Source organism: Adiantum capillus-veneris, chromosome 28, assembly GCF_014529385.1.
Source record: "Adiantum capillus-veneris isolate H3 chromosome 28, ASM1452938v2, whole genome shotgun sequence".
Lineage (NCBI taxonomy): Eukaryota > Viridiplantae > Streptophyta > Polypodiopsida > Polypodiales > Pteridaceae > Adiantum > Adiantum capillus-veneris.
This window is the reverse complement of record NC_140958.1, coordinates 2,286,846-2,430,000: the sequence shown is the minus strand read 5'-3', so window position 1 is coordinate 2,430,000 and position 143,155 is coordinate 2,286,846. Positions and strand designations below refer to the sequence as shown.

Sequence of the window (143,155 nt, the reverse complement as noted above, 5' to 3'; positions counted from 1 at the left end):
TTGCAGCATACGATCACTGCAAATAATTGCTATATATGAAACTAAAGAGGAGGATACAAAGACCCAAGTTATTTTTTGGGAGAACCTTAATTCAACAATGAAAAAGTACGGACATGGTGCAGCTGACTTTGTAGGTTTTATGTCTGATGAAGCTGGTGAAAATTGGAATGCTATTCAAACAGTCTTCAACGGCGGGTGAGATAATATCATGGAGGGAGGTGAACGATCATGCCTATTTCATTGGGAGAAGAGTCTCCACAAATATGCTAAAAAGTGGATACCCCAACATCTAGCAAGTCAACACATTGATATGTGTGAAGAATAGAGAGCATGTAAGACCATTGTGCTTGCATCTCAAAAGGCACTTTCAATTCAAAAATGGTGGAGACAGCATCTATCTATAGAGAGCATCACAAGAGTGAGCAGATGGTTTAAATGGTGGGAGCAACGAATTTCGTAGTGGGGAGGAATTGGAACAGATGTAAGTACCTTTATGAGAATTTATATTTTTAGCAAAATTTATAAACTTTTCATGCATGAATTTATTAATTTTAATTCATGTTTGTTTGAATTTCATAGGCTGGTCTAAGTCCGTGGAAGCGGGCACAAATTCCCAATTTTAATTTATCAGAAAGTGTGCATGCCAGTTGGTTAGCGAATGAAGGTGGAAAGAGAAAAATATCCTTGTATGATGCCTATGTAATAGATGTTATAAACTCATATATTCAATGTGCAAAGTGTTTGGGATATACTACTGGGCGTTCTATAGGAAACATGTCCCACAATGGAGACCTTGCTTTCTTGAGTTGAATCTCAACAAACTCCAACTCCAACCAACGTGGCCCATGTATTACACGAGGCTGTTTGCAGGGACTCTGATGTATGTGCAGCCAACTTTGCATGGAGACAAAGAAGCAGTACAATGCAAAAATAAAGGTAGAACAGGAACAAGTAGCTCCCATCAGCCGGAATATGTAATGGAATCTAAGCAACGGAACCATCGCGGTCGACCCAAAAAAATCAAGTTTGATACCCAAGGACCAAGTATTTCTAACATTCCACTGCAAACTAGTGACAGTGATGATGATATTGGATCTCAAAAAGAAACAATATGTATGAGAGTGATTTGCCACGCACTCAGTGGGCCCTCAGGATAATGCCCATTCAAAGTCAAAGAAAATGTTTTGGGATAGTAGGGAGAAAAAATTGTGACAATAACCTGCACAGTCGCTCAGTTGGTCTTGTTGCTCCATGTATATGGTCCGAAAGAATGTTCAAGGGTAAATCAATTGAGCAATGGTTATGGTTTTGTAATCATGATGTTTTGCATACTCAATCAATCAAAAGACAAGTCAAAGATTTACCTCCTACTCCGAATGTTTGGCCAGTAGCAAGAGGGACAGATATCTCCACGCAAGAACTTGCAGCGCTGCATCAGAGTGGATTTAGGATAGAGAATTCAATGGTAAATCCACAACCTCTGACTGGCGACTGTGAAGAAGGTGGTGGAAGCTCAAGGAAGAAAAAGTGGAGGCATGGAATCTCTAAAGAGGCCATGAAGAAATTGGAAGTATGTAATAGTATGACAGTTATATTTTTGGATGAAGTGAAAAGGTCTTGCGAGCATGTAGTTTTCCGAGTTCTCACTGAAAATAGTTATGAGATTCATATAAAAGAGAGTCCAACATGCACGTGTCCGGATTTTCAAAAGCGAGAGAATACCAACAAATCCTTTTTGGCATGCAAACATATGTACTATGTGTACACAAAAGTGCTCGGACTTGAACCTAAGCAGCACATGATTATTCATCAGCCACACCTCACATCAATGGACATTGCCTTTATTCTTGGACAACCAAGGAGGATTTCTCCCTCCATTTGATTACAGCTGGTTTGGTATACATCTTTCACTAAGCTAGAATATTGTTCTATGATATTAAAGTGTTTTTTTACATTTATTTTGGTTTATTTCACTTGTGATTATTTATCTTGAAAAAAAATTGTTTATGCAGCACACGATTTCAAATTTCAAGCAAAAGACAGGCGCAACATGCAAGCTATTTGGGAGAAAATTACCTGCCTTTTAGAGTGACCATTACATTTATGGCGACTATTCCTTTTTTGTGCTCTAATTTTGGTCTTATACTGTGGTAGTTTAGCGAATGTACTTACATCGTCAAACTTACATTGTTTCAAAAAGCTCAAGCTTGGAAAATGTAGTATTGTCTCTATTTGGCATGATTTTTGACTTTATCGCATTTATATATGATGTGGATTATTTAACTTTGAAAATAGTAATGTCTCTATTTGGCATGATTTTTTACTTTATCGTATGTATATATGATATGGATTATTTGACTTTGATGATATGCAATGCGAACATATTTGACTCTAATGGTATGAGTTGTGGAATTGGAGCTGATCTCTTTAGATAGTTGATTCCAGTGTTAAGAGTTTACAGCTACTAGTGATTCATTAGTCAATCAGTAGAACATGGAGGAAAAGATAGAAATTGAGCTAGAATAGTTACATGAACTGGAATACATCTGATGAGAAATAGAAAAACTAAATGACTGGAATTACTGTTTAGATTCAGTTCAGATTCAGACTCAGTTTAGATTTAGATTCAGATTCAGATTGAATGGATACAAAGCATATCTAGTTGGAGTATACTCGACTACTATATTAGGAATTATAGAGTAAAAGTACAAGTGGGGATAATGTAGCTTAGGAACAGCTTCAAGACTACAACCACACACTAAGAGTAGGAAGTCAAAAGATAAAACAACCCAAAAGTACAGCCAACAAGTGCCAACCTGATTATAATGTAATGGCTCCTATTTATAGCCTCTTGGAGTTATTGTGGTAATTGTCATGGTAATTAATGAATAATTTGCTGCTCGGCTTTCCAGGAGTTGGTTTCCACCTATTGAAACTACCTCCACTAGTGAAACTACCTCTCCCATCTACAAGTTGTGAAATGGTGATTTTTTTGGTTTACATTTTCACGTCATTATGTCCTCTCTCTCTCTCTCTCTCTCTCTCTCTCTCTCTCTCTCTCTCTCTCTCTGCGTAGTGATATACAACTCTAGAAGTTTACTTTCTCTCTCTAAAGATCTTAGAAGAGAAGTCACTCTCTCTCTCAAGGATTTATGATCTCTTCTTCCAATGGTAACGCGCATAGATAATATCTCTCTAGAATTTATACTTTCTCTCTCCGCCAACCACACATATGTGGAGTCTTATGATGATTGAAAATTATAGTAAATAGATACTTTATGCTATGACACATGTTTGGTTAAAAAAACCTCTAAAGATTGCTAAAATTGTCAAAAAAACTTGAAATGACAAACTCTCAAATGTTAGATCGCCATGGATATGGTTCTATAATTATGAAGTATGCCACACACAAAAAGTACAGAGGCAAGTTAAATCCGCACCTATTGTTCCTACTTTCTGGCAAGTGGATATTGGAACCAACTTATCAAAGGAAGAGAGTGACAGCTTAGTACAAAGTGGATTTCAATTTGCAGATTTTGCAACACCACTATGACGCATGAACAATACAAATGCTGCTCTTACACAAGGAGGCTCCAGTTAGTAGGAAGCGTAAGTGTAGACATGGTATTTTCAAAGAAGCACAAAAGAGATTGGAGTCTGCAAGTATGGTTGCAACGTTCTTGGATGAGAAACTAGAAAGGGAACAACCCATATTTTTTTGGGTATTGAGAGAGTTGCTATGATGTACACATAATGGTAGAACCTAGCTGCACCTATCCCAATTTTCAAAAGAGAGAATCTACACATAAAGCGTTTTTGGCATGTAAGCACATGTACTATGTGTATGCGCATATTCTAGGGCTTCAGCCAAAAGAGCACATGTTCATTCATCAGCCTACACTAACTCCCACAAACCTTGCATTTGTATTAGGGCACAAACCCGTATGATAAAGTCTGTGGTGTAGAGAACCTAAATCTTAGAGAATTTCATGTAGAGGTATGCATTGAAGGAGATTTCTCTTATGTATTAGATGTGGAGTAGCTTTTCTAGACACATGAGACTTTATTTGATCTCCTTGTAGTAAAATAAGCATGGTTTGTGGTATTTATCTAGACAATTGTACAAGCTCAAAACTAGGGCTTCTGGAAACTTGTACATGTTTTTGGTGTGTATCGTTAAAAGAGACTCAAAATCTTAAGCCAATTTGTTGCGAGATGATAGATGTTTTCTGTTGTGTATAATATTCTGATGTCTTTGTTTTGAATTAATTATTTTGTGTCGTTAGAAACGGCTTTGAATCTAAAATCAAAAGCTCGCGAAGCTGGTTTTGATTGCAAAAGCTTGAAATCAAAAACTCGCAAATAAAACAGACTCGAGAATCCACAATGATATTGCTAGTCTGGGGATGTTGAAAAGTGAGGGTGTCTCACTATACAATGTCTCTTGGAGCTCTCTTATATGATTATATGATCAATAAATGGTTTCCGAGGAAGCCTTGCATTGTTTTTACTGGATGTAGTAGTAGGGTACTCTCAAAACTATGATCACTTTACTTAGAGTTCTCAAAGCATTGTAGATTCCAAGGCCTGCTAAATGAGAGCTAAATTCCTTTTTATATCATGAGGAGAAAATTTGGCATTATATCATACAAAGAGCACTACACTTGCATGGTTGACCTTTGAGGGTGGGCAAGGCATTTTGAGAAAGCGAGGAGAATAATCAAGACAATAACATCATCTAGATATCATATAGTCATTTGTGAAGTTAGAATCTTCTTTTGACCAATATTTTTAGGGAAAGGAAGATGGTAGAGCGGAAAAATTTGCAACAAGGCTTTGCAAAGTTACTATATTGGATTGGTTGCTTCATGTATTTGTTGGGAGATTCTAGGAGGACACGATAGTTGCACATTGGTTGTGGCCCTACAATCATGTTGTTGCATACTCAAAGAGCCAATATAAAGAAAACATCTCTACCACCTAATCATTGGCCCATTGCAAAGGGGATAAATGTCACACAAGAGGATTGCACTTCTCTTTTACAAGCTGGCTTCTAGTTTAGATATGATACTACACTAGAAGTCACAACCATTAGGGAAAATCTGGACTCACACAGGGGCCCTATAAGGAGTTTGACTTCCTCTCTCATGTCCAAAACGGGCGTGCAGTAAAATTTTTGCAAATCAACTCTAAACTTGACGGAGATTTGACAGTTAGAATCTCCTCTTCAAGCTCTTTCTAATGATATATAGCACGCCACAAAATTCCTCATATTTTAAAAGATTCTATTTTTGATTCTCTAGATTCTAGACGGAGTTGTCACATCACAAGAGAATCAAAAATAGAATCTTTCAAAATATGAGGAATCCCATGGCGTGCTATATATCAATAGAAAGAGCTTGAAGAGTAGATTCTAACTGTCAAATCTCCGCCAAGTTTAGAGTTGATTTGCAAAAAATTTACCGCGCGCCCGTTTTGGACATGAGAGAGTAAGTCAAACTCCTTATAAGGCCCCTTTGTGAGTCCAAATTTTCCCTAATGCTTTGTAGCATTAGGTGGCGGTTGGCTAGATTTATTCAGCATCACAACTATGTTTTGGATATTTTTTTGGGTGTGGTTTTCTCGGTTGAGATCGTGTAGAGGATATAAGTCATTTCATTTGTCTAAACCTAGATGACATGCTCTATGAGAGTTGTCTCTTGACCATGGCATGGGGACCAGTGACATGTTGATGCAGGGGAGCTTGCTTGCTTTAAGAGATTCTAGTCTCTAAATGTTTCATTTTGATGTTCTGATTTGCATGTTTTATGTACATTATAGCCACGTGACTTTGACATGGCATCATGGTGGTATGTGATTGGAGGCTTAGTATGTGGTATGATATGTAGATCATATTTCAACTTGGAATCTAGTTTTGTTTTGAGGTTTCTTGAGTTGATTTGCTAGGTTACTTTGAGAGTGTGATAGGTGTGCTATTTAGTATTCTTCAGAATATGATGTTCAATCAAAATTAATTTGAAATGGTGCTTTTTTTCCTCAAAGATACATTTCAGGCAAATAAGAGATGTGCCTGAGCATACATCTCCACAAGCAAAGACATGCATGCATGTTATATTTGATTGTTAAATGGTGATTAAAGGAGTTAACAATTTAGTGTATATTTTCTCATGCCGCACTAATATTTGAAGATATCATTAGTGTAATACAAGAATTATAAAGCTCAAAAATAGTGTTTCAATTGCAAAATATCGCAAATATAAAATTTCCCATTAGACATACACAACTATTATCACCTGCCTGCCCATGACCTTGGTACCTGTCGGCCTAGAACCTTAGACATACGCAGCTGCTATCACCTGCCTGTCGAGGACCTTGGTACCTACTTCAGCCCTTTTTCATGCACGTGTATACATGCATACCATTGATGGTGTCCTCTGCTATGGTCGACACACTTTAATTGTACCATCATTGCCCAACCCCCTTATTGAACATTTATGTTCAACCACAAAACTGTTTTATTCTTCTACAAATTGCAAAACTTGGAAAACACTACCAGCAAAGCAAAACCATTTATACAAAGATTTATCGATGCTTCCTACTGCCAAAACTCAAGTGGGTTGCCCCACCCCCTACATCATAGCATCATAGCTTCCACCTAGATCAAAAACATGGATTTTCTCTCTTCCATCCATCAGCAAGAACAACTTCCAATAGTGCTTTACCTAAGCACATAGCCATCCATGCACATAGTAGGCCCATAGCACCTTTGCATCTCTTTGAGCATTTGCCTTCCCCCTCAACATACGTGGCTCTACCAACATATCATCTAATTAAGTAAACACTTCTGACCCTCCCTCCCAACCATGTAAAGTGGAGATTCCACCAAGGGGGCCTCGTATACGGTGGATAACACATTGGAATTCCACACTCACAGGCATACTTTTCAACCAGAAGTTATATACCTCTTTTGAAATCTTGGAAACTCTTTGGGAATCTCCATCATCCACCATAGAGCATACATGTTGCACTGGAATCTCCATCATCTTGGACTCCATGCTCTTCTCTTTACCAGTAACACACTCGATTCCAGCATCATCAAGACCTTCTTATTCAACCATCGTTCCTTCAAGGCTAGCTAGCACCACTTGCCTTTGAATCTCAATTGCATGCTCTTCAATCATCTCTTCTACCACTGCATCATGCTCTGCTAAGGAAGAGAGAAACTCTCCCCATATCATATCACCTTAGTCTTCTTTCATTGTCAAGGCCACCTCGTCCCTTTTGGAAATTGTTTCACCTTTTGCACCATCACAGCACACTCCACTGCCACTTTAACAAGCGTGGACATTAGCATATCCCCACATACAATTTTTACATGCATATCATCATTGGTGGGCATGGACTCCTCCACGTGGTCTCCCTCAAGCATAACGGCTTGCACTGCTCCATGCTCTCCACACACATTCACCGCATCTTCATGCACATGCAAAAGATCAAACTCTTCGTACCTTGACTGAGACGAGTCATTCTCCCAACTTGTATCTACATCCATAGAGATGCTATCATCTGGCTCAACCTCATCCTCTGTCTCAAGCTCGAGAATCTCCTCATCAAGCTTCACCGCTTCTACATCATCTACAAACCGTACCCTTTGATCTCTATTACAATTCAAAGAAGTCTGAACAACCATACCTTGACTTGGAAACACATATCTCACCCTATTTGAAACAAACTTCATTTCTTCCACAATTGGAGCCGCTCTAATTGGCATCCTTGGCATGGGAACTACCCCATCTCTTTGTATCCACAGACCCTTGGTTCTTCTTGCATAGGCACATTTCTTTGCACCACTTTTTGCTCAACTTCCACCACATCAACTTTCTATGGCATCATAGCATTTGGAGAACTCTACCTCACCTACCCCTTCTTCAAAATCTTCTTCGTCCGCCCTTTTGCTAGAGCCACCGCTTCCTCATATGACACTGGGCCATCAATCTCCACCTTATTTCTCACTTTTTCATCCAAGCAGTCCAAAAACTTGCTCAATTTAAGAAAACCAACATTTTTAGTAGCAGTTACCTTGACCAGGTTCCCCCATAAGGCTTTGAATTCCCATGTGAATGCTTGAAAATCCCCTTCCAAGCTTTGCTTTAACCCATTTAGCTTCCTCTTTACTTTGTCCAACTGCGCATCCGCTACAAATTTGCTTCAAAAAGCCGCTTCTAGGGCTTCACAATCTGTATTTTCTTCTTTGGTCGACCTTCAAAGAACTGCTTCGCTTTTTCATGAACCTGGAGCGGAAACATGTGCACCGCACCTTCTTCTCTCAATACACTGGTTTCCAACAGAAACAACCCATAGTATTCAAGCCAGGTCCAATCCACTTGCCGTGAAGAAGTTGTCAATGTCCCCGTCCAGGAAAAACCACCTTTAGTACCGCAAAGAAGCCCCACAAACAACGCCCAAATCCCCGCCCATCTCCCACGCCATAGTCTCTTGTAGAGAGAGCTCTTCCTCTCTTTTGACACACTATCAACGGGCACCCCTCTCTCTCTCCTTTGACACACTACCAATGGGAACCCCTCTAGGCTATTGAGGCGGTCTGGGGTGGCGGGCAACAACAGAGGCGATCTCTAAACACCCCTCAAGGCTCCCGTGCTACTCAATTGGGGTGGGGCAACCACAAGCAAGAAACAACAACACACCCATATCCAAACAAGTGAAGGGGAACCACCTAGTTATGGTATACGAACTAGGACGCAAGAAGAGAGATTTTGTCACACCCAAGAAGATGCACCACAAAACACACACAAGCAATCTCACATCAAGACACAGACCAAATGGAGCAGAGAGAGCTAGAGCAAAGGGAAGAGAGAGAGAGAGAGAGAGAGAGAGAGAGAGAGAGAGGAATGGAACTTGTATAATACCTTGTTTGTGACTTGCAAATGGAGATGGTTCATTATGATGCTAGCGTAGAGCTTGTACAAATCTAACTCAATGCTTAGGGAATGCTAAACATTGCCAGAATACACACACACTATCTTAGGGTGTGGGAGACCTCTCACCACAATACCTCTTACAATGGACTGAAAACTGGCAATGAAAACACACTAAAACTCTTTCTCAAACAAGATCAAATGATAGAAACCTAAAATACACAAGTCACCTTGAATTCACCAAACCGTATTGCACAAGTGGAAGGACGAATATTTGAACGTCGAATCATGCCTTTGATGCACCAAAACCTCAATTTATTGATGATGGAGGAACATATACAATAGTAGTTTTGAGATTTTGAACTCACGCTCTCTCACTTGCAATGTGTAGCTTGGAAGCTTCTCTCACACCAAAAGTGAATCTCACAAAGTAATTGCTACACCTAAGTCTCTCCTCATGCATAGAGTGTTGGGGTGCTACGTGAGATATTGGCGGATTCATTTTACAAGAAGGAGAGGGGCCTATTTATATGTTAGAGACCCCTCATTAAGATTATTGGAAATCCTAATTTAATAAAGGGGAGAGAGAGAGAGAGAGAGAGAGAGAGAGAGAGAGAGAGTTACTATGCACATGTCTTGAGCTCAAGTGTCTTTTATGGTTAGGTCAATGGCTATTTTGTGTTAGTATGTTAGTAGTTAGTGTTAGTAGTCACTAGAAAGTTAATGATATATTTACAATGGGTAGAATGAGGTGGATGGTTGAATGAAGTGAGGAAATCCTTGTGATGGTGAAGCTTGAAGAAGTTTTGGACTTACTTCTGTACGTTCTCAAAATGACTATCAATTCTCTTCTTCTTCTTCTTCTCTTCTTTATGTCACCACCGCCAAGGTTGATTATTGCGATGAAGATGGCAATTCAGTTGATGAGATATCTCAATTTGCAGAGATTAAGCATGGTTTACATACTAAATTTTATGTATATAGAGAAGGGGTAAGATAGAGTTGTACTTTGGAAGTAATAGAGAGAGGCATGGAGATGGTGTATATACATGTAAAGCTCATATGAGAGCTATGGAAGTAAGAGGGGAGGTTAATGGTAAAGAAGGTGAGAGAAACCATGGAAGGTGTAGGTTTGAGTGAGGGATTGAGAGGAATGTGTGTGTGTGTGTGTGTGTGTGTGTGTGTAGAAGTGTGGATAGAGGTGAGAGAAGACTATGGACTACTTGTGAGAAAAGTGGGCAGACTGGGGTCCAATCAAAAAATCATACCTCAGTGGTGGTAGCTCCAAAAATTATCAAAATATTTGAGGTAATTACTCATCTCTTGGTCCACATTTTTTCTTTTACCCACCGCTTCAAATTTGGAGTGGAGATGGATTTTAAAAATCCCACCAAAATGCCTAGTTTTCTTCACAAAAAAGTCTTCAGTGGCCTCCCTTTTGTTGAATTTTCATAAGACTCCAAAGGTGAGCCCCTCCTTGCATTTAGAGCATGACCTAATTGATTCTTAGGGGTTTGAAAATATGCATGGTTGTGAATTATGCATAAATATAATATATGGATATGATGGAAAAAACAGGCTAGTATATATAACAATTCATGGAATTTAAAATAGTGTGAGCTGTATCTATAAAAAATAAATATATAAAAATATAGAGAATCAAATGAGGAGGGTCCTCATTTGGTTTTATTGATGTATATTTCTTTACAAGAGGTAAGAAAGAATACCTGTAGGAAATAGGAATTTAGTGAAAGACAATGACTGATGGTGGAAGGTATTTTTGAGGTTTTTCCTGGGAGTGGATTCACACCAAAAATAAGAGAATCTTGTATGAAAATATATCTATATGGAATAAAGAGTGTGAAAAATGGTAAGAAAATTTGTGGTAATGGTGGTGAGTCAATGTACATAGCGTACATAGGCAAATAACACACACCTAGGTAGAAATATTTAAATAAATACCAAAATAATTATGAAAATTTCTTATATTTAGTCTCAATATATAATGAAATATTTACACAAAAATGGGCCATAATATATTTTATTTTATTTATTTTTTTGGCTCAACTAGCCCATTGACTAGCTAATTGAGGGTTTTTAAGGGGATATGGGGAAAGTCCCCTAACTGACACACGCATATGTACAATGAAAGGGTGAGGATAACTACAATGTTTGAGTGATTTGATAGGGTGAGGTAGCTCACTATGGCAATTTTGAATAGCCAAAAAACGGCTATCATTAGCCCTCCCCCAAGATGACGGTATATTCATGTACCATCATAAAGCATCTTTTCCAAAGAGAGTGCTTCTAAGTCCTTGACAAGATTTTTATTGTTTGGCCCCTTGGTATTTTGTCTCGAGTTACATTCATGCTTCATGCAACAAAACTTACATGAGATAGTTGCCTTTTGAAAGATATTTGGTAGATCCTTTGGTAGAAGGCGACTCAAATAGGTCTTCAGGCAATGCACGTTTACCCTCCTAAAGTGCTCTTTACCATACCATTCAAGTCCATAATCTGATAGTAACTTGAATTGAAAGCCTTATTGACTATGTATGGCCCCTGCCATCTAGTTTCAAACTTGGCATCAAAATAATTATCGAGTCGACTGTCATACCTTAGCACGAGATTTCCTTCATTGATGACTTTGTCCTTTAGTTTCTTGTCAAGCTTCTCCTTCGCTTGTGTAGCTTTCCTCTTGTAGCACCCATAGACTGCTTCTCTTTTCCACTCAATCTCCACCAATGTAAGAAGTTGATCTACCCATACCTCTTGATCATCTTGTGCATCTCTACTATGAAGCCGCATTGTTGGAATGTTGAGCTCGATAGACTGCAAAGCCTCTTGACCATACACCAAGTGAAATGGCATGAACTCTGTTGCCTCCCTATATGTGGTTCGATATGCCCACAAGGCACCATCCAAGAAGTCATCCCATAAATTTTTCTTGTTTTGCACCATCTTTCTAATGATGCCTGCAATGACACCGTTAGCCTTATCCACCAAACCATTTGACTGTGAGTAGTAGGGTGTGCTATGACGATGTAGAATGTGAAGCTCTTCACAAACTTCTGTGAGTAAACCTTTCTTGAATCCTGGACCATTATCAGAAACAATCTCCAAAGGTGTGCCAAATCTACAACAAATATTAGTGTAGACAAACCTACTCACTGTTTTTCCATTTATCCTTGCACACTTTGTGCCTCTAGCCACCTAGTCATGTAATCTATAGCCACGAGAATGTAGAGTTTACCATTTTTTGTTCTAGGAAGAGGACCCATAGCATCAATGCCCATTTTTCAAAGGGTCCATTTACAAGAACTATTTGCCTTGGGCCATGCACCAATCTTCTATTTCCATTTACCTGCGAGTTGTGATAGTGAGAGCGGATTTTTTGAGATGGGGCTCAACTCAAGGCTCCCACCAGACAACCACTCCATGAGACCCTACACACACATATTTCTTAGGGGCACCACCCTCTTTTATGGATAAAGAAGGAAACCAAAACAAACCATATGCAACACACACACACACACACACACTCACTCACACCTTCCTTATGTGCTTCAACACAAAATGCCCTTCAACCATTCAACACACACTTCTTAAGCAATCCCTTTGAACACTGCACAAACTCACATGCAAACATTGACCTTCACCATATTAGTCCTCATATACTTCTAAGAAAAGCAATCACAAAACCTCAAAACTCAAAACACCATAATGCACAAATACTTGACTACTCCTTTCCTTTCCCAAAAGAAGAGACTACTTACACACATAAGGCGGCATGCATAGAGAGCTCTTCTCCATCTATGCAGTCCCAAGACTTACTTACACACAACATAAGGAGAGAAGCCAAGCAAATAGACACCATGGTGCACAAAAACTTTCTCAACAAACAAGCAACCCAATGAGCACAAAATATGAGAAGCTGTCAAGATAGGCTTACCAATTTTACATGCGTTTAGAGCAAAAGTGTGACGACGACACCCCAATTGTAACAATTTGTTGATCAAACCATGAGATAGATCATTGAACTTGATATCCTTGCTCTCATATAGAATCTACAATCCTTATTTAGGGATGAGTATGATAAGAGAAATGTTTGCAAGAGAATGGTAGCAATAGCATATTGATGCTCTCTCTATGGTGCCGCTTATGATAGCGAGCTTAGGAAATGGATAGGGAGACAAGAGGAGAGAGAGATTAGGGCTTCCCTAACCTTAGAGGAGCTTATTTGCAGCAATGGAGTAGGTGTGTGTATTTTTGTGCTTGCCAAAGGGCCTTTTTATAGCTGTACAAGACCTTGGGTTAGGTTAAACTTGACTAGGGTAGGTAATTAACCATAGTTAGGTTCCCTTTTGACCATTCCTTCAATTATGCAAATAAGGGACTTATTTTTTCATTAAAAATATCCTTTTAGGTCGTGGAGGCTCCATAAGGGTTGATAATGTATGTGGGCCCCACCATGATGTCCCTCTAGTGGCTCCTGCGGAGTGTCCCCATCCTGTTTGTTGTGTCTCTAGAAGCATCTTGAGCCGACCCCTCCACATGCAAGTGGTTTTTAACTCCCCATTGGTATTTTAGAATGTTGGAGAAGTCAAGAAAACTTTTCACCTTTATGGTTTACCTGATTGTAACTTTGACCTGCAGTAACAGTGTCCGTAGCACCTTGTTTTCACCATAACTTTCAGCCTGTAACTCAGAATTGGGTGTTGTAAAAGGCAAAGTTGACCTTCTCAAAGTGTTTAAGCTGATTTTGGAGTGTTCCTCAAGTATACCCATGAGCTAAGGCATTCAAGATGCATCCAAAACACCTTTTGAACCAAGTCTCCTTGTAGGGGCCTCTTTAGCCTGCATCCAAGGTGTAGCATGCTTTTTCAAAAGAGAATCCACCTTAAACAAATGAGGTAGGCTCCAATAAAGTTTGATTTATTGGGGATATACATTATATTTAAGATTTGTTGACCAACACAAGTAAATGATCCAAGACTTGGGTCACATAGTGGTGGGGAAGGGAAGGCCTACAAGGTTAACCCTACCCTTGAGAGAAGATGGGTAAGATAAGTGCCCATAAATTATTTATTTACAAATTATGGGATGTAGATAGCTATTTAAATTAGTAAAGGTAATTAGTTAAAAGAATGTGCAGTAAAAAAACTAGGAGAGTAGAATTAAGTTTACTATTTACATTTAGCATGAAGAGAGAATATGATGTAAATGCATAAAGATCTGAGAAGGGTAAGGTGTTTGTATGGAAAAAAGCTATTACGGAAAGAGAGAATGAACACTAGGTTAAAACTTTGATAAAAAATATATACATTTAAGTAGAAATGTAGTGCAAATGCAAGGTTACCATTTAACGCTACTCAATAGCTTTTACACCAATGCTGAACATCCAGATGCAGGCTTGGCCAAACATACCCTGCAAGAAAAATCTTCTTCATAGTTAACTCTTGGACAAAATGACCAGCACATGCCACTTCATGCAAACCTTTTAGAATGGTTGGAATTTCCTCGATAGTTGGTACTCTTTTGCACACTTGATCCTTCCCTCTTTGATAGAGGGAGCCTTCTAGGAAGAGATAGAAACTTGCCTTCTTCATGAGCAAGTCTTGTGGAAACTTGCCTTCCAAAATTTAGCCAATAACGGGATCCAATGAATCCAATCCCTGGTATCTTGGTTGCTTGACAGTTGCTACGAGCATGATGACCTGCACTTCTTTCTCAACACATGTAACTGCTTGTTGTGCAAGTAAATGGGCATCTTCATTTTGTTTCCTAGGAATATGATATAGTTGCACTTCTCTAAACTGATTAAACAACCTACGAATGGCATGAACTTTTGTCCTTAGGCTTTCATTCTTGCATGCCCAAATTCCTAAAATCTACTTCACAATGAGAAGTGCATCCTCTTTTACCATGAGACGCTGTATACCGCGGCTCATGTACATCTTCATTGTTGCTAGTTGAACCTAGTAGATTGACCTTCTCTTTCATGACCACCTCCCCACTTGGGTTGAGCAACACTAGCTCTCCCCCTGCTTTTCCTGTGGCTCATCAAAAAGCTCCATCAAAGAACAAGGTAAAAGCATTAGGAATATTTTTTGGTGGTGGCAATGGTAGGGTCTTTACTTCAGGCACCTTAATTTCCTTCTCATGTACCCTATATAAGTGAGAATCCCTGCCAATTGTGCACGTACACTATCTTCTACCTTGAAAGAGTATTGAAAATCTTGCAACTCCATAATCCAGTGACTTTGAGATTCTAGTACTAAGATTCATTTGAGATGACACCCAATTTTTTGCAATGAGAATTACAAAAGGTGTTGGTAGCAAGTAGGATATAAACTTTCTCACCACAAACATGAGAGAGCATCATGAGTTCTGCTTCTGTGTAGCCTCTCTCCAAAGCATTCATGACCCTACTAGCAAAGTAGATGGGTCGCATTCTGGTACTATGGTAATCTTATTGTAGCAAAACAGCCCCAATTTTTATTTCCCAACATTAGAGCTAACAAAGAATGTGTATGGCATAAATGTTGGTAGTTCTGACAGAATGACTTTGATGTTACAAAAATATTCTTCAAGCTCATCAGACCAAACAAACTTGACTTGTTGTGTCAATTTTTGCAATGGGTGAAGTAGCTCCAAGGCTAAGTGAATGAATCGTGACATATACTTCACCTTTTGAACAAATGAGATGACCTCCTTAAGACTCTTCGATGACGGTAACTCAATAAGAGCCTTTGAATTTGAAGGATCCATCTCGATGCCTTTGTAAGAAACTTTATGACCAACCAAGATCACTTCATCCTCACCTATGTGGCATTTGTCAGGGTGAGTTGACCTCCCATGTCATAGAGTTTCTTCAAACCTTCTTCTACCCTTTGTAGATGCAATGATTGCTGTAAATGCAAAAATCATCAATAAAAACCCTAATAAACTTTTCACTTGAAACACCATGTTCATGAAGCGTTGGAAAGTTGCAGAAGCATTTGTCAGGCCAAATGGCATGACTCTGAAAGCATAACAACCCACGGAGTTATGAAGGTTGTCTTCAATTATCCTCCAATGTGATACCTTTTTGAAAGTAACCTGAGTAGCCATCACACACAGTGTACTTCTCATGACTAGCTACCTTATTTAGTATCTCATCCTGAAATGGGAGGGGAAAGTAATCTCTTTTTGTTGCCTCATTTAGTGGATGATAATCCACACACACCCTCCACTTGCCGTTCTTCTTGGGAGTGACAACAACGGGAGAGACCCACTGTGAATTCTCCACTGGATAAATGAAACCTGCTGCTATAAGCTTTCTTACCTCCTTGAGTAAAGCCTGCTCCTTGATGACTCCTAGCCTTCGTAGCTTTTGAGCCTTAGGTGTGGCCTCTGGCTTTAGCTCGATCTTGTGTTGAACATCATCTACTCCACGCGTCGGTGTAGTCTCTAGCAAAAATCTTAGGAACTTTCTTAGCACACATTTGAACTCATCTCTTTCATCCTTCGTAGCTTTTGAGCCTTAGGTGTGGCCTCTGGCTTTAGCTCGATCTTGTGTTGAACATAATCTACTCCACGCACGTCGGTGTAGTCTCTAGCAAAAAGCTTATGAAACTTTCTTAGCACACATTTGAACTCATCTCTTTCATCATTTGTAAGTCTGGTAGACAACATACCTTCTAGCATTCCTTCATCTTCCAAATTTTGGTTCTCTTGAGGACCTACCTCCTCCAAGCCTTGACAAGTGGTCTCTTGGTTGTTTGGCTTAAACCTTACACCCATGACTTCAATGGAAGATTCCTCTTCCGTAAGGCTACCACTACCTTCTTCTTCTTAAGTGCTATCAGTCTAGTCTTCCTCCGTCTCACTTTGTGATGATTCTTCATGGAGCTCCTCTTGATGTTTCTCCTTCATGTCAAAGACAACCTTCTTATGATTGTCATTCTTGCAGATCAACTTTCCACTTTCCCAATCCTGCAAAGCTCACATTTTCATTAGCCATGGTCTTCCACGGATAAGTAGATATCCACTTTCCTTGGTTGACATAACATAAAAAGCCAATGCCTTCTTAATGCCAAAGGCCTCCACAAAAACATTTTTACAAATGCCTACACACCTAGCCTTGCTATTGTTTGCCATCTTGACTTTGATTTTAGGTGTCTCATGGATGTGCATGCCTAGTCTTTGCATGAGTCCCTCTGTCATGATGCAAATTTTTGCACCCCCATCCACTAGACCTTTCCTAGCCATCCTTTGTTAAACAATCTAGCACAGGTGTAATATCCTCATTCATTTCAGCTTGTGCAATTTTTACAACATGCACACTCTCTTTTATCTTTCTCCTAGTGCTAAGTGCCTTCGTTAAATCCCTCCTAGCTTGTGGACATAATGCAAGAAACTGAGACCATGAGATATCAGGACCCTTACCTCTGATGTCTTCCAACAAGTTTTATGGAGCCATACCATGTCCAAGAGGGAAGTCTTGGAGATTGATACGACGTTGAGTCCTCTTAGCTTCCTTGGTCTCTTTCGCCTTCTTTTCTCGTCCATGGTCACTTTGTGACGTAACTCCTTCTTTCTCCTTACCTTTTCCTTGGCCAAGCTTAATGTCATTTTCTTCCATGTCGAACTCTCTTGAATTTGTCACCTCTACCACATGCACATTTGGGTGTGGCAAAGGTGGAGCTCCTTCCACTCCTCTTGGAGGTGGTCTTGCCCCATTTGATCTTTGTAGAATCTGTGGTTGTTGACTAGTTCCTTCACCTGCATTCATCACTGGATAATTCAAGTTAGATCTCACTGGCTCCCCACGGGGCCAAGGACAATTATACATCCCATGTCTAGACTCTCCGCAATTCCAACATTGCAAGACTCTCCTAGTTCGTGGCTCTTGCTCCTCGGCTTTCTTTGTTTGTCCCTTGGGACCCACAACTTGTGCAAGGTGAATTGACAGGCTACTTAAAGATTCATTTAACTTCTCAATCACTTCAGCCATTACCTAAGGAAGCTCCCTATATGTCAATGCTTGTGACTTACCTTTGGGTCTAAGACCTTCTATTGGAACCTCTCCCCTTAAGCACTAGAGTTTCCTATACTTCTTGGAAGCTCTAATTTCAGCTGCATCATAGGTGACAGGTGCATCCGCCTCCACCTTTACCTTAAGATCAAGAAAGAGTCCGCGGCTATGAACCTCTCCTTCTTTATAAATTTTTTACCATCACCAGGGTTAACAACATTTCGTATCCATAGAGCCCAAAGACGTAAATACCCTTGCTTGTACAAGTAGTAGTCATCCAAGTCTTTTGCCTTATGAGAAACAATATCTTGCCATAGCTTTTGAATGTTTTGGGGATCAAAGAAGTATCTCTTGAAACGATTCAAAACTTCTATCTAATTCCCCATAGCTTCCTCAAGCAAAGATTCAAACCAAGTGCTAGCATCTTTCCTAAGGACCACCTCAAACATTTCTACACGTTCTTGATCAATTACTATCCTCTTGATACGGCAAGATATCTTGAAATTTGCTAAAAATAACTCTGCATCCTCTCCAGGCTCTCCAAAGAAAAGAGGATATCCAGAAATTTGGCGTTGGCTTTCCATTGAATTGATTTCAAAGTGACGCACATTTTTTTCTTAAAAAGATTTACAAAATAATGTTTTCTAAATTGCAATATGTTCCACAACAAAATAAAAATATGCACATCAAATGATCTATGATAATCAACAAGAGGCAGGATGACAGGGTTTGGTGATGCAAGAATTTATCCTACTCTTTGGGCACCAAACATGAACACCATACGTCGTTGAAAATGGATCTTTACTATTTGCAACGTTTATTCTAATGTGTGGAGTGAAATGGAAGGGTAAAACCTCTATCCTTGGGCCATTATCCATGGTCTATGCATGACCTAATGCTTAAAACAAAACAAAAATATAGACGTCCAAACTAAGATCGTACCTAATACGAGGCAAAATAAAAGGATTTACTGAAGCGTTTATCTCGGCCAGCTTAAGAGGGCCCAAAATTCTACGAATTTACTCGTTCAAAATTGCAACTTAGTACTAAAAATTATGTGCACATTCTACCTTGCAATGATAATGAAAAGATCATACAAATTCTCATGATTTATGCAAACTACTTGACTATTCTAAAGGTTGATCCTACACAAAAAATACACAAGTCCTCCTCAGTGGGGGCACCAAAATTGAGGCGGTCCGAGGTGGACAACAAGAGAGTGGGTGCAAAGGTGGTAACCAAGTCATCTATATGCATGAGGATGGAAAAAAGTATTTGGAGGGTGTAAATGTAGCATTTTGGGAGTTGAATCCTTTATTGAATTCTTTGTGATGAAGGCAGGTGACAATGTATGTCACATCATATTGAGAACACATGGCTTCTTGCCACGTTTGCAATCTTTTTGAACAAGTAAAATGGGAGGAAAGTGATCCTTGATTTGAAGATGCAACAAATCCACTTTCACCCCATGACTAACAAAGAACAAGTTACAAGTACAGGTACAACAAGAAGACTAAAGATGAGGCGAGCTCCACTTCATTTAAAGATAGTGCTAATGAATAACAGTTGCAGATAGACGATGACCTACTAGGAGTTACTATAGACAAGGCCTCATGCAAGAAAGGTATGGCAGTCTAGGTGACTTCTATTTTCTATGAGGATATCAAGGGTACATTGGGGGTGATTATTTAACAAATCCAAAGAAAGAGGAGTACGTGAAGCTGTGTGAAAAGTATCCTTATTGTTTTGGCAATAGATTACACTCTATGAATTTTATTTCCTATGAAGATATCAAGGGTATATTGGGTGATTATTTAACAAAGGCAGAGAAAAAGGAGTATGTGAAGTTGTGTGAAAAGTATCCTTATTTTTTGGCAATAAAGTACACTGGTTTGCGGGTGCCAACTATGTAGAGCAAATGATACAACTATCAACGAAAGGAACAAAAATCAAGCAAGATTGGAGAAATAAAACAAGAAGCTTTGCGAAAAGAGGTAAGAAAGTTATTGAAGCTAGATTCATTTATTAAAAAGTTGGAGTGGGTTTCACTTTTTGTAATTACTCTAAAGAAGAATGGTCTGAATGGAATTCTTGTGTTGCCTATAAACCTCTCAAAGAGAAAACTTAATGATATAATCATCCTCTTCCTTTTTAAGAGAAAACTCTCAATGAAGTTCATGAGAGGTATTTAATTATGGATTGTTTTCTAGGCTATTTTCAAGTTTCCATAGCTCTAGTGGACCAACCAAAGACATTTTTCACACCATGGGGTTTCTTTTCTTAATTGTATGCCTTCTGGTCTTATGAATGGTTATGCTACCTCGAGAAGTAGATAAATCAAGTTTTTGAACTATATTTGGGTAATTTCATAAGAGTTCTTAAGGATGACATAGGATGCTATAGTTCCATACCTGAACATTTGTACAGGTTGGAACAATGTTGTAAGCGCTTAGAGGAACAAAGTGGTTTTCTCAATCCAAAGAAGTGTAATTTGGCTCAACCTAGAGCTCATTTATTGGGACATGTTTTCAAGGAATGGAATTGAAGCATATCTAAAAAGGATAAAATATCTTTTTTTAATGGAACCTCCTTTGAAATCTGAAGCTTTGGCATTTTTTGTGCATGGACTACAATATTTTTCATGGTTTCTATGGATGTTATGCTAATATGTGTATCCACTGAAACAATTGAATCAACTAGTGCATGGATTTAAGCGGTCAAATGAATCACAGTAAGCATTTGATAGGATCAAGGAGGATTTTTATTAGCTACCTAACATTAGTCCATCCACTAGAAAAGATGAGTTTTTTGTGTCACTTATAGTGGACATTGTGGCTATTTTCACAATTATTCTTCAAAAACAGGGTAAGAGTTACAAGGAAAAAATAGGTTAAGAGTTACAAGACACTTTCTTTCTAAAGCAAGGTCAAGAATGCAAGTGATTTGACATGTATTGAAGCAAAACAATGGGTTATGGCATTGGTGTTTGCATGCAAGAAGTTTAAATTGTATTTGATTTCTTGAAAATTTTGTGCTCACATCAAGAATTTTTATACCAAAAAATATATTACATTTGAATCTATGGAGAAGGATTATGAAGTCGGTGTTAGATATCTAGGAATACGAGTTCATTCAAAATGGATCATACTAATACGTCTAGCTTGGTAGATGTGATAATGCCATAAATCTATTGAGTTTTCAATATACCAAACGGTGGTATGTGAAGAGCCGGTTGAAGAACAAGATGTGGAGGATTCTTTTTTTTTGTGGTTTGATAAAACTTATAGGCAAGTTGTGCAGAAATTAGGTGGTGAATGGTGATATAGGATCTACAAGGTAAGGTTGTCCTCTCCATTGGTGGTGAATGGTGATATAGGATCTACAAGGTAAGGTTTCCCTCTCCATTGGTGGTGAAATTGATGCTTTCAAGCTAGTCATCAAATAGCTATTAGGACAATGGAAAGTAAAGAAACACTCACTTAAGAATTTGTTCTATTTGATTAAAAAAATTGATAGAACATTTTGAATTCCGTTGCTTTTGTGTTTTTTGTGCTTACCAGTGATAATGTTTGAAAAGCCCAAAATGTGGGTCATAAGATTTGAATTTGCACTATTGGGTATCTTGAGGGGGTCACTTACAAGAATATTTAACTATAGTATATACCCTCTAGTTAGGCGTAGCAAAGGCCTGACTCCCTACCTGGCTAGTCTCCCCTCGAGATCTTTTTGGTTACCTTGACACAAAACAAACTAGGTTGAGCAGAGTTAGCTATGTGAATTAATAGCCAACATAACAAGGTGCAACAATGTTTTGCAATTGTACATCAACAACATCTGCACCATCATCAACCAATGTACAATATAAGAAATGGAGACTAGGATTTGTGAGTCTTACCGTAGCCTGGAACGAGATTTCTCGAGCGACCTAAAATCCAAATAAATGTCAAAATGGTAATGACCCATTTTGTGCTATGTGTTGCACTCTATCTTGTGATTAGTGACATGTTTTTGGCATTCTTGTTGTAGGCCAATGTAATGAATCAATGCACTCAAAACTGATGTCTTCAATATTTGAAGACATCAAACTGCAAATCAACAATGCTCATGCACTTAGAAACTTTTTAAACAAAATTAAAAAAAGAAGAATTACATTGTTTATCTAAATGAGAGATTCTTGCAATTTGTATTCTAGGCAGTACTAAGAAACTGTAAAACATTTGGATGCCAATCAAAATTGAGTCATACTTGTCTTCATTTCAAATTCCAAACCAGTGTCATGTGCAACAGCTGCCATGGTTAAGATGCTTCAAAGAAGAGGATTTTAAGGCCTTTCAAAATCAGTAGTATTAACTAGGCCCTATATTCTATATGAAGAGCTTAGGAAATCAGAGTACAAAAAATGACATAACATTGTCAAGTGGCAAGGGGTCCTCTATAGAAGAGGAAAAATAAGCTCCTTTGAAGCTATTTGTAGCACCATGTAATGGTATGTGGTGCTACAAGAAGAAACTCCATAGGGTCTTAATTTTATAAGGGGAAACACTACATGTGGTGCTACAAGAAGCGCTATTACAAGGGAGAAAAAGGCTCCCCCAAAGCTACGTGTACCACCATGTGCCAGCACATGTTGCCACAAGAAGCAACTATGTAGTGGCTTAATGGGCAGATCTTAGGAAGTAAGAGCATTTATACTAACGTAGCATTTTCAAGGGGTGAGAGATCCTCTAGAGAAAGCTATGCAACAACGCCAAGCATTCCGCGCGAAACAGAGCATGCATCCTAACGCATCTACTAGCTATTTGCGGTCGTAAGTGTATCAAACAATGTCTATTTTTTGCGTGCAAGTAGTCATTAGAATCGTGGCGACATAACCTACACATACGTACTCATAGATTTCAGTTTCACACACTTCCAAAATTTTGCTCTATCTTCATGCTCATTTTTTGTAGATGGGTTTGGAGTGAGGATTTTGAGTGTAGAGGCTTTGGGACATGTGTATCCTAGTGAGAGGATGGTGTTCCTTAAGTTTTGTATGATTTTGGTATACTTTGGTGAGTTTCCTTCCAGTTGTGTGTATGTGGGTTGGGTGGTGTAGTTGAGACCAGTGAGATTCTGATTTCGATTTAGTTGGCCTTCTAGAGTGGTGTATGTGTGGGATGGTCTCAGCCTGACAAGCTATAGAGATTGCCTCGGTGCACTTGTCGTGTCATCTATGTCCTTGATTGACATTATGTTGATCTAGGTAGTGTTGCATGCACTTTATAGGTGGTGTGATTCGCTCCCGTAACAGCCTACAATTGAACTAGACACTATACTTCGAGAGGGTTGGGGAACTAAGGAGACTTTCTACGTTGGTGACAATTTCAGTCGTAGAGTAAGCCCAAATATAATCTCTATCTCATATCAACTATGTCATCAATAACTTTCTTTGGGCTATGACTATAGGAGATGGAGATGCAAGCTAGGTAGTTGGGTTCCTCTAGACTTAATATGACACATGGGACTAAATGGAACATATCACATGCTCTATGTTGTCATGATCAATGACTCTTGACTTAAGGACCGTGGATATGAGGGTGGCAACTAAGACATGCATGCGCGCACGCGCACGCGCACACACACACACACACACAAAAGCTGCATTTATGTCCTTCAAAGGAAAAAGTCGACATAAAATACCAATCATATACCTCAAATTTCAGCACGTTCTACTTTGGTTGTGCCATACATGGCACATAGAAAAATAAGAACAATGCGCCATACATCCAAAAGCTCTCTATTATAAGCTAGATTTTACAAAAATCTATGTCATTTGATACCAAAGATGTTTCATATTTCAACTATGCGCGCGCACACGCGCACACACACACACACAAAGAGAGAGAGAATTATTGTCCTTGAAGGTCAAATATAACCTATGGGACCAAATGGAAATGTTGCATGCTCTATGTTGATCAATGACTATAATTACTTGAGGATTAATGATACGAGGGTGGCAATGAAGAGTCCACGGAATTGCGCGCGCGCACACACACACACACACACACACACACACAAATTTCATTATTATCATCAAAGGACCTATGGGGCCAAAAGAAACATGTCATGTAGGTTGTATGGAGTTGATAAGTGACTTGATGCTCGAGAATTTTGGAAACTAGCGTCACAATTGAGAAGCCACATCCTGGCTGGAATAGGATTGTGTGTAGGGAGGAGACATGGTTGAAAATGTGGGCAAAGAAAGCTCTAATGTGATCAAAAAAGCTGAGCACTGGAGTAAGAGGTGATACTTAGATTTTTGAGCTTTTAGGGGATATAAAGTGCATAGTCGATGAGACTCCTCATCAATGCCCCAACACTCTGTCTTATATCGTAGAGAAAGAGAGCTAAGTCGGATGGAGACGATAGTGCGTATCGCATTCAAGGGGTTGGACTTGAGGATGTAAGGATGCATGTGGTTCCTTTGTGAGAAGAAGATGGTTTTGTAGTCGGGGGCAACATATGTGGTGTAATGCAACCCGTGATATATTGGCACTATAAAAGCCTCATTCACTTTGAACTTATGAAGCAAGTGTAATGGATTCCCATCTTCCAAACCACTTCTTAATGTCTTGCATCGATCCCAAACTTAATATTTTGCTTTTCTGCGTCTTTTTGACTCGTTACTTACTTCTTATGCAATTTTCAAAAGTCAATGTGAAGGGTTTTGTCTCATCTTCATGTTCTTAACGACTCTCTCTCCAAATCCATACCCTCAATGGGAAGTGATTCTAACTCAAGAAGTAAGAGCATACATATATGTTTTTTGTGGCTTGACCTAGAAAAAGTTTGCAAGAAAATGCTTTTAAAAATAGTTCGCAATCTCTTTCCAAGTAAACTGCCCCATACTCCCAACTCCATATAGAAGCATCGCCATCACTAAGGCATCAAAGAAATATACAAGTTCCCATACACATAGTAGGCTCGCTTCTTAGCTTACAAGCATCATATACCACAATCATTCCATTTATGGTTGGCCGAAATCTTGATGCCAAAAATCTCCACTCCTTCAAGGAGATTTTTATTGTACACAATGTGTGGCACCTCCTCATTGACAGTTTTCACAAGCATAACCTTTGTTTTGGAGCCATTCAATCAGCCCACTATGCAAGCAAAAGTTCTCGGAGACAATCAAAAGATTTTGTGAATCTTTTGAAGTATGGGTGAAAAGCACACCGTTGATGAACGCCATGTTGCCTGCACCTTTACCCTCTCTTGTATCTTCTACGAAAAACCCATATACAGTGTGCAAAGTATTGATGTGATGTTTCCAAAAGGAACAGGTCAAGTTTGAGCATATATATATATATATATATATATATATATATATATAAAAGGTCCAAAAGATCTTTTGTTTGATTTAGCATATTCGAAAAAGACAACTCTGTTCTAAGTGTCGATAAGGATAAGGGAGAATCATTTTAGCATTTCTTGTCACCTCTAGGTTCAAGCATCAGATTGATTGTGGAGAAGTTTATTGGGATTCTCTTCTCCCGACAATAGCATGCGCCCACTTGGCCTTGAAGAAGGAAACCCGGTGCTTTTGGATAGCATGATGGTGCAATCTCTCTCTCTCTCTGCCTCTCTCCGCCTTCACATGTCCTTTCTCTCTCCCACTTTGTCGGTTCTCTTGATAGCAGCCTCAGTGCGACACCATTTCATTAACATCAAGATTGACTTTTTGACAATTGGTAATTATGTCTAAAATTAATTAATTAATGAAGCAATTCATCTCCAAAGCCTACTCAAATTCTAGTTTTAGCATCTTGTATTGACAGACAATCAGCCTTCTTATGGAAAGCTACAAAATTTTTAATATTTCCAGAAATTTAATCTCACAACCAAGGGTATTTTGGGAATTTTGGAAAATTTGAAGAGCATTTTGGGAATTCATGGTAATTTTCCCCCAAAAAAAAATTTATCTCCCTCTTTTTCTCTCTCTTCCTTCACCCTCCCACCTCTCTCTCTCTCTCTCTTCCTTCCACACGCTCACATCCTTGTCTTTATCGACTTTTCTTTTGATTTCAAACAGGGTATCTTAGAAGATACCTTCTAATTCAACCCATAAGCAAAATTGGCAGGACCTACTCGTGGGAGCAAGGCATTGTAATGAAGCAAATAAAGATAACCAAGGCAATGCCTTTAGCCATTGTTGAGAGAGGGGGTTGGGGGTTGGGGGGGTGGTTGGGAGAATATCCCTAAATTTACAGGGAAAAAGAAGAGGTAGGCCAAGAAAAGGTGCAATATTCACAAAGTCAAAGGGAAGGGTGGCACTAGGGTAAAGGGGTCAGTAACAAACCGGGCCAATACAAGGACACCTTGGAACTAAATGCAAAATATCTCCAAGATTTATGAAAAATTATGGTTGGGGATGGCCTTGGGAATGCATCTTTTGACATCAGATTCATTAAAAATTGTGAATCTTAGCTTATTAGTCATTCTAGATTGAATGGCCTGCTATTGGCACCCAGTTCTTAAATTATATTGGCCCCTTTACCCTAAACCCATGCTTCACATGGAAACAAGCTGATGGTCATGCTCTTCGAAGGGCATCCAAGTGCAAGATAGGCCAAGGTAGAGGAGTCTAGGCCTGCAGCACCTGGGGTTCACCCTCCATGTACAATTAAAGAAAGTCTCCTTTCAAGGCCCTTTTCTTGGCATCCAACACAACACAAGGGAGGACACCCTATTCACCCCCCATATGTGCGTCTCCTTTGGGCACTCCTTATGCAGGCAACCACAAGTTGCCGAGATTTTAGAAAAGGGGACACTTGTCCCCTGTGCCTTGATCTTCCACTTGACTTCGGTGTTCTAAAAAAAAAATAGGGGAAGGGGAATTTTTTTTATAAAAGAATTACCTACAACTTTGAAATAACAACACACACACCCAAGCCCCGTGGGTAGAGGCAGCCCCACTCTTAAGGTGAGTCTTCCCAACCAGATAAGGCTGGAAGAAAGCACACAAAGTTTTGAAAATAAAAAAGCCTTTCTTCATATTGGGCTAGAGGATCCTTATACAATAGATGTGTTACTTTGGAACTTAAGCTAGCCTTTCTTTGTAATGGATTGGAATAACCTTTTATAAAAGGACTGTTTTTTGTGATTCTTTGAAACTCAAGAAAACCTCAATGGGTGTACATTTTGGGGGGGGGGGGGGGGGGGGGGGGGGGGGGGGGGGGTTAGGAAGATTTTGATCTCGACGAGTGTTATAAGCAAGGTGAGAGAGTGGGTGTGTAAGTTAAAAGGTGATTATGAATTATGAGCAAGGTGAGAGAGTGGGTGTGTAAGTTGAAAGGTGATTATGAGTTAGGCAGGAATTCAAATAGTAAGAGTTACAAAGAGGCAATTTGGGAGAGCAAGAGAGCAACACAAGGGTTTTATCAAACAAATAATTGTTCCAAGCTATAGAGAGGCAAATTGTGGGTGTGCATGTGTGTAACTCTCTTTTTTCTTCACCGTATATAACAAAAGCATGACCATCACATTCCCAATGATAGTATCTTCTTTCTTGTTGCATGAACTAAAGTACCGATTTATTGATGAGTAGCCCTGAGAGAGCCAAGTACCCTGTGTTCCATTTCTGAAATTCCCTCTCCTATACGCACTTGATATATCACCTTTTCATACATACGAGAAACTATGTGCATATATTACTTACACTTGAAGTTCATACATCTCTAAAGATTCTCTAAAAAACTAAATCAAGCTTTGATGAAGTCTAGAAAGCAACAATACAATCCTTTACCTTTCAACCGGCTTTCATCCATGAGAACTATAAGAGTGAAGGTGATCAATGGTGCTATGATGTTTTTGAAAACCTATTTGTCCATATGCACATTTTTCATTCGCATTTTCAACCTGCTTTCATCCACCATGAGAACTGGAATAGTGAAAGTGATCAATGGTACTATGATTTTTTCAAAAACCTATTTGCCCATATGCACATTTTCCATTCTTTTCAACCCATTCATTTATCTTGACACATCCAAACGACTATGCGATTAGAGAAAGTTGCCATTATAATCCAATAGCTGTTTACATTGTTCAAATCTCCCCCTTTCTATAAAGGTCTGATCTAGTTTGTACTCCAATCAAGAGGCATGCCAGCAAGGTGAAACATCATGTATCCAACACACACACACACACACACACACACACACACACACACACACACACACACACACACACACACACACACAGATCTTATTAACATCTTCTAGAGGCCGAAGTCATGCTATGAAACAAAATGATATACATGTGTGTATCCTCTCAGCATCCAAAAAAGGATGAAAGTGTTGAAAATAAAGAAATGATACAAACTACTAGAAGTGGCTACAATAATGTCATCAAAGGTGGGGTGAGTACATGTGCATGTATATGAAGGGGATGACGCTCTATCTCTAGTGGATGTGAAACATATGCTCAGGGAGTACAACCATTTGTTTGGCATGCTCATGTTGTGTCCAAATTTGTTGAATCTCTCTCTGGTGTGCTCATCGAGCACAATATCCCACCGCTCTAGGCCGTCTCCTAGATCCGACCTCATATGCCTAATGTAGAGTGACTTCTCTCGATGCAGTTATGATAGGTGGTAATTGGAGTTGCTCGATAAAAATCTGTAAGTTGAGACTGTTTACCTCCACAATGTGCATGTAGTAGCAGATCCCTATGTCTCTGAATCTCAAGGAGGAAGCGCCCCAACTGTCTCCAATCTCTAGAGTCCATGAGCTCTCTTAGTGTGCGATGTCCTGTAAATAAGGCAGTGTAGCAACTCTCCATGGAGTGGTAAGCTCGACAACTGCAAACATAGTGCTCCTTGCTCTCTACCCCTGTTGTGAAAACTCTACAAATTTGCTGCTCTCTAGGGGTGTGAGATGCTTGCCCCGTCTCAATCTCTGATCTATGTGATGAAACTCTGAGCTGCCCGATGGCTACTCTGGCACTGTGGGACATGTAGGCATCCATGTATCTAGGCCTTTGAATGAAACCATCCTCCAAGATGGTCATGAAGTGATCCTTGAAGTACAACATCTTCCATGGAAGAGGTTCTCGGTGTGATCCATGTCTCCCTGATATATAACTACCAAAGAGCATGTCCGAGGACTGGATTCCTCTCTGCATGAGAGAGGTGGATGAATGGTGAGTCTTGGTCATACTAAAAGGGTGGTAGCTGCTCTATATCCAAGCTATGTGTGCTAAACCATTGTCATGTGTGCATACCATGATCTAGTCTCTCTAGTCTCCGCAAAATGTTGGGATGCCTCAAGTGCTCGGTATGATAGTGTATCGGAGAGGAGCTATCGTACTCTCCGAATAAAACATGAGTCTCCATCAGCATGGTTGGTGCGGCTAGCTTTGATATGATGATGTCATGTGGCAATAAGGGTTTACACGTATTAGTCAACGTGATAACAAAATGATCTGTGATCTATCAACCTACGTCCGCGAGGATCTTTTAAGGCTCGATGCCCAAACCGGTGCTGCATACATGAGAGATGGGGTGACTAGTGTGTCAAAGAGGCACCCCTTGGTGCAGGGCTCCTGAAAATATGCCCGGTGGCATCAATGCTTTAGCATTCCCAATGCCGCATATCCTCGTGTGATCCTATCTCTGGCTGACTCGCCATAAAGAATCTTCGTGTAGTAGCAACAAAAGTGATCCCCAAGTATACATATGAGTCAATGACCTCAACTTGCCCACCTGCTAGTGCAAAACATGATCTGCTCCTGATGTGAACATTGGTCTTACCAAGGTTCACAATGAGACCTCTCTGTGTGCAAAAATCATCAAAGATATGGAGATGTCGTTGTAGCCCCTCCTGTGGCTCAAGGTGGAGAGAGGAAGGTCACCTCAAAAGCACCAAGGCCGCGGACCAAACAGGCAAAGAGAGAAAGGGCCATTCCAAGGCCGAGCACAACAGAATAAAGAGAGGGAGTATACTAATACAATATCACCAGCATACAACATTATGTGAGCAGGAGTACCTGTTAAATCCACACCCTTCTCCCCAACTCGAAGGATATGCTCTCACACCTCATCAATATATATCCCAAACAAAGTAGTGAGAGAGGACAACCTTGATTCACCCCAATGGTGCTAGCAAGAGATGGTGAGGTGCTCCTAGACAATGTACCTTGGCTCAAATGTGCTCGTAGAGAGAGAAAATTCCCCAATTCATTTCCGAAGGGACTCCCACTGAAGGCGATGGAAGGGCCTGTCCCATGGTATTGCGTCAAAGGCTTTGGGGAAATCCACGAAGCATTGGTGTAGACGTCTCTTCCGCGCCTTTGCCTAATCAATGAAGTAGCACATGGTAAAAATGTGGTCTATGGTAGAGAAGGCCCATCCAAACCTTGCTTGTCTTAATGCTCATAAGCACTCGTGCTCTGCATAAGAACTCAACTCCGCCTCTAGTATTGCTCCATAAAGCTTGGCCAGTGTGTGACCAATCATGATAGTCCTGTAGTTGCCCGAGTCAAGTGGATCCGCGGACTTGTGTGGATGGGCTCAATGGTGTGCATAGTCCACTCTGAAGACACAATCCCTCCGCCAATGCTCTATTGAGAGTATTGCAAATGAAAGGGGCTAGCATATCTACAACTCTACATACTTGTGTGATCTGTGGAGCGTCCATGTTTTTGCCGACGTATAGCTCTCTTCACCATACCTTCTCTGAAGAAAGTAGAGGTGGTCGGGCGTGGTCTTGTAGGCTCTAGTATGGGTGGTTGTCTTGGGATCTGGTAGAGCCTTTGTGCATAATCATGGCATCTTTGTGGGCCCTCAATCCGGGTGGATGGACGAGGCTCCCGTAATCGACGCCAAGCCACTATTGAATCCATGCTAATCAATAAGTGGAACATACCTCCCTCGCCCCCCAAGAGCACCTTGCGTACGTAGGCGCATGTATAGCTCTCTACACTCATCAACATACCATCTCTTTAGGGGCATGGTCCCAAAACGAGTATTGTTGCTAGTGTGTGTGTGTGATGCGGAAAGCTATCAAGAGCTTATTCCACTATAAACGTGATGAGTGTATATGTCATAGAAAACATGTGTAAAGTAGATGGTGGTGTGGGATGTGGAGAGGTGTGCTATCCAAGGAGATGGTGAGGTGCCTCTAGGACAATGTACCTTGGCTGAAACGTGCTTGTAGAGAGAGAAAACCCCCCCCAAATTATCTTCTAAGGGACTCCTAGTTATTGAAGGTGATACAAGAGTCTGTCCCATAGTATTGCAAAGGATTTGCGGAAATCCACCGACCGTCTCTTCCATTCCTGTCCTTGATCAATCAAGCAGAACAGAGTAAAATAGTGGTCTATGGTAGAGAAAACCATCCGAAGCCTACTTGTCCTAGTGCTCGCAAGCACTCGCACCCTGCATAAGAACCCAGCTCCGCCTCTAGTACTACTCCATAAAGCTTGGCCAATGTGACGAATCATGATAGTCTTGTAGTTGCCCAGGTCAAGTGGATCCCCGGACTTGTGGATAGGCACACTGGTGTGCATAGTCCACTCTGAAGGGAGTCCCTCCACCAATGCTCTATTGAAGACTATTGCAATGAAAGGGGCTAGCGTATCTGCGGCATATATAAGGTGCTCATTCTACATACCTGTGTGATCTATGGAGCAGCCATGATATGGCGGTGTATAGCTCTCTTTACCATACCTGTTGTGAACAAAGTAGAGGTGCTCGAGCGTGGTATGGGTGGCTGCCCTGGGATCTGGTAGAGCCTTTGTGCATAATCATGCCACTGTGTGTCCTCAATTCGAGTGGAGGGGTGAGGATCCTGTTGTGCTGAATCCAGGCTCATCAATAAGTAGAAGAGACCTGCTCTCTACCATCTCGCCTAGACCACGCTCTGCACATAGGCACCTGTATAGCTCTCTACACTCATCATGCGATCTATTTAGTGCATGGTCCCATAACGAGTACTGCTGCTAGTGTGTGTGTGTGTGTGTGTGTGTGTGTGTGTGATGCAAAAAGCGCTCGAGAGCTTATGCCACCATAGATGTATTGAGAGTGTATATGTCAGAGAGAGCACGTGTAAAGTAGATGGTGGTGTGTGATGTGGAGATGGCTGGGGTATGCGATGGGGGATTGCTATCCAAGGAGAGAAAAATGTAGGTACGATTAGTTCCAATGGGTATGGGTGGGATGGTAAGAGATGTGATAAGTGTGCAGCCTCTCTAGGTCCAATGGCATAGCCCACTGTGCTCCCCCCCCCCCCCCCCCCCCCCCCCCCCCCCCCCCCCCCCTCTCCGTGGTGCCGAGGATGGGATGCAGGTAAGGCCCGGTGAGTCTGGCCACTAGGTCATCCCGTTATAAATAACAAGACGATACTGTGATCCCAATGTGAGTAAGTGCCTCCCATAAGCAGTGGGGACTGCTATATTTGTTGATGTTCTCACTCCTGTTGCCTCATCTGGTGGATGTAGAAGCTCGGAGTCCTCAAAGTCGTTTGTCTCACATTCTGTGCTTTGTGTCTGCCCATTGAAGTCGCCTATAAGGGAGACTTCACCAAGGCTAGAGTACTCCATGATCCCGTCTGGCAGGCATGGAGAGAGAGAGAGAGAGAGAGAGAGAGAGAGAGAGAGAGAGCGCTATCTATCACAAAATATTCGTAACAATGAGCCCATTAGTGCCTACTTGAGACTTCATCTTTTTGTGTGATGCACGGATCCATCTATGACATCCACCAACCCAACAGCCTCCCCATTATGTCTATACATTCGTAAACCATGTCAGTGCCTGTAAAGCTCCAACAAGAATAGCTGTTCTTGTTGGGAGGAGAGAGGGAGAGAGGGAGAGAGAGAGAGAGAGCTATTCATTCACAAAATATTTGTAGCAATGCGCAATCTTTGTTGTAGATTCAGCTCCTAGCAAAGTGGTTCCCTTTCCATGGTCGACTAAACCACCAGTGGATGACAACATAGCAATAGATTGAAAACCATCAGTGCCTGCTTGAGATTGAATCTTTATGTTTGCATACATGGACCCATCTATGAAATCCACCAACCCTTCAACTTCTCCATCATCTCCTTCGTTTGAATCAGCAAGTTCCTTCTTTTTCCATGAGCTGGAAGGGATGCAGTCCAATGAAACTGGAACCTTACCACCTGCTGGAGGCGGAATTTTCCATACGGCCCGGGCTACCATATCCCCAAGATCAGCCATCAAATGATCAGCTATGGAAACGTATTCATACTTGTCATCATTCATAATACCGTTACTGTTTGTGTAGACCACTGCTGACAAAAAGAAACCATGTGCTCTTTCCTTGTCAAAGATGTACCTACATGAAAACTGTCGCATTTCAAATTCAAGCTCAAAGACAAAACACATAAAACAGTTTGAAAATCTCACGAGTTCTCAATTGTAAAACCGTATGCTCGCCCTATTTTATTAAAAATGCGAACAGCATTCTTGGGTCGCACCCGGCATATGCCAGGCAAAAACAACTGTTTGAATAAACAACAAGTGTGAGTAGAATCACACAAATGCACCAATATGTGAACCTCTAGTAAATGTTACAAAAAGAGTTATCCAATAAAAGGACGGGGTAGCAATATCTAGCAAGATTCAGACCTTACATGATTAACCAAACACCTTACGAGTTTTGAAGGTTCCAAAGGTCCTAGGGTCAAAAAGAAACCTCCTATGCTCAGAAAAGTACGACCATGATATGCATGTGTCTGTCTAGCTAGCTCCATGTGAGGGTATAAAATATGATGCATGAGTGGCTGGGGAGTGAAGAGTACATGGAGTATGGGACTGGGATCCAAGAAAGCTCGATCCACCCCCTTTTGTCTCACCCGCTGGTGATGCACTGTGATCCCTCTCATCTCCTGATGATGTACCCTGAGGGCAGGATTTGAGTGCCCGAGGTCTGCCTGCTGTAGTGTGATCCCTCTCTGGGTAGTAGGGGGAGGTGCAGTCATGGTTCTCTGGAAAAAAACTATATGCTGTGACCGCCGTCCTCCACTACAAGAAGGGGTTGACTGGGCAAGAGACACTCTGTGACTTTGTATCTTTTCTTTTTCTTTTTTTCAGAGAAAGTACAGGGCTGTGTTACTTGAGTACTGTGGGCCCCCGAGGATGCTCAGGTCAGCCCGTCTTCAGGGAGCCGTAAAGACAGAAAAAAAAATGTGTACAAGCCCTGGCTCAGGGTGGCCTGTAGGTGTCATATAGAATGAAAACGAAGGGCGATGAGAGTAATGCTATGCAATCCTGTCGTGTGACACTGTAAAAGACGTGCTGCTGCAAGCCCACCGCCTCAACAAGACATGACGACGCTCCTCTGCTGCCCTCGAGGAGCCTACTGAGGTACTCCCACTGGCTGTGAAGATAATGAACTGTCTCTGTCCAAATATTACTGAGTGTATCCGCTGATGTGGAAGGCTGATCACCAAGAACATGCAAGCATCTAGCCTTCCAAATCATCGACAAAGTGACTTCCACCACAATGGAGAAAATAATCTCGCAAGGGTGTGGCTCAAAATCATGTATCTCATAAAGAAGCAGCCAGCTGTCTCTGCTTAGTCATCCCTTTTAATTACGAAAGATAGAGCCCTGAACTAAAGTCTATGCACAATTCAAACAATATCCTGCTTAAAGACTATGTGATCTTTAAGAGAACCAAATAGCAGTGGCTCAAGTCCAAATTACCTTACAATAATCATCAGGAAAATCTGTTTCTGGATACAACGGATAGCAGGAAGCTGAGGGATAATCTGCCAAAGCTTCTTGCAGAAACGTTTGATAGTCGCAGGGCAATTTGCACGGTTCACCACTTTGCTTCAAAAAGGACAAAAAAGCTGCTGCCTGAGAACTCCACTGTCACAATGTCACATGAAGGAATGTAAATAACCAACAGAAGACTTAAAACTTACCTCCACATTAGGGAAAAATATTTTGACCATCAGGTTTTGTAGGTCCAACAAACTGATATAATTTTTCTGAGAAAAATCCATTGGCTCCATAACCTAAAAACAGTTAAAATACTATGCAAATGATGAATTAAACAAGGCAGTTGGAACCCAGGAGTGTCCCACACTGGCAATCCATTTCAACTCTTTTCTATGGAAAAGTTCCTTACATGGGACACACCGTCAATTTAGCATGGCACTACCAAAGAGACCTCATACCTACCACTTCTCCGTTTTCTAATGCTTGGCCTACTCCCAACTTGAAAACCTCGCAATCACTGCTACTCTGGATCAAATCAGCATTCTTCTTTGGTGCAAGAGTGACTGGACAACCAGAAACATGCAGCTCAACTGGTTCGCAGAATCTGTTCTCTTCTCTGCTCAGTGGCACTGAAAGTCGATGTCGAACCCTTGTAGTCAGTAGGCCCAATTGCCACCTTATACAACCAGAAACATATCATGAACTCAGTGACAAACTAAAACTTGGCAGAGTGCTTTAGTTGGGAACTTCATTGTAAAGTAAGAAAATTTTGGGTGAACTTCAATTTACTATTGTGTGTGTGGGAATCACCTGTGGACATTCCAGTTGATATCAACAGTATCATCCACAGCGAGCACATTACTCTGAGATAAAAAATAAGTTCTCACTGGTTCCTGGATAGGCAATGGCATAAAAAAAGCATTGCTCCAATATCGTGTGTCTACCCTGCCATATCATATGCTCTCAGAAGTACACTCGATGCCACACAAGCTTGTTCATATTTTAAGCAGGTGTCCATATGGTTATGTACGGAAAGTACACCCCTTTTTTTCTATCTGCCTGACTTATGTTCGTTGTAATCTCATGGACCAAAGAAGGTAACATGTCTTAAGTCCTGTGAAAGCGGCTTGTGACAGGGAGCATGAAAGATTAGGATCCAGAAACTGCACACCAGGTGACGATACTTATCAAACAAGGCTACCTTGAATCATAAGTGTGCAGACTACTCACCACACAAGGAATTTAAAAGAAATTTAGTATTTACATACTACTTTTAGTTTAGGGGGCTTATCTGTCCCAAAGAGGCACTCTGCCCCTCTTGTCTATTTTGTGCAGGCATCGCGACGATGTGTTCGCTGATTTAAGTTCTCTTTATTCACTATGTTATTTGACGTTTATCAGCAAGTTCCACCACCTGTTCTAGAGGATCCAGTTGGTTACAAGTATAGGAGCACAATTGATTGTCTTCGATGGCACTCTGATCTAGATTTCTTCAATAAACTCAAGCATGGTGAACGCACAAGAAACCAGCCAAGAAGAGGTGAAACATGAGAAAGTGGAAGTGGAAGAAGAAATTACTATGGAGTTCAAATGAGGAAACCGTGGCTGTAAGGAGCAGTGGAAGTGAATGTTGATCTTGCTCAAGATGAGTGCTCCGAACTGTGCTCAAGGGTTCCTTTTACTTATGGAAGGCCCCCCCCTCTATGGCGAGAGAGGTCTATGCTATAGATTTCACAAATCCGGTACAATGGTCTAGATGCAATGGACTTGCCGACAATGTCGACGACGATGATGACGACGACGAGGACGGGCTGAAAACTGAAAACGCTAGGGCTGAAATGCTGAAATCTGCAAACTTCTGACTTTCTATTGATCTTTGACACTGTGTCGACGAGGATGGCGATGACGACGACTCGACGATGATGCACTGAAAACGCAGATGAAAACAGCGGGCTGAAACTGTAGATGCTGGCTGACTCGACGGTATGGCGAGGATCTGCTGCGGGTAGGTGACATCTGTGAGGCTAGGGGCTAAATCTGCAATGGCTGAATGCTGAAAACTGAAAACTCTGAAGTGCTTGGCTGATCTGACGTTTTGAAACTGCAAAACGCTAGACTTGATCTGCTACAGCAAACGCCAAAAAACATTGGGACTGATCTACTACAGAAAACGCCAGGTGGTTCTTGTTGGCTGAAATGCGAGGCTCTCTGCCCGTCTTGCTGAGAAGGACCACTGCAAGTTGTTGAAACTTCTTCTGCTAAAATTGGGCGCCCCACGTCTGCCTATATAGCTGAGGAAAGCTGGGTTTAGCAATTCCCCTACAGCCCACGACCTCATGAAATTGGTATTTAAATTAATAAAAAATGTCAAAATCCATGTAAATTGTACTATCCCAAACTGGCTGGGAAATTGGACCTTCTGCTTGACAATGCATATGTTGGGTGATACTGGGTATGCAATAAGAGGATATGCAACTACTCTAAGTGCTTGGACATGCACAGCTTGCTCACCGGCTCACAAAGGTGCCAGAACACTTCCTAAGTTGACCTGAACCCTAGACCTGAGATAGCTTGTCCACATGCACATAGAGTTAGATGTGCATGTGATATCCCCTTTTTTTCAAAGTGAGGTACTGGTACCGAGCTAAATGGCTTCCTTGTAGTCCGCCAACAGCTCTGGTTAATCTCTAAAAAACTCTTCATCGACCCACACCGCCTCGTGCGTTCTCGATCCTTGAGCTTCAAAAAGTACTGTCTGACTTGCTTCTTGGAGCCATGGCAAAACCGATGCAGCAACACTTGCTCCGGCTCCATGACTTCAGCTTCATCGATGATCTCGGGCTCTTCTTATTTGGAAATGTCCTTTGGAGGTGTTCCCTGAAACTTTCAACCAAGAAACATGAAAAACATTGTGCATTGACCATGAGTTAGGCAATTGCAATTTCATAGAAACCTCATTGATCTTTTTAATGACAGAAAATGGACCATACATTCTGAAAGACAACTTAGGACACTTCTTTCTGACTTGCTTAAAACGTTGCTTCATGATCCTTACATAAACCCAATCCCCCTCCTTGATAGAAACATCCTGACAATGCTTGTTAGCCTGTCATGAGTAAGACTCCTGAGCCTTGCTTAGTCGAAGCTTCACACTCTCAGAAATCTCATTCAACGACTAACTTTCAGCATTGGCATCAGGCAATTGACTGACCGAGCGAGTCAAAAATTGATTGGAACGGACGGCCAAAAGTTGCCTCGTACGGAGTTCTACCAATGGTAGAGGAATAAGAGTCATTCAAAATTGCTTGAACCACTGGGAGTTAGAGCTCCCAATGAGACTGTTGATCATGTACATTGGCACACGGTTGAAGTTCTATTTGGGAGAACATTGGCACACGGTTGCAGTCCTCGTCATCATTCCACCCGCAAACAGATGAGTCTGAGATTGCAAATTCAGTTGTCCTCGATTTATTGAAGTCTTACATCTTTGATCAGAAGACTCAATGGGAAAAAAAATTGCCTTTGGTGGAATTTGCCTACAAAAACACGATTCACTCGTTGACGGGGAAGGCGCCATTTGAGATCATTGAAGGTGCTTCGAAGGGTTCACCCTTCCTTAGCACTAAAGATAAGATTTTTGAAGCCGACCAGTACACGAGAGACTTGGACATTGCTTTTGCCAAGGTCCGAGAGGCTTTAGCGAAATCTCAAGGACATAAGAAGGCAGCAGATCAACATCGACGAGTTTTGAAATTAAGGGAAGACGATTGGGTGCTCTTACGATTGACTGCTCGTCGACGGGGAAGGCGCCATTTGAGATCATTAAAGGTGCTCCGAAGGTTCCACCCTTCCTTAGCACTAAAAGATTTTTGAAGCCGACCAGTACACGAGGGACTTCGACACTGCTATTGCCAAGGTCCAAGAGGCTTTGGTGAAATCTCAAGAACAACATAAGAAGGCAGCTGATCGACATCGACGAGTTTTGAAATTAAAAGAAGACGATTGGGTGCTCTTACGTTTTGAGAAGGCCCGCCTAAGAAAACGAAAGGGAAAGGAGCGGCTTTTTCCAAAGCTTAGCATGAGGTTTTATGGCCCTTTCCAAATAAAAGAAAAGATAAATGATGTCTCCTTTCGACTCAAGCTGCCCGATACTCGTAAGATTCACAATGCATTCCATGTGAGTCTATTGAAGCCTTTTAAAGGTGATGTGCCAGTAGATGGGGAGCCTGATGAGCAACATGAAGTGGAGGAAAACGAGGAGATACTCGTTCCAGAATAGATTTTGGCACACAAGACAGAAAGATAAAAGGTAAAGTGATTAGGCGGTTCTTGGTTTTCAAGAACTATCCTGCATTGGATGCAAAGTGGATGGAGTAGGAGGACCTAGCAAATACTCCTCAGATTTTGGAACTTTACCTTGAAGCATTCAGTTTAGCATAGTCTACTCCGATAGAACCCCGCATTCAGCAAGGGTGAATCTAGTGCAGCGGGTTTGCACAAGAGGAGAGTCACTCCGCTCCTTGTCAACATATTACCCCGATTTTTGAATAAGGTCAATGATGTCCCCTTTGGGTTTCAGGGATACTAATGTGTTGACCAATATTCTATTGTATGACTTTATGATACGGAATTCCCGAAATTGAATATGATTGATTTGTACTCTCTCATTTGACTTGTTTGAGTGCAAGAACTGAAATACGAAATGACTACAACATTTTGGTCTCATAAATCTCTATAGACATGATCGCAATGAGGATTAGTTAATCAGGCATCAATGAGGTCCACAATGAATCTAGATGCGATTACTAAATATGTTGGTGATGGTAATGGTCTAAGATTTGGAATGCATTTTTCTGTGATTTGTCATGTAATGTCTTGTGATGTGACTGTCGTTTTGTACAAGTGCTAGATGTGTCAAGTCTAGTGCGTCGATACTAACAGTCAGTGTCTACTACGACAATTTGTGGCCTCTGTCTGTTTTACAGGCGTAATCGAGGGCGATTACAATTCTTTCAAGAGGGGAGGGTATATCACAAACTAATGACGTGGCAGTGCCCGGACACACACACGCGGATTCCCGCAATGTACGCTGATTGGCTGACGTCACAGCTGTACAAAAACCCGTACGGATTTTCGTAGATTATGCTGACTGCTCTTTGTTGGCAGATTTTAGACCAATTGTTTTTGGGACATTATTGCTTTTGAGTTTGAAGCTTTTGGGGCTCTGCTTTTAGCATTCCTTGTAAACTGACCCAAGGGGCTCACTCTACAAAGCATCTGGACAGAGTTTGAATCCGAGCACCTACGGGTCGGTTGTACTTTGCTCAAAGATAAATATAAAAGAAATACCGAAAGGGGCGCCAGTCTTTGGGGCCAGTACCTCTTGGCATAGAACTACGCCGGGCCGTGTCGACTCTCTTTATTTTATCTGTGAAGTATTTTGAAGTGAATCTCTGTTGTGTCACGGTAGAATCTTGACTTGGGGTGTCCAAGTTTGTTACACAATGTGCCTACAACCTGCTGCATCCGGCGGCATCATGCTAAACTTGGCTAGAGGCCAAAGTGTCTGTAACAGATTTGTCACCCCTAGGTCCCCTGTGTGGTGTGAGAACTCAATGGCGTGGACCTGCAGCCAGTCAAGAGCTGTGTGTAGGGTCCACCCCGTATGGCCCCTGCCGAATAGCAGAAAGGAGAAACCCACCGCTGTATCCAGAGCCTCAGTGCCTCGGGCTGCTAGAAAGAGGACGTGAACTCGAAAACAAGCTAGAAGATGGGTCACCAAGGAAGCGTGTGAAGCTATAGTCGACGAATTCCTACTGTCTGCGAATGTCGAAGCTGGTCAAACACGAGGAACTGCTGCAAAAGGAGAGCTCTGGACCAAGGAGGCGTCCTCAGGTGGGGCTGTCCCTCTCGAGCCATGTGACTCGTAGCAAAAGCACTACCCAAAGACTGTCTCGCTGCGGATGTGTGTCCAGTCCCTTGCGTCTGAGGAGTGTGAGATGGGTCCGGAGATGAGGCTACTGGCCCCACTAGGGAGAGAGGAGCAATTGGAGGAGAAGGTGGGGGAGAAGGTAGGGGAGGAGGGGGAGAGGGGGAGGGGACGGAGAGGAGTCGTCTGAAGGTGGAGGGGGGGGGAGGCGGTGGAGGTGGAGGAGCTACGGTGGAGGGGGCCTCCTCAGAGGACTTCTGCTACTGCAGGGGGTCAAATCGGTTCCCTGTCGAAACCCACTGCTCATGAGCTGCAAGAGCACAGCCATCAAGAGGGCAGTGTGGCGAGCCCGTCCCTGTCGACGGCGACCGGACACCTGCTGCCAACCATTAGCTGGCTGATCACTGGCCTCTGTCAAGGTACCAGCCGTGTGTCCTCGGTATCTGTCTGCTAGGCCTGCTCAGCGTTGGAAGGCTGCGCAGGCGCTGTGGGTTGAGATCTCCTACGAGGACAGGCCTTTGCTAAGTGCCCCATCTGTCTACAAATGAAGCACTGGTTTGGGAGACCGGAATACTCCACACTCTGTCTGATCCAACCGCCACTCACTCGAGGTTTGATGTACTAGCTCTATCATTACCCCTCCTTTGCACACGTTGGGTTGGGGCGTAAGTAGGTTGTAACCCAAAAGTTTCAAGGTAAAGCTGCAATACATTTGGTGACTCTGACAGTTCATGCTCTTCCATCCACTTTGCATCCATAGGCGGATACTTCTTGAACTTCACCAAATAGCGTCTTGCAACTTGTCCTTTAACTTTTTTGTCCATCTATGCCAAAACTTGCTCAGGTACCAGGATCTCATCAAGTTCCTCAACTTTTGGCTGATCCTCATCTTGCATATCTTCTCGCACATCACCCACATAGGGTCTTAGAAGACTCACATGAAACGCATTATGAATCCTCCATGCATCAGGCAATTTCAGCCTGTAAGCCACAGCGTTGATCTTGTCAAGCACTTGAAAAGGCCCATAGTAACGCATACTGAGCTTAGGAAACAGCCGTTCCTTGCCCTTCATTTTCTTTAACCTTGCCTTTTCGAACCTTAACAGAACCCAATCACCAGGTGATAACAGCAATTCACGAGGGTGACGATCAGCAGCCTTTTTCTACTTTGCCTGAGTCTTCTCCAAGGCAACTTTAATTTTCTTATACATCTCATCCATGTTCTCAACATATCGATCTGCCTCAAAGATCTTGTCCTTTGTATGTAGAATGGGAGGAACCTTTTTGCCGCCTTCAACAATTTCAAAAGGTGCTTTGCCAGTAGACAAATGCATCGTATTATTGTACGCATACTCAAGCATAGGAAAATACTGTTCCCACTTGCCCTTATTATCTGACACATAGCATTTCAGCAGATCTAAGACAGTAGAATTAGCCTCTTCTGACTGACCATCAGTTTGTGGATGAAACGAAGACGAGAACTTGAGCGTAGTACCCATGTTCTCAAACAATCCTCTCCAGAACAAACTGGTCATCCGAGGATCACGATCACTGATAATCCATTGTGGCATACCATGGTACTTAAACACATTGTACATGAACAAGCGTGCCATCTCATCACATTTTATCTTCTTCCTGACAAGGATAAAATGGGCCTGCTTGTTGAACCTGCAGATAATGGTCCATATACCATCATTCCCTGTTGGCGTTCTTGGAAGATCAAAGATAAAGTCTATAGCAATGCTTTCCATAAAGTCCATAGCAATGCTTTCCCATGGCTTATCCGGAATAGGCAGTGGTTGTAACAACCCTGGTGCCTTTTGCCTGTCAAACTTGACCTTTTGCCAAATTATGCATGCTCGCACAAAGGCATCCACACCTCTCCTCAGGGTAGGCCAATAGAAGAATGTCTCTACCGCTTTAACTGTTGCATCAATGCCACGATGCCCTGCATACGGTGGGACATGACTCTCTTCCATGACCTTATATCGCACTGGCCTAGTGACACAAAGTCTGCCATGCATCATCATAAAACCATCTCTGAGGAGGTAGTGCTCGTGATGTTGCCCCTCTTGTAACTGTTCAAAGATCCTTGCAAAATCTTCATCAACAATATATTGTTCCTTCATGTCATCTAGCTCATGATGATAAGGAATTGACACAGCTGAAATTTGTGGCTTTCTTGATAACGCATCAGCCACAACATTCTTCTTGCCTTCCACACGCATAATCTAGAAGTGGAACATGGAAAGAATGTTTGCCCATCGCATATGCTTTTCGGATAACTTTGATTGTGTCAAGAAGTATCGCAAGGTCTGATGATCTGTTTGGACAACAAAATCAGCACCTAAGAGGTAGTGCTTGCAGCTAGAAAGCGCATGAATCACGGCCAAGAGCTCTTTCTCATAGACTTGCATAGTCCTCTCTAGCCCTTGCAAAATTCGGCTTTCATAAGCTACTACCCGTCCATCTTGCATTAGCACTGCTCCGATGCTACTGCCACACGCGTCACACTAGACCACAAATGACTTCCTGAGATCTGGCAAAACAATAACTGGATCTGAAGTCAACTTTTCCTTTAAGAGACTAAAAGCTGAAATCTCTTTTTGGGTCCATCTGAAGTGACCTTTTTCTTTTGCAAAGCGTGAAGAGGCGATGCTATCTCTGCAAAATTTCTGATAAACCTTCTATAGTAGGAACACAATCCCAAGAAGCTTCTGACATCGTGCACAGTCTTCAAGTCTGGCCATGTCTTGATAGCTTCGACCTTTGCGGGATCCATTCTAACACCATCCTTTGAGACTATGTGGCCAAGATAGTGGATCTCTTCGAGGAAGAATTCACTTTTCTTAGGATTGACAAGTAACCTGTGACTGCGCAGCTCTTCGAACACAATGGTCAAGTGACGCCTATGCTCCTCTTCATTCTTCGAATACACTATCATGTCAACGTCCCAACAAACTGTTGATGCGAGCGGAAAATCCAGTCCATCATTCTGTTGAACGTGGCAGGAGCATTTGTTAGCCGAAACGGCATCACCAGAAACTCATAAAGACCAAATGTCGTTCTAAATGCACTCTTGTGCACATCCTTTGGCCTTATACGAATCTGATGGTACCCACTCTTAAGGTCTATCCTGTTGAAAATTGCAACACCCTCTAAATGATCGAGAATATCATCAATTCTAGGAATAGGAAACCTATTCTTGATGGTATTCTTATTCAACACACGGTAATCAATACACATGCGCCACGAGCCATCCTTCTTCTGCACTAGGAGCATTGGGGAGCAAAAGGGTGAAGAACTAGGCTGAATCAGCCCCTTCTCTAATAACTCCTCAACATGGCCCATTGCGCCGCACTAACCCTGTAGGGAGGTCTATTTGGTGGGCTACACCCTGGCACCAAATCCATCCGATGGTCCTCAGGTCTCTCTGGCGGTAATTGCGACGGTAATGAATCAGAAAAACAGTCACTAAACTTTTGCAAAAATGCTGACCTTTCTTTATCTAACACAGATAAATTTGACTGATCACTATCTGAGACATCACGTGCAAAAATCAAGTACACAATGATTCTTTATTACAGAAGTGATAGCAGAAGCAGATACAATAGGGACTGACTCTCCTTTAAGCTTTACATCCAAGATGTGAGTTTTGCCCCTATGCAGTACAGTGATCTTTTTGTTGTAGGCATCCAAGACTCCATGCTCTCGGAACATCCACGGGATCCCCAACAAGGCGTCACAACCTTCCAGCGGCATGATGTAGAACTCTTCTGTGTCCACATACGACTGAATATGCAGACGCAGTTTTCCAATGATGGGAGAAACACACTATGAGTAGCCAGGACATGCCAACCCTGCCTCTGTTGTGTACCCACATCTCTTCAGCTCGGATGCCCAGCTTCATAGCTAACTTTGGCGAGATAAAGTTGGCTTTGGCACCTGGATCAAAGAAGATGAGTGCCGTCTAATCCCTAACTTTACCCCATGCCTTGCATAACTCACTTGCATCTGTGCTGGGCCTGTCACCCACCATGTCTGGCACTAAACTTGCCGTGGGTTTAGGCTTCTTGCCTTTATGGTCTTCTTTATCCTCTGAGTCAGCTGGTCTTTTCCTTTGTGGACAATTGATAGCAAAGTGACCAGGCTGCTCGCATATAAAGCATTTGTTTTCAGCCATTAGGACCTTCTTTTCCTCGAGCGACTTGCGCACAAAAGGCTTCCTTTTCTGTTTCTTTGCCTGCCCTCCAGAAGTCCCGACTGAATCCTTGTCTTTGGTGGTCTTTTCTGACCCCTGTGACGCATCAGGAGCCGTTTTTACAAAGGGCTTCTTCGCTGAATTTTTCTTTTGCTGCCCTCCTTTGTCATTGCTCGGAAATCCACTGTCCTCTCCTTTCAACAAGGCAAGACCAGTGTTCGCAACCTCCATAAGCTAGTGAGGGTAGCCACTCCGTTCTTGGTACAGTAATCGTGAATCCCTTTAGGCAGCCCACAACAGTATACTTCTCTATCTGCTCTGTCAATGGCAAAAATCTGTAGGAGGTCACTGAGAGTAACGCTTTACAAAACCTCCTATTGTACTCCAACAAGCTTTTGCACAAAGATGAAGTAAGTTGGTGCCAATCTGTCATGACGTCGGCTTCAAATTCATTTGACAGCCAAGCAGATGCAAACATTTTCTTGAAGTAAACCCAACTGGCGGGTGCCTGTCCTTGCATTAACAATGTCGTCCACCACGTAAGCGCATTGTCCTTTAAGAAAGTGGCAGCTTTCCTGACTTTCCAGGCCTCTGTAAAATTCCCTCTTGCATATGCTGTATCAAACTATTGGAGGAAGGTAAGAGCCTTTGTCTTATCCTCAAAACCACTTCGGCTTCTCTAGTGCCCCCATGTCATAAGGGATGGTCTGCAACATGGGCACTGTAGTAGGCATGATCGACACATCTTGGCCATTGACATTTTGCGTCAGAGGTGCAATAACTAGCTGCTGTCCAGAAAAACCAGCCATGCCAAAATGACCCTGTGGTACCCCAAACTGGCCCTGGTTGCAGTGAAAACCTTGTTGCATGCCGATAGTACCATACATGGGGTTTGGCATGATGCCTTGCATACCCCCGAACACTGTTCCTGGCATGTACGGCTGACTTCTAGGCGCAAAACCAGCCATACCTTGGAACATTGATCTACCCCCGAAATACCCAAGATGTACCGTGGGTGGTGGAAAAACTGGGTGCATAGCTTGGTATCTAGTTCCCTATCCACTCAAGACAGCATGTTGGCTCTGAAAGGTGGCGGGCCGAACTGGCATAACCTGTGGAATAGGCGTTCTAGCCACCTATTCAAGGACGGGAGGAACCTGTTTTGGAGCCCCCGACTCCACAACATGCGAGTGTTCCCTATCCTCCTGAGCCGCATGCAGTACCTGGGCTTGAGCCTCAACAAGCTCCGTACGCGGCGTAGGTTGCTAATTTTGCTATTGCACTGGTGGCACTTGCAAGAACTCCATAAACCTTGGTTTCTGCACCAGTTGCGAAAAGACATTCACCGCGGCAACTAACTGACTCTTGAATGCATCATCCTCAAGTTGCCCAGTTATAAAGCCGTGTACTAGTGGCGGGACATTCACGTTGATAGGAGGTACAGACTGACATTGCCGTGAGCTCTCGCCAATCTCGAAAACCATAGGGATCTCTTGCCTGTCTCCATAATGCCCTTCCCCTTGTCGGCCATAGTGTAATCCCATGTTCCTGCACTCTGTGTATTTACCCAAAACAACCGAGGCTCACTCTTTGAGAAAAAAGTGATTGATGTCTCGGCAACGGAACCATGAACCGGCCATGGGGCGGTAGGCATTGGCTTTCACCCGAAATTCTTTACTTTAGACACACACAGAGTACTTTGCAAAGGTAACCTGTAATGGGGATTAACACCTATGTACACACACGGCTCGGAAGCTACAATGCTCCGAGCAGACGCCAACAACCTGTAGGCCCCAAAATTGGCCCCCTTTCGGTATTTTTTTATTCTTTAACAGAAGGAATAAAACATGTGATCTCCTACGAGCTGCCCCGCACAATCTAGGCAAAGAAACACCTGTTCTGGCCCGATTTCGGCAACATAACTGTACTAGGACACTTCACAGTCAGTATCCCTACACAATAGATGACTTGCCTGACGCATACGGACACTTTGCAAAACCTGGCGAGAATCTGCAGTACGGTGAATTCTCTGTCTTTTGCCCCTGAAATGCACCAGATCACCTGTACAACGGTCCCCTCACGTCCCCGAACCTCTTGGGGGTATTAAGGACCGTTTAGGGCCGAAACCCTAAACCTGCAAAAATACACAGCAGGCTATAATTCCCTATTTTGGATTCCGTTTCGCGTGCCGGTCGCATCTGTAGTAAGACCTCAAGCTCCCGCACCTGTAGGGCTACTTGCTCTTTGAATCGAACGAGATTTCTCACGTGAAACCTCTCTGAATTCACCTGTACCTGTGGGGGATTAGCCGCTACCTAATCCATTACCTGTGCAAGAGACTCTTGCCTTGGCAATCGCGCATGAACCCACATAACTGTACATTGGTCAAATGAAAAGCCCACTAGAGGGGCATAACATATTGCTCATAGAGGAGAGAGAGAGAGAGAGAGCAATGCGTAGCGTGCAGGGCATCACTCCTGGTACTGTACTGTACATAAGGGGGAAAGGAAGCACTCCATAGCTCTCAACCTGTGAAATGCAAAAGGAGGCTTCTCCTAGCATAAAATTCAGCGCCCATTTTTCTGCATGAGGCAAGTTCATGAAAAACTGCCACTTGGTGCATTTACAAGCATTTTCCCGTTTCGGGTCTGCCGCTTAAAAATCTCCCGACTAGTCGCTCAGTTGACTTCGCAGCAGAGTTGTAGAATGTTCCCCTAGTCATACCGGAGGTAATGACACGTACAAATTTCATGGCCCAAAATAGCAGTTCCCTAAATTTTAGGAAATGTTTCCGTTGGGCTCCCTGTGGTCATCTGACCATCTATCCTCATTGAGACCGCATGCAAAAGTGCAATGTGGCCCGACTGTCGGATACTTTCTATTGGTAGTCACACCTTGACTTTAGGCCTTTATTGAGTTCATTTCCTAGTATCCACCAACTTGCTAAGTGCGACGGGGGGACCTATATGATCTTGCTCTGAGCGTACACATCCTCTTACCATACGAATTCCAGTGCTTACCACTACCCATCTGCGGGTGAAACTACCGTTCACATTGGCCATACAATGTCCGACCGTTTGCTACTTCAAGAAGAGGGTCTCAAAAATAAAACAAAACCCATTGGAAAGAAACCAATAACTAAAGTTAGCAGTTGCCACGTCCTCGTGACATAGTTAACAACTGCCACGTCCCCATGACAGCATGGGACTCATGGAAGTTCAGAAGTGGACGCTAAATGCAAGAAAGAAATATATTGCTCTTGAAAGTGAGATCGTTGTCAAAGGCATCAATAGATCTTTTACATTTGTTGGTGACGAGTTTGAGTATACCGTCTCTATGGCCACAAAAACACACTCATTATACCTTCACCTACGAGCAGTGTTGACGAGAATTGCTACTTGATTGAGACCTTGATTGAAACCCCTTGGAAATAACATACGTCAAACGAACTGACAAATTCGGCGTCACGTTGCATTGAACTGCAAATTGATGTGTTGAGAAGTATAAAGTGGGGCATTTACAAGTTCTAGTTGGTCATAACTTGCCACTATGCCTAGTAGGCAGTTGAATGCAAGGTAGTATGGGCTTCATAACTGCTTAATATGACAATATTTCCGCCACTTTTTGGCTCTATTTTGAAGGTGAATGATATTGAGCAAAACGCCACCCGTACTAATGCCCATGAGCATTAGGTAATAGTAGTTCGCCAACTGCGTGTTTGAATTATTGATGAGCGGACTAAATATGGTGCCTTTCGCTATGGGGACGCCAACCTCAAGATGCTTATTATCATGTGGAGTTAGGAAGCACGATACATAACGCGGGCTAGTCAGCAAGGAGGCACGAAGACATATTTGATGACCGAAGCAACTTACAACATACACACACACATACACACACAGAGAAGGTAATACTGATCAGAGGACATAGAGCATAAACTTACATCTGCGTGTTTTGCGTATGGCAGGGAGGACATATATTCACAACACTTCATGTTCCAATTGTACAAGTGCGACTCCAACTCAACAACACTGCAAGGTCCATTATCTACATCCAATTTTCCATGCGCATGCGTTTGCTTGGCGCAACACATAAACGCTACGGGGCAAGGCACGGCTTCTGTTTCTTATAAATTTTTGAAAAGACCACAATGCCAGCTCTCCACCATACTTTTGTATGGCCCCTCTATATGACGTGCACTGTATACTTTGCACTTTCAGTCTGTGACATTTCATTGCAAGGCGATATGTTTAACTATTCAATTTGCTTTTTTGTAGCTTGACTCAAATATCGGCCTGTACTAGATTGGACAATCGAAAAGCAGCAGTACAACATTGCAGGTCAGTAAAGCACCTCATTTATTATTGCAATTTATTTATGCTTTATCTATTTATTCTGTTTTAGAATTTTCCGCATTACTTCCTTTGCTTCAATTTCTTTGGATCTCATTTTCAAATTTATACACTCAATCGATCAACATGTGTACATGTTAGTTACACACAAGTCTTTGCATACGGTTGCTAGCCAATGCATGTGTATTACAGTAGTGAATACATAAGTAGTGAATTCATCTTGTGCATCTTTACTTCAGCTCTAAATAATTGAAACCATACTAGGTGTCTAAATAATTGATGCCATACTATAAATGACGTCCTCGTTTCTTCCATACTAGGTGTCAGTATGAAGTTCTCAAGACCTAGAAGATTACAGTCCAAGCGTCAATAAGCTACGGAGCAAATTGTAACCAACTTGAAACTAGCTTATCATCCATATGCTATTTTTGAAATACTTTTTGTTTGCAAAAATTTTCATGTAGCATGTATACTAGAAAAATCATTCATTAGTAGACATAGTAGTACAACCTCACTTGGATATAATTTCAACTGTGACCATCCCTATTATCTCTAATAGCTGAGGCACTTAACTTTCTCTCCTCCGTAAATATTATAGCATTTTTCAAATGTATAACCCTTTCACGCATTGCCGCCCTTGCAAAATTAATCATGCTCTTGTTCCCTTCAGTGCTAGATGCTAAATGTCAATTTCCATATGTCCTCTTATATTCTATAGAATATTGTATAGCAAGGCCCACCAAGCAAGACTAGATTGTACTAACAGTGGTGTGGACAATCCAATTGTATTCGATAGTGGCCTTCAACATCAAACTCTTTTGCCGATTTATCATTATATCAAAGGTGGATAGATCTAATGGATCCGGCTTCCGCACCTGGCAAATCAAAGTGAAGGGATATCTGATGCGAAAGAATCTTTGGAGCGTCGTCAAGCCTCTGTCAACTGACGAAGCTGGCACATCGGCTGCAGTTACCAAAGCGTTATCTGCCGAGCAACAACGCAAGGACGAGCAAGCATTAAGTATTATTCTGACATCTCTCAAAGAAGATTTTATTCATTATCTAGATGACATGCAATCTGCCAAAGCTACCTGGATACAGCTAGAGAAGGTTTTGGGTGCGAAAGCTAAGTATTCAATGATGAGTCTAAAGATGGAGTCGTACTCTCTTGCTATGCGTGCTGATGAAAATATCACATCTTTAGTTAACCGACTGAAGAGTATTAAAACTCAACTTGTTTATGTCGAAGCCCCAGTGCCGGAAGAAGATCTCATAACTTAAAAAGTTTGCCTGATAAATTCCATCAGATTTGTTACTGTTTTAAAGGAGAAAGACCCGCTGTCCTCCTTGGATGGTATCATCAATTCATTGCAGAAAGAAGAACGAAGGGTATTCCGTACCAGTTCTCCTATTATCCCTAGTGCATATACAGTCTCCAATGCAATATCTCCCATCAATTCTTCTGATACTTCCAGTGCCTATGCAGTCACTAATTGTACTTCTACCTCAGCTTCATCTCAACCATCCATTGGTACCAGATCTTGTGCCATTTGTGGACGCAACAATCACCGGACAAAGGACTGTTTCAAGAAGAATCCTTGTGTTCACTGTGGTAAAACAAATCATCCTTCAAATAGATGCTTTCAAAAGGGTAAAAATCAAATTCATGTGATTGAGGGAGACACTGAATCTCCAATATTTTCTGTTGACAATGAAGCTTTTTAAATCAACTCTTTTCATGTTTTTCCTAGTCAAAATCAATTGTATGGGCTATAGACACTGCCACACATGAGTGGTAAGACCTCCCAAATTATCAGTTTTTTGTTCAAGTCCTATTTTGTTCTGCTTCTTATGAGGTTACTGAGTGCACCTTAAACCCAAGGTTTGACAGTGAACCAAAAACTCCACTCATTGGTAGCTAATTTTTTGACCTACACCCTATCTGTTCAAGGGGGGCTTTTACTATCATAGCACCAGGTTATGGATACACCAGAAATCCTTGGTTGTGAGAGAACGTAAAACTCACGGTTGACGAGTACACCAAAAACTTGAGGTATCATGAGTGATCTGTCTAGTTCGGGCTTGAGGGGGGGATTGTTGGATTCAAGCCCCTGACCATAGGATACAACCCCTATTTTACAACTGATCACAGCCACTCCTTTTAGCAGTTTGCATGGCAAAGAGAAAAACTCTATATATTGTAAATGTTCTCATCAATTATATACAAGCCTTGTTTTTGCAAGCCATGTTGAGTCTCTCTCTCTCTCTCTCTCTCTCTCTCTCTCTCTCTCTCTCTCTCTGTGTGTGTGTGTGTGTGTGTGTGTGTGTGTGTGTGTGTGTGTATCACCTCCCCCCAGACATTACACAGGATAGTTTACTTTTACTTTTGTACCCTTTTATCCTTTATGGATACACAGAGGACACCCACCTCATGTACTTTGATTTGTCTCATAGGCCGATTTCGGCCTCTTTATAGACGTTAAAAAATCTTTCTTTCTCTCTCTCTCTCTCTCTCTCTCTCTCTCTCTCTCTCTCTCTCTCTCTCTCTCTCTCCTCTGCACCCTCCACGCCACCATCCTCCATAGGCTCACAAGCTTATCAGCTGGTGTGCTGAGAACAACCCACAAGCAATATTGGGGGGGGGGGGGGGGGGGGGGGGGGGGGGGGGGTTTGTTTGCTGGTGAGCAGAGGGATGGGGGGAGCACTGACCAGCGGCACAGGCTGAGGAAGCGGGCAGCGCGGGCTGGCGTGCAGGCTGGGACAGCACACAGCGCGAGGGAGGAGGAGAGGGGAGGAGAGAGCGATGGGGTTTGGGGGGGGCGGGGGGGGGGGGGGGGGGGGGGGGGGGGGGGGGGGAATGGGGATAGGGTGCGCAGGGCTAGCGCGAGCAGCAGCGAGCCTTTTTGATCGATGCCTCAAGGATACGGACAATTTGTCTGTATGACTTTAAGTTTGCAAAGAAAAAAAAGTGTTTCAAAAGGCAGCATCCGATACCTTTCATTTCGTTTGTATCAATCTTGACTAAAGTCTCCAATTTGCTTGTGACACCAGAGAACTTTCAAGATTTTCTTTGACTGTTTTAAAGGTATATTGGATTGAAGCTTTGTCGATAATGTCCTTTGTCTGTTTTCTCTCACCTTGAGATTTCCCACCAATAATACGGCATTAACTTAAAACAGAATTTGTGTACTTTATTTGTCAGAATGAGACTAAGATTAGTAATCGATCAAATACCTATATTAAGTTTCACAAATATCCAGACCTTTTGTGCAGTACTAACCCACAAAAGGTGCGGGTACTATTAGCAATCAACACAGAATCAGTATTGATGGTGAAAGGCATGGACATACTCACATCTTCTCATTAGTATAGCGTTGGCCGGTAAACGCATAAAGACGATTGAATGCTACATTATCTGAAACCTGAAACATGCCCAAATCAGCGTACAACAGACCTCATTTCAAGACAAGCTACTTGAGCTTGCTTACCATTGGAAAATGTTTTATGTTGTGCGAGAACAGAAATGGATTGCAACTTTTTTGAAGATTACTGGCATTGCATATACACTATAAACTGCATAGACCTAGATATTGTGCAAATTGAATGCCAAATTGTATGAATACATTGGATGTGAGCCTATTTAGTATTTCCATACCCATTCACACAACTCACACTTGGAAAATAAAAACATTTACCATCCGTATGTTTCATCGCATTTGATGTTCACTTGCATTTCCCTTTCCTATTTAGTACTTTTCCAGAAAGGTACTGAGACAAGGCAGATAAAGTCTGAAGGATGGCTACTTTAGAGAACACCTATTAGCTTAAGTGGAATAATAGTATGTATCCTGTCAATAGTCTGAGAGAACATAAAGAACTTATGCTGAAATATGGAAAAAGAACAAGTACAAACCAAGCCTGTAATTGCTTTCAATACCAGCAGACATGCCTTTTAATTTCAGCCTACACACCCAGATTTGATTTGGTTTTGATGTCATGCTGGTCCATTCAGACACATGTTTTGAGATGGGGCATATCACTGGCTTGGACACCCAAGCAAGAAATCAGCAGTAACATATGAATAGAAACTGCAACAAACTGAATTGAGAGAGAGAGAGAGAGAGAGAGAGAGAGAGAGAGAGAGAAGTCGACACGAAGGGGCAGAGTTCCACATCCAGATGCATTGCTTTGGGGCCCCTTTCCGTATTTCTTTCTTGATTGATAATCACAAAGTACAACTGCCAGGCGGTGTGCTGAGTGCTCTATGTCTGCTTCCAAGCTGATCTATAGAGCCCACCCCCAAGGCCTCTTATAAAGGGTACAAGGGCCCCTAGATTGGGCTCCCAAAAGCATTGCTTTCTATTGTTGACTGTTGAAAATAGCCATGCAAAAAACCTCCAAAAGGTGCCAGCAAAAATCCGTACGGCTAGCCACGTGGAAGCCCACAATGTGCGGTGCGATTTGCGTTGAACCTGCCATGTGTCATTTGCGTGAGTTATTTTGGGTCTGCTGCTTTTTGTCGAGCCTCTTAACTTCAACAGGCTATTTACTGGACCTGGTCCAGTTAAGGGGCATGCCACCTCATCACACTTGTGACATACCTTTACAGAAAGGTAATTGCCCTAAGCAAAACAGCCGAAGACACAAGCTATCTCAGTAGACACTGACTCTATGCACACTGCACCAGAACACACACAATATATCAATCATTGAACAATCAGATTACACTCCGATCATTATCCCCGTTGAGATCTCAGATACAAATCATGATCATTGTAACTTATTTAGAAATCACATCTAGATCATGCTAATCTTTTCACGAATATCTTGATCTACTAAATCCCATTACTATCATATTCACATCACCTGTCAAGTAAAATGCTACAGTCATTTCATCTTTTCCACATATACTCAAGCATACACACATGAGAGAGCACATGTAACAAGTTCGTTTTGAAAATACACATTTCAACATACATTTTTTCATAAAGTCATTCTCTAGAATACGGTAAGCTTGTCTCGATACCCCTAAAATCTTAGAGAAAAATTCGTGACTTCATTCCATGTACATAATTTGTGGCAAAGGAGTGGAGTGGCTCCCTCTTGTGCAGCACGCACTGCACAAGAATCAACCCGCTAGTTCGACGTGCACTTATGGAATAGTCAGTGCTAAACCGAAAGCCTCAATTCTTTGCTTGTTTTGCCAGCTCTTCTTTAGCTGCTTCTGCTTCTAAGACTGCTTGTTCTCTTTGAGGATACGAAGTCAGAGCTCGCTGCTGCTGCACGCTCCCCCCCCCCCCCCCCCCCCCCCCCCCCCCCCCCCCCCCCCCCCCTTGCGCCATCGCTCCCCTCACCCCCCTTCTCCTTCTAACCCTCGCGCTGCCCTCAGCCACCCCCGCGCTGCCCCCCCTCCCTCGCCCTCGCGCTGCACCCCCTCCCTCCTCCCGCCTTCGCGCTGTTTCCCCCACCCTACCCAGCCCGCCGCCTCCTGCCCCCTGCTGCCCGCCGCCCTCCCCCCTAGCCCTCCCGCTGCCCCCCCCACTCCTTGGCTGTTTTCTCCCGCCCCCCCCCCCCCGGCAGCCTTCTGTACCCGTGCTCGCCTCCTTTTCCTTCCCTCCATCCCCCCCCTTTTCTTGTCCGCATTATCTCCGAAGGGTTTTCTACGCCTGGCTCTGCAACACCTTTTCTTCGAACAAGTGTTCGGCGTTCTCGGCTGCAGATTGTTCTTCTCCGTCCGCTTCTTTGACTCGGCAGTAGACACAAGGAGGCTCCAGCTCCGCCACAAAGGGACTCGCCTGAAGCCCCCTCGCCCGACCCCGCTGAGCCCACCATTCGACTTGCTCTTTCGCCGACAGAGCAAGCGAGCCTTGCCGTAGAGGTAGAGCGCTTGCAGGCGACTTCTGTCATCTGCAAGGTTCTCGGCACCTGTCCTAGCAGAGGAGAGCTGCTAGACCTTCTCCAGGCCCGCCTTCTCGCAGAGGTGGGCAAGATTTTGGATGTCCACATCCTCGGACGGGGGTACTACCAGATCGAGTTCGAGACTTCCGAGATGGCCTCCAAGGTCATAGCTATGAGTCCACTGGCTATCCGAGCATCACGCACCCACTTTCGACAGTGGCGACACTGTTTTGACCCGACTTCGGATGTGCTAGTAGAGGAGGCAGACATCCCCATCTCAGTCTACTTTCCGGGTTTACGGAGGGAGTACCTTCCACTGCTCTCCAAGATTGGCTCCGCCATCGGGACTGTTCTGGAGACACCTCGTACGGCAGCATCAGTAGCTGCCAAGGCGGCCGGCATCCCTTCAGTTCGAGTTTTGGTCAGAGATACCCACACGCTCCCGAAGGTCATCCTTCTGCCTCGGGTGAGTGGGGGTTGGTTTAGGCAGAGTGTGGAGTACTTGGGTCTCCCGAACCAGTGCTTCATTTGCAGACAGATAGGCCACCTAGCGAAGGCCTGTCCACGGAGGAGGCCTCGACCTGCACCTCAGCCTCAGCCCCAGCCTGCCAAGCCTGGGCGGCAGCCTCAGCCAGCGACACAGCGCACAGATTCTAAGTCACCGTCCGAGCCTGGGGCTCCAGTGGAGGAGGGGTGGCAGCAGGCCCGTGGCCATCGACGCCAGGGGCCACAACGACAACCTGGCACTCAGAGTGGCCCTCAGGTGCCTACTCAGCAGTAGTGGGTTCCCACGAGGAACCGATTTGGTCCTCTTGAGCAGGAGGAGCCCCCTACGCCAACCTCCGCTTCCGCTTCACCCTCGCCAGCCCCCCACCTTCAGATTTCCCCTCTTCCTCCTCATCCCCTCCCCGCCCTTTGCTCCTGCCCACTCCTCACCTCGCCCCCCTGTCTCTGTCGCCCCGCCCCGCTTCTCTTCTCCTCCACCCCCCCCCAGCTCCTTCTCCCCCTCCTCCTGCTTCAGTACCACAGTCGACTCAGGAGACTAGTCCCTTGCCGGCGGCTAGGAGATCTCTTGGCAGCGCTTTTGCCACGAGTCGCCTAGCGAGAGAGGGCCAACCCTTCTTGCGGCCCCCTTTGCAGATTCAGACATCTTCCCTTGCAGCTATCACTCGTGGTCGGACGAGCATTGACCTCCGACGCCGCTGGGATTTCTTCGATTACGGATTCACTCGCTTTCTCGGCGATCCCGCAGCAGACCACGAGGCAGCCTGCTTCAGGGTCCACGCTCTTTTCCTCGCCGCTAGGGGGACAGAGGCCTTGGACTCAGCAGTTGGTTTCTCCTTTCCCCTCTGTGGTAGGACCGAGACAGAGTGGTCCCTCGACTCAGTGGTGGGATGGTTGCATACACAGGTTCTCAAGTTCTCTCACCACATGGGAGAACTTGGAGTTACAGATTTGCTGCAGACTTTGTGGCCACTGGCCAAGTTTGCGGTGACACCCCCAGACTCAGCAGGATGTAGACACATTGTGGTATACTTTTTTGCTGATACACAGTGTTTGCCTTGCTATGTATACATACATGAGGACTCCTGGACAGAGGAGGTTGCTTTACGCACGGCTCGCTCTGCTTGGGCTTGGGCCAGGCACTCACTACAGGCTCGCCTATCTAGAGGACGCTCGGATGCGGATTACTCCCCATCCAAGCCTGCCTCGAAGATAGCCCGTCTTGCTGCTGCGGCAGCATCTGTTCTCTCTCGCTCCGCATGAGGATCGTCTCGTGGAACGTGCAGGGATTAGGTGGGCCCCAGTTTCAGCGACAGCGGGGCCGATTGCGTCAGGAGCGTCAGCGTTGCCTTGTGGGAGGAGAGATTGATCTCCTTATGCTTCAGGAGCACCATTTGTCTGAGAGCCGCATTCGGCGATGTGGTCAGATTTTGCGTGGATGTTATGATACCTTTTGGTCAGCTGCTTTTGGACCTGGAGGCATCCAGGGTGGGGTATGTATGACTATTGCGGACTCATTGCAGCAGGCCATTGTGGGCAGAGGGATTATTGTGCCAGACAGGGCTCAGTGGATTACTGTGCAGGTTCAGGGTGGCCTTGTGGGCTTCCTGAACATCTATGCACCCAATGTGGCCAGTGCTCGTGCAGAGTTTTGGTCACAGATTGTTGAGTCTTTGCCACAGGTTGACCATTGGTGTGTAGGAGGGGACTTCAACATGTTGGAGGACCCCTCTGACAGGATCGGAGGCAGCCATGCTACTGTGCATGGAGTCGAGTTAGCAGCTTGGGAGAGGTTGTGTATGACTTTGAGGGTCTCGGATACATGGCAGCATTCTGACTTTGTGAGGCCTCCAGAGAGTCTTGCCTTCTCTAGATCAGACCGCAGAGAGGGAGGAGTGAATCTATCGCGGATAGATCGCTTCTACACTAGTGACCACTTCAGTGACTTGGGGGGATCAGTGGGCATCCTGGCAGGGACATCCTTCTCGGACCATGCACCAGTGATCCTCACAGTGGCAGACAAGCAGAGGAGTGGGAGCACGATGCTTCGCATCCCAGAGCGGGTCTTGTTGGACACAACACTCAGAGAGAGGGTAGAGGCTCTTTAGACAAAGGGCATGGATAGCCAGGCTCTACCGGCAGACAGAGTGGCCTTAGGCCTAGCTCAGCTTAGCCACTTTTTTCTCCAGGAGTCTTTGGCTCGACGGGCTGCAGCGAGAGAGGTGGAGCAACATCTCAGACGAGGCATTGCTTCGCTACAGAGGATGCAGGAGCAGCATCCAGACAGTCCATGGTTGGAGGGGCAGTTACAGCAGGCTCGACAGGAGCTTGCTTGCACAGAGGAGAGGCGCCATGAGTTTGCCTTTCACCAACAGGCATCTCAGTGGACTCAAGTAGGTGACAGAGTGACAGGTGCTTTTTTTGACACAGTAGGACCTCGGCACTCGCATGCCAAGGTCAATCAGCTGAGGAGACCCGATGGGTCAGTTGCTTGTGAGCCTGAGCATATGTGTGCAGTTGCTACTGACTTTTACCGTGAGCTACTGTCGGCTGAGCCCCAGTCAGAGAGACAGGATGCATGCAGGGAGCAGGTTTGGGCGCAGATGCCTTGTCTTGTGACTGAGGAGATGCGCCAGAGGCTGGAGATACCTCTTCAGCTTGAGGAGCTACACACGGCTCTTAGGCCCTTCCTCGTGGTAGCTGTCCAGGTGATGATGGGCTGACTCCCAGCTTCTTCTTGGAGTACTGGGACTTGCTTGGCCCAGATCTTTGTAGTGCCTTTCAGTACATTCTGCACACAGGAGTGATGCCGGATAGCATGAGTGAGGGCCTGATTTACCTCATTCCAAAGGAGGGTGGCTCCTTGGATGAGATTCGACAGTGGCCCCCATCACCATCCTCAACTCAGCCTACAAAATTCTTGCCAAGGCTCTGAGTGTGAGGATTCAGCCACTTTTGGAGTGCCTTATACATGAGACTTAGACAGGTTTTGTCAAGGAGCGCAGTATCCTTGACAACATCTTCACTTTCTGGGAGGCTTCTGCCTTGGCACGACTCAGTGGGGAGGACCTTGTGATTCTTATTCTCGATTTTGAGAAGGCATACGACAGAGTTGATTGGGACTTTCTAGAGGGCACACTACGTAGGATGGGCTTCTCAGATGCTTGGATCAGAGGGGTGTCAGCTTTGTACAGACAGGCTCACAGTCAGGTGCTTTTGGCAGAGGTAGAGGTGAGCGCTTCATGCTCACACGATCGGTCTGACAGGGTTGTCCTCTTGCCCCCTTTCTCTTTTTGTTGTATACAGAGGCGATGAGCAGATTTTTGGTGTCACAGTAGGTTGGTTTGAGGGGCTTAGCACTCCCTATACGTGGAGATGAGCTTCTGGACGTTGAGTTTGCCGACGACTCAGCCTTGTACTTAGAGGGCCAGCAGGCGAATTTACACAGGTGTGGGCAGGCTCTAGAGACCTTCTGCTGTGCATCGGGCGCACTGATCAACTGGACAAAGACAGTGGCTTTCTCGGTTGGCAGTGCTCCTGTGCGCGAGTGGATGCCAGGAGAGGGTTTCAAGTGGATTCCTCCAGGGACTGCAGTTCGATACTTGGGTTGTCAGGTTGGTTTGGATTTGTCCCCCGAGCAGCAGATTGCTCCTCTTCTCCTGTCCATCACAAGAAAGCTGTTACAACTGAGCTCAGCACGACTTTCGCTGGCTGGTAGAGTAGTAGTTGCCAACCAGGTGTTGTTGGCAACTATGTGGTACATCACTTCTTGCTGGATCTTCTCAAGTTCTTGTATCAGCCAGGTAGAGAGGCTGATCAGGAACTTCCTTTGGTCAGGTCGCGACACTCAGGTTGCCCGAGCCAAGGTGGCTTGGTCGGTCATCACACTCCCTTGTTCTCAAGGAGGGCTTGGGATCATTGATCCAGCACAGCAGAGCAGAGCCCTTCTTGGGAAGTTCGTCGTCAGAGGACTTCTTCCAGGCGAGGAGCCCTGGAAAGAGTTCTTGCTGCAGAGGCTTCGTGCCAGGGTGCCTCAGTCAAGAGGCCCTTGGCAACCTTCGACCAGATGGATCTTTACAGAGTTGCACCGAGTTGGTTTGAGCAGGAGACTGGAGGACCGATTCGCTGTGAGTTTGCTTCGCTCTTGGGAGCTCTTACGGCGTGGCCTAGAGCAAAGACAGCCGACATGCACGGAGGAGCGCCTACGATAGCCCCTCGTCTGGAACCCCATGGTTAGCACTCAGAGAGGCCACTTGGTTGAGAGTAGGCCTCATGTTTCTTGGGGTCCCATGGCAGCAGGTCCAGCGCGCTCTCTAGGTGACTGGCTAGAGTTCACAGGTTTGTCAGAGGAGGTGCAGGGTGTCCAGCTACAGGGCATGAGAGGGGTTCAGAGCATATGTCAGGACATCTCAGAGTCAGTTCCAGCTGAGTGGCTCACGCCTCTCGAGCCAGTAGCACCCCGATGGATGGGATCCTTCACACGACTCGAGATTCTCATCTCAATCAGGGCTTGTTCAAAGACTGTCCCAGCCCTGTTCTTCGAGCTTCAGGGTGGGGGACGATTACAGCGAGTTACAGTAGAGGCCCCGCTGGTAGCAGAGTGTTGTTTCCAGAGGATCTGAGTTGTGGGCATCTGTGGGAGGACTTGCGTCATAGACCCTGACCCAGCAGCTCTCGAGACAGGACACTGGAGGCTATGGGCTTGGGAGTGCTGTCCACTGGCACGAGTACAGTGGGATCCTGGTGAGTGGCTTTGGAGGTACCCCTTCTCTTCTGCAGACCGCCCAGGAGTCCCTTTCTTTCAGTACACTGTTCGGCTTGGACGTCATATACTTGCAGCGCAGAGAGAGGCCCGCCCCGCTGCAGCACGGCATTGGCAGGAGGAGGGTCTCACAGTTGAGTTCTTGGTAGCTTTTTGGCAGAGGCTGTGGGACTCCAGACAGCCGAGGCGCGTCACTTTGTTCGAGTGGTTGGTTGCACACAGAGCCACAGCAGTAGGGAGCTGGCTTGTGCATAGTGGTCTCTCGGCCGCATGTACAGCCTGTGACCAGTTGGTGGAGAGTCAACGACACTGTCTTTGGGACTGTCCCTCGGCCCAACAGGTGTGGCTACGAGTTCTTCGGCTGATGCTTGCCCTCTCAAAGGCTCGACAGTACACTTGGGGGGCAGCGGCTTGGTCCACCCTCACGGGCCCGGCACTACAGTTTGAGCTATCTTCCACCAGCAGGATGATAGTGATACAGGGGGGGCGACCTACACTCCAGCCTGCTACAGACCTTAGTCCACAGGAGTGGTGCAGTGAGAGAGAGGACTGCTGGGAGCTCATCAGCGGCCTAGCTCTCTGGTTCATCTGGCGGGCCCGTTGTTTCCACATCATTGAGGCTCGCCCTGTGCCACCAGCAGAGACTGTTCGTGACTTTTGGCTAGAGCTGATCCATACTCTCAGAGGACAGCTTGAGGGACTACAGGGCAGCTCCGACCGCATGCGAGAGCGCCGCGAGGCTTTCCTTCGACTCTCGCGCCCTGGGCCTTTCTACACCATGGTCCAAGGGGTGCTCAGATGGCACTACTGTCCACCTGTGTGGCTCTTTCCTCCTCCCATCTCTTGATTTAGCCCCATTGTATATATGCTGTTTTTTCATTGGGAGAGTCTCCCCATCATGCTTGTTGTAGCCCTCTCTAGCAGAGGTGGATGTAGCCCTATGGGCAGTTTTCATTAACTAATAGAAGGATCTTTTTCTTGGGAAAAACAAAAAAACTGAAAGCCTCAAGGTATAGCTCAGTAGCTGAGGATCTGCTAAGTCTCCTCCATCCACTTTGCATCAAGAGCCAAATAGTTCTTGAACTTGACCAAATATCGGCGGACCAGCTTACCCCACTTCCCTTTCCTTGTGCGCTAGGACCTGTTCTGGAACAAGAATCTCTTCCGTCTCTTCCAATTCTGGTTGTTGCTTTGGCTCCCTATGCTCTGACACCTCACCTTTGAAAGTTCTCAATAGACTCGCATGAAAGGCATTGTAAATCTTTCAAGTATCTAGCAGCTTCAGTCAAAAGAATACATCAGTGATATTTTCTTCGATGTGGAAGGGCCTATACTATAGTATACTAACCTTTTTGAAAAAACTCTCCTTGCCCTTCCTCTTCTGTAGACGTGCTTTCTCAAACTGGAGTAGCACCCAATCATTCTTCTTCGACTGGAAGTCACGTCGAGACTTGTGTTGCCTTCTTGTGACGTGCTGGAGACTTCTACAAAGCCTCTTTAACCTTAGCAAAAGGAGTGTCCAAATCCTATGTGTACTGATCTTGCTTCACATAGAATCGGTGGAAACTTTTTGACACCCTTGACAATCTCAAATGGCCCCTTCCCCGTAGATGTGTGAGCAGTGTTGCTGAAAGAAAATTCCACTAGAGGCAAATATTTCCCCCACTCAATCTTATAGTCATAGATATAGACTTCAATAAGTCTAAAACATTGAGTTGACTGTCTCCAATTGCCCATCTGTCAGCTTGTATAGTAGCTTCTCTCACACTTAAAGTACCACATTGGACTTTAAGTGGGAGGTTGTTGGGGTATAAAGCCCAATGTGGTCGCCCACGTAAGTGGGCGGGCCGCCAGGTATGTACACATCTTCTTTTGTAAAAACCTAATAAGAACTCACTATGCTCTACACATTATAGTAGAGCGAGTTCACCATATCGTCATGCTCTTCTTCTCGCACTCTCTCTCGCGTCGCACTTCCGCTCGTACTCCTTCAAATATAGCATTTCATTTCATTTCTCTCTCTCTCTCTCTCTCTCTCTCTCTCTTTTTGGAGAAAGTCAGGGCTGTATATTACTTAGTACAATATAATCCTCAACGGATGCCAAAATAGCCTATCACGTGGGGTGTACAAGCTGAATGTAAGGAGGAAAGCCACTATAGTGACAACTCGACTAGAACAATCTCATGGTGATCGGTGTGATGAGTGGAGGAGAAACCACCGAGGAGGGGCATAATGCCACGTAATCTGGCCACCTGTAAGTGTGAAGAAGAGTGGAGATCGGGCCCAACGCCAAAGGAAGGCAAATCGGCGAGCCTCGGCTGCTCGAGATGTACCTGAGAAAGAATCCCACTGCCAAATCAGGGTGTGAATGATGTCCAGCCAAATGGCAGTAAGGGTATCCTGAAGGAGCTGTGGAGCCGCACTTAGAATGTGGAGACAACGAGCTCTCCAAACATTCCATAGTGTAATACTAGTGATGACTGAAAAAACTTCATCACGTGTCTGAGAATCCCCCTGCCAAGCAATCTGTGGTAGCATAGCCAAAGTCCGTCGCCGATAACCTGTCGAGGTCAGCATAAAGGCTGGATCTGTGTCTGAGCCCTCGTAGAAAAGATGTGGGCCGGGCATCGGCATCAACCATGAGACAGATCCCCACGTAAGAAATCCATGCTGAACACCTGCTCTGCTAAGTAGAAAGCAAACGCCAAGCCACACTACATGGGAAGCTAACCATGACCAAAGACAGTGTGCAGGTGACTCAAGTAGTCGCAAAGAACAGCGAGTACATAACGGATCATGACCCATAGTAGCTAGCCAAGTCCCAACTGGAAGTCCCGCATGTGCAATCATCCACATGAAAAAAGAAATACGACCAGCCGCATGTAAATCCCAGATGGCGAACCAAAACTGCTGCAGATAGGCATGGGAGAGGCCTGAATGTAACCAGAAATGCATACGAGCGGGCTGCTCTGGTTGCTGTCTCATCAATGCTAACCTTCCAATCCTGAGAGTGTACTCAAAGAAGGATACAGGTGCACCGGTTGGGTCAGAGTGAGGCCAATTCCACTCTCCTGGGTCCCAATAAAGATGAGATAGGGAACGACCCTCCCACACCTAAAGCCTCCAAAGTGCAGCATAAGCGGAAGCGAAACATGGGTCAACACAACGACGCTTCCCACGGGAGCCAGCTACTCGGATGGCCTCCCATCGAGCGCCGGGGAAGACAAGGAGCGGAGAGGTGGCATCATATGTCAATCTAGCATGAATCCCCTGAGAGTAGTCAGTATTAACTCTGAACAACATGGTGTCTAAACGGACTAATAAGAGAGTTCTCTGAGCAAAGAGGCCTTCCCAACCACAATGGGAGGTATCTGAACCATGCCTCGCATGACTGCATCCCACTGTGAAGAAACGGCGGAATCAATCTCATGCAGTCTGTCTGTCACCCCGTGACCATCTCTAGTGCCGAGTCGTGGAGTCACTGTGCAAAGAGCGGCCTGAAGAAGCATCTTCCAAGGTTCTTGGTCGGGAAAAAGACCCCGAACAATAAGCTTGGTAAGAAGGGTGCGGCTCTGTAACTCTGGATCAATAAGGCCAAGGCCTCCCTCTGACCTAGGACGAATAATCGTGGACCAGCGAACTCGAGCACAAGTATCAGTAGTCCCATCTGTGTCACTCCATAAGAAGTTCCGCACTAGTCGGCCGAGCTGAGCTATCACACCAGAATGTAACATCCAACAAGAGGCCGTATACCATACTGTAGCCAGAATGACCTGGTTGGCGACCAATGCACGGCCAGCCAACGACAGATGACGTGAAGACCAATGGCATAGCTTCCTGCGAATAGACTGTAGTATGGGTGCAAACTGCTGCTGTGAGGCAACATCAAATCCAACCCGAAAGCCCAGATATCTGCATGTCTGACCCGGCTGCAGTCATGTGAAACCATCAACTACCCCCCAAGTAGGTATGTCATCATTGCCAACCAGTAACCCATAGGATTTATGCCAGTTAATGCGTGCACCATTGGCAATGCCAAAAACCTCTAGGGCCTCCCGCATGGCGTCAAGAGCAGCTAGCAAATAGCGCAACATGAGCATAGTGTCATCAGAAAACTCCTGATCGATAAGGTCTGGAGCTGAAGGTACTGGCATGGTCAAGCCACGAAATGCATGACTTTGAGCACGAAGGAAATCGGACATAGTCTCTCCTACAAACAGATACAGATATGCTGCTAAAGGACATCCCTGACGGACAGAGCGAGGAAGCTCAAAACTGCGACTGACACGGCCACCAATAGTTATAGCACTGCTGGCAGTCTTGAAGAGAGCGGAAATGCCTGAGATCCATCTCGAAGGGAAACCCAGCCTGGCTAAAGATCCATCGAGAAAGTCCCACTCAACACGATCGTAGGCTTTCTCGAAGTCAAGGATGAAAAAAGCGAGAGGTTCAGAAGATGATCTGGCCCACTCTACTGCCTCATAAAAGGCGAAGATATTATCGAGGATGCATCGATCCATGACAAAGCCTGTCTGAGAAGTATGAATAATATCCGGTAAGAACGGCCACAAGCGATGGCTGATCAGGAACGCTAATATCTTATAGACCGAAGGGAGTAGGGTAATAGGTCTCCACTGTCGGAGCTGAGTGGTGTCACCCCCCTTCGGAATAAGAGATATGAGACCTGAACAAAGATCCGGATGCATATATCCTGATGCAAAGATGTCCTGACAACCGCGGAGCAGTGGTATATCCAATACATCCCAATATGTCAAAAAGAAAGTTGTAGTGAGGCCATCCTCTCCTGGACAGGAGGATGGATCAAGACTCTATAGCAGCATGGAGCTCTGCAGGTGTGAAGGGTGCCAACAAGATCTTTGCCATAGTGTCTGTACAACGATGTCGAGTGTGATGCCAGATCTACTCACGGGCAAGTAAAACCTCAGTAGTGCATACATCAGCAGTGAACAATGTCTCAAAATAATCTGCAGTCATATCAAGAATAACATCAGGATGCATATGTAGTGTCCCCTGAGCATCGCACAAAGTCCGAAGGGTGGTGCCAGGAGGGCGCTCTTTATGCGCAGCAAAGAAGTCTTTATTCATTCCATCAGCTTTAGCTATCCAATGAGATACTGAAGCATGATGAGTGAACTCAGACCTAGCCTCCTGTACGCGACGAATCTCTTCTGTGAGCTTTGTCTAACTAGCAACGAGATAAGCATCTTGAGGACACTCCTCAAGCAAGCACTGAGTGGAACCAAGAGGGATGCAAAGATCAGACTCGTGTACTCTGAACTGACGATGAATAATAGCAGTCTGATCACGGCAGTAAATACTAGACTGAGTAATGCAATGAGCAAGAAACTCTCCAGGGGGTCCACAATAAGAAGCATCCGTGGACCATAAGTCACGAATCTGCTGCTGCAATACTTGAGTGGTGAGAACACTGTCAGGGATGCGGCAGCCTCGTCTCTGTGCAGAGGATCTAGTGAAGGAGATAAACAATGAGATGGGTAAATGATCTGAGAGGCTGGTCCCTCTCCATATAGTAGTAAATCCGCCTAGAGCTGCTGCCCAAGGGCCAATGTAAAAACGATCAATTCGCTCTAATAATCTCCCCTGCTGTCTCTGAAACCCCCAAGAGTAATGAAGTGTAGCAGGGTGGTGACCAAAAGAGGGTATGTGCCAGGCGTCAAATCCTTGAATAGATAGAAGAAATCGATCCCAAGCTAGCTGCTCATCGAGAGAAATGGATGATAGAACTGGGGGTGTGATGGCTCGCCAATCAGAGTCGCTCTCAACGTTGTTGAAGTCACCTCCAATAACCCAAGAGTCTACAGCAGGTAGAACAGCAGCCAAAGAGGACCAAAAAGTAGCCCTCTTCCGAGGAGTAGTGGATGCATAGACTGACATAAAACCAATGATAGAATCCCGAATCCGAATAGAAACATACACTGCTCTGCCAGCGACAAGGGTGCCATGGTGCTGAACTGAGGCCAAGTAACGTGGCCCCACTGAGATGCATACACCGCAACTCTGTCCATGAAGGCCCAGAGCAGGTTCCCAAAAAGTGCGGGCGCCCGAGGGCATGAGATTGCCAAAGGGAGTGGCAATCTTATGCTCCTGTACTAGTAATATATCCACAGTGCCCACTACATGAGCGTGTAAATCTCTGCGAAGTAAAAGTTTACAGGAACCTTTTACCCGAGAAGTCTGTAAACCATTAGCATTCCAAGAAACTACATGTAAATCCATAGACTGCATGAAAGAGTTTGTATAGCATCTGACTAACTGCGCATCTTCTTGGAGGCAGTTGGGCCATCCAAGGGGTGAGCTTCAGGCGGTAGGAAAGCAACCCGCAAGCCCTCTCTAAGATATGGTGTCTCATTGCACCAACTGCGGACCTCAGCTTGTTTACATTGCATTACCGATGTTGCAGCTTTAACACCCCAAATGTGCATAGACATAGGAAGCACCACGTCTGAGGATACATGAATGACCATAGGCAATGAATAGCAAGCGTAAACATCACTCCACTCCATAGCACCAATACATGAAGGGTAGTGAGGACACAAAACATCAAGAGCGGAAGTAGACAACCATAAATGAAGCTGAGCCCTAGTCTGTGTGTGCACAAAATGTAGAACCTGATCCTCGGATCATTCCTGAGCAGCGTGGAATGGAAGGAAAAAGGAATGGGAACACAACTTGTCTTGTGATGCATAAGGTAGAGCTGCACCCGCAATGGCCCTTCTGAGTCACCACACATCTCAGCCCGATGAGTGCCCCAGGAAAGAGGGCAAGAGCTTAGAAAATTGCGTGGGACGTAAGTATGAGCTGCTGAGGGAGGGGGAGGACCAGAATGCGGAGGGGGGAGAGTAAGGGCAAGAGGAAGAGGAGGACAAGGGAGAGGTAGTAGCGGTGAATGATCCATCTGCATGGGAACAGGGACCTTGGGAAGAGGGGAAGGAGCAGGCGGGACAACTGCAGGTGAAGGAGGAGCCGGTAGCAGAGGTAAGTGATCCTGTGGCGAAGAAGAAGAATGGCGAGGAGATGCAGGGGGTGGTGGAAACTTGAGAGGGAGCAGGAGAGGTAACACTGGGGGCTGGCTGCGTTGTTGGTTGCTGACGAGGACGGAAGGAATGATTACGACCCACTGTCTGCCATGCTGCCTCAGTGGGAGCTGAAGGGGGGGGAGGAACATAGAGGGTCGGAGCTCAAGGAGCGCCTGTAGGCTGCTGAGGTGCTTGAGTAGTAGATGGAAAAGAAGGAGGAACCGGCTGTGTTGACGCTGACCACATGGCTGAGCATGACTGCCACGAGCCGGCTGTTGTTGCCGTCGATGGCGTGGCAGGGTGGGGCAATCTCGTGCCAAGTGTCCCATCTCGTGACAGCGTAAGCACTGTCCTGGGCGAACAGTGACTACCATTCGGAGAGAGTAGTCTCGATCGCGCACAGCCACAGTAACTGTATCTGGTAATGAAGTATCCCCAAACACCAAAACCTGAATGCGAGGTGGGCCAGATGAGAAGATGCAGGATCCTGGTACTACCGTGCCCAAATGAGCAGCAATCATCTGAAGGAAATGCTCATCAATAAAATGGAGAGGCATATCTGGGAAGGAGAGAGTCAGAGGGAATCTGGGAATAAGGTGTCGACTGTCAAACTCCTCAGTGGAAAACTCTGGATACCACCTCGTCAAGTATTACATCTTGCGATCAGAGAGTATTGGAGAGCGAGCCAGGAGAGTTGAGGCAGTGGCGGGATCTGAAAGACGTACCATGAATATGCCCCTGCCAAGAAATGTAAGCTCCGAGATCCGTCCCTGAGTAGTGCCCAATGCAGTCTGACACTTATCACGTATAGAAGATCGAGGTGGAGAGTGTCCAATCATCAGGCCAACCAAGGCATGCTGAGCCAAGTGTTGTACCTTGGAGTCAATGCGTGTCAATAGGTCGCCAGTGCAGTCCACGCGACAGGCAAGTGGTGATGGAGCGCCGTGTGTAGCACTCAAGACCGGCAAAGCCGCCATGAAGAATGGATGAGACTGGCAAACCGTAAAAGCAAGACCCGCAGTGAAGCTTGGACTCTCTCTCTCTCTCTCTCTCTCTCTCTCTCATATTTGACCTCCGAGGACGATAATAAAATCTATCTATCTATCTCTCTCTCTTTGACAAAGAGGGTGGCATGGCTGCCCAGCTGGCAAGGACGTGGATCCCATTGTTGCTATATGCTGATGATATTGTGTTGATATCTGACTCACCAGTAGGTATGCAACGACATTTGGACGCACTACGCAGTTTTGCAGAGGATAGTGGATTGTGTGTAAACTTAGGTAAAACCAAGGTTATGGTGTTTAACACCACACCGCAATGGATCGGGAGATCAGTACCTACTTTCAAATATGGTTAGGAGATTGTGGAGTATACAGATGCATACACTTACCTGGGGGTAGTCTTTACTGGGCCAAGATTTTCTTTGAGAAGAGTAGCAGAGACTAGACTAACTAGAGCTGGTGCAGCTCTAGGAGGAATGGAGAGGATGTGTTCGCAAGTTCAGTTCCAGGAACCAAGGACAAAATTATGGCTCTTTGATACTTTGGTTGCTTCTACTATGTTATATGGGGTGCAGGTTTGGGGACCTTCTGTAGGCCAGGATGGTTGGAGGCGTATGGAGAAGCCCCTCGTATCTATGATCTCTCGGCTGATTAGAGCCAAGGCTTCCGTACCGCATGATATCATTCGAGCGGAATTAGCTGCCCCCCCTATGGAGATTGAGGCGCTTACAAGATCAGTCTCCTTTGTACACAGTCTGTGGGATACTACCAGAGACAGATATGCCAGGGTGGCTCTAGAGTCCTCCAGACAATTAGCTCTTAATGGGGATACATCATGCTGGTATGCACAGATGGCATCATGGTTTCAGACACATGGTTTCACCATGGATAGGTTGCCTCCTTTTCAATACTCTCTACAAGCACCCTTGAGGTCTCTGACGCGGGTAGAGATTAATAGACTCATTCGTCAAGATCAGATCCAGCTGGACACGAGGAGGACATGGATAGAGCCAATACAGGAGTTGGGCACAAACATGGCTTTCTATAGAGAGCATCTTCTTCACCTCACGGGGGATGGGTTTGTGATTCGACCTAGCTATATGGACACGCATCTTTCTCATGGTTTGCGCTGTGCCATTGGCCAGATACGCACGTCCTCACATCAGCTCGAGATTGAGACTGGCAGATTCAGAGGGACACCAGCAGATAACAAGATATGCCGCTTATGCCATCTAGAGCCAGAGACAGAGGTACATTACATATGTCATTGCACAGTGTACTATGAGATACGAGGCCGCTTTCATTGTCTATTCAGAGAAGGTTTTGGGCCTCTATCTAGGGTCATGAGTTATGAGGATCAGAGATGTCTTGGGCTATATCTACTCGAGTTACACAGGCATAGAGAAACTTTACTGAGGAGAGCTGAAGAGAGACAACCCCAGAGACATATCACAGATTTCTTTACACTGGATAATGTACACCCAGAAGAACAGGCAGAGGAGCAGCCAACAGTGGAGAGATCTGCCCGCACTATTGGCATTCTCATAGACCGAGCATTGGAGCTAGGGAGATCTAGACGACCCCGATGGAGAAGAGGAGCTACACAATTTCGAAGGAGGCTACAGCAAAGGATTCGAGCCATACTTTTTCGTCGACCAGAGCGCAGATGAAGATGAATCTCTATGAAGATGGAACTCTACTTCCCTCCCATATTGTCTACACATTGTACTGCTTAGTTCACACATTTCACGCCTTTCACCTTTCACACCTATCAGCTTAGTTTAGGATTCCGCAGTATTTATATTTTTGTTATCCTAGTTTAATTTATTTTTTTGTCAATCTGACTTTGTATCAGAGACACCGCATTGTAACTTTCTGGTCTCATAGGTCACTTTGGCTCTTTTGAAGACGTTAATATAACATTTCATTTCATTTCCTCTCTCTCTCTCTCTCTCTCTCTCTCTCTCTCTCTCTCTCTCTCTCTCTCTCTCTCTCTCTCTCTCTCTCTCTCTCTCTCTCTGCGCCCACGGATGAGGGGGCCTCTCGACATCGATGCAGATAACGACAAAGGATCCATACCATACTGGCGCGACATAGGAGCCGTCCGGACAGAGTGCCTACCTTGGAGGACATTGAATCTCTATAGCCTTTTGGATACTGATGTATATGTATATGATGCCTCGACTGTCAGAGAGCTCCATTGTATCAGCTCACCCTTTGTATTCCCTTGTAACAGCTTTCACCCCACCCCTACCCACTATTTTCTTTTCAGTTCTTTGTACTTTTTGTACCCAGACCTGGTATTAGATTCACCACATGTAACCTTTTGGTCTAATAGGTCATTTTGGCTTTTTGAAGACGTTAATATTACATTTCATTTATTTCTCTCTCTCTCATTGTGTTTAGTTCTCTTAAGTGTAGTAAAGTAACCTTCTGTTTGTGCGGAGTACTAGATCTGAGTTAAAATCCTTAAACCCTTCCACTACACCTGACAGCAAAGCTACAAAACAGTCCCGATTTCTAATGATCTGATCGGTCCCTAAGAGATAGCGAGGCAGCCACATTTTCACCAAGGAGGTGATAATTATCCTTCTTTCACTGGTTCTATGAGCACCCAAAGTGAGGACACTTGCCTCACAATGCATCTAATATCTAATTTGTATAGCCTCCATTTCCCCTTTTTTAGTCCATTCCAATGTGAGTGGTAGTTCTGCCATCTTAGGCTGTCAGCTCCCAGAATTCAGTTACATGACATTTTTGTGGGTGCTCTCTCACTTTGTAGTTACCCAGTAGCAATACAGAATTCCTATACAAAATGTGTGTATTATGAGTTCAGGTCATACGCACACGCATTATTTCAATTGATAGGCTTTCAACTTTTGTAAATCTGCCCAATGCGCTTTCAATGGCAAAATATTACAAGGCTATTACAAGGCCAAAAATTCACAACGGCCACAGTGACCGATCTAAATATTTGCAAAGGTGAACATACCAACAAGGTCTTGCGGATTTCATGAGAAAGGTTTATCATTCCATCAAGTGAATTACAGGGATCATTGTCTACAAGCCAGGTAATGCACACACACATTATTTCAATTGGTAGGCTTTCAACTTTTGTAAATCTGCCCAATGGGCTTTCAATGCCAAAATACTGCCAGGCCAAAAATTCACAACAGCCACAGTCACCAATCTAGATATTTGCAAAGGTGAACATACCAACAAGGTCTTGCGGATTTCGTGAGAAAGGTTTATCATTCCATCAAGTTTTTCAGAGGGATCATTGTCCACAAGAGGCTCTCCCTCTTGCAAAGGATAAAATGCCAGAGGTGTGGTCAAGGATACGTCTAGACCTGCCAACAACCCAACTAATACATATTAAAATCCATGCTGCTTCCAAGGCACTTAGTTTTAAGTATACTACAAGTTGGACTTCAGGACCGTTAACCCTTGATTGGCACCTCATGAAAAATAAATAACTCTAGCTTCGACCTAGCCTGACAAGCTTTAGGTCATTTCCTATAAGATAAGTTTTGGTGCAGAAGTCATACCCAGAGACTTTCTTAAATGCTGAAGTTTGTAAAGAGTTGCAACAACTACACAAAGCTTGATGGAGCTGCAATAAGAGAGAATCGAAGTTGTTGGTTCAACATAGGAATAAACCAAGATTCTCAGAGAAGTAAAGACGGCTAGGATATGTCAATGCTAGATGAAAAATACATTCCAAGAAAGAAATAAAAACAATGCGAAATTTTTGTTTCAGAACAAAATCTATCAGAATCAGCTGAAACAGTGGCTATATCATTTCATGAACGACACAGTTTCAAGAGGTCAGAATAGAAGGTGAAGACATGAAAATATTCTTGATACTCTAAAGCAAAAGCGAGTAATACATAACACTCACAACTCACATAGAGCCTTCTGCACTCCAAAATCTCATGAACAGGCTCGTCAAAGTTCCTACACAAGTGAGGCAGTTCTATGTACAGCTGTCAGAGGACTCCATAGTTTGGCAGCTCATCCTGAGCTTCTTTCTTTATGTCCACTATCAAGTGCTGACAGGGGGCCTAGGGTATATTGAAATCAGCCTTTGCTGCTTCAGTTTGAGGCATCTGAGAGGGGGTCATAGGGTTACCTCTTGCTGCTTCAGATTGGGGCATTTCGGAATGGTATATGCCTGATTTGTGTTGCATAGCACCTTCAGGAAATTTGGTTGCTTTTGTCAAGGTTTTTATTTTTTTCTTTTTGGTTGTTGGGGTGGCGGGGGGGAAGAGGGAGTTTGGGTTTTTTCTTTTGTTTGGTGTGGGGGGACAGCCATCTTTGTGCTTTTCTCAAGGCAGCCCCACTTTGGTCTCGTGCCTCATCTTAAAGACCCCTCCCCTCTCTGCATATGTATCTGCTACAGGCGCCCCTGATACTGCTACAAAAGTTACAACAGTTCCATGCAAACTGAGAGAATCAACTCCAACTCTGTGTATAAATTTGAGCACTACACTCACTTCTAAAGCTCTTAGAGTTGCTAAAAAACAACTCTCCAAAAGCGACTATGCCCAGGGTGTTGATGACGACGATGAAGATGGGCTGAAAACTGAAAATGCTGGCTGATCTGATGAATTGGGGCTGAATCTGGAAGCGCTGGCTGAAACTGATGCTTGAGGGCTGGAACTGCTAACACTAGGGCTGGTCTAGTGTGGCGGTGTGGAACTGCTGCTGTGGGCTGGAAACGCTAGGGCAGAGGATGAAAAACGACATGCTGATGAGGGTGTTGAAGGTATTGGTAGCATAAACGCTAGAGGCTTGGAGATGTTGTTGGTACTTGTATTGCTTATTGTGGAGAGGTGACCCCTAGGGTCTCCTATATAGGTAATAAAGCCTCGGTCGAGCAGGTAACTGGCCAGAAGGCAGCGTCATTTTACTTATTGGTGAATTAATAATCCACTGATAGGAGGTGCTTCATATGCAGATGCTAAATAGGCTTGGTACTAATACTTCTGTATGGGAACACCCCCCTGTGCCTACACCTAGCAAATACTAGGTTGTGCTCATGTTCAATCGAAGGGTATACAACTTCGCTGAGGTGTCGGGCATGCAGGTCCTATTACAGGCTCACAAGGGTGCAAGAGCACTTCTTAGGCTATCCTAAACCTAGAAGTAGGAGTTACCTTGTCCACATGCACATAGGGTTAGCTCTGTACGTGACTCTCTCTCTCTCTCTCTCTCTCTCTCTCTCTCTCACAAGAAAACGGGCTGCAAGAGGTGGTGCCTCCCAAAAGTGAGGTGGGGTGAAGCTGTGGGTGGGGTGTTGCAGGAGGCTATGCCCGCCGAAAGGTATGGCAATGAGGGGCCTTCTGCCAACCCTCCACTACGCTCTGAGGTGAGGAATGTTGTGGCTCAAAGCTGTAAGAAATGTAGAACAAAATAGGATCTTGTAGCAAGGAGAGTAGAGAGAGATATGATACAAAGTAGATTAGTGGCAAATTAGATTAGCAGTATTACAAAGTAAAGGCGTCATCCACCCATGTACTCTCAAGGTAGAGCTTAGCTGGCGATATAGACAACTCGAGCTAGTAGGCAGGAATACAAGGGGCTAGTTATCCTTTCAATATGGAACCGTAGTTCATGGAGATGGCCTCCTTATAGAGTGCTACTGGGTGGGTGGTAGATAAGTGTGTGTTTGAGTGCGCGCGCGTGTGTGTGTGGAGCATCTTCAGTTGCTTGCCATGCGCGTCAATTGATGCTTTCCTTTGTTCGCCCGATCATATCCCCACAAGATGCATGTTGCCTTGAGGACCCGTTCACTGCCTCAGAAATGCATAGTGCGTTGCTTGCTTTGGGCCATTGGCAGTCTCCCGGTTGGGATGCGCTTACTGTGGAAATTTTCCTCTCCTTCTGGGAGGCTCTTCAACAACCATTGATTTTCATGATAAATGCAGCATGGGAGAAATAGAATTTGCCACTATCTTGGAAAGAAGGTTTTACTTAAATTGGTGCCTAAGAAAGCGCTTTGCAGGCGATTCTCTCACTGGCGCCCGATTACTTTGATGCCGGTGGTTTACAAGATATTCGCTAAGATGTTGGTGCAACGCATTAAGGACCATCTTTTTGCGGGACTCCATCAGGCTCAATATGGTTTCATTCCTCGTCACCAGATTAATCTGGCTAATGTTATGATTGGCATGGAGTATGCTAAGTACACTCAACAGGATGTGCTGGTTCTGCAAGTTGATATTGAAAAGGCCTTTGACACTGTACAGTGGGACTTCATTGCTGTGACGATGAGGTGCCTAGGGTTTGGTCCTAAATTCGCCAATGTGGTTTATTTCTTGTATGCATGTAGTACGTCTTCAGGGATCTTGGAAGGTGAATTAACAAAATCTTGGCCTCTTGGTTGTCCGGTCAGGTAGGGTTGCCCCCTTAATGCTCTGTTGTACTATTGCCACTCACCCACTGTTGATTTATCTTGATCACTTGATGTCACGTGACACATCCAACCCTATGTGTCCGTGGACAAGCTACAGCATGATCAGGGTTCGATCAGCCCAATCAGTCTAGATTAGGAGTGATCTGGCACTTTTGTGAGTCTATTCGTAGACCGTGCATGCCCAGTCACTTAGTGTGGATGCATATCCTCTAGTTGCACACAGCATGATCATAAGCATTCCCATCAGAATCCTTCAGAGGAATTCTCCAGTGCATTTAGCCTATTTTTCCCTATTTTTGACATTTTTCACTTATTATTTTTAAGTGCCTTTTGTTGGAAAGTAGGTAGGGCAAATTGAGTAAGTTTGTATATAAGCGAACCTAGACTTGCACTAAATGGCCGAAGAGGCAACAGGAGCCAAGCTCAGGAGGCAACTTCTCAACAAGAACTTGGTGGACTTCCCTCCAAGCAAGAAGAACCTTTCTCCTAGCGTTTTCTCCACCAAGCACCCTCGCCTAGATCTGCATCAGCATTGCGTTTTCAGCATTTGGATCATCGCCGGTCGCATGAACCCAAGTTCGCTTGGGCGTGTCGATTCCTAATCGTGTTTTTGAAGAGTGACAGGAATCCCAAGAAAGAAGGGCTTGTCCAGCCTCCCCTTGTGCCTCTTTTCACTCATTGAGAGCGGACCGTGCACTTAGCGGCCGGCCAATCGACGTGAGGTGGGAAAAAGCAACCTTAGTGTGACCGCAAGGCCGCCAAGGGATGCGCCCGCGGAAAGGAGTAGAACTCGGGTGAAGAGAAGATCCTTCTCAAACACAGATTGCAAGCAAAAGAAGAACCTCAAGACCTGCAAGAACCTCAAGAACCCGAAGAACCAAGACCCACAAGAACCCAAGTTCCTCGTGAACTTAAGAACCCAAGACCACAAGAACCACGACTTCAGTGGATGGTCATCACTCGAAGCGGAATGGATACTTCGCTTGGAGGTGATGAGCATGAGAGAGGCGAAGAAGAATTTTCCCCACCAGGAGGTTTTTCCGACCCTCCCCCTTCCCCATCTACGTCAAGGATTGCACTAACTCCTATGGAGGTTTTGAAGCAGTTGTTTCTGGAAAGAAAGTTAGAACACGAAGAAAGAGAAGCAGAAAGAAAGGCCTACGAAGATTTGGATGATGATTTGGATGACATTGACAAGCATGATGATTTGCATGATCAAGATGTGATTTCTCACAAGCATGATGATTTGCATGAAGATGATGTAATTGTTCACAAGGATGATGTGTTAGTTGATGCTTTTTCTAGCGAAGCTAACCTCATTGCAGATTCGATCAATGCTCTCGAGTCGAGGTCCAAAGAACCCCCTCAGGAAGAACCGATCTTGGCTCTCGAGCCTAGGTCCATAGAACCCTCACAGGAAGTATTGTGTGTTCGCATGATTGATACGCACGCATTGTTCGAGTGTTTCATTCGTGATCGTATCCTGTATTTTAGTCCGCATCTTTATGTGATCCCTTTTCCTAGGCATGACATATTGTATGTTGAGCACGTTTCGCTCATGGATGAGCACGAATATATGCGGATTTTTCATGAAAAGTTGAAAAGTATGCATTCAAGGAAGTCACATTCCATGTCTCTTCCTTGGTATGACACATTTGTAGAAAGAGCACATGAAAGTATGAGCACCAAGCATGGGCATTTCCGTTGTGATTGCCACAGTTGATTGCTCTAGATCATAAGAGAAAGATTCGATCTCATTGTTTGCGTGTATGTGGTGAACGGTTTAGCACTCCGTCTATTTGTTCATGTACATTGCATCCACAGTCTTTGAGGAAGACAAGATTTTTCCCACTCACTTTACATGGAATAGGTATGTTCATGTTTTTGTGTTGGAAGTGGTTTCACGAATTTTCAGCCACGGAGATTCTTGAAGAAGGTAGACGCATGACTCTAGACGAAGTGGAAGCATTGAAGAAGACTTTGTATCGCTTTCAGCGCGGCCCAAAGAAGCAAGCGTTGTAGACCTTTATGAAGTTCAAGTATCGCACGACCCACACATCAGAGTGGGCCGGCAAAGAGTCCTTTCAAGGATTCCGGATGTTATTGGCGATCTCCCTCGATGCCATACAATTCGGTACCAGTACCTCACTTTGAAAAGGAGGGGATGTCACGTGACACATCTAACCCTATGTGTCCGTGGACAAGCTACAGCACGATCAGAGTTCAGTCAGTCCAGTCAATCTAGATTACAAGTGATCTGGCACTTTTGTGAGTCTATTCGTAGGCCGTGCATGCCCAGTCACTTAGTGTAGAAGCATATCCTCTGGTTGCACACAACATGATCATAAGCATTCCCATCAGAATCCTTCAGGGGAATTTTCCAGTGCATTTAGCCCATTTTACCTTATTTTTGACATTTTTCACTTATTATTTTTAAGTGACTTTTGTTGAAAAGTAGGTAGGGCAAATTGAGTAAGTTTGTATATAAGCAAACCTAAACTAGCACTAAATGGCAGAAGAGGCAACAGGAGCCAAGCTCAAGAGGCAACTTCTCAACAAGAACTTGGTGGACTTCCCTCCAAGCAAGAAGAACCTTTCCCCTAGCGTTTTCTCCACCAAGCACCCTCGCCTAGATCTGCATCAACATTGCGTTTTCAGCATTTGGATCATCGCCGGAAAGCCCCTTGCCTTAGCGTTTTTGCATTAGCAGATCCTCGCCGCAATCAAGCCTAAGCCTAGCGTTTTGCATCAGCATCATCGCCACACACAGACCCCAGCATAGCTAGCGTTTTTGTACAAGCTACAACCCTAGCGTTTTGGATCCCAGCGTTCGCAGATTTGCAGCGTTTTCAGCCACAGCAGTGCAGCGTTTTCAGCAATGAACAACCTGCAAGTCCAACCCCTAAAGAGTAGCAGATTCAACCCGGAAAGACCGGCAGTTTTCAGCATTGAAGAACCTCAGTTTTCAGCCCTAAACCTGCAGATTTTCAGCGACAAAGACCTACAGAAAACAGCCCGAAAATCAGCGTTTTTGGACTGTAGCAGATTTCAGCCCATAGCGTTTTTGGACAGCAGTAGAAAGATTGCAGATTTCAGCCCTTAGGTCGGTGTCATCATCGTCGACATAGCCTAGACTTGCATCAGTCACATGCATACCGTTTGTACCAGATTGTGCAATCATAAGTAGAACACTCGCCAACGAGAGTGGGGCCTTTGGAGGAGGGTTTTACAACGTCTCTGGTGTCGTATCTCTTCTCTCTCTATCTCTCAGTCTCATACACTTGCACACACAGTGTCCATTCACTTTGTTTGTGATCGTAGCATTCTCTCGTTAAGAACGGAAGGCTCTACCTTCCATAAGAGCAAAAGGAATCTTGAGCACAGTTCGGAGCACTCATCTTGAGCAAAGCGCAAACATTCATTCCGCTGCACGTAACACCTGACCTCTGTTGAGCGTCTTCATGGTCTGTGGTTACCCTCGGGTCGTACCTTCATTGGCTAGGCTTACGCCGATGATTCGTTGTTTATGCCTCATAATCAGCAGGCTAATGTTGAAGTGATTATGGAAGCCTTGGAACTTTTTGGCATTGCGGCTGGACTTAGAGTCGACTTTTGTAAATCGAAGCTTCTGCCTCTTCGTTCTTGTGATTGACATAGTTTATTGTGGCCAGGTGAGATTGTTTTTCCAAATGTGATCACTAGGCATTTGGGTTATCCAATTGGATGGAATGTCACTCAATCTCAGAAAGTGGATTGCATTATGCAACGTTTGAATGTCAAATTGCATTACTGGAAGTTATGCACTTGGCCATTACATGTTCTTCTGCGAATTGTTAAGAGTATCCTGTTGGCATACGGTCGGTTCTTTTGACATTGATGCAGTGGCCTTGTCGTTGTCTTGATTCTCTTATGTCAGACATTATGTCCCATTTGTGGCGGACCCGTGCTCAGAAAAAAGGCTTGCGCTTGATGTCGATGGAGAAGCTTTGCACTCCTAAACGCCTTAGTGGCCTTAATATCTTGGATTTGCGCAAGCATGTTCTTGCTAGGAAAGCTATGTTGTTGCCTACACTTGCGCAACAAATTCAGCCTTGGACTCTGATGTTTGCATACCTCGGTCAGCATGTTGTTACTTCCTCTTTTGGCCATTGGCAACCATCTATCTGGGAGTGGTTTTCGGCAAGATGGAAGGGCATATTCCTGGATGTCCTCATGCTTCCACTTTGGTATCTGCCTGGAAAGAGGTTACAATTCATGTTTAATGGAATCCTCGACAGGAAGGTGATTCGATTCGTTTGGAAAGTCTCTATTGGAGCCGGGCATTCTCTTTTACTTGGGTCAACCGCTCCCCTCGCCAGACTTACTTCTCTCTGGTCGTGGCATTCGTGTGGTTGAGAATGTAGTCGATGAGGCCGGATATACTTTTGAGTTTCCCTTCGCCGCTCGCTGTTTTGGATTGGGCATGCATTACCGTCGGTTTTGGAGAGAACTTCAAAGCATGTTGCTTGACTTTTTCCATGTTTCACCTTTACCTGATGGTGATCGCATGTCTGATTGGGATCTTCGAGAAACGCCTTTTCGAGATATTTTTGCCAGTCGAATTTATGCTCTTCTTCTACCACAATCATGGCTTGTTGATCATTGTAATGCCCTTTGGCACATGCACAAATCTGATCTCTGGTGGAGGAAGCTTCTCTCTGCCTTGTGGAAAAGCCATTTGCCTTTGAAGGAGCAACTGTTTCTTTGGAGCTGTTTGCATGGAATGCTTCCAGTCGGTACTTTTCTTAGGGCGTGTCATATTTTCCACTCTTCTTGCGGCCATTCCTCCACTGCAGAAGAGGATATTTGCCACTTGTTGTGGGATTGCTGCATTACTAGAGACTTCCTTCGCCGTGTATTGGCCTGTATACGGTTCCGTTTTCCTGGGGTTGTCTTTCACAAAAGGTTCTGGGCATTTGACATTTTCTCACCGACACTATAGCGTTTTGCGGTCTTCTTTATGTGGGTCAGATAATAGGCTTATTGGACCCTGTGGCGTTAGTGTAATGCTTACATGTTCCATCGTACTCATGCAGACCCATTCCCACTCTTCAAGCTTTCTCTTAGGCAATCGTCACGGTTTGCTTTGGAAGTTGGTGATATCACCATAGAGATACATCGGCTTTCGTATGAATGTTTCTAGCTACTCTGTACAGCTGAGTAGTTCTGTGTTCTTCCCCTTGTATATTACCCTTTCGCTGGGTTTTCCTTGTTTCGAGGTTTCCCACTAGTAAATTAATCAAATCGATTTACAAAAAAAAGTGTGTGTGGAGCATGTGCGGTATTGACTATGCAAACCCACTGTCCACGGCTACCGGCCATCGGCCCTAGTACTAATGGCATCTACTGCTCATTGCACCCAAGGTTAGACTCTTAAATTTCTCCGTACTATCCACGATCACAAACAAAGACCTCATCAACGTGCAAGCTAGAATCCACCAAATATATGTGCACTATTGGCTTCTCCTCATGGGGGCCTTACAAACTGAGCAACATACATTATGGAGGACAAAACTGACAAGTGGACATTGCAAGTATGCTAACACCCCCCCTCAATGAGCACCCAAAGATGCTTAGTAGTGGTTGTGCACGAACTACGATCCATGAAGGTATTTAAGTAGCAAATCTTTTCCAAGAGCTTTGGACAGTAGTCTAGCTTCACAATCTCATCCTCAATAAGCTCTCGAGCATGATAATATTGAACCTGAATATGCTTTGTGCGTGCATGGAAGACAAGGTTCTTGGCAATCGCCATGCAACTCCCCTTCTCACATTGATGTGTTATTGTCGAATCAACAAGAACATCTAAGACCATGAGTACTCTCCTGAGCCAAGTTGCTTTACAAGCTGCAAAACAAGCAGCTTTATACTCTGCTTCTGTTGAAGAAAGGTCGGCATTGGCTGCTTCTTGCTAATCCAAGAAAACAATCCAGAACCAAGTAAGAAACAATATCCACAAACTCAGTTTTAGAATCACAATCTCCTACCCAATTTAGAACACGCATACCCACCTTCCAATGAGATTCCCTAAGCTCGTTGAAAAACCTGCTCAAATCATCAATTGCAAAACAAGTGTTTGGTCTAGTATTACACAAGAAAATCAAACTTCCCACAAGCTAGTGGTACTTCTTGATGTCAACTAAGGGAGAAGAATGCTCCATGGAGAGTTTCACATTCACCTCCATTGGAGTGCTTACAAGTTTACAATCCATCATTCCAAATGCTTTTAGGATTTCTGTTGCATACTTTTGCTGAGAGATGAAGATGACCTTTGTGGATTGCAAAACCTCAATTCCCAAACAATGATGTAAAAGTCCCAAGTCTGTCATTTCAAACGCGGAGCTCAAACTCTTTTGAGTTTCTTGAATGAGCTCTTCATGATCACCTGTGATAATTAAGTCATCTATATACTTTTGCTAAGAGATAAAGATGCCCTTTGTGGAATGCCAAACCTCGATCCTTAAACAATAATGTAAAAGTCCCAAGTCTGTCATTTCAAACGCGGAGCTCAAACTCGTTTGTTGAATGAGCTCTTCATGATCACCTTTGATAATTAAGTCATCTACATACAAGATAGCAATGATTTGATTTCTGTTCTCTCTTACTACAAACAAATTTGCTTCAGAAGCACTCCTTTTAAAGCCAAGCTTTTTTAAAAGGCCTATCAATACTGACATATCATGCTCTTGGCGATTGCTTTAGGCAATACAAAGGCTTTTTTAACCTGCAAACCTTCCCTTTTAAATGGGGCGACCTGGTGGCTGCTCTACATAAGCCTCCTCATTGAGAAGTCCATTAAAAGGCAAATACTACATCCGTTTGGAAAACAATCCAACAAAGATAGCATTAAAGCAAGTACAAAGAGAATAGTGGTCATTCGAGATATGGAAGCAAAGATTTTACTCACATCAAGCCCTTCAATTTGTCAAAAACCTTGCGCTACTAACCTTGCTTTGTACTTTTCCAATGGGCCATCAGCTTTGTGTTTGACTTTGTAAATCCATTTGGTGCCAATGGCCTTCTTCTTTGGTGACCAATCTACTATTTCCCATGTGTATACTCTATCTACATTGCTTCTTTCCACTTTGGTTCATCCATAGCCTCTTCGACGAAGGCTCACTCCTTTAGAGAGCCCACAATTTCAATCATTACAGCCATTTGATGATGTGTTCGGAAGATTGTTTTTGCTCCTCTATTCTCTTGACCTTCGCAAACTATCCTCTTCTTCACGAGGATTGTAAACATGAGGATTTTGATCATCAAAGAGCTGTTGAGTCCACTTCAGTAGTGCCTTCTCCTATGATGCTACAACAAGATGGTTAGTTTTGTTTGAGTTGTCATCATCGAATAACTCCTTAGTTTTTACCTGATTTTGATCCGATACAAGTTGGGTTATTTTTTTGTTTCATGAGAAAGTGGACGAGAACTTGTTTTTGTAAGGTGCAGCGGAAGTGAATGTTGATCTTGCTCAAGATTAGTGCTCCGAACTGTACTCAAGGGTTCCTTTTACTTACGGAAGGAAGAGCCTTCTGTTCCTTTAGAGAGAGAATGCAATGATCACAAACAAAGTGAATGTTACTGTAAATGAAGGTGCTAAGACTGAGAGAGAGAGAGAGAGAGAAGAATACGACACCAGACGGTTCTCAAACCCTCCTCCAAGGGCCCCTGTCACAAACTGCTGACATGTCAAAGCCCTGAAGAATGGAGCCAACTTGCAGATGCTGGCCGACGGGCCTAAACCCTAAGAAGAACAACTAACAGAAGAAGAAGTCCTACAAACTTATGGGGACCCGGTCCGATGGGGCCCTAGTGACATAAAGGAAGTAAAATAAAGAAGGACCCATCCCATGTAGAGTAACTGAAAAAATACGATTCGTCCTAAATGACTGTGCATATAATGCAGATGAACAAAGTGGCGGAGTGCCAAAGCATTCACCAAACACACGCAAAAAGTGAGATCGCATCTTGACTTTTCGACGTAAACCTATCAACTGTGGTAAATCACAACGGAAATGCCAATGCTTGATGGACAATCTTGCTCGTGCTCTTTCTAAGACTGTGTCATGCCAAGGAAGAAACATGTAAAAGCGATTGACAAAATGGACAATCGAGAAACAATGTAAATTCCTTGAATGCAAACTTTGTTTCTTTTCGAGAGAGATCAGTGTTCATCCGTGCTCATCCGTAAGTGAATCATGTGCATCGTACAATACGGCATGCTTGTGAAAAGGGACGGTGACGAAAATACAAGAAACCGTCACGAATGAAACACTCGAACAATGCGTGTTGACTAATCATGCAAACATACAATACTTCCTAAGTGGATTCCTTGGACCACGACTCGGAAACCAAGATCGGTTCTTCGTGATTGATCGTATCTGCAATCAAGTTAGCTTCACTAGAAACATCATCATTCAAACCATCATCCTTGTGAACAATCACATCTCTATCATGCAAAATATGTGTGTCGTGCTTTGGAGAAGAAAGGACGGAGAGAGTCTCCTCCTGTTTCTTTACAAGCTTCGCCTGCACATTAGAAATGAGAGGTAAAGAATGAATAACTTCCTCACCACAGGAGAGTCACTTTTGGCATTTAGAGTTAGCGTATTGTCTGCCCAATCAATGAGAGGGTTATGCTCACGAAACCATCTAATGCCCAAAATCATATCACATCCTGAGAGAGGAGACACTACAAATTTTCGACAAAAGGATGCTTGCTGAACAGTGAATAACACACCAAGGCACTCTCGTGTAATGAGAGAGTCCATGCCGGGAGCGAAGCCCGACACCTCGAGAAGAGATGTCTTGCTAACCTCCAAGCGGGCTCTTCCTACAAGAGAGGCACCAATCACATCATGCATACTGCCTGAATCAAACAAGATCACCATGCGTATACCATTCACATGACCATAACACTTCATGAGAGACTTATCAACTAGATAATCATGAGAAACTTGGGACACACTAGTGTTCTCATTTATGGCATTAACAGAGGATGTGGGTTCTGTGGGTTCTTTAGGTTCGTTGGATTCATTCTTAGGACATGTCTTCTTTATATGACCCTTGACGTGACATTGATAACATCTACGTTCCTTAGAATAAATGACTTGTTCTTCTGCCGTTATGTACCCTCCTATAATTCCTTGTGCAGCTTTTTCATATGGGGTTAGCTTAGGTTTAGCAGGTGCTTTAGCTTTACCCTTAGAGTCATTTTGAGAGTTCTTTTCATAAGGATTAAAGGAAGATTGGCTAGAAGAGTTACCATTCTTACCGTTCTTACCGTTCTGTGGGTTCTGAGGAGTCTGAAAGGTATTGTGAGAAGACTTGTTCTCCTTAGGCTTTCCTTTGTTGTGCTTCATCTCTTAGAAGAGAGCAATTGCTACCGCCTTGTTGAGATCTACTCAATCGAGCACTTCGACATCAAACTTGATATACTCATCCAATCCGGAGTTTGTATCTACTGAATTCTGACTCTATGTCGGTGACGACGACGATGACGACGACGCGCTGAAAATGCAGATGCTGAAATCTGTGAATAGTGGGCTGAATCTGCAAACGCTTGCTCATCTGACCGTGTGGCGAGGATCTGCTGCGGGAAGGTGAGATCTGCGAGGTTTGGGGCTGCTCTGCGGTGTCTTTATGCTAAAAACTGAAAACGCTGAAGCTAATAATGGATTTGTCGCTGGGAATCTGCAAAACGCTAGGCTAACTTGCTGATCCAAAAACGCTAGGCTGATCTAATGTCTTGCAGCAAAAACGCTAGGGAATCTGCTGTGATCGGTTATCGCCGGGCTGATCTGCAACTGCAAAACACTAGGGCTGGTCTGCAAATGCTGAAAATGCTAGCTTCTTTGGTGGCTGAAAACGCTAGGTTGCCTGCAGGGGAGTCTTGCTGAGAAGGTGCTCTGTTGGACACTTGGTCCCTACTGCCTCTTCTATCAGAAACTGCTAGCGCTAGTTTTCTTATATAGTAGCTTGGCCGATTTGCCCTACCCAATTCCCAACAAAGTCACTTATTAATAATAAGTGAAAAATGGCTAAAATAGGGAAAATAGGTCTGTGTGCTATAAAAATGCTCCTGATGGGTTCTGATGGTAATCTGATGATCATGCTCTGTGAAACCAAAGGATATGCATCTACTCTAAGTGCCTGGACATGCACGATCTGCAAACAGACTCACAAAAGTGCTAGAACACTTCCTAAGCTAGGCTAATTGAACCCTTGTCATCAAGTAGCTTGTCCACGTACACATATGGTTAGATGTGCACGTGACATTCTTTCACTCTAACCGCAGAGCAGGAGGAGTGAATCTATCTCGGATAGATCGCTTCTACACCAATGACCACATCTGTGACATGGAGGGATCTGTTTGTATCCTGGCAGGGACTACCTTTTCGACCATGCGCCAATGATTCTCATGTGACAGATAGACAAAGGAGAGGGGGTGCAATGCTACGCATCCCTGAGAGGATTTTGTTGGATCTAGAGCTTAGAGAGCGAATGGAGGTACTTTGGACAGAGAGCTTGGACACGCAGAACACCCCTCCTGGTAGCATCGCCTCTAGACTGGTTGAGCTTAGTCGCTTCTTCCTCCAGAGTCTACAGCTCACTTGGCTGCAGCCAGGGAGGAGAAGTGTCTATGATACGGCATTATTTCCTTGCAGAGGATACAGGACTATCATCTAGGCAGTCCTTGGTTGGAGGAGTATATGCAGCAGGCTAGACAAGAGCTGGCTAGCATTGAGGAGCGGCGCCATGAGTTTGCCTTCCATCGGCAAGCATCTTAGTGGACCCAAGTGGGTGACAGAGTTACTGGGGAGTTTTTTGAGACGGTGGGGTCCCGCCATGCGCACACCAGTGTCACCCAGTTGAGGAGACCCAACGGGTCAGTTGCTTCAAAGCCTGAGGATTTGCGTGCAGTTGCTACTAACTTTTACCGTGATCTGTTGTCAACTGAGCCTCAATCAAAGCGTCATGATGCATGCAGAGAGCAGGTTTGGGCACATATGCCTTGCCTTGTTACTAAGGAGATGCGACAAAGACTTGAGCTTCCCCTCCATCTAGAGGAGCTCCATGAGGCCCTCAGAGCACTCCCTCGAGGTAATTGTCCAGGAAGGATGGTTTGACTCCTAGCTTTTTCTTGGACTACTCAGACTTGCTTGGTTTAGATCTTTGCAGCGCATTCCAGTACGTCTTGCACACTGGCGAGATGCCTGACAGCATGAGATTCAACAGTGGCGACCCATCACCATTCTCAACTCAACCTACAAAATTCTAGCAAAGGCTCTGAGCTTGAGGATTCAACCACTACTAGAGAGCATTATACATGGGACTCACACAGGTTTTGTCAAGGAGCGTAGTATCCTTCATAACATCTTCACTTTTTGGGAGGCATCTGCCCTCGCGTGTCTCCGAGGAGGATCTGGTGATACTCCTCAATTTTGAGAAGGCCTACGACAGAGTTGACTGGGACTTCCTGGAGGGCACTCTACGTAGGATGGATTTCTCAAATGCTTGGATCACAGATGTGTCAGCTCTCTACAGGCATGCGCACACTCAAGTGCTCTTGGCAGGGGGGAGAGGGGAACGCTTCATGCTCACGCATTCGCTCAGACACGGTTGCCCTCTAGCCCCCTTCCTCTTTCTGTTCTATGTTGAGGCTATGAGCAGATTTTTGACTTCTCAGACGGTTGGCTTGCATGGTCTCGAGCTCCCTAGTACGGCAATGAGTTACTTGACGCTAAGTTTGACGACGACTCAGCCTTGTACTTGGAGGGCCAGGAGGCCAATCTGCACACGTGTGAGCAAGCTCTTGAGGTGTTTTATTGTGCATCAGGAGCATCGACCAACTAGAGGAAGACAAGTAGCTTACTAGGTTGGCAGTTTTCCTACGCTTGATTGGTCACCAAGTGAGGGTTTCACATGGATTCCCCCAGGGACTGCAGTTCATTATTTGGGTTGTCAGGTTGGCCTAGACTTGTCCCCTAAGTGCTCAGCAAACTGCTCTCCTCCTCTTGTCCATTAGGAGGAAGTTGCTACATTGGAGCTCGGTACGGCTCTCTTTGGCAGGTAGAGTTGTAGTGGCCAACCAGGTCCTATTGGCTACTATGTGGTTCTTCACGTCTTGTTGGATCTTCTTGAGCTCCTGTATCAGCCAGCTAGAGAGGCTGATCGGGAACTTTCTTTAGTCAAGGCACAACACCCAGTTAGCCTAGGCCAAAGTAGCCTGTCCGGTCATCACCTTACGATGTTCTCAAGGGGGGCTGGGGATCCGACAGCACAGTACAGCAGAGCCCTTCTTGGGAAGTTTGTTGTCAGAGGACTGCTTCCAGGGGCAGAGCCCTGGAAGGAGTTGTTGCTTCACAGGCTTCGAGCTCGATTCCCTCATGCACGAGGCCCTTGGAGCCCTTCCATCAGGTGGATCTTTACAGAGATGCGTAGACTTGGTCTGAGCCGGAGATTGGAGGATCGGTTTGCTGCAAGCCCGCTTTGGTCTTAGGAGCAACTGAGGAGTGGCCTTGAGCAATACCGACCCACTTGCACGGAGGAGCGCTTGAGATAGCCCTTGTTTGGAACCCCATGGTTAGCACTCTGAGAGGCCACCTGGTTGGTAGTAGGCGTCATGTTTCTTGGGATCCCATGGCAGAGGGCCCAACCCACACTCGCGACGACTGGCTTCAGTTTTCAGGTTTGCTCGAGGAGGCACAAAGCATCCAGCTATGAGGCATGAGGGGTGCACAGCATGTGACAGGACATTACAGAGGCTTTACCAACTGATTGGCTCACCCCTCTAGAGACAGCAGCTCCTAAATGGATGGGGGCCTTCACGCCACTGGAGGTGAAACGAACAAGGAGAGAGGATCTCCCGGCTACACAAACCGCCTACAGATACGCGTCGGACGAACCACCTGACCATAGCCACCATCCGGCAGCTCCCCCGTGCTGGGGCCAGCGTCCAAGGACGTAGGCGTGCACCTATAAGACCGAGCGTCCCATACCACCCGGTCTCACCTCCTCGAGGTGACCTAGCACACTCCTAGCCTCGCAGGCTCACCACTGGCACTCTGCCAGTGGGGTCGATAGCTGCAAATGAGGCCTTGGCCTCCCTTTTATAATAATGGCCGGCCACACTGGCCGTGTTCACACTACGTCCGTTCGGACACTAGACGCCCATCCCGACGGCATCTGGGCTAGATCTCCTCTCCTGTGAGCGGGACATAACATACTTCCCCTCTTAAGAACCATTGATGTCCTCATCAATGAAGTGGGGATATTGAGCCTTCAAAGCTCTAACGGCTTCCCAAGTAGCAAACCTTTCAGATTGACCCTTTCATTTAATAAAGTACTCGTCATAAGCCTTTTGACGCGACTGACGGGTACGATGATCTAAAACTACCTCTGGTTCTCGAGGAATATACTCAGTTTGCATATCTTGCCATACATTTTCCTCGATAAGCACAACAATGTCGGCTTCGCCCAATTTCACTTTAAGGCGGCTGACATGAAACACTGGATGTACACTAACATCCAAAGGAAGAGCCAATTTATAGGCAACTTGGCCAATTTTCTTTGTGATCAAGAACGGACCACAATATCTAGCTGAAAGCTTATAATGCTTTCTTGTTCACATAGTCTTGGAATCCTTGGGTATCTTTAGATAGACCCATTGTCCCACATCTAGAGTCCTTGGGGATCTCTTTTGATTAGCATAAGTAGTAACTCGGTCACAAGCCGTTCCTATACTGTCCTTAGCCAATTCGAGCATTTCTTGCATGTCATACAAGAAATCACGAGCTTAGCGTTCCTTTTCTTTCTCTAAGCCAATAGCAATTGGGAATTTAGGCTCAAATCCATACATCAGCATGAACAAGCTAAATCCTGTAGCAGAATGCTTGCTACTATCATAGGCAAACTCTAATTGTGGAAGATACCTTTCCCAATCAGATTGCCTGTGAGAGACATAGGCTCTCAACATGTCCTCTAACGTCTAACTCATCCTCTCAGTTTGTCCATCGGACTCAGGATGGTCAAAAGACGACATACTCAACTTAGTCTGAAGATGAGCAAACACATCTCGCCAAAATCGGCCAGTGAACTTAGTATCTCGATCACTGACGATATCCTCTGGCAGACCATACAGCTTATAAAGCTGATCGACAAATTAAACTGTCAACTCATGGGCTTTTACTGTCGACTTCGTTGGTATAAACTTCGCCATTTTTGTGAGTCTATCGACCACAATCCAAATAGTGTCATTGTCCCGACTAGTATTTGGCAAACCAACGATAAAGTCCATGGAAATACTCTGCCACTTGGGATCTGGGATTTCCAATGGATGTAGCAGGCCAGCTTTCCTAAGGCGCTCTGCCTTATTGACCTGACACTGAGCGCATCTCTTCACATAGCTCTCTATGTAAGAGCGCATCCTTGGCCAATAGAAATATCGCTTGACCAAAGCCAAAGTTCTCTGGATGCCTGGGTGCCCAGCGCTAGGAACATCGTGGCATTCGCACAAAATTCTTTGTCGAATCTCATAGATTTCCGACACGCAGACTTTACGTCGTTGTCTCGTCTCTCCAGCACGACTCACTACCACCCAAGCCTGTATGCAAGTCATGTCCCGCTTTGACCTCATTCCATATCTTGCCAAAATGGCCATCGGGACGACATAGCCCTTGGAGAGAGAGATAGAAATCCGTCGAGATTTCAGCCATAGACAAGGCACTGACCTCAGGAATCTTGCTGAGCGCATCGGCAACTTGATTGCTGGATCCTTTTCAATAACGGATCTCAAAGTCAAACTCTTGCATAAGCTCAACCCATCTAGCCTTCCGGCCTCTGAGATAATCCTGATCACAGATATAGCGCAAGGAGTGATGATCTGTCCATGCAACACACGTAGAGCCATACAAGTAGTGCCGCCATTTCCTCAGGGCGTGGACTACAGCATAAAGCTCCTTCTCGTACGTTGGATAACGCATTTCAGCGTCGGAAAGCTTCTTACTTTCAAACACAACAAGAGGTCCATCCTGGTATAACGCTGCACCAATAGCATAATCACTAGCATCCGTTTCAACCACAAATGGTTTGCTAGGATCCACAATGTGCAATATTGGCGCAGTAGTCACCAAGTGCTTTAGTGTCCGAAAGCTCTCGTCGAGACGCTCATTCCAGACAAGGGGATTATCTTGATCCGTATCTGATGATAGCCTGATCACAGGTCTATCTTCGTAACATACAACGCTCCATAGAGCCGATCTATCAAATTGTCCATACGTGGGAGCGGATACTTGTTCTTAACAGTGAGTTTATTCAACCCTTTGTAATCCACGCAGAAGCGCATAGTGTTATCCTTCTTTCGAGAAAGTAACAGTGGTGCTCCCACGGGGACTTACTTGGTCGAACGAAACCCCTGTCGAGATAATCTTTCAGCTGCCACTGAATCTCGTCCTCTTCGGTTTTACTAAACCGATAGGGTTGCTTTGAGAAGGGCTGACTACCAGCCACCAACTCAATGCCATGATCAACTCCTCTAGAAGGCGGCAAGCCAGGAGATAGAGCATCAAGAAAAACATCCTTGAAATCAGTCATGATTTTTCGGATAAGATTGGATTCGTCGGAATCCCCAAGTTGAACACAAGAACATGAAACATTTTTACGAAATTCAGTGACAGAAGTACCAAGCACTAATGAATCAAACCAAGCAGATGGTACACATTGATAAAAGTCAACATCAAAAGACTTTATTTCTTTATACATTTCCAAAGCAGTAACAACTGGTATTGCAAAACCATCATTTACAGACTTCTGATTACAAAGCGACACAGATACATGAGGCATGTTCTGCTTAACAAAAACAAGAGAGTGATGTACATAGTCTATATACAATGAGTCTTATTTATCATAAAACCATGGAATTCCTAAAATAACATCTGCTCTGTCCACGCACATGATGTAGGATCTACGTTCTCTTTGTAATCAACCAGCTCGAGCGACAAATCTGGAACCATCCGATTCCATACATCCGCATCCTCGCCACGAGCCATCTTCACGTGAGACTCATGGTCACTGTCCCGCGTCCGCAGGCTCAGTTTCTACACCAATTTTGCATCCACAAAATTGTGTGAGCTTCCATTATCAAGGAGTACGGTCACGTCATGACCATTGATCTTCCCGAGGAAACGGAGAAGATCGTGCTTATCAAACACTTTGGTGCTACAAGTACAATTAGTGCATGAACTGTGCGCTAAATGATGGATTTCAACTTGAACAATATCAGAGTTATTTGAGATCTCGTGAATCTGAACCGAAGGACGACCTTGCGGTTTCTGTGTCTTCTTCTTCTTGGGGCAATCCTTGATTTGGTGACCCGTCTGGCCACATCCGAAGCAAGCCCCCTTCCTCACTGCATCAACAACTGAAGCATTTTTGGCTTTCTTCTTCTCCTGAGAAGATCTCGGCAATGATTTGGACTTATGCTGGAATCGGGGTCGCTTCCTCGAAGCACCCTCACCGGATTGATGGTCTGCAGTTCTTTTCTTCTCATAGTTTGCTCCATTTATCAAATGGAACGTCTTGGCCTTTGCCACTGCATCCTCGACATCAGTCGGAGCTTTGTCCTTGATTAAGGCCCAACGATAATCCTCATGTAATCCCAACAAGTACATGTGCACCGCGTGCATAGAATGCACCTTGCAAAAGGTGAGCGCTTCTTTGAAAGCTCTCGTATATTTATCAAAAGACAGAGTTTTCATCAATTTGGCATAGGCTTTCAAAGGCGAGGAGCTCTTCGTGTCGGCGTGAGCATCCAAAGGCGAGCAGGTGATGGCGGAAGCGCGGGAGCGCGAGCAGGGTGGGGAGAGCAGCCTCGAGAGAGGAGCAGGAGAGCAAAAATGAAGTTCTCTATAAGTGTCTGCAACTCTGTAAGTGAGTTTTTTATAATATGCAGGTTTTAGACTACACTTACAAATCCCAAAGTGTCCAGGCCCCTTTTTTTTTTTTTTAAGTGTCCTTGGCCACTTAAATAAAAGACCATCTGGCTAAACAAACAAGGCAGCGTGTTGTTAAAAAAAATAACGCAAGGCCTAAAGGCTGCCCAGCGTTAAAAAAAATCTGCAGCAAAGCGTGCGTAGAGAGAGAGAAGCACAACGCGTGGCAAATTTTCCCTTGCTTACATGCGTGTGCAGGCTTGTGCCGAGCACGCAATTTCTTGCCCACGCTGGAGCCAGCTCAATCCTCCACGCTGGAAGAAAGCTACAGCTCTTCCCACGCTTGCAGCGTTTTGCAGAACCCTTGCTACAAGAGAGGGAGGTACTTCTCTCTCTCTCTCTCTCTCTCTCTCTCTCTCTCTCTCTCTCTCTCTCTCTCTCTCTCTCTCTCTCTCTGCTTCGCACAGAGGAAGAGTGTAGAGAAAGATTAAAAAAATAGGTATTGCATGCTGAAATTTCCTGCAAATTAGCCTAATTCCCGGATTTTCGTCGAAAATCAGTAAGACTAATGAAGAAACCTCTGATCTTGTCAAAAATCAGAAAAATTCAGCAGTCATACCTATTAAATCTCTGAATTTTATCAAGAATCAACAGAAACAACATGAATTTTTCGCCTGTACACATGCTCGTGAGAAGAAAAAGAAATTAATCACTGAAAATTACACGAAATTGAGGTTTTCCGACCCGAACCGATCCGTAGGTTTGCACACGGTCCTGCTTGCAACCAAGCTGGCTCTGATACCATGAAACGAACGAGGAGAGAGGATCTCCCGGCTACACAGACCACCTACAGGTACGTGTCGGACGAACCACCCGACCATAGCCACCATCCGGCAGCTCCCCCGTGCTAGGGCCAGCGTCCGAGGACATAGGCGTGCACCTGTAAGACCGAGCGTCCCATACCACCCGGCCTCACCTCCTCGAGGTGACCTCGTGCACTCCCAGCGTTGCAGGCTCACCACTGGCACTCTGCCATTGGGGGTCGATAACTGCAAATGAGGCCTTGGCCTCCCTTTTATAATAATGGCCAGCCACACTTGCCGTGTTCACACTATGTCCGCTCGAACACTCGACGCTCATCCCGACGGCATCTGGGCTAGATCTCCTCTCCTCTGAGCAGGACATAACAGGAGGTCTTCATCGCAATTCGTGCTTGCTCAGAGTCCGTACCCCCCATGTTCTATGAGATCCACGGAGAGGGTCTCCTACACAGAGTCTCAGTAGAGGCTCCACAAGTTGCAGAATGTTGTTTTCAGAGGATACGAGTAGTGGGCATCTGTGGAAAGACTTGTGTTATAGATCCTGACCCAACAGATCTTGAGACAGGCCACTTGGCGGCTTTGGGCTTGGGAGAGCTACCCTCTGGCACAAGTGCAGTGGAACCCTGGAGAGACCCCTTCTCTTCAGCCGATCACCTTGGGATTCCCTTCTTTCAGTAAACTCTTCGACTGGGGCGCCACATACTGGCAGCACAAAGAGAGGCTCGTCCTGCTGCAACACTTCATTGGCAGGAGGAGGGTCTCACAGCTGAGTCCTTGTCAGGTTTTTGGGAGGGTTGTGGGACTCCAGACAGCCGAGGAGAGTCACTTTGTTCCAGTGGCTTGTTGCACACAGAGCTACAGTAGTCGGGAGTTGGTTAGTTCGTAGTGACTTTTCAACGGCATGTGCAGCTTGTGACCATCCTCTGGAGAGTCAATGTCACTGTCTGTGGGACTACCCCATGGCACAGCAAGTTTGGCTTCGGGTTCTTAGGTTGATGCCAGCTCTTTCCAGAGTGCGGCAGTACACTTGGGGTTTTGCAGCCTGGTCCACCCTTACGGGCCCTGCACTCCATTTTGAGTTAGCCTCCACCAGCAGGATGATAATGATCCAGGGGATCGGCCTACACTTCAGCCTGCCACAGAGCTTACCTCCCAAGAGTGGTGCAGTGAGAGAGAGGTGTGTTGGGAGCTCGTCTGTGGCCTGACACTCTGGTCCATTTGGCGGGCCTGTTGCTTCTGCATCTTCAAGGCTCGCCCTGTCCCACCAAGAAAGACTGTTCGTGACTTTTGGTTGGACCTGATTCACACTATCAAGGTCAGTTCGAGAGACTTCAAGGAAACTCCGACCGCATGCGGAACCGCAGACTCCAGAGAGGCTTTCCTGCGACTATGGCGCCGACGGCCTTTCTTCACCTTGGTCCAGGGTGCGCCCAGATGGCACTACCGTCCACCTGTGTGGCTCTTTCCTCCTCCCATTTTTTGATTTAGCCCTCATTGTACATATTTTGTTTAATCACTGGGAGAGTCTCCCCTTGTTTTTAATGTAGCCCTCTCTAGTGGAGGTGGTTTGTAGCCCTATGGGTAGTTTTATTAACTAATCGAAGGATCTTTTCCTCGAAAAAAAAAAACTAGTAGTCTAAACCATCCTCCCTTAGACAGCTTCCCTCAAGTAGTGCTATGGGCCTCTTAAAGCTCGTCTTGTTCGAGAGGGCGCTCGAGCCTCTGGCGCACCTCCTTAGTGACTAAGCAAGGCATCTGTACCCATATCTGCTCTCTCCATGCATCTGGATGCTCTGACTGTGGCTCAACTAAAATCAACTCACAATAAAAGTCAGTAGCAATTGCACGCATGTCACGTGCCCATCTAACCCTACGTGTACGTGGACAAGCTACTTCATGACATGGGTTCAATTCAGTCAACCTAGACTATGAAGTATTTTAGCACTTTTGTGAGTGTTCGCAGACTGTGCATGTCCAGACACTTAAAGTAGATGTGTCACGATTGTGACTATGTTAACAGCAATACATCTACTCCTAGTTGTAGATACGCGAAGTGCCATGCCAAGGAGGACCCCTACGCTTGGATGGTCACACCCCTTCGCCCAAAGGACGTGTCTCTTCGCCAAAAGTCACACTCCTTCGACGACTGGTCACACCCCTTCGCTCTACGGGTGCGACTCTTCGCCCAATGGTTGCAGCTCTTCGCCGAAAGGATGTGTCTTTACGTCTAAAGTCGTGTCTCTTCACCAAGAGACGTATCTTTTCATTTATGTCTCTTCGTCTCCTATATAAGGAGCCCTTGTATCACACATTCAATGAATTAAACACAGAGTCTTCTAAGTCTTGTCTCGAGTACAGTTCAAGTTTCTTAAGTTTTAATCATGAGTTTAAGTACTTAGTAAAGGATTAGTACCTAGAATCCTCACAGTGGTATCAGAGCAAAAAAAAATTCTGGGACCCTACGGTTGTGAGCCTCTCACCCTTGACGCTACACTCTACCCCCCCTTCTCGACGTTGTATGGCAGCAAAAGAACGGTGGAGTACACACACATTTGAGTATGAGGTAACTTGAGTGTTTTGTCCAATTCATGCCTATTATATGTCACAGATAACAGACGTGTGTGTGCGACGTACCCGGAGATTTGCGTATCCTTATGCAAATTGGCCGCTCGTACCCTTTGGCATGAAATGTCTCCGCCATCGGGTACACCCTTTGGGCACCTAGTGCTACACCTCTTCCCAAGAGACACTATCTCTCCCAAGCGGCAGCACCCTTTTCTCCATGCGCTGGCCTGAAACGCCGCCAGGCTGAAATCTCTTTGCACGCTGGCTGTCCTTTTAACGCTTCGCTGGTGTATTTCTCTTCAAACCAGCAGCGCTTTATTTTTTAACTCCCTGAGGGTGCCCAATGTGGCCGGCCAGCCCAATAATAAAAAAAAAGGGCCATATGAAAGCACTCCTTAAATAAACCAGTAAGCGATAATAAAATCACCCAACAAGCAATACGTAAAGATGCCTTTTCTCCAGCGTTGGAAAATTCGGCTCGTCCTCTCACATACACAGCCAGCGCTGGCAGCCATGTCCTCTTGCTACTCAGTTCCCTCGCGTGGTGCATTCCCATGCTATGGTTGACGCGAACCGATGGGCAACTTTCCCCTACGTCTTGTACATAGCAAGGTTCCTGACACAGAATTGTTGACACAGAATTGTTGGCGTACCCTCTCTCAGCACTCGAAGTCATTACCGGCATACCCCCTCTCGACACCCGAAGTCATTATCATTCCCGATACCCTAGAACCGGAACCCGTTCGAGATAGCGTTCCTGTTATCGGAGTACCCGTCCCAGCACTTGCACATGTTCAAGAATTCCCTTTGAGGCGTAACCATGCGGACTTCTCAGGATGGAGGTGGTCAATCTGACGATGCCCTTACTCTTATCAAGGAGCAGAAGGACACACTTTCCATAAGCTTTGCATCACTTCACACTCGCTTGGATGAGATGCACACGGAAAACATTTCTCGAAGTCGACCTGTTGTTTCTCGAACTACAAATGCAGCATCTTCAAAACCTTCCGAAGCTTCAGTGGACGAACCAAACGAACCAGATCCAACTGAAGAGGTAGACAATCGCGAACTTCAATTACTTTATAAAATTTTTAATGTTGCACAGAAGAAGAAGCTTGATGTTAAACTACCGGAACCGTACAATGGCCGCCGCGACAAGTACGTGCTGGACCAATGGTTGTTCAAAATGGAGATTTACTTATCGAACACAGACTTGGTCGAGAGTAAAAAAGTTGCACTTGCTAGTTCTCTACTCAAGGACATAGCATTTCTTTGGTGGCGACGACAGGTTGCTGATGGTAAACACACACCTTCTTGGGATAAATTCCGGCGTGCTATTCGCAAGGCATTCGAACCTGCCAATGCAGATTTTCATGCCCGGTCCTCTCTTCGCCGCCTGAGCCAGACAGGTTCCTTGGCTGCGTACATCACAGAGTTCCAAAGACTAACTCTGGAGATAGAGACCCTTAGTCCCTCTGATAAACTTCACAGCTTTATCGACGGATTCGAACCCAACCTGAAGGACGATGTGCACAAATATAACCCTACCACTTTGGATGCTGCAATTGCCTATGTGGAGCGTCTTGGCGATAATCGGCGCCCTACACGGAATTTTCTCCCTGGTGACAGATCTTCAAATAGCGCTCGCTTTTCACGACGCAATCGTAGAGACAACTAAAGCCAAAGTCAGCAACATCAGTTTCAGTTCAGACAACAAGCAACGCAACCTTATTCAACTTCAAGGTCCTATTCTCAAGATCGACAATCTGAAAGCAGATCTTCTTCACATGTTCCTCCACTTGATCGTGGTAAAGGACGTGATTTTTCTCACGATCGGCATTCCAATACTCAACAAGGCTCTTCCTCAAATGAATCTTCGACTTCAAAGAAGGAAGGATTATGTACAATTTGTAGTGGTGACCATAGATGGTATCAATGTCCAAAGAGACCAAATCCGTCTAATTCGAAAAGAAATTCCAACGCGGAAACATCATCGAACTCTGAACAACCAGATTTTGCTAAGCAATCAGGATAAAGGAAAATCTGTGGTCAATACGATTCGTGTCTCAGAGGATACGAGTATTCTTATGAAGCATACTCAGTGCAATTCTTCAGTTTTGGAGCCTCTCTCAAAGCAAGTTTTGAGCCTTCTTGGACTACTGAATGGTCGCTCCATCAATATTTTAGTGGACAGCGGATGCTCGAAAAATTTCGTCAGCACTCAGATAGTTCAACAGCTTGGCTTACCAACTTAGAAGACATCTCACTTATATGATGTGGAATTAACAGATGGATCGATTTTAACTTGTGATCAGACAGTTCGACAGTTGCAATTTAAGATTCAAACTTATGCAGATTAATTGGATTTCGAAGTCATGCCTTTATCTTATTACGACATGATTCTTGGTCAGCATTGGTTATTTCAATATGATCCAGCAATTAGCTTTCGAGGACATACTATCAATTTGTTCAAAGATGGAGGCGAATTGACTTTACACGGGCTTTCTCATGCGGAAAGAGTGATTCAAGCCTCACGTGTACTAGTCAAGCGACATGATACAATGGATTATGAAGAGAATATGATTTCCAATGCAGATGCAGATATTGTTATTGATGAATTTCTGAATTCGGTAACTTCTCCTAAATGAATTGATGAGGACAAAGATAAAGATATAGTTGCAGATTCCGAGTCTGAAGACGACTATGCTTTCTTTGATTCTTTATTGGATGATGATATGCCAATTACAAGTCATGAAGTTACAGTTCCAGAAGATGATTCTGAAGAATTTTGGGATTCATTATTGGAAGATTATTACAATCTCAAGCCAAAATCCTCTCCAGTGATTACTAAAGTTGAAGTTACCCCATCTGAAGAGTACCTTGAGAAGATTTCCTCTTCCCCAAATATTTCGCAGTTACTAGAAAATTTTGAACCAGAAATCTTACATCACACGAAGGATTTTGAAGATCAACCTCTTGTTGCAGTCAACTTGATTAAACCAGATTCCTCTAAAAGTCTTTGAATAATGCAATGACATGGAATTTAGCAGTCAAAGCAAAAAGGTTTCGCAACAAGCAAAGGTTAAAGAAAAAGACTTCAGATAACTCAAAGATTGAAGATTTTCGAAGATTAAATGCTTTTCCAGAGTTCTATCAACATCAGAAGTCATTTCTTTGACACGGGCTCTCATTTTAAATGGGAGGGAATGTCATGATTGTGACTATGTTAACAGCAATACATCTACTCCTAGTTGCAGATACGCGAAGTGCCATGCCAAGGAGGACCCTTGCGCTTGGATGGTCACACCCCTTCGCCCAAAGGACGTGTCTCTTCGCCAAAAGTCACACTCCTTCGATGACTGGTCACACCCCTTCGCTCTACGGGTGCGACTCTTCGCCCAATGGTTGCAGCTCTTCGCCAAAAAGATGTGTCTTTACGTCTAAAGTCGTGTCTTTTCACCAAGAGACGTGTCTTCTCATTTGTCTCTTCGTCTCCTATATAAGGAGCCCTTGTATCACACATTCAATGAATTAAACACAGAGTCTTCTAAGTCTTGTCTCGAGTACAGTTCAAGTTTCTTAAGTTTTAATCATGAGTTTAAGTACTTAGTAAAGGATTAGTACCTAGAATCCTCACAAGATGCATATCCTCTGGTTGCACACAGCATGACCATCAGATTTCCATTAGAACCCATCAGGAGCATTTTTACAGTGCATAGACCTATTTTCCCTATTTTAGCCAATTTTCACTTATTTTTTAATTTTTTTTCCGAGAAAAAGATCCTTCTATTAGTTAATGAAAACAGCCCATAGGGCTACATCCACCTCTGCAGGAGAGGGTTACAACAAGCATGATGGGGAGACTCTCCCAATGAAAAAACAGCATATATACAATGAGGCTAAATCAAGAGATGGGAGGAGGGAAGAGCCACACAGGTGGACAGTAGTGCCATCTGGGCACCCCCTGGACAATGGTGTAGAAAGGCCGAGGGCGCCAGAGTCGAAGGAAAGCCTCGCGGCACTCCCGCATGCAGTCGGAGCTGCCCTGTAGTCCCTCAAGTTGTCCTCTGAGAGTATGGATCAGCTCTAGCCAAAAGTCACGAACAGTCTCTGCTGGTGGCACAGGGCGAGCCTCAAAGATGCGGAAAAAGCGAGCCTGCCAGATGAACAGAGCGCTAGGCCGCTGATGAGCTCCCAACACTCCTCTCTCTCACTGCACCACTCCTGTGGAGTAAGATCTGTAGCAGGCCGGAGTGTAGGTCGTCCCCCCTACATCACTATCATCCTGCTGGTGGAAGATAGCTCAAACTGAAGTACCGGGCCCATGAGGGTGGACCAAGCCGGTGCCCCCCAAGTGTACTGTCGAGCCGTGGAGAGGGAAGGCATCAGCCGAAGAACTCGTAGCCACACCTGCTGGGCCGAAGGACAGTCCCAAAGACAGTGACGCTGACTCCCACCAACTGGTCACAGGCTGCACATGCGGCCGAGAGACCACAATGCACAAGGCAGCTCCCTACTGCTGTGGCTCTGTGTGCAACCAGCCACTGGAACAAAGTGACGCGCCTCGGCTGTCTGGAGTCCCACAGCCTATGCCAAAAAGCTGCCAAGAACTCTACTGTGAGGCCCTCCTCCTGCCAATGACGTGCTGCAGCGGGGCGGGCCTCTCTTTGTGCTGCAAGTATATGACGTCCAAGCCGAACAGTGTACTGAAAAAGGGGGACTCCTGGGCGGTCTGCAGGATCCCACTATACTCGTGCCAGTGGATAGCACTCCCAAGCCCATAGCCTCCAGTGTCCTGTCTCAAGAGCTGCTGGGTCAGGGTCGATGATGCAAGTCCTCCCACAGATGCCCACAACTCGGATCCTCTGGAAACAACACTCTGCTACCTACGGGGCCTCTACTGCAACTCGCTGTAATTGTCCCCCACCCTGAAGCTCGAAGAACAAGGCTGGGACAGTCTCTGAGCAAGCCCTGACTGAAATGAGAACCTCCAATCGTGTGAAGGCTCCCATCCACCGAGGTGCTACTGGCACGAGAGGCGTGAGCCACTCAGCTGGAACTGACTCTGAGATGTCCTGACACATGCTCTGCACCCCTCTCATGCCCTGTAGCTAGACAGCCTGCACCTCCTCTGACAAACCTGTGAACGCTAGCCAGTCACCCAGAGAGCGCGCTGGACCTGCTGCCATGGGACCCCAAGAAACATGAGGCCGACTCCCAACCAAGTGGCCTCTCTGAGTGCTAACCATGGGGTACCAGACGAGGGTCTACCGTAGGCGCTCCTCCGTGCACGTCGGCTGTCTCTGCTCTAGGCCACGCCGTAAGAGCTCCCAAGATCGAAGCAAACTCACAGCGAATCGGTCCTCCAGTCTCCTGGTCAAACCAACTCGGCGCAACTCTGTAAAGATCCATCTTGTCGAAGGTTGCCAAGGGCCTCCTGACTGAGGCACCCTGGCACGAAGCCTCTGTAGCAAGAACTCCTTCCAGGGCTCCTCGCTTGGAAGAAGTCCTCTGACGACGAACTTCCCAAGAAGGGCTCTGTTCTGCTGTGTTGGATCAATGATCCCAAGCCCTCCCTGAGAACAAGGAAGTGCGATGACCGACCAAGCCACCTTGGCTCGGGCAATCTGAGTGTCGCGACCTGACCAAAGGAAGTTCTTGATCAACCTCTCTACCTGGCTGATACAAGAACTCGAGAAGATCCAGCAAGAAGTGATGTACCACATAGTCGCCAACAACACCTGGTTGGCAACTACTACTCTGCCAGCCAGCGAAAGTCGTGCTGAGCTCCAATGTAACAGCTTTCTCCTGATGGACAGGAGAAGAGGAGCAATCTGCTGCTCAGGGAACAAGTCCAAACCAACCTGACAACCCAAGTACCGGACTGCAGTCCTTGGAGGAATCCACCTGAAACCCTCTCCTGGCATCCAATCTGGCACAGGAGCACTGCCAACCGAGAAAGCCAATGTCTTTGTCCAGTTGATCAGTGCGCCCGATGCACAGCAGAAGGTCTCCAACACCTGCGCACATCGGTGTAAATTGGCCTCCTGGCCCTCTAAGTACAAGGCTGAGTCGTCGGCAAACTCAGCGTCCAGAAGCTCATCTCCCCGTATAGGGAGTGCTAAGCCCCTCAGACCAACCTGCTGTGACACCAAAAATCTGCTCATCGCCTCTGTATACAACAAAAAGAGAAAGGGGGCAAGAGGACAACCCTGTCAGACCGATCGTGTGAGCATGAAGCGCTCACCTCTACCTCCTGCCAAAAGCACCTGACTGTGAGCCTGTCTGTACAAAGCTGACACCCCTCTGATCCAAGCATCTGAGAAGCCCATCCTACGTAGTGTGCCCTCTAGAAAGTCCCAGTCAACTCTGTCGTATGCCTTCTCAAAATCGAGAATAAGAATCACAAGGTCCTCCCCACTGAGTCGTGCCAAGGCAGAAGCCTCCCAGAAAGTGAAGATGTTGTCAAGGATACTGCGTTCCTTGACAAAACCTGTCTGAGTCCCATTTATAAGGCTCTCCAAAGTGGTTGAATCCTCAAACTCAGAGCCTTGGCAAGAATTTTGTAGGCTGAGTTGAGGATGGTGATGGGGCGCCACTGTCGAATCTCATCCAAGGAGCCACCCTCCTTTGGAATGAGGTAAATCAGGCCCTCACTCATGCTATCCGGCATCACTCCTGGATACAGAATGTACTGAAAGGCACTACAAAGATCTGGGCCAAGTAGGTCCCAGTACTCCAAGAAAAAACTGGGAGTCAGCCCATCCTCACATGGACAGCTACCACCAGGGAGGGCCCTAAGAGCCGTGTGCAGCTCCTCAAGCTGAAGAGGTATCTCTAGCCTCTGGCGCATCTCCTCAGTCACAAGACAAGGCATCTGTGCCCAAACCTGCTCCCTGCATGCATCCTGTCTCTCTGACTGGGGCTCAGCCGACAGTAACTCACGGTAAAAGTCAGTAGCAAGTGTATGCATATCCTCGGGCTCACAAACAACTGACCCATTGGGTCTCCTCAACTGATTGACCTTGGCATGCGAGTGCCGAGGTCCCACTGCCTCAAAGAAAGCACCTGTCGCTCTGTCACCTACCTGAGTCCATTGAGATGCCTGTCGGTGAAAGGCAAACTCATGGCGCCTCTCCTTTGTGTAAGCAAGCTCCTGTCGAGCCTGCTGTAACTGCTCCTCCAACCATGGACTGTGTGGATGCTGCTCCTGCATCCTCTGTAGTGAAGCAATGCCTCGTCTGTGACACTGCTCCTCCTCTCTCGCTGCAGCCCGTCGAGCCAGAGACTCCTAGAGAAAAAAGTGGCTAAGCTGAGCTAGGCCTAAGGCCACTCTGTCTGCAGGTGGAGCCTGGCTGTCCATGCCCTCTGTCCAGAGAGCCTCTACCCACTCTCTGAGTGCTAAGTCAAACAAGACCCGCTCTGGGATGCGAAGCATCGTGCTCCCACTCCTCGGCCTGTCTGCCACTATGAGGATCACTGGTGCATGGTTCGAGAAGGATGTCCCTGCCAGGATGCCCACATATCCCCCCAAGTCACTGAAGTGGTCACTAGTGTAGAAGCGATCTATGCGCGATAGATTCACTCCTTCCACTCTGCGGTCCGATCTAGAGAAGGCAAGACTCTCTAGAGGCCTCACAAAGCCAGAATGCTGCCATGTATCCGAGACCCTCAAAGTCATACACAACCTCTTCGAAGTTGCTAACTCGACTCCATGCACAGTAGCATGGCTGCCTCCGATCCTGTCAGAAGGGTCCTCCAACATGTTGAAGTCCCCTCCTACACACCAATGGTCAACCTGTGGCAAAGACTCAACAATCTGTGACCAAAACTTTGCACGAGCACTCGCCACATTGGGCATATAGATGTTCAAGAAGCCCACAAGGCCACCCTGAACCTGCATAGTAATCCACTGAGCCCTGCTTGGCACAATAATTCCTCTGCCCACAATGGCCTGCTGCAATGAGTCCGCAATCGTCATACATACCCCACCCTGGATGCCTCAAGATCCAAAAGCAGCTGACCAAAAGGTATCATAGCGTCCACGCAAAATCTGACCACATCGCCCAATGCGGCTCTCAGACAAATGGTGCTCCTGAAGCATAAGGAGATCAATCTCTCCTCCCACAAGGCAACGCTGAAGCTCCTGATGCAATCGGCCCCGCTGTCACTGAAACTGGGGCCCACCTAGTCCCTGCACGTTCCATGAGACGATCCTCATGGGGAGCGAGAGAGAACAGATGCTGCCGCAGCAACAAGACGGGCTATCTTCGAGGCTGGGTTGGATGGGGAGTAATCCGCATCCAAGCGTCCTCTAGATAGGCGAGACTATAGTGAGTGCCTGGTCCGAGCCCAAGCAGAGCGAGCCGTGCGTAAAGCAACCTCCTCTGTCCAGGAGTCCTCATGAATGTATACATAGCAAGGCAAACACTACGTATCAGCAAAAAAGTACACCACAATGTGCCTACATCCTGCTGAGTCTGGGGGTGTCACCGCAAACTTGGCCAGTGGCCACAAAGTCTGCAGCAAATCTGTAACGCCAAGTTCTCCCATGTGGTGAGAGAACTCGAGAACCTATGTATGCAACCATCCCACCACTGAGTCGAGGGACCACTCTGTCTCGGTCCTACCACAGAGGGGGAAGGAGAAACCAACTGCTGAGTCCAAGGCCTCTGTCCCCCTAGCGGCGAGGAACAAAGTGTGGACCCTGAAGCAGGCTGCCTCGTGGTCTGCTGCGGAATCGCCGAGAAAGCGAGTGAACCCGTAATCGAAGAAATCCCAGCGGCGTCGGAGATCAATGCTCGTCACACCACGAGGGATAGCTACAAGGGAAGATGTCTGAATCTGCAGAGGGGGCCGCAAGAAGGGCTGACCCTCTCTCGCTAGGCGACTCGTGGCAAAGGCGCTGCCAAGAGATCTCCTAGCCGCCGGTGAGGGACCAGTCTCCTAAGTCGACTATGGTACTGAAACAGGAGGAGGGGGAGAAGGAGCTGGGGGGGGAAGAGAAGCGGGGTGGGGCGACAGAGACAGGGGGCGAGGTGGGGAGTGGGCGGGAGCAGAGGGCGGGGGAGGGGATGAGAAGGAGGGGAAATCGGATGGTGGGGCGGCTGGCGAGGGTGAAGCGGAGGTGGAGGCTGGCGTAGGAGGCTCCTCCTGCTCAAGAGGACCAAAGCGGTTTCCCGTGGGAACCCACTGCTGCTGAGTAGGCACCTGAGGGCCACTCTGAGTGCCAGGCTGTCGCTGTGGCCCCTTGCGTCGACGGCCACGGGCTCGCTGCCACCCCTCCTCCGCTGGAGCCCCAAGCTCAGAGGGTGGCTCTGGATCTGTGCGCTGTGTCGCTGGCTGTGGCTGCGGCCCAGTCTTAGCAAGCTGGGGCTGAGGCTGAGGTGCGGGTCGAGGTCTCCTCCGTGGACAGGCCTTCGCTAGGTGGCTCATCTGTCTGCAAATGAAGCACTGGTTCGGGAGACCCAAGACTCCACACTCTCTCTAAACCACCCCCCACTCACCCGAGGCAGAAGGATGACCTTCTGGAGCGTGTGGGTATCTCTGACCAAAACTCGAACTAAAGGGATGCCAGCCGCCTTGGCAGCCACTGATGCTGCCATACAAGGTGTCTCCAGGACAGTCCCGATGGCGGAGCCAATCCTGGAGAGAAGTGGAAGGTACTCCCTCCGTAAACACGGAAAGCAGACTGAGATGGGGATGTCTGCCTCCTCTACTAGCACATCCGAAGTCGGGTCAAAACCATGTCACCACTGTCGAAAGTGGGCGCATGATGCTCGGATGGCCAGTGGACTCATAGCTATGACCTTGGAGGCCATCTCGGAAGTCTCGAACTCAATCTGGTAGTACCCCCGTCCGAGAATCTGGACATCCAAGATCTTGCCCACCTCTGCGAGAAGGCGGGCCTGGAGAAGGTCTCGCAGCTCTCCTCTGCTAGGACGCGTGCCGAGAACCTTGCAGATGACAGAAGTCGCCTGCAAGCGTTCTACCTCTGCGGCAAGGCTCGCTTGCTCTGTCGGCGAAAGAGCAAGTCGAATGGTGGGCTCAGCGGGGTCGGGCGAGGGGGCTTCAGGCGAGTCCCTCTGTGGCGAAGCTGGAGCCTCCATCTCTGTCTATTGCTGAGACGAAGAAGCGGGCGGTGAAGAAAATCTACAACCGAGTACGCCAAGCACTTTTCCGAAGAAGAAGTGATGCAGAGCCAGGTGCAGAAGACCTTCGGGAGCGATGAGGAGGGGGGGGGGGGGGGGGGGGGGGGGATGGGGGTACGGATAAAGCGGCGAGCGAAAGTTTAAAAGGCTGCGGGGGGGGGGAGGGGCCGGGGAGGGAGAAGCGGCCAGGGAATGGGGGGCAGCGGACGGGCTAGGGGGCAGCTAGGGGGGAGGGCAGCGGGCAGCAGAGGGCAAGGGTGGCGGGCAGAGCTGGGCGAGGGAGGCAGCGCGAGGGCGATGGGGGTAGCGCGAGGGCGCGGGGGCTGGAGGCAACGCAAGGGCGAGGGGACAGCGCGGGGGCTGGAGGCAACGAGGGCAAGAGGGAGGGAGAAGGGGGGGGGGGGGGGGAGCGTGCAGCAGCAGTGAGCGTCGACTACATTCGTCTTGGGCAAGTCGGTAGAGAAATCAATTATTATTTTTAAGCGACTTTTGTTGGGAAACTCGGTAGGGCAATATAGCAAGTCCAGTACATAAGAAACCTAGCGCTAGCACTTTCTGGCAGAAGAGGCAGCCGGAACACCTTGTTCAATAGGCACCTTCTAGGCAAGATTCCCCCCCAAAGACTACCCTAGCGTTTTTGCCAAGATCAGTCAAAGTTTTCATCAACAGAAAGCCCTGGCGTTTTTGCATTGCAGATCAGCCGAGCCGTGGCAGGTTCCAGCATGACAGCCTAGCGTTTTGCATTTGCAGGACCATCTGGCGACAGCAAGACAACAAGATCACTAGCATTTTTGCATCAAGTACCAGATCAGCCCCTAGCGTTTTTGATTCAGCACAGTCCCTAGCGTTTTTGCAAATTCTCTGCAACAAGGCCACAAGTAGCATCATTGTTTTCAATTTTCAGCATCAAGACATCGTAGTAGAAGTCCCGAACCTCGCAGACCTCACCTTCCCGCAGCAAATCCTCGCCGCACGGTCAGATCCATGGAAGTTTGCAGTTTCAAGCCGGAAAACGCAGATTTCAGCATCTTCGTTTTCAGCGTGTCGTCGTCGCCATGGACATCGTCATCAACATAGAGTCAGAATTCAGCAGATAAAGATTTGCACATTTCAACCCTTCGCATTTTCAAATCTCAGCCCATCTCGTCGTCAACATCGTCGGCAAGTCCAAAGGATTGTAGAGTTTGTGCAATCAATAGTAGACCGCTCTCGCCAAAGAGACTGGGGCCTTCGGAGGAGGATTTGACAACATTCTGGTGTCGTATTCTTCTCTCTCTGTCTCTCAGTCTCATGCACCGTCATTCACAGTGTTCACCACTTTCTTTGTGTCCATTGCACTCTCTCACTAAAGGAACGAAAGGCTCTCCCTTCCGTAAGTAAAAGGAACCCTTGAGCACAGTTCGGAGCACTTGTCTTCAGCAAAGTTCAACATTCAGTTCCGGTGCACCTTACATCGGTATCAGAGCTTTGGCAGTGTTCTGTATCACTCCAGTCAAGAACCACAAGAATTGTTTTTGCTTGTTACGGTCTCACATAACCCAAGTCCACTTGGGCGTGTCCATTCCTAATCGTGTTTTGAAATTTGAAGAGTGACAGGAAACCCAAGAAAGAATGGCTTGTCTAGCCTCCCCTTGTTTCTCTTTCACTCATTGAGAGCGGACTGTGCACATAGCAGCCGTCCAATCGACGTGAGGTGGGAAAAAGCAACCTTGGTGTGAGCGCAAGGCCGCCAAGGGGTACGCCCGCAGGAAAGAGAAGAGCTTGGGTAAGAGAAGATCCTTCTCTAACACAGATTGCAAGCTAAAGAAGAACATCAAGAACCTCAAGACTCCAGAACCTCAAGAACCTCAACACTCAAGAACCCAAGAACCCAAGATCCACAAGAACCCAAGTTCCTCGTGCACTTAAGAACCCACGACTTCAGTGTATGTTCATTACCCGAAGTGGAATGGATACTCCGCATGGAGGTGATGAGCATGGAAGTAGCGACGAAGAATTTTCCCCACCAAGAGTTTTTTCTGACCCTCCCCGTTCCCCATCTACGCCACGGATTGCACCAACTCCTATGAAGGCTTTGGTCAAAACGATGATGGACAAGAGGATACACAAGAAGCGCAACGTGCCGCCTTGGAGCGTGAGCACGAAGAAAGAAAAGCAGAAAGAAAGGCAACAATTGATCGTAAGTAATAAGAAAGAATGGCAACCATAGCACGTGAACACGAAGAAAGAAGGCCATCCATAAAGCATGAGCAGAACGAAAGAAAAGCCAAGTTGTTCCTACTACTTTCTGATGTGCAAGCATAGTTTGAACAGAATCAAGAGAAGGAGACTCTTTCGGTCTTGTCTTCTCCAAAGCCCGACACACATGATTTGCATGATAATGATAAGCATAATGAATTGCATGATATTGATAAGCATGATGATTTGCATGATCAAGATGTGATTATTCACGAGCATGATGATTTGCATGATCAAGATGTGATTATTCACGAGCATGATGATTTGCAGGATAAAGATGTGATTGTTCACAAGGATGATGGTTTAGTTGATACTTTGTCTAGTGAAGCTAACCTCATTGCAGATTTGATCAATCCCGAAGAACCAATCTTGGCTCTCAAGTCAAGGCCCCCACAGGAAGTGTTATGTGTTCGAATGATTAGTCAGCACGCATTGTTCGAGTGTTTCATTCGTGATGCTTTGCTGTATTTTAATCACCATCCTTATGTAATCCCTTTTCACAGGCATGCCATATTGTACGCTGAACACGATTCACTCATGAATGAGCACGGATGTATGCCGCACTCTCATGAAAAGATGAATTGTTTGCATTCAAGGAATTCACAATCTATGTCTCTTCCTTGGCATGACACAGTATCCGTAAGAGCACAAGAAGGATTGAGCATCAAGCATCGGCATTTCCATTGTGATTTGCCACAGTTGATTGATTTAGATCAAAAAGTCAAGATTCAACCCCATTGTTCGCGTGTGTGTGATGAACGGTTTGGCACTCCGTCACGTTGTTCATCTGCATTGCATGCACAGTTTCTTCAAAGGAATAGAATTTTTCCAATCACTTTACATGGAATGGGTATGTTCATGTTTTTGTGTTGAAAGTGGTTTCAGGAATTTCATCCTTCGAGATTCTTGAAGAAGGTAGACGCATGACTATAGACGAAGTTGAGCATTGAAGGAGCCACAGATTACTTTGTGTCACTCTCGGCGCGGCCCAGAGAAGCAAGCGTTGCAGACCTTTATGAAGTTCAAGTATCGCATGACCCACCCATCAGAGTGGGCCGGTGAAGAGTCCTTACCAGGATTCCAGACGCTATTGGCAATTTCCCTCGAGGCCATACAGTTCGATACCATTACCTCACTTTGAAAAGGAGGGGATGTCACGTGCACATCTAACCCTACGTGTACGTAGACAAGCTACTTCATGACATGGGTTCAGTTCAGTCGGCCTAGATTAGGAAGTGTTCTGGCACTTTTGTGAGTCTGTTCGCAGACCGTGCATGTCGAGACACATAGAGTAGATGCATATCCTCTGGTTGCACACAGCATGACCATCAGATTTCCATCAAAACCTATTAGGAGAATTTTTAAAGTGCATACACCTATTTTCCCTATTTTAGCCAATTTTCACTTGTTATTTTTAAGTGATTTTTGTTGGGAAACTGGGTAGGGCAATTTAGCAAGTCCAGTACACAAGAAACCTAGCGCTAGCACTTTCTGGCAGAAGAGGCAGCCGGAACACCTTGTTCAAGAGGCACCTTCTCAGCAAGATTCCCCCCCAAAGACTAGCCTAGCGTTTTTGCCAAGATCAGCCAATGTTTTCATCAACAGCAAGCCCTCGAGTTTTTGCATTGCAGATCAGCCGAGCGGCAGCAGGTTCCAGAGTGCCAGCCTAGAGTTTTGCATTTGCAGGACCATCTGGTGACAGCAAGAAAACAAGATCACTAGTGTTTTTGCATCAAGTACCAGATTAGCCCCTAGCGTTTTTGATTCAGCATAGTCCCTAGCGTTCTTGCAGATTTTCTACGACAAGGCCACAAATAGCATCAGTGTTTTTAGTTTTCAGCATCAAGACACCGTAGTAGAAGTCCCGAACCACGCAATTCTCACCCTCCCGCAGCAAATCCTCGCCGCACGGTCAGATCCATGGAAGTTTGCAGTTTCAACCTGAAAAACGCAGATTTCAGCATCTCTATTTTCAACGTGTCGTCGTCGCCATCGACATCGTCATCAACATAGAGTCAGAATTCAGCAGATAAAGATTTGCACATTTCAGCCGTTAGCATTTTCAAATCTCAGCCCGTCTCATCGTCGACATCGTCAGCAAGTCCAAAGGATTGTAGAATTTGTGCAATCAATAGTAGACCGCTCTCGCCATAGAGACAGGGGCCTTCGGAGGAGGGTTTGACAACATTCTGGTGTCGTATTCTTCTCTCTCTATCTCTCAGTCTCATGCACCTTCATTCACAGTGTTCACCACTTTGTTTGTGTCCATTGCACTCTCTCACTAAAGAAACGAAAGGCTCTCCCTTTCGTAAGTAAAAGGAACCCTTGAGCACAGTTCGGAGCACTCGTCTTCAGCAAAGTTCAACATTCAGTTCCGGTGCACCTTACATCAGTATCAGAGCTTTGGCAGTGTTCTGTATCACTCCAGTCAAGAACCACAAGAATTGTTTTTGCTTGTTACGGTCTCACATAACCCAAGTCCACTTGGGCGTGTCCATTCCTAATCGTGTTTTGAAATTTGAAGAGTGACAGGAAACCCAAGAAAGAAGGGCTTGTCTAGCCTCCCCTTGTTTCTCTTTCACTCATTGAGAGCGGACCGTGCACATAGCAGCCGGCCAATCGACGTGAGGTGGGAAAAAGCAACCTTGGTGTGAGCGCAAGGCCGCCAAGGGGTACGCCCGCAGGAAAGAGAAGAGCTTGGGTAAGAGAAGATCCTTCTCTAACACAGATTGCAAGCTAAAGAAGAACCTCAAGACTCCAGAACCTCAAGAACCTCAACACTCAAGAACCCAAGAACCCAAGATCCACAAGAACCCAAGTTCCTCGTGCACTTAAGAACCCACGACTTCAGTGTATGGTCATTACCCGAAGCGGAATGGATACTTCGCATGGAAGTAGCGAAGAAGAATTTTCCCCACCATGAGGTTTTTCTGACCCTCCCCGTTCCCCATCTATGCCACGGATTGCACCAACGCCTATGAAGTCTTTGGTCAAAACGATGATGGACAAGAGGATACAACAAGAAGCGCAACACGCCGCCTTGGAGCGCGAGCGCGAAGAAAAGCAAAAAGAAAGCCAGCAATTGGTCATAATAAGTACCAAGAAAGAATGGCAACCATCGCACGTGAACACGAAGAAAGAAGGGCAGCCATAAAGCGTGAGCACAACGAAAGAAAAGCCAAGTTGTTCCTACTACTTTCTCATGTGCAGGCACAGTTTGAACAGAATCAAGAGAAGGAGACTCTCTCAGTCTTGTCTTCTCCAAAGCACGACACACATGATTTGCATGATAATAATAAGCATGATGAATTGCATGATATTGATAAGCATGATGATTTGCATGATCAAGATGTGATTATTCACGAGCATGATGATGTGCATGATCAAGATGTGATTATTCACGAGCATGATGATTTGCAAGATAAAGAGGTGATTGTTCACAAGGATGATGGTTTAGTTGATACTTTGTCTAGTGAAGCTAACCTCATTGCAGATTCGATCAATCCCGAAGAACCGATCTTGGCTCTCAAGTCGAGGTCCAAAGGACCCCCACAAGAAGTGTTATGTGTTCGAATGATTAGTCAGCACGCATTGTTCGAGTGTTTCATTCGTGATGCTTTGCTGTATTTTAATCACCGTCCTTATGTAATCCCTTTTCACAGGCATGCCATATTGTACTTGAACACGATTCACTCATGAATGAGCACGGATGTAGGCGGCACTCTCATGAAAAGATGAATTGTTTGCATTCAAGGAATTCACATTTCATGTCTCTTCCTTGGCATGACACAGTATCCGAAAGAGCACAAGAAAGATTGAGCATCATGCATCGGCATTTCCATTGTGATTTGCCACAGTTGATTGATTTAGATCAAAAAGTCAAGATTCGACCCCATTGTTTGCGTGTATGTGATGAACGGTTTGGGACTCTGTCATGTTGTTCATCCTCATTGCATACACAGTTTTTTCAAAGGAATAGAATTTTTCCAGTCACTTTACATGGAATGGGTATGTTCATGTTTTTGTGTTGGAAGTGGTTTCAAGAATTTTCATCCTCGGAGATTCTTGAAGAAGGTAGGCGCATGACTATAGACGAAGTTGAAGCATTGAAGAAGCCACAGATGACTTTGTGTCACTTTCGGCGCGGCCCAAAGAAGCAAGTGTTTCAGACCTTTATGAAGTTCAAGTATCGCATGACCCACACATCAGAGTGGGCTTGCGATGACGCTGTTGGCGATCTCCCGCGATGCCATACAGTTCCGATGCCATACAGTTCGGTACCATTACCTCACTTTGAAAAGGAGGAGATGTCACGTGCACACCTAACCCTATGTGTACGTAGACAAGCTACTTCATGACATAGGTTCAGTTCAGTCAGCCTAGATTAGGAAGTGTTGTGGCACTTTTGTGAGTCTGTTCGAAGACTGTGCATGTCCAGACACTTAGAGTAGATACATATCCTCTGGTTGCACACAGCATGACCATCAGATTTCCATCAGAACCTATCAGGAGCATTTTTACAGTGCATAGACCTATTTTCCCTATTTTAGCCAATTTTCACTTATTATTTTTAAGTGACTTTTGTTGGGAAACTGGGTAGGGCAATCTAGCAAGTCAAGTACATAAGAAATCTAGCGCTAGCACTTTCTGGCAGAAGAGGCAGCCGGAACACCTTGTTCAACAGGCACCTTCTCAGCAAGATTCCCCCCCAAAGACCAGCCTAGCGTTTTTGCCAAGATCAGCCAGTGTTTTCATCAACAGCAAGACTTGGCGTTTTTGATTGCAGATCAGCCTAGCGGTAGCAGGTTCCAACATGACAGCTTAGCGTTTTGCATTTGCAGGACCATCTGGCGACAACTAAACTACAAGATCACTAGCGTTTTTGCATCAAGTACCACATCAGCCCCTAGCGTTTTTGGATCAGCACAGCCCCTAGCGTTTTTGCAGATTCTCCGCGACAAGGCCAGAAGTAGCATCAGCGTTTTCAGTTTTCAGCATCAAGACACCGCAGTAGAAGTCCCGAACCTCGCAAATCTCACCTTCCCGCAGCAAATCCTCGCCACACGGTCAAATCCATCGAAGTTTGCAGTTTCAGCCCGGAAAACGCAGATTTCAGCATCTGCGTTTTCAGCGTGTCGTCGTCACCATCGACATAGAGTCATAATTCAGCAGATAAAGATTTGCACATTTCAGCCCTTAGCATTTTCAGATTTCAGCCCGTTCGTCGTCGTCCTCATCGTCGTTGACATTGTCGGCAAGTCCAAAGCATTGTAGACTCTATGCAATCAATAGTAGACCGCTCTCGCCATAGAGAGTGGGGCCTTTCGAGGAGGGTTTGACAACATTCTGGTGTTGTATTCTTCTCTCTCTATCTCTCAGTCTCATGCACCTTCATTCACAGTGTTCACCACTTCGTTTGTGTCCATTGCACTCTCTCACTAAAGGAACTGAAGGCTCTCCCTTCTGTAAGTAAAAGGAACCCTTGAGCATAGTTCGAAGCACTCATCTTGAGCAAAGTTCGACATTCACTTCCGCTGCATCCTACACGCATATTCTCGGGCTCTGTAGCAACTGACCCATCGGGCCTCCTCAACTGGCAAGCGATGGTGTGCACATGGCGAGGTCCCACAATCTCAAAGAACTCACTAGTAACTCTGTCGCCCACCTAAGTCCACTGAGGTATGCCTAGCGATGGAAGGCAAACTCGTGGCACCGCTCCTCAATGGTGCTCCGCTCCTGCCAAGCCAGCTACATCTGCTCCTCCGTCTAGGGGCTCCCTAGGTGACGTTACTGCATCCGATGTAAGGAGGCAATGCCTCGTCGGAGCCGCTTCTCCTCCTTGGTGAAAGCGAAGCGAGCTATAGACTCCAAGAGGAAGAAACTACCATGTGGCCAATGAGACTCTAGTAGCAGGGTCCCCCCTGCGTGTCCAAACTCTATCTAGAGTGCCACAACCTGCTCTCTCAGCTCTGTATCCAGCAAATTCTTCTCTGGGATGTGCACCATGACACTGCCACTCCTCCCTCTGTCTAACAGAGCAAGAATCATTGGCCCATGATCACGAAAAGCAGTCCCTGGCAAAATGCATATTGATCCTCCCATGTCACAAATGTGGTCACTCGCGTACAAACGATCTATCTTGGATAGCTTCACTCCCCCTACTCTACAATCAAACCGAAAGAAAGAGAGGCTATCTGAAGGCCATGCAAAGCTTGTATGCTACCATACATCCGAAATCCTCAAAGTCATACATAGGCGCTCCCAAGCAGCCAGCTCAGCCCCGTAAACAATAGCATGGTTACCTCCAATCATGTCCGAAGGGTCAGCATGTTCAAGTCCCCCCCGATACACCATTGCTCTGCGTGAGGCAAGGACTCTACAATATGTGACCAAAACTCAGCCCATGCACTTGCATGATTGGGCGCATAGATGTTCAAGAAGCTCACAAGGCTACCTTGTACTTGCATGGTGACCCATTGGACCCTGCTTCGCACAATAATAGCTCTGCCCACGATGGCTTGCTCGCATGAGTCCACAATAGTGATACATACACCTCCCCGAATGCCTCCAACCCCAAAAGCACCTGACCAAAAAGTCTCATAGCAGCCAGGCAAGGTCTGTCCACAATGCCGAATACGGCTATCACAAAGGTGGTGCTACTAAAGCATAAGAATAAGGCATCTCTAAAGCTCCTGTCACAATCGACCCCTTATGGCCTAATTAGTAATTACCCTTAAGACAAAGCAATGAAGACGGGAGCACGCACGATGCACGATGGACTAAGGGTGGGAGTGGCTAATAAGTCCGGGGCAGGGATGTAAGGTGCAGCGGAATGAATGTTTGTTCTTTCTCAAGATGAGTTCTCCGAACTGTGCTCAAGGTTCCTTTTTGTTCTTATGGAAGGTAGAGCCTTCCGTTCTTAATGAGAGAGTGCAATGATCACCAACAAAGTGAATGGACACTGTGCGTGCAAGTGTATGAGACCGAGAGATAGAGAGAGAAGAGAATACGACACCAGAGACGTAAAACCCTCCTCCGAAGGCCCCACTCTCTATGGCGAGAGCGGTCTACTTATGATTGCACAAATCTCTACAATGCTTGGACTTGCCGACGATGAGAACGACGACGAGACGGCTGAAATCTGAAACTGCTAATGGCTGAAAACTTGCAAATCTTTATCTGCTGAATTCTGACTCTCTATCGGTGACGATGTCGATGACGATGATGCGACGACGACGCACTGAAAACACAGATGCTGAAATCTGCGTTTTCCGGGCTGAAACTGTAAACCTTGCAGAAACTGACCGTGCAACAAGAAACTGCTGCGGGAAGGTGAGATCTACGAGGTTCGGGGGTTCTACTACGGGTACTGACTTCTGAAAACTGAAAACGCTGATGCTTGATGAGGTTCCGTCGCGAAGATCTGCAAAAACGCTGAGTTGTCTTGCAGATGCAAAAACGCTAGGGCTGAAAATTGTCCTGCTGTGGAAATCTGCTAACGCTAGGGCTGATTTGCTTCTTGCTATTGCCAAGAATCTGCAAGATCCAAAAACGCTGGCTGATCTGGTCCAAAACGCTAGGTTGATGCTGTGGAGCAAAAACGCTAGGCCTCTTGGGGGTTCTGCTGAGAAGTTGCCTGTTGAGCGTGTGCTCCTGCTGCCTCTTCTGCCAGAAAGTCCTAGCCCTAGGTTTGCTTATATATTAACTTAGCAAAATTGCCCTACCTACTTTCCAACAAAGTCACTTAAAAATAATAAGTGAAAAATGTCAAAAATAGAGAAAATAGAGGTCTATGCACTATAAAAGTGCTACTTATGGGATCTGATTGGAATATGATGGTCATGCTGTGTGCAACCAGAGGATATGCATCTATTCTAAGTGTCTGGACATGCACGGTCTGCGAACAGACTCGCAAAAGTGCTAGATCACTTCCTAATCTAGACTGACTTGACTGAACTGAACCCTGATCATGTTGTAGCTTGTCCACGGACACATAGGGTTGGATGTGTCACGTGACAAGGGACATGAAGATTCTTTGTGAAGATGAATTTGAAAGAGACGCCGTTCTTGAGTGCTAATATTGAACACTGACAAAGAGCTATGATACCAATGTAATGTGCAGCCGAAGTGATTGATGGTGAATGCTCAGAATGTGTGCTCAGTGCGTACTCAAGGTTTGTTTACTGCATGAGATAGTTCCTTTTACTTGGTGGTGCAAAGACTAGAGAGAAAAGAGAGAATGATACTGTGAGTGAAGGTCCTGAGAGAGAGAGAGAGAGAGAGAGAGAGAGAGAGAGAGGAATCCCAAAATCCCCCAAGAACCCCCTCCTCTATCGCTAGAGAGGTATTTGCTTTAGATTGCACAAATGCTGATACAATGGTCCTAGATACTGAGATGTTGATGGATTTTGCAATACATGCTTGGATCTGCAAGGCTAAGGGCTGAAAAGGCAAAACGCCAGGGATGTTGAATGGAATCTGCAACTGCGACAAGGCTATGGGCTGATCTGCTATCGTTGATGTCGGCGATGGGCTGAAAACTCAAAAATGCTGACTGATCTGAGGGCTGAATCTGAAAACGTTGGCTGATCTACTGTCTTGAGCGGAAAACTGAAAATGCTAGTGTTGATGGCTGGATCTACGATGGTGAGGAGATGTCACGTGCACATCTAACCCTATGTGCATGTGGACAAGCTATCCCAGGTCTAGGGTTCAGGTTAGCCTAGGAAGTGTTCTGGCACACCTGTGAGTCTATGCGCAGGCCGTGCATGTCCAGGCACTCAAAGTAGTTGCATATCCTCTGATTGCACAACCCACTACCACCCAGCATTTGCGTTGACCAAGCCAATACACCCAAATTTCCATGGCATTTTTGGGGCAGTTTAGTTGTAGGCATTTTTATTATCTTATTTATTTATTATGCCAATTTCCAAGGTCGTGGGGCTGTAGGGAGGACTACTCAACCCAGTAAGTTTGACCTATATAAGCAGAGGAGGGGGCGCTCACTACAGGCAGAAGAGGCAGCACAAGAAGTTATCCAACTTGCAGTGCTTCTGCTCAGCAGACTGGCAGAGAGCCCAGCGTTTTCAGCCAACAAGACCCCTAGCGTTTTTGCATCTCCCAGATCAGCCAGCGTTTTCAGATCCCAGCACTTGGCGTTTTTGCAAACTTGCAAATCAGCCCTAGCATTTTGCAACTTGCAGATTAGCCCAACGTTTTCAGTCTCCCGCATTCCGACTCAGCAAAGCTTGCCAGCGTTTTTTGGTTTTCAGCCATCGACACTTGCAGAAGGTCAGCCCATAGCCTTTCAGATCTCACCTTTCCTGCAACAGATCCGCATCATCCCTTCAGTTCAGCCAGTGTTTTCCAAATCAGCCAGTAGATTTCAGATTTCAGCACATAGCGTTTTTCTAGTCGTCGTCGCCGTCATCACCACCATCATAGTCGTCGACATAGTCCCAGTTTCCTGCAGGCAGATCAGCCCTTCCAGGTTTCAGCACATCAGCCCTAGCGTTTTCAGTTTTCAGCCCGTCCTCGATGGCGCCACCATTGTCATCGACATCGCCGGCAAGTCCATTGCATCTAGACCATTGTACCAGAATTGTGCAATCTATAGCATAGACCTCTCTCGCCATAGACCAAGGGGCCCTTGGAGGAGGGTTTGAAAACCGTTTGGTGTCGTATTCGTCTCTCTCTCTCTCTCTCTCTCTCTCTCTCAGCACTTTCATTCATAGTAGCATTCACTTTGTTTGTGATCATTTCACCACTTGCACTCTCTCTAAGAAGAACGGAAGGCTCTCCCTTCCGTAAGAAAAAGGAACCCTTGAGCACAGTTTAGAGCACTCATCCCTGTTTGGATGAGTGTCAGCTGTACATTGCACCTAAGAAGTCTGATTTTTTCTCACTGAAGTTACTTATCTGGGTTATATCATTTTTGCAGAAGGTGTCAAGCTTGATCTTGCAAAGGTAGAACAGGTTCGTAATTGGGATTTGCCAAAACTGCATATGATGTGTGTTCTTTTCTTGGTTTATCTCAAGCATATAGTTTGCACATAGAGAATATTGCATGCATTGCCGCACCCATGACTGATGTTTTAAAGGAGGTGAAAACTCGCCAGCACGTTGTTTTGCTCGAGGCAGCCGTTGAGGCTTTCGCAGCTCTCAAGCTGCGGTGATAGAAGCGCAGTGTCTCATCCTTGCCTCTTGGGACGACCCCTTTGAGGTATGGACGGATGCGAGCAATGTCGCCATAGGTGCTGTGCTAAACAGCATGGCCATCCAGTTGTATTTCTCAGTCAGAAGTTAAATAGTGCCGAACAGAATTATTCAGTTTATGACAAAGAACTTATGTTTGTTATTCACTCTCTCAAGCATTGGAAGCATTTTCTTTATGGTAGAGAGTGCACAATTTGCACAGATCATCAAGCCCTCGAGTGGCTCCACTCTATGCCTAGTGCACATTGGAGTGATCGCCAAGCACAGTGGTCACAGTTTTTTGAGCAATTTGGTGGTTTGATTATGTGCCTGGTAAAGCTAACCCTGTTGCAGATGCGTTATGTCGCAAAGGACAGATCCTCGCTCTTGAGTCAAGATCCACAGTTTCTATTCAAGGTGTCTCTTTCGACAGCATGAAGAATCAGTATGCAGATTCCGAGTTTGGTAAGCAATGGTTGCAAGCTCTTGCTGCCCAAGGACCTAGCAACTATCTCATTTGTGAAGGTTTGTTGTATTTTCGTCACCGTCTATGTGTGTTGCCCTCTTTAAGGACAGCCATATTGCACGATACTCATGACTCTCTCACGGGTCGGCACAGGGGAATGAACACCACATTGAAAAAAATAAAAAGATTCTTTTATTGGCCTAAAATGCAAAAAGATGTGTTTTGTTATGTCACACAGTGCACCATTTGTCAAAAAGTAAAAGCCCCTAGGGGTAGGCAACGGGGTCTCTTGATGCCGTTGCCTAATCCCAAAGGACCTTTTCAAGATATCTCTATGGATTTTGTGACTAATCTTCCACCTAATTTGCATGCAAGGAACACACAATGCTTGACAATCGTTGATCGTTTCACCAAATTTTACATGTTAGTTTCTTGTAAGGCCACAGTCACTGCACAAGATGTAGCACAATTGTTCATTAAGCATTGGTACCCCCTCTGTGGTTTGCCAAAGTCAATCGTTTCAGATAGGGATGTTAAGTTCACGTCAAATTTTTAGCGAGCTCTCTTTGAAACTTTTGACAAAAAGTTAAATTTTTCATCTTCTTTTCATCCACAGTCAGATGGTCAATTAGAAATTTGCAATCAGTTGGCTTTTGATGGTTTAAAGTCTTATGTGCATGATCAATAGTCTCATTGGGAGCTCTATCTCCCATTGGTCCAAGCAATTTTGAATGACTCTTATTCCTCTACCATTGGTAGAACTCCATATGAGGCAGCATTTGGCTATCTGTTCCAGTCTTTTTTGACTCGTTCGGTCCTTCAATTGCCTAATGCCAATGCTGAAAGCATAGTTACATGGGATGGCGGGTCGGGGTCGGGGACGAGGACGGGGACGGGGACGGGACGGTAAAAGTCAAGAAACGGGGATGGGGTCGGAACGGCAAAAAAAAAAAAAAAAAAAGTTTTTTTGGCATTTTTTGACCTACACACATGCCAAACACATAGAGCATCACTTTGACCACAAATTTAAGCTAAATAGACCAAAGAACATGAGTCATATAGATGCAAATGTGCTAATATAACATCGAGAAATGAGGACCAAAAGGGTAGCTTTTATAGCCATCGGGGTGCTTCAAAGTTCAAACATATAGCTATTGGAGAGGAACTAGCCACTAGAAATGATCAGTTTTTCAAGTTTTAAAAAAAGTCCCCTCCCATCTCCTGCTGTCCCCTGCCATCCCCGGGACGTTTGCCTGCGTATACACTTGGCATCCCATTTTCCGTTCGTCCCCACCCGTCCCCGTCCCGGAACCGGGCGTCCCCCGTCCCTAGGGTCCGTCCCCTCCGTCCCCTGTAACTATGGCTAAAAGTCAATCATTGGATGAGATTATTGAGGGTGTGAAGCTTCGACTAAGCAAGGCTCAGGAGTCTTATTCACGGCAAGCTAACAAGCATCATCAAGATGTTACTATCAAGGAAGGGGATAGGGTCTATTTGAAAATCATGAGCAACGTCTTAAGCAAGTCGGGAAGAAGTATCCTAAGTTGTCTTTCAGAATGTATGGACCATTTCCTGTCATTAAAAAGATCAATGAGGTATTGCAGTTGCCTAACTCATGGTCTATGCACAACGTTTTCCATGTTTCTTGGTTGAAAATGTTTCAAGGTACACCTCCAAAGAACATTTCCGAAGAAGAAGAACCAGAAATCATAGATAAGCCGAAGTCATGGAACCGGAGCAAGTCTTGTTGCATCGGTTTCGCCATGGTTCAAAGAAACAAGTGAGATAGTACTTTATGAAGTTCAAAGATCGAGGAACCCACGAAGCCGTGTGGGTTGACGAAGACTTTTTCAAAGACTACCCAGAGTTGTTGGCAGACTACAAGGAAGCCATGCAGCTCGGCACCAGTACCTCACTTTGAAAAGAAGGGAATGTCACGTGCACATCTAACCCTATGTGCATGTGGAAAAGCTATCCCAGGTCTAGGGTTTAGGTTAGCCTAGGAAGAGTTCTAGCACCCTTGTGAGCCTATGCGCAGGTCGTGCATGTGCAGGCACTTAAGAGTAATTGCATATCCTCTGATTGCACAACCCACTAGCACCCAGCATTTGCATTGTCCAAGCCAGTACACCCAAATTTCCATGGAATTTTTGGGGCAGTTCAATTGCAGGCATTTGTATTATTTTATTTATTTATTATGCCAATTTCCAAGGTCGTGGGGCTGTAGGGAGGACTGCTCAACCCAACTAGTTTGACCTATATAAGCAGAGGAGGGGGCGCTCACTACAAGCAGAAGAGTCAGCAGAAGAAGTTATCCAACTTGCAGTGCTTCTCCTCGGCAGACCGGCAAAGAGCCAACGTTTTCAGCCAACAAGATCCCTGGCGCTTTTGCATCTCCAAGATCAGCCAGCGTTTTCAAATCCCAGCATTTGGCATTTTTGCAAACTTGCAAACAGCCCTAGCGTTTTGCAACTTGCAGATTAGCCCAACATTTTCAGTCTCCCGCAGTCCAACTCAGCAAAGCTTGCCAACGTTTTTGGTTTTCAGCCATCGACACTTGCAGATCAGCCCATAGCCTCGCAGATATCACCTTTCCCGAGCAGATCCGCATCATCCCTTCAATTCAACCAGCGTTTTCCAAATCAGCCAGCAGATTTCAGATTTCAGCACATAGCGTTTTTCTAGTCGTCGTCGCCGTCATCACCACCATCACCGTCGCCGACATAGTCCCAAGTTCCCGCAACAGATCAGCCCTTCCAAATTTCAACATATCAGTCCTAGCGTTTTTGTTTTCAGCCTGTCCTCGTCGTCGCCACCATTATCGTCGGCAAGTCCATTGCATCTAGACCATTGTACCAGATTTGTGCAATCTATAGCATAGACCTCTCTTGCCATAGAGAGGGGGGCCCTTGGAGGAGGGTTTGAGAACCGTTTGGTGTCGTATTCTCTCTCTCTCTCTCTCTCTCTCTCTCTCTCTCAGCACTTTCGTTCACAGTAGCATTCACTTTGTTTGTGATCATTGCACTTGCACTCTCTCTCTAAGAAGAACGGAAGGCTCTCCTTTCCGTAAGAAAAAGGAACCCTTGAGCACAGTTCGGAGAGGACTCATCCTAAGCACTATCAACATTCACTTCCGCTGCACCTTACAGGCGAGGCTATGGCTGAAAACTAGAAACGCTGGTGGTGAAGGGCTGATCTGGTCCCTGGAGCCGCCTACACGTAGCAGACACTGGCTATGCTTATGTGCAATCAAAGGGTACGTAACTAATCTAAAGCGTCTGGATATGCACGTCCTACATACACACTCAGAAGGGTGCTGAACACTTCCTAGGCTGTCCTAAACCGTAGAAATAGGAGTTAGCTTGTCCACATGCACATAGGTTTGATGTGCACATGGCAATAACCGTCCAAACCAAAGAGGAAAGCCTCCTTGCGACCCTCATCCGACATATGCAATTGAACACCAATCTGCAAAATATGGTTAAAAAAAGACATAACAGAAGTCCCATTTTTCTTTGAGGCCTCGCCAATCCTCTTTCAACCAATCAAGGTACTATAGTGGCATAAAACAAGCCTTGAGCTTGTCTTGGAACTCGATTCAACTGTAAGAAAGCGGTTCACCATCCGCGGCATGCTCAAGGTGCTTGGCCAACTGTGCCTCTTGCAAGCTTAATACCAATTAATGGCATCACCTGCGACAGATACAGGGAAGCAGACAAAACTTTATTGTTATTGCTTTTCTTGGTAGTAGCAAAGTAAGTATTAAATTGATGCAACCAAGGAGCATTTGGAAACCAAGGGGAAAAGCAGCATTTATGCATCCGCAATGGGTATCTCTTATGCAACTTGAATGCTCGTTCCAGCCTCAGAGCTTTGCAACAAAGTAGAAAAGTACACATAGAAGCTTCAATGAGAGGATTATTAATTTTGTTCTTAGCATTGCTTTAATGGCATGTACGTTAAGTGTGGAGATTTGTGGAAAGCAGGTGAAATATTACTGCAATCCAACTATAGTTTCATGGATTGCATTGATTGACAATTATGCTAAACATGATCTCAAGCTACTAAATGGATGGTGGGGAGATAGCAGATGCAAAGAGAATTGGTAACCCACCATAATAATGAATCTAGCATATGTAAGAAAGACAGGTGCGCAGCTTAAGTTTGAAGCTAAAGCAAAACCTGAGATTCAATGGCCAGCTTCCAGCAAGGAGATACAATAGGTTTGGGCTCGACAGGGGCAACGATGGGAACAAAGGGGAGATGTGAAGCACGTTGCTGTGGCACGTTTATAATTTGAAATGAAAATGTTACCCTCACTTTTTATGTGTTTTGTTATGTGGGACCAAATGCTACAATGTACATAGTGTGATATATGCGAAAATGGAGGCCCTGGTTGCAGTCGTGTATATACCTTACCAGTTAGGGAAGACCCTAGATGTGGCACTAATGCGCATTTTATCACATTAAAACATGCTAATTTTCTTTAGAAATGTACAAAAATCAAGTGTTTCGAAGTGGCACACTCGTTTTTCCTAGAACGTTCAATGCGGGCAATCTTGGCCAAAAATAGCAGGTTTCATGCGTGTGTGTCTAAAGTGTTTGCCAAGTGGAAAAATAAGATTCAACATGAAATTTGAGCCTAACGGCATTTTTCTTGGCTCGTTTGGGCTTTATACATTTTTAAAAAAGGAATTTTTGGGCTAAAAATGGCCATAAACTGGTTAAAAATAGCCCACAATTAGCATAAAATAGCTCAAAATTCCACATCGACAACAGTACATTGCTCAAGCTGAGTGTCAATTTATAGAGCCAAAATTAAGCTCTCTTGGACATCTAATAAAGGAGATACTACAGCTCCAAGTGGAGGTGCTAGTGTAGTCTCGTGTTGTTCCCACCCCGTGTTCGAGGTTGTGAGGCCACCAATTAGAGTTTTTCCTCTTCAAAGAACCATTTGAACTTGTGTAATGAAGTTCTCAAGCTCCCATGAAATGGGTCGACAAATAATTGAAGGGTAAAATTTTTAGGGTTTTTAACATGGCGAAAAAGCACTGTATCTGGACAATTGGAAAAGAGCTACAACAAATCATCACACACAGAGTCAGGAGTTGATTTTGGTTAATTTTAGAGAGTGGGACTTTCATGGCTGGAGTTTAGAGTTGATTTTGGTTGTTTTATAGAGTGAAGCTTCCATGGCTGGAGTTTTGTTCTTTTTGAGTGTTTCAAAGGTTCTACGATTCTGTCACGTGTCCGTGGACAAGCTACAACACGACAAGGGTTCAGTCGGTCCAGTCAGTCTAGATTAGCAAATGTTCTGGCACTTTTGTGAGTCTGTTCGCAGACCGTGCATGCCCAGGCACTTAGTGTAGATGCATATCCTCTGGTTGCACACAGCATGATCATAAGCATTCCCATCAGAATCCTTCAGGGAAATTTTCCAGTGATTTTAGCCTATATTTTCTATTTTTGACAGATTTCACTTATTATTTTTAAGTGACTTTTGTTGAAGAGTAGGTAGGGCAAATTGAGTAAGTTTGTAGATAAGCAAACCTAGGCTAGCACTAATTGGCAGAAGAGGCAGCAGAAGCATACGCTCAACAAGCAACTTCTCACCAGAACCCCCAAGAGGCCTAGCGTTTTTGCTCCACAGCAACCACCTAGCGTTTTTGGACCAGATCAACCAGCGTTTTTGCTCTTGCAGATCCCTAGCGACAGAAGACTCAACAAAAGACCTAGCGTTTGCAGTTGCAGGCCATACGACGACAGCAGAGCCATTTTCAGCCCTAGCGTTTTTGATTTGCACATCAACCCCAAAGTTTTGCAGATTTATCGCGACAGAACATCAAGAAACCTCAGCGTTTTCAGTTTTCAGCCCTTAGACACTGCAGATCAAGTCCCGAACCTCGCAGATCTCACCTTCCCGCAACAGTTCCTCGCCACACGATCAATTTCCGCAAGGTTTACAGTTTCAGCCCGGAAAACGCAGATTTCAGCATCTACGTTTTCAGCACATCGTCGTCGCATCGTCGCCATCGACATCGTCACCGACATAGAGTCAGAATTCAACAGATAAAGATTTGCAAATTTCAGCCTTAGCATTTTCAGATTTCAGCCCGTCTTGTGGTCGTCCTCATCGTCGTCGACATCGTCGGCAAGTACAAGCATTGTAGAGATTTGTGCAATCGTAAGTAGACCGCTCTCCCCATAGAGAGTGGGGCCCTTGGAGGAGGGTTTGACAACATCTCTAGTGTCGTATTCTCTTCTCTCTCTCACTCACTCTCAAACACTTGCACGCAGAGTGTCCATTCACTTTGTTTGTGATCTTTGCACTCTCTCATTAAGAACGGAAGGCTCTCCCTTTCATAAGAATAAAAAGGAACCTTGAGCACAGTTCGGAGTACTCATCTTGAGCAAAGTTCAAACATTCATTCCGTTGCACCTTACATTGGTATCAGAGCTTTGGCAGTGTTCTGTATCACTCAAGGAAAGAACCACAAGAACCACAGAATTTTTTTTGCTTGTTGCGGTCGCACGTAACCCAAGTCCACTTGGGCGTATCGATTCCTAATCGTGTTTTCGAAGAGTGACAGGAAACCAAGAAAGAAGGGCTTGTCCAGCCTCCCCTTGTGCCTCTTTTCACTCATTGAGAGCGGACCGTGCACTTAGCGGCCGGCCAATTGACGTGAGGTGGGAAAAAGCAACCTTATTGTGAGCGCAAGGCCGCCAAGGGGTGCGCCTGCGGAAAAGAGCAGAACTCAGGTGAAGAGAAGATCCTTCTCGAACACAGATTGCAAGCGAAAGAAGACCCTCAAGAACCTCAAGACATCAAGATCCTGAAGAACTCAAGAACTTCAAGACCCGCAAGAACCTCAAGACCCTCAAGAACCCAAGAACCCAAGTTCCTCGTGAACTTAAGAACCCAAGATCATAGTGTATGGTCCTCACTCGAAGCGGAATGGATACTTCGCTTGGAGGTGAGGAGCATGAGAGAGGCGAAGAAGAATTTTCCCCACCAGGAGGTTTTTCCGACCCTCCCCCTTCCCCATCTACGTCAAGGATTGCACTAACTCCTATGAAGGAGTTGCCGCAGTTGTTTATGGACAAGAAGTTAGACCGAAAAGCAAAAATAGAGCGTGAACACGAAGAAAAGATGGCAGCCATAGAGCGTCAATACACAGAAAGAGTGGCAGCCATACATCGCGAGAACAAAGCAAGACAAGCAGAATATGACTGCGAGACCAAAGCACAACAAGAGAAGAGCGATCAACCCATGAAAGAATTCTAGCGACTCTTTTCTCAAGTTCAGGCACAGATGCAAGAGATTTTGGGAAAAGGAGACTCTCTCAGTCTCTTCTTCTCCCAAGCATGACACACAGGATTTGCATGATTATGGTTGAAGTATTTCTCACAAGATCATGACCGTAGGTGACTGAAATCACCCTTACAAATCTGTCTATTAAACCTTTGATATTTCTACTGATTTTTAGGAACCTTTGATACTTTTGGTACTTTACTATCCAACTTCTTGGTAGTTACTATAGACTCTTCACATGCATAGAGTTGTTGATGTAGATGATTTTTACCATCCAAAGTGATGTCAAAACATCATGCCACCCTTCATATCATCATGTATATTGTGTCATCATGTATAAGCCTTTTTTTCTACCTTATTGATGAAGACATGTTGGACTTGATATTTTAACACCTACCTTCAAGTCCATAAGCATTTCTACTAATAAGGAAACCTGATGTTAAATCTGAAATGAAACAACGACTGAAGAAACAGACATATATTGCTAGAATTGAAGACTTTATAAGCAAGCCTTCCCTTATTCTTAACTCTTGCATGAGGGACCTTCCCTTATTGCTGAACTCCTTTCCTTAAATGAAGCTCCAATGCATATTTTTGTTTGAAGAAAATGTTTTTCCCTAAAAAATTTGTGAAGATGCTAGCTACATTCTCCTTTGTGTTGCAATGGTGTAAGACTATTCCTCTACATTGCAACTTCTCCCTTATGACGTTGTCGTGCCGTGACACATACATAGTGTGAAATAAAAACATTCGCCTCACTCTTGACACTTCTCGATGTATGCAAATAAAAGCAATTATGTACAAATTGTGATATATGTTGAAGCGGCTACTACGGTCACTATCATGTACATACCTACCCGGGGAGTCCGTGGTCTTGGATGTGGCACATTTGCGTGCTTTTCCACTTGATAAGATGCTTAATTTGGTTAGACAATGTACATAGTCCAAGTGTTTCATGGTGGCACACTCATCTCGCCTATAAAGAGTGATGCGGGCAAAAACTGCCAAAAATAGCAGCTAACAAGCACCATTTTGCAGAATTGCATGGAAAGTGACCCAAAATGGTATATTGATGAAAAATGATTCTTTTCTATGCTCATGTGAGTGATCCCACAAATTTAGGAATTTTTCTAACTCAGTTTGGGATTTTTCACATCAAAAATGACATTTTGGGTAAAAAATGAGCTGAAAATGACCTAGTTTTAGTCAAAAGTGGCAAAATGGCCCAAAAATTGACACATTAGCTCATATTGCCGTGGGGAAGAGAGAGAGGGCTTCTTTTTACAGAAAAAACCTGCAATTTTTCTCTATTGTGTAATAGCTTCCATGGCTACCCAATCTATGTGTTTTGCAGTCCCCCCTCTTCGTAATCTTGTATCTGAGCTTGTGAGGGAGTGAATTAGGGTTTCCCCTTATCAAAATGGTGTGTGGTCTTGAATTTAGAAGCTCAAGAATCTCTACAAGATCAGAAAATCATCACCGTGAAGGTGGAATCTCGTGCATTCCTTTCAACTATTAGGTGCTACGACTATGTAATTGGGGGCGAGGCTACATGATACCATGAAAGGGTTTTCATTGAGATTTGTGCATGTATGAGCATTGAGGTTTCATGGCTGAAACTTTAGTGTTTTTAAATGGTCTCTTTAAGTGAATTTGAATGTGATTTGGTGATCCTCCCATCATAATCTTAACTACGAAAACAAGCAATTTCCAAGCATGCCCTAGATGTGGCACATTTGTGTGCTTTTCCACTTGATAGGATGATTAATTTGGTTTGACAATGTACATAGTCCAAGTGTTTCATGGTGGCACACTCATCTCGCCTATAAAGAGTGATGCGGGCAAAAATTGCCAAAAATAGCAGCTAACAGACGCCGTTGCATGGAATGTGACACAAAATGGTATATTGATGAAAAATGATACTTATCTATGATTTTTATGCTTATGCCAGTGATCCCACAAATTTAGGGATTTTTCTGACTCCGTTTGGGATTTTTTGCATCAAAAATGGCATTTTTTAGGTCAAAAATGAGTTGAAAATGACCTAGTTTTAGTCCAAAGTGGCAAAATGGCCCAAACATTGACACATCAGCTCATATTTCCATGGAGAAGAGAGAGAGGTCTGCTTTTTACAAAAAAAACCTGCAATTTTTCTCTATTGTGCAATAGCTTCCATGGTTGCCCAATCTATGTGTGCTGCAGTCCCGCCTCTTCATAATCTTGTATCTGAGCTTGTGACGGAGTGAATTAGGGTTTCCTCTTATCAAAATGGTATGTGGGCTTCAATTTAGAAGCTCATAAATCTCTACAAGATCAGAAAATCATCGTTGTGAAGGTGGAATCTCGTGCATTCCTTTCAACTGTTTGGTGCTATGACTATGTAATTGGGGGCGAGGCTACATGATACCATGAAGGAGGTTTGGGTTTCGATTGAGATTTGTGCGTGTTTGAGCATTGAGGTTTCATGGCAGAAATTTTAGTGTTTTTAAATGGTCTCTTTAAGTGAATTTGAATGTGATTTGGTGATCCTCCCATCATAATCTTAACTACGAAAACAAGCAATTTCCAAGCACGCCCTAGATGTGGCACATAAGATGCTTAATTTGGTTTGACAATGTACATAGTCCAAGTGTTTCATGGTGGCACACTCATCTCGCCTATAAAGAGTGATGCGGGCAAAAACTGCCAAAAATAACAGCTAACAGACGCCGTTGCAAAATTGATGGAAAGTGACCCAAAATGGTATATTGATGAAAAATGATTCTTATCTATGATTTTTATGCTTATGTGAGTGATCCCACAAATTTAGGGAATTTTCTGACTCCGTTTGGGATTTTTTGCATCAAAAATGGCATTTTTTGGGTCAAAAATGAGCTGAAAATAACCTAGTTTTGGTCCAAAGTGGCAAATGTTACCATATACATGTGGTAGTGATGTGTGTGAACACACTAGGACCACCGGGGAATTTTTTCCCTCTTTAGGAGGTTTTTTCCCCCGAGCATTGTATATACGCCCATCACTCTAGGGCTATCTATCTTTCCATTGCATACTAAGTAACACACTCTCTATTGTGTGCCTTGAGCTTCCTTCGTCTTCTCCAATCTGTGTGTGTTTCTCTACAACCCTAATTCCAACAATTGATATCAGAGCAGGTTGCGTCCTCCCGGGCTTAGTCGCCAGCTGCTCTAGCACACGCCTGCTCACTTTCTCCGATTTCAGTTAGCTTTGGCGAGCGTTCGCAGGTCGACAAATATTTCGGGTAAGCTCGTAGAGCTTAGTCTGCTCAAATTTTTGATTCGGGCTCATTTTGGCCCGCGTTTCCACTACAGGCAGTGTTGCACATGCTATTTCGTCATTTTGTGCAAAGTTTCTGTCAATGCCGTTTTCTGCATAACAGGTGCCTTACGGTCTTCTACGGTTTGTGCTATATAGCACGTGTTGTTGCCGCTCCATTTCTCCTATTTTTGGGCAGTTTTCACTTCAGGTATAGCATTTATCATGGCTGACAACAACATAGATGTCTTCAAGATGTTTACTGCTGAGGACAGGTTGGATGGGGACAATTACCCTATGTGGGCTTATATGATGCAACACGTTCTTGTGTCAAAGGGAGTCTGGAATATTGTGCAGGGCATTGATGTACGTCCTGGTTCTGAGAATGTAGGCGATGTTGAGGATGTTGCAGGTCTTGCTGCTATTAGAGTTGTTTTGCCTACGACAGAACAAGCTCGTTGGGATGTAAAGGATGCGCAGGCTTATGCATTGATTGCGTTGTCTGTGAAGCGCACCATTGTTGCTCACATCCGTTCAGCAAAATCTGCAAAACAGGCTTGGGATATTTTGGCTGGTCTTTATGCAAGTCGCAATGAGGCTAAAATTGCTTTGCTGCGTAAAGAGCTAGAGTTGAAGATTATGCATGAGGAAGATGATATGGACTTTCCTTGCTAGTGTCAAGGATATCAATGAGCAACTTATTTCTGCAAGTGAAGTCATTTCAGACAGTTCCCTTGTGCAGACTGTTCTTGATGCCTTACCAGATTGTTACCAGACTTTTGCTAGTACTTGGAGACTTATGACCCAAGGAAATCCAGAAGTTGCCAAGTTTGATGCATTATGCACATTGTTGTTGCAAGAGTCCCTTTCCAGAAAAACAGGACTAGACAGCATGCAGCTGAACAGGCTTTTATTGCTTCTCAAAGAAAGGGTGGTAACAACAATGCAGCCACTTCTTATGGTTCCGCTGCTGCGAATGGCAAAACTTTTGTTCCCAATGCTTGTGCTGGCAACACTTCGTCTGGCAATTATGGTGATAAGGGCAAAAAGAAGATGTGTTGCCATTATTGTAAAGCTAATGATCACTTGATCAAGTCGTGTCCTAAGTTGAAGGCCAAAGAGGCTAAGAAGAAAGAGGGTGGTTCCACTGCAAATGCTGGTTCCACTACAAATGCAGCCATTGTTGAGTCTTCTGTAAAAGGAGACTGTAATGCTGACGTTGATGCAAAATGGGCTTTTAACGCAGAGTGCACTTACAATCCTGCTGTCCATGATGCATGCTTGTCAGTTGCTACAGATTCTCATGTGTGGTATTTTGACAGTGGTGCTACAAAGCACATTACCTCACATCGTGAATTGTTCACCTCTCTCGAGTTTGTCCCTCATGGGAATTCAGTCACTTATGTACTTAACAAGTGTCCTATGAAAGCTTTGTAGTCTATTACTCCATATGAAGCATGGCATGATAGAAAGCCTTCTATTGAGCACATGCGTGTTTTTGGTTGTTTGGCATATGCTTTGGTGCCACAAACACAGCGCAGAAAATTGGATGATAAGGCTGTCAAATGTATTTTTGTTGGTTATAGTGCTGAAAGAAAAGGTTATAGGTTATATCATCCGCAAACAAAGCATATTCTGGTTTCACGGGAGGTAGTGTTTATGGAAGATTCTGTTCAGCCCTTGTTGTCATGTACTAGAGACAGTAATGTAAGCTCACAGGACATTTATGACACTTTGTTGCCTCTTTTCAGTGGTGGAAATACGAACGTAATTTCCAATGAGGCAAATGTACAGCCTATGGCCTGTTACTGATGCAGATGTACATGATGTACTTGATGAGGAAAGGGCTGAAAATGAGCAGGCTAGAGGTATGCCAAAATGGCCGGTGCACACTTTGTGTGACAGTAAATTGGATGCACCTTTGTCTAGTCGTACTTGTTCAGGCTCTCGCCATGCATCTTATGCATCAGATTGTTATGCTTTAGCTATGTCTAGCTTACATGATGTTGAGGAGCCTCTGTCTTTTGATGAAGCACAGAATTCAAAAAATTGGATGGCTTGCCATGCAATCAGAATATGATGCACTTATAGAAAATGACACGTGGACTTTATGTGATTTGCCTCCTGGAAAAAAGGCCATTGGTACGAAGTGGATTTACAAGTTGAAATGCAAGTCGGATGGTGAAATCGATCGCCATAAGGCTCGACTTGTTGCAAAGGGTTATGCACAACAAAAAGGCATAGATTATGAAGAGACTTTTGCTCCCACTTGTCGTATGACTACTGTGCGTTTTCTATGTGCATTGGCAGCTCATTTTGGTTGGGATGTACATCAATCAGACATTGTTACTGCTTTCTTGAATGGTGACATATTTGAGGAAGTTTATGTAACGCAGCCTCATGGTTTTGTCATAAAAGGACAAGAGGACAAAGTGTGCAGAAGTAAGAAGGCTTTGTATGGGTTGAAGAAATCTCCTCGTGCTTGGTATGAGAAAGCTGACACTGATTTGGTTAAACGAGGCTTTTGTAACAGTCCAACAGAAAGCACAATGTATGTAAAGCGTGAGGGTGATGTACTTCTCATTGTGGTTCTTTATGTCGATGATTTGCTGATCACAGGACCAAATGAGAGACATATTGCTGAATTTAAGGCTGATTTGAATACTACTTTCAACATGAAAGATTTGGGGCTGTTGCATCATTACTTGGGTATACAGTTTAAGAAGTGTGATGGTGGTATTGCCTTGTGTCAGAAAAGTTACATAGAGACATTGCTATGTAAGTTTGGACTTGAGGATTGCAAACCTATTGCCACTCCCATGGAAACAGGTTTAAAGTTGAGTCTACATGATGCTGGCGATCCTGCTGATGTCACTCTTTACCAAACTTCTATTGGCTGCCTCATTTATGTATGCAACACGAGGCCGGATATTCAATTTGCAGTCTCACAGGTCAACAGATTTATGCATAGCCTAGGGTCTAAGCATTGGCAAGATGTCAAGAGGATTTTCCGCTACCTTAGTGGCACTTTACATCTTGTCTTGTTTTATCCCAAGGGGGGATCATTGCCGCCAGACTTACATGCTTTTTCGGACTCAGATTGGGCTCGTTGTTTTGACACGCGAATGTCCACAAGTGGTTTTTGTTTCATGCTTGGCAGTTCATGTATATCATGGTTGAGCAAGAAGCAACCTACTGTGGCCACTTCGAGTTGTGAGGCTGAGTACAGGGCAATCTTCACAGCTACGGTTGAGTGTGTATGGCTCAGATGCCTTATGGCTGATTTGGGTGTTGGACAGGACACTGCCAACACTATCTACACTGACAGTTAGAGCGCATTGGCAGTTGCGAGGAACCCAGTTTTTCATGCTTGCACAAAGCACATTGAGGTGCATTACCATTATGTCAGGGAGAGGCTCTCAGTAGGAGAGATCAACTTGGCTTATGTGCCAACACAGGACAACCTTGCAAATCTTTTCACAAAGGCATTGTCTCGTGAGAATCTTGAAGCTTTCCGCAAAGCTTTGGGCTTACTCCCCTTTGTGGACTGATCATGTTCTTAGGGTATGGCACTTCCCTTTAGTCATGTGCCAGCTCTCGTTCATTGCATTACTCCAGGGGGGATTTGTTACCATATACATGTGGTAGTGATATGTGTGAACACACTAGGACCGCCGGGGCATTTTTTCCCTCTTTAGGAGGTTTTTTCCCCGAGCATTGTACATACGCCCATCACTCTAGGGCTATCTATCTTTCCATTGCATACTAAGTAACACACTCTCTATTGTGTGCCTTGAGCTTCCTTCGTCTTCTCCATGCTGTGTGCGTTTCTCTGCAACCCTAATTCCAACAACAAAATGGCCCAAAAATTGACACATCAGCTCATATTGCCATGGGGAACAGAGAGAGGGCTGCTTTTTACAAAAAAACCTGCAATTTTTCTCTACTGTGCAATAGCTTCCATGGTTGCCCAATCTATGTGTGTTGCAGTCCCGCCTCTTCATAATCTTGTATCTGAGCTTGTGAGGGAGTGAATTAGGGTTTCCTCTTATCAAAATGGTATGTGGGCTTCAATTTAGAAGCTCATAAATCTGTACAAGATCAAGAAATCATCATTGTGAAGGTGGAATCTCGTGCATTGATTTCAACTGTTTGGTGCTACGACTATGTAATTGGGGGCGAGGCTACATGATACCATGAAAGAGGTTTGGGTTTCGATTGAGATTTTTACGTGTATGAGCATTGAGGTTTCATGGCTAAAACTTTAGTGTTTTTAAATGGTCTCTTTAAGTGAATTTGAATGTGATTTGTTGATCCTCCCATCACAATCTCAACTATGAAAACAAGCAATTTTCAAGCACGATAGGAAAGAGGGTTTGTGAGCTTGCTGTCACGAACACTCTTAGAATTTTAGTCACCCTTAGAAAGAGGGTTGGTGATTCTCCAATAATGCTTTTTCACAAAGTGTTTGTGACTCTCATCACGAACTCTCACAGCCAAAGGTTTTGCACCTTCCCAACTAGATTGCACACATTCCAACAACGTGCTCTCTAGAGTCAATATGCTTAGTCCTTTGATGCATGATTGCATTCTCTGAAAAAGGATTTAGCTGAAGTGTTTTCACAAAAATTGGTTGTAGGTTCTCCACCTCCATAGAACCCAATTCCTACAAGCATCTTGGCAACCAAATAGCTTCACAAGCTAATGGTGTAACATGTTTATATTCAGCTTCAGTTGAAGAAAGGCTAATGGAATTTTTCTTCTTAGAACGAATCGTTTAAGCCATGTAGATATAGCATGTTTCCTCCATAGAGAATACCCAATGACGGAGTGCCCTTCAAGTACCTTAGTATCCTCTTGGCTACATTCCAATGGGACACCTTTAGACCTTGCATGTATTGGTCATGCTCACTACAAAACAAATGTTAGTCGTGGTGATGGTCAAGTAAATGAGTGAACCAGTGAGCTTCCTATGGAGTGTATGATCATACGGAACACCATGGGTGTGGAAATTGGTTTGGAGCTGATCATACCAAACCTATTAAGAATAGAGTGAAGGTACTTCTGTTGAGATATTCATCCTTGAGACTTCAATGACATGTATGTAGCCTTAAACTACCAAGATCCTTCATCTCAAACTCCTTGGAGAGTTTGGATTGAACATCCTCCACCATCGATTCATTGCTTTGTGCCAAGATAAGATCATCTACATAGAGAAGAACAAGAACAATGTCATTCCCTTGAGGCTTGTCGTAGAGAGTGCAATTAACATGGTTTTTCTTTGGAATCCTTGCGAGTGGAAGTGATCATCAATCCTCCCCAAAACTCTTGGAGATTGCTTTAGACCATACAAACTCTTCTCAAGTAGATATACCAAATGCTCTTGACATGGAACAACATATCCTTTTGGATGTTGCATGTAGACTATTTCCTCAAATAGCCCATTGAGGAAGGCATTGTTGACGTCCATTTTTTTTAGCTTCCACTTGAAGATAGATGCTAAAGAGAGCAATAACCTCATGGTATTCAACTTGGCTACAAGAGTATATGTTTATTCATAATCCAAACCATATTCTTGTGCAAAAGCTTTGGCCACTAACTTTGCTTTGTGCCTATCAATCTCTCCTTCCTTGTTGAACTTAAATTTATAACAAGACTTGCATCATATGACTTTCTTGTTGAGAGGCAATGAGACTAGCTTTCGTGTCTTATTCTTGTGGAGAAAAGCCATCTCCTTTCTTATCGCTTCTTTCGACTCCTTCTTGGCACTTGCTTCATTGTATGTGTTGTAAACGGTGGCGTGGACGGGCTTGCAAAATATACAAATAAAATGCTACATACAACAAAATACACGAATATGCATACCTGGCAATCGCACATACAATGCACGAGAGAGAGAGATAGATAGTTCTATTATCGTCCTGGGAGGTCAAATATGACCTATGGGACCAAATGAACATGTCACGTGGTGTGAGTGGAGTTCATAAGTGACTCTCGATGCTCAAAAATGGCTGAAATGAGCGTCGCAATAGAGAGTCCACATCGTGGTTGGGAGAGGAAGGTATGTAGGGAGAGCTCATGGCTGAATATATGGGGAAAAGAGGACCTAATGTGGTCAAAAGCTGAGCACTCAAGTAGTGTGTGGTACTCACTCTCTCGCACTTGACGAGGGCATAAGGTGCAAAGTCGATGACACTCCTCGCCAGTGCCCCAACGTCCTGTCTCGCAGCGTAGAGAATGGGAGCTAAGACGAATGGAGGCAATGGTGCGGATCGCACTCAACGGGATGGGCTCAAGGATGTAGGAATGGGTTCGGTTACCTCGTTCCGAGAAGAAGAGAGATTTGTGGTTTGGGGCAACGTGTGTGGTGTAATGGCTGAAGCGAGAACCTCCGGATTTCTCCCAAGCCATGATACATTGGCGTTGTAAGAAGGCCTCATTAACTTGGGAGTCGATCGACGCATCCTTGACCAAGTGACATGCATCCCATCTTCCAAACCATTTCTTGATATCAAGCATCCACCCCGAACTTAGTATTTTGCTCTTGCATGTCTTTTGAACCTTTTGACTTGCTTCATATGCGATTCTAGGAAGTCGATGCAAAGGGCTACGTTGTGTCTTACGCATGTACTCCACAACCCTTTCCATGCCCAAGACCTCAATGGGAAGCGATCCGGACTCAAGAAGTAAGAGCATGTAGGGTGTTTGTGTCTTGACTTGGAGAAAGTTGGTGAGAAAACGCTTTTGGACATTCTCAAACTCTTTCCAAGTAGACTTCCCGATGCTTCCACCCCACACCTCCACTCCATAAAGAAGCACCGGTGTCACCAATGTGTCAAAGAGGTACTTTTTGAGAGCCCAACACTTGATCTCTCCTGCATTGCACATGTTCTCAAATGCATAATAAGCCCTCTTTCCGGCTTCCAAGCGACGCATTGCACAATCCTTCCATTTATGATTGGATGGAACCTCAAAGCCAAGGTACTTGAAGTGATCTACCACTTCAAGTTTCTCATTGTTGTATACAATGCATGGATTTTCGTCATTGAGGGTCTTTACAAGCATAACCTTGGTTTTGGATCCATTCACGATCAGCCCGCTATGTAGGCAAAAGCGTTCCAAGACACTCATAAGCTTTTGTGCATCTTCTAAGGTATGTGCCAAGAGCACTACATCATCGGCATAAAGCAAAAGCATGATCACCGCATTTCCAATCTTAACCTCTTCTATGCCTTCTTGCTGCATAAAATCAAGAACCATGTATTCCAATTCATCAATGAGTAGCCCAAAGAGGGTTGGGGAAAGTGGGCATCCTTGTTTGACACCAATAGTGCTTGCAAAAAATTCTAAAATTCCATCTCCCATACGTAATCGACATATCACTTTTTGGTAGATGCGAAAGACTGCATGCATAAATTCTCTCGGCACTTGAAGGCTTTGCATACGTCTCCAAAGATTTCCTCACGGTACCATGTCAAAAGCTTTCTTGAAATCCACAAAGCAACAATACAACTTTTTTCCTTTCAATCGAGACGCTTCCATAAGAACTTGAAGAGTGACAAGGTGATCAATAGTGCTATGATGCTTTCGAAAACCTGCTTGGCCAAGCGCACGTTTGCCATTCTTTTCAGCCCATTCACTTATCTTCATCTCCATGATACATCCAAATAACTTTGCCATCAAAGAACCAACCATTATAGTGCGATAGTTGTTCACATTGTTTACATCTCCTCCTTTGTGCAAAGGTTTGATCCAATTTGCACTCCAATCATGAGGCATGCCATACTGAAGTGCAAGGTTAAACATATCGCATATCCAATATCGTGTTTTCTTGCTTGTCCATTTAATCATTTCAGCCTTGACACCTTGAAGGTCACCTGCCTTGCGAGTAGCAAGTTTCTCAAGCGCGCGGCATACATCTTCAATGGTAAAGAAGGGAGACATAAATGGAAGGGAGCTATAACCCTCCATCTTATCAACATTGGGTTGCTCATAGAGGTTCTTACAATGCATATACATATCCTCAAGAGTCAAGTCACCAAAGCATGAGAGAGAGAGAGAGAGAGAGAGAGAGAGAGAGAGCCAAAGAGCATGTGGAGTGCTACACCGTCACGGGGAGAGAGGACGGAGGAGAAGAGAGAAGAAGACACAAGCACTGGGTGCAATATCCCCCCGTGCAAGAGTGAGCATTTCCCTCTTGCACATATTTCATTTATAGATTCTTCAATGCTAAAAAATGAATACACATTAGCTGGCCGACACAAATGACCATAGCTCCTAATGAGCACTTGAGTAATAAATGTACATATCCTTCCGGGGTTGAAAAAGCAATTTCCCTCAGTGGCGAGGTAAATAAGTGGTGGAGTCGAGTGCGAGGCACAAAAAGTTGAGTACATGCCTGCATAGCACAATGAGTAACTGAAAACCAAAAGAGAAAGAATAATTAGTAGGAAGCAATTTAAAAGTGCAAAAATGTGTAACATGTGTATGGTGTGATGGGAGTGCATAAAATTAAGTAAATGTACATAGGTGCGGAGTGAAACCTTGGTCAGTAATGTTGTTCCAAAAAAAACCACCATCTCTCAGTCTTCCAACTTTCCATACCAGTGCATCATATCCGTTCAAATCAATCTATATCAAATGTGGTAGGCCAGCTCCACATATAATGTAACCACGGAGAGTCCTGCTGTACCAGGCGTAGACACTCTAGTACATATGTCAACCATCATATCCATAACATTATTGCAAAGCAAAAAGTCCTGCCTCACTAGGCATAGGCACTCAAAGACACATACATCAACCATCATATCCATATAGTTGCAAAGCGGAGAGTCCTGCTCCTTCAGGCGTAGGCACTCTAAGACACATGTATCAATAACCATAAGTGTGCATAACAAGATGTGAAGCGGAGAGTCCTGCCCTAGTCAAGCGTAGGAGCTCTATCATGTGTAGAAATTATGCTATTCCAATTGAGGGCAATCCATAAGTTCCTTGCATGACAATGCACCATGTCGCAACCAGTGTGACCAAGGGTTTGCGTAAAAATTTATACATGTCTCTGATGTGAAACAATTTCATGTAGCTTTATCTGCAAGAGGAATGCTTAAATACAAAGCAATAAAAATGACTTCTTATCAATGGTAAAACTGACGGAAGCACACAATAATTGTATTAACATGTTAAAAGTTTGTAATGAGAGTTGTGATCAATGTAGGAATGGGTGGCAGCAGAGAGTATTGTTGTGTGGTACGAAGGTCAAAAAGTAGGTCCAATCAAGAAACTAATCAAGGGATTTTGTAAACTACTTTCAAAATAAAATTTGAAAAGAAAAATAAAAATAAAAATTCATTCCAACTCTATGACCTTATATTCATCATGGTTCACCTTAATCATCTACAAAGGAGTATTAGAAACAATAGCATGGATGTCATACAAAAGCAAATAAATGAAACTATATCAAGTAACAAAAAATTCACTACCATTATACCATATGAAGGAACAGTGGCGTGGGTGGGCCTGCAAAATATACAAATAATATGCTACATACAACGAAATACACGAATCTGCATACCTGGCAATCACACATACACTGCACAAGATAGATAGATAGATAGATAGAGAGAGAGAGAGAGAGAGAGAGAGAGAGAGAGAGAGAGAGAGAGAGAGAGAGAGAGAGAGAGAGAGAGAGAGAGAGAGAGAGAGAGAGAGAGAGAGAGAGAGAGAGCATGTGCAGGCGCACCTCCTAGAGTGGAGTGCTACGCCGGCACGGAGAGAGAGGAGGGAGGAGAAGAGAGAAGAAGACACAAGCACTGGGTACAATCTCCACCCGTGCAAGAGAGAAGAAGACACAAGCACTGGGTACAATCTCCACCCGTGCAAGAGTGAGCATTTCCTCTTGCATGTATTTCGTTTATAGATTCTTCAATGCTAAAAATTGAATACACATTGGCCGGTCGGCACAAACGACCATAGCTCCTAATGAGCACTTGAGTAATAAATGTACATATCCCTTATCCATAACAGTATGTAGTTGGCTCTTCATGCTATAAAATTGAGCTAAACACCGCAAGTAGAAGGCGAAAACAATCTCTGGCGTGGAGAGCTGGGACTGAAGACACCAAAATCAATAATTGTGAGACAATTACTATGGTAACTGGCACATCACATAGACAATCACTAGGGTAACTGGCACATCACACAAACAGTCAGGACCTAGTTGGCGGGCTGACTATAAATAGGACCCTTGACTCTTGACTCTTCACTCTCGGATTCTTTTGTACACTTGGACTCGTGGCTAGGATCTCTCAATTGATCTCCTCTCAATTTGTTTTGGTCTCAAAGTCTAGTCTATAATCCCAAGCTTACACTCATATTCAAATAAACACTGATTGTACTTTGTACTCTCATTAAGCTGAAGCTTTTCCCAATATTGTTTCCAGTTGTACTCTATTCGGGTTTTTAATAAGACATTTTCAGTTCCAGTTGTCTTCCAATACTGTTCTATTTCCAATTTATGTCTGTCTTTCAGTGTGTTGAAGTCTGAAGTTTGGTCTGAACATTAGGAAGAGCATGGGGTCGAGGAAGGCCTCTTTATTTGCCATGAGATTATGGAGATAACTAACATTTTGACCAGTAGATGCATTCCATGTGTGCAAGAATGGTGGGTGTGTAAGAGAGGTGCGAGAGTGGTCAAAGGATGCACTGTTCTCCCAAAAGGGGGGTGGATAATTTTATGATTTTTGCCTTCCATAACTCCTACATACAACCTCTAATTTGAAAGAAGATTATAGATCTCTGATCTACACGTCGAGCTCTTTCCATAGATATGCTACATGATATGGTTTTACTCGCTAAATTTTCAATTCCATTTTGAAAGAGAAATTTGAATTCAAATAAACTAATCGTTTTGTTTGAATTGAAATTTTTTCCTTTGATTACTTTCTAATACAAAAGGTTTGACTCTCTTAAACTGCCAAATAAAGAGGCACTCCTAGACCCCATTCTCTTCCTAATGGTCCTAACAGTTGAATCTGACTAACTCTAACTACCAACTTGGAATAACTATTTGAATACATTGAACTCATTCCATTTTGGCAATCATGTGGTTGAGATAACGGTACTCTAGACAGCCAAACAGTCTCCCAGTGGGAATTAAAGCCAGTAGATATTAGAAATGCCGCCCATAAGAGGTCGTCGGCCAACTACCAGATTCATGGAGGATCCACACCAAGCTAGCCCAATCCCAAAAGAATAAAAGAGAGGCTCTAAAATTGACAAGCAACCTGGCAATGAGACAGATGTATCCCCAGAGGGCGGCACTACTGATGAGTCAAGGGATTCTCAGCATTCTACTCATGCTAGGTGGTGACAAGCTGCATGGAAAAGTCAATCCCATGGATCTCAAAGAAGCCAAAGACACATTGAGGAAAGTGATGGCAACAAAAAACTGAGGAAACAATGTTTGAAACAGAAATAAACAAAGATTGGAACACTGACATTGATCACTACAACAAAAGATGCTCCAGAGAAAAGAAGCCAGTATGCAGAACCACAACCAGTCATGTAATTGAACACTCAAGTAACCTCAACATCTCTTTTCTAGTCTTCAAGGGAGAAAAAAAGGATGATCCAGATGTGCATATCCAAGCTTTTGAGCAATATCCAGAACTAAAGGATATAGATGAAGATGAGTGGGGAAAGTACTTCCAAACACTGAATGAGGCCTAGGAAATGGTACTACCATTATTAAGCTTGTCAACTAATATCTTATAATGAGATGATTAAAGCCCTTAGACTAGAATACTCAGACAACAGAGGGGACAAAGACATTCTATGTGAGCTTGATAAAATCAAGCAAGGAAAATTGTTGGTCAGAAGCTATGTGGAGAAAATTAAAGCGCTAACCACATAATTACAAGAAACTCCCTCAGAAAAAATAATGAGAGCATGGTTCCTAAATGGCTTTAGAAGTAAGAATCTAAGAGACCAGAAAGTAACAACACCCATGAAGAAATTCAAAGATCTGGTACAGAGAGCTCTAAAACTGGAACAGTAAGCAAAGAAGGAAAAAGGGCATAAACAAAGACAATCCAGTGGAAGTGAGTCCTCCACTGAGGAAAGTTCCAGTTTCAGTTCCAGTTTGACGTCATCAGAAAGCAAATTAGAGGACAATGGAAAAGGGGGGGGAAAGGGGTCTTGGACCCAAAAGCTGGAAGAAATGTCCAAACAAATTGTTGAAATGGTAAAAGCCAGACCCTTATCCAAAAAGACAGAGATTTGGTGCTTGAGGTGCATATCAAAAGACCATAGAACAAATAAATTCTCTTAGTGCACATACTGCAAAGCCTATGGGCATGTGTCAAAGAATTGTGGCATAAGACTGGAGTCTTGATTGTTGATTTGGTTGGAATAAACTTGCATAGTTTAGTGAACCGGTCTACGAGCACCCATATCGAGTCATTACCTGGTATAGTGGTTGGTAAACCCACAAAGAAATCCATACAGATAGTTTTTCATTTACCATTAGGAATCTCTAATGGATGCAAGAGACCTCCTGCCTTCAAGCACTCTGCTTTATTAACTTAACATTTTTGGCAATGCAAGACATGGTCTTGGACATAGCTGTGTAAACTTGGCTAGTAAAATTGTTGTCTTACGAGAGCATAAGTCTTCTTAATGCCTTGGTGCCCTGCACTTGGACTATCGTGACATTCATAAAGAATTTGGCACCAAATGTTCGCGTCCATCGATACACAAACTCCCCCCTTGTGAAGTAGGTACCCATTATCGATGGAAAAATTCTTCTATCTTTGCAATTCATCACTCATAGTGGAGAACTGAGTGTGAATATTAAAGACACACTACCAACATTGGAGTGAGAAGGATCCCTCATTTTCACATGGCTCCACATTTTGGAATATGCATCATCATGCTCATATTTTCCCTTAAGACATTCCAAACACCCACTTTGAATTTCCGTGCAAAGAAGAGAGTTGATCTCAGGCATACAACTAAGAGCGTCAGCTACCGCGTTGTACCATCCTTGACGATACCATAGCTTTGCGTCAGCCTTTCGACCCTTTGTTAAGGCGGTTACGCCGCTAGCGGAAGCTAAATAGCGAGAACTCAACCAACAACAGAATTTGTCAGACGAGGACGAAGCTTGACCCGCAGGCGCATGGAAACAACTAGGTGGGTGTCAAATCACCTACTCGACCTTCTAATGACAATCACTACTAAGGAAATCAAATCTAAGTTCTAAAATACGCAAGTGACTGAAATCCGTACTACGAACGAATGCTATACGAAATAGGATCTAGAATCATCGAATCGATCTCAAACTCAAGGGGAAGTCTATACACTAGGCAAGAACAACACCCTAAAGACTTGAACTGCAAAATCAACCTATAACCACTCCGTGCGGTAAACGCGTATGAAGACAGGCCGAAAAATACAGGTGACCGAAACTTGACCCCGATGGTACTAATGTGTAGCTCTACTCGTTGTGGTTCTATAGATATGTTGCACGCTCTATTCCGACACACGAGTTGGAAGAAAACTCACACCGAAGCTCGTAGGAACTTACCACACGTAGAAGCCGATAGCGCGCACTCTTGGTATCTGTGCGTAGCTCTCACCGTTGCTAACACAATGGTGGTGTCGCTTCTCCAATGGCGGCCCCGTAGCTCGCGTAGCAAGGAGATAAGACTCTCTCTCTCTCTCTCTCTCTCTCAGACACAGTCACGGCGCTCCAAAACTCACTTTGATTAATAATTGAATCCTCCTTTTAGGTTACAAAACTTTGGCTTATGTACCTCAGCCTTGGAGGTGAAAACATCTCTAATTAATTACATCAGCAGGTGAAATTACGTCGGGATTACAGGCTGGAAACTCAATTGAGTCCCGTTACTTAATGAATGGCTCAAATCAAAATTAATGTCGGAAAGACATTTATTACAATCAATGGTTACATAATGATGGGTGTGAGCAAAAATGCGGGTGTGATCCTCTGCTGGCTCAACACTCCCCCCCCTCCGCGTTCATGTCGTCCCTGACATGACTTTGAGGCTTGATCAATAGAGTCCTGTCGTCTTGAGCATCTGCAAATGTGATTCGTAGCGTAGGTTGCCGATGGTCAAGGTTGGGCCGAATATTTTGCTTTCGTGAGTGAAAAAGCCGGTGTAGAAAGCTTCTTCGAATGTTTGCATGTGGAAGCTAGGCAAAAACATAATTCTTTGGTATAAGAGATGTAACACCTTTGGTGATGGCTGCAAAGAAAGATCATACATCATATCCGTCACTGTGTCGGCCGTCGATAGTAGACTCGAGGTCGTGGCTTTGTCTGGCGCGAACACTTCAATGCA

The 143,155-nt window shown here is 44.9% G+C and overlaps 1 protein-coding gene and 1 pseudogene across 1 annotated transcript; one reads left to right on the top strand and one right to left on the bottom strand.

The window, feature by feature from the left end:
• Positions 1-32,581: 32,581 nt before the first annotated feature.
• On the bottom strand, positions 32,582-95,457 carry LOC147419982 (uncharacterized; the record flags this gene model as incomplete). Its single annotated transcript, XM_086503888.1, has 9 exons — positions 32,582-33,287; positions 33,359-33,453; positions 34,661-34,789; positions 34,885-34,977; positions 35,144-35,357; positions 52,518-52,585; positions 71,604-71,737; positions 71,936-72,000; positions 95,228-95,457. Coding segments are annotated over 9 exons (1,500 nt in total), but the record flags the coding sequence as incomplete, so codon positions are not given.
• On the top strand, positions 59,594-61,399 carry LOC147419983 (uncharacterized; annotated as a pseudogene).
• Positions 95,458-143,155: the final 47,698 nt, after the last annotated feature.